Source organism: Macrotis lagotis, chromosome 6 (assembly GCF_037893015.1).
Source record: "Macrotis lagotis isolate mMagLag1 chromosome 6, bilby.v1.9.chrom.fasta, whole genome shotgun sequence".
NCBI classification, from domain to species: Eukaryota; Metazoa; Chordata; class Mammalia; order Peramelemorphia; family Peramelidae; genus Macrotis; species Macrotis lagotis.
The window spans coordinates 2935519-3038603 of NC_133663.1; the positions used below are offsets into that span (position 1 = coordinate 2935519).

General features: G+C 45.8%; 1 protein-coding gene across 5 annotated transcripts; it reads left to right on the forward strand.

The window, feature by feature from the left end:
• The first annotated feature begins 9441 nt into the window (after positions 1-9441).
• On the forward strand, positions 9442-83161 carry ATP13A3 (ATPase 13A3). Of its 5 annotated transcripts, XM_074190599.1 has the most exons (34): positions 9525-9543; positions 11137-11223; positions 34906-35006; positions 36948-37121; positions 38711-38878; positions 39050-39120; positions 39751-39831; positions 45804-45873; positions 49516-49650; positions 50359-50431; positions 51760-51891; positions 52912-53091; positions 53714-53871; positions 54212-54400; positions 55899-55960; positions 56423-56573; positions 59721-59837; positions 62871-62888; positions 62977-63130; positions 63200-63320; positions 67815-67939; positions 68650-68828; positions 69055-69177; positions 69265-69344; positions 69963-70005; positions 70091-70200; positions 70430-70526; positions 71245-71317; positions 71930-72107; positions 73313-73500; positions 75428-75516; positions 76597-76677; positions 78293-78382; positions 82915-83161. In XM_074190599.1, the coding sequence occupies exons 3-34, from the start codon at positions 34956-34958 to the stop codon at positions 83110-83112; spliced, it is 3759 nt and encodes a 1252-aa protein (XP_074046700.1). In that variant the 5' UTR covers positions 9525-9543; positions 11137-11223; positions 34906-34955; the 3' UTR covers positions 83113-83161. The 5 variants fall into 5 exon arrangements, with proteins under 5 accessions (XP_074046702.1, XP_074046700.1, XP_074046704.1 ...); XM_074190601.1 differs by lacking the exon at positions 11137-11223 and having other exon boundaries at positions 9442-9543; XM_074190598.1 differs by lacking the exon at positions 9525-9543 and having other exon boundaries at positions 9956-11223.
• Positions 83162-103085: the final 19924 nt, after the last annotated feature.

Genomic DNA, 103085 nt, shown 5'->3' on the forward strand with positions numbered 1-103085 from the left:
TTGTATAACATGGGGGCGATGATCAACCTTGATGGACTTGCTCATTCCATCAGTGCAACAACCAGGGACAATTTGGGGCTGTCTGCAATGGAGAATACTATCTGCATCCAGAGAAACAATTGTGGAGTTTGAACAAAGACCAAGGACTATTACCTTCAGTTTAGGAAAAAAATCTGCTATCTTATTGTCTGATCTTGCTCTCTTAGACTTTTTGTCTCTTCCTTTAGGATCTGATTTCTGTTTCATCCCATTCAATTTGGATCAATGTACAACATGGAAACAATGTAAAGACTGGCAAATTGCTTTCTGTGGGGGGTGGAGGAGGCAAGTGAGATTGGGGGGAAAATTGTAAAACTCAAAATAAATAAAATCTTTAATAAAAAAAGAAATATTTTGTTGTAAGAGAAGCCAATTTGCTCTACTAAATCCACTTTTTAAATAATCAATAAATAATGTGGGGTTCTGTATTCCCTTTTCTTTCTTTTAAATATATGATTATAAAGATGTGGAAAAAGAAACATCCTATGGTGGAGACAAAATGCAAATAACTTTGTAGGCAAGATAGAGACAATGCAAATGGACAGTGATCTCAGGAGGGAAGTGGGGGGGGGGCACAAGAAAGCCCCCTGAGGAGATAGAACTTTGAACTGAGTTCTGAAAGGAGCCAGGAGGCTTTGGTCCCCACCATGGTAGACAGCCAATGTGACAAGCAAGGTTTGGGAATGGGAATTGCATACAAGGGACAGAAAGTGACCGGTTGGGGGCTGACAGGGGTGAGAAGCCTGGAAAAAGAGGAATGGGCAGGTGAGGAAGAATGAAGCCCAAGCTGAGTAGCTTGTCTTTGCTCCTGAAGGAGCCAAGAGGGTTTAGTGAGTAGAGGAGGAACATGATCAGAGCTGGACTTCATGTGTCTTCATAGAGGATGGGGTGGAGTGGGGAGAGACTTGAACCAGGCAGCTCCTGCCCCCAACAGCTAGTGCAGTACATGTGTGAGGTGAGGAAGGCCTGGGGGTGGGGGAAGGGTCCGAAGAGAGGCGGGGGCATATTCAAAAGCTGTTGTAAATTAATTGGATGAATTCAGATGAGAAGTCAAGGACATTGCCTCTAATTAGGACATCAGTGGAGCAGATGGGAGGTCTAGATGTTGGGGAAACACACATCAGCTTCATCGTGGCCATCCTCCCCATCAAGTTTTTAGGAGATAAACTCATCATAGATAGACTCAATCCCAGGAAAGTCAGTAGCTGGAGATGCTGTCATTTTCCCCTTCTTCCCTCACCCACTTTTCCCCATTTCTCCTCTTACCCCCCCATCCCACCTTCTTTTCCTCTGCCCTTTCCCATAGCCTGGCCTTATAGAAGGCCCAAACCTTAGCCATCTCTCCATTTCCCACCAGTGGTTCTGTTTGGTCTTGATTTCTCCATCACCATCATCATCATCATCATCATACCCTCAAATGGGAAACCTTCCCCTCCTCCCACCTTATAGCTTCCTCTTCTGGACTGTCTTCCCCCAATAGATTGGAAACACCTTGTGGGCAAGAACTCTTTCTTGTTCGACTTTGTATTCCCAGCACTTAGGATAGTATTTGGCTCACAGAAGGTGCCTAATTTTTAAAAATTTAATTAATTTATTATATCATAATAAAATAGTTCCTGCCCTCAAAGACAACAAATTATATATAGGTATATGCAAAGTATATGTATTTAAAAACTTGAGCTATTTTTTTTTAATTTTTTGAGGAGGGGAAGTTGTCCTAGCAGCTGAAGAAGGGAGATCAAGACAGGCTTCAGGTGGAAGATGATGGAAACAAACAGTTCTAAGAGGTGAAGAAGGAGCCGCTCATTGAATCTTTCTCTCCTGATAAATTGTACCACAGTGGAGAGAGCACTGGGCCTGGAGGCAGGAGTGCCTGAGTTCAGATATGACCTCAGACACTTCCCAGCTGAGTGACCCCTGGGCAAGTCACTTCCCCCGTTTGCCTCAGTTTTTTCATCTGTAAAATGGGGATAACAGCAGTCATCTCTCAGAATTGTTGTAAGGAGCATGTGAGTTTTTTTTAGGTTTTTGCAAGGCAATGGGGTTAAGTGGCTTGCCCGAGGTCACACAGCTAGGTCATTATTAAGTGTCTGAAAGCATATTTGAACTCAGGTCCTTCTGACTTCAGGGCTAGAACCTGGCATAGAATGGGCTATTTACTTAGTTTCCTCCCTTTCCCTTTTTCCCCAAGTCTAACACAATTTTGACAACAAAGTAGGTACTAACTGCATAGAGGCAAGCTGTGTGGCCCTGGAGAAGTTTCCTCATCCATCAAATGAGCTGGAGAAGGACATGGCAAACTCCTCCAGTATCTCTGCCGAGAAGACCCTAATTGAGATCAGAGAGTCAGATATGATTGTGCTGGGCATGGTTCTAGGACTTATTAAAATGTTACCTCATTGAGTCCTCACATGAGGCATTATCCCCACTTTACTGATGAAGAAACTAGGCTGGCAGCAAGGGAGTGACATACCCAGCACCACCCAACCATTAAGTGTCTGGGGTTGGATTTGAACTCAGATCTTCCTGAACCTAGGTCTCTCTGCCTTTCCACTGCTCCAACAGCGGCCAAGCAGAACAAGGCTAATCTCTCTTTCCTGAGGCAGCCCTCACACCTGACAATGGAGGTCAGGTCTTCCCTTCTCTCCTTATTTTTAGAATGTCGCTGCAATCTCAGGCATGGACCCAAGGCTGCCTTGATTCAATGTTCTTCTAAGAAGTAGATCCTCTTTCTGGGGCTGGGGCCTGGCTCCTCTGGGCAGCGTAGGGCCATGTCAGACCTCTCATTCCTCCCTTGGGAGGGGGGCATTCTCCAGATCTTCCTTCATACTGTTTGAGCTAAAGAGGAAGTCCCAGGGTTTGCCAAATTACAAATAGCTTTTTAGTCACCCAAGGGCAATTGATGTCCTGCCTGCCTGCCTGGGTGTGCCCCTAGTTAGTGATGAGATGCCAACTGAGCACATGGGGCCAATGCCCCAGAGAATAACTTTTCCTATTGTTGGATAATGTCAAACATTATCATTGTATCCCAGGACCAAGCCACATCAGGAGGACCTTAGAGAAAGTGAACCAGGCTCCCTTGCTATCTCTGCCCCATTCCCATCATCTCTATGGAAGAAGTGGGGGAGTGGAGAAGTTCTAGAAAGCCTCACAAGAGCTAACTGTGAGTGCTGACTCTGCCTCTCTTTGTGGCTTGGTGCAAGTCTCTCAGTCTCTTGGAGGCTGATGGAGGTTTCTCCCATCAGCTGGGTTGCTACCCCCTCCTCACCATGGATGACTTAGCCAATGAGTCAGGGCAGGCATCTGAGGCCCAGGGGCAGACAGGGCTTGGGCCATATTTGAAGCCTCCTGACTTGGAGGCTCATTCTCTATTGACCTGGCCCCATAGTGCCTCAGAGGGAGTATATGATACCATCAAAATTGGTGGGGTACTAGGGCCTCAGAAGGGAAGCCCCTCTCTGTTGGCCATCCCCAGGCCTGCATGGGGGGCCCAGGACTCCCCAGAAAGTTCTGGCCAGCAGAAGAGACAGGGGGCTCAGGCAAAGTGAAGCTCCAAAGTGGACACCTCGTCATTGAGCTTGTGATCCCTGAGAAGTGATGGTCCCAAGGAAGGAGTCCTACTCACACAGGGAGGGCTCCTAGCCCAAGACTCTGAAGTTTTCTTTCATTCTCTGTTGACAAATGTAGGCCTAAACTCAATCTTTGGGATTGGGGCAGTCTCTGGGTGGGTGTGGCAAAATTTGGCCCAGTTGGACTCTGAAGAAAGGTTTTAGAGGAGAAGGAATTAAGTATTGATTAGATGCTGCCTCACTCAAAAAAAAGGGTGGGTGGAGGAGGAGATTTAAAGGGGCAGACCCAGAAGAAAGAGGTGCTCAGGAGTCTTGTGAATTTGGAGCTACCTGCCTCTTTCCACTGATGAACTGGTTCTCTTTGAGGCTCCCAAGTGGCAGACCACGGTAAGAGTGAGTTCCCTCTTTCTTCTGGGTTCTAGTCTTGGCCTGCTGGGGAGACAAGCCCTTGTAGCTGAGAGACTTTGGAGAAAGAAGGCTGGGCTTTGAATCTCAGCCACTGCTTCATGTATCCCCCAGGCATGTGGACCCCAAGATCTTGTTCAAGTCAGTAAAGGAAAAGGTCCCTTCCACCAAAAGGGTCAATCTCCTGGGAATAAAGCTGCTTCTGCTGGCCCCTGAGGTCACCACTTCTCAGGGGCTGGGCTCCCCTACTGGAGGGTAGCTCTTCCCTTCTCACTTTCTTCTCCCTCTCCCCCACCAGCCTGCTGCCCCAGGGAAGCCTGGTGCAGGGAGCAAAGACAACCTAGTAATAGGGTTGGTTTTACTGTTGAAGCTGAAGTAGTTTGACAAGATTTCCCTTTTTTGACTCTGATTTCTGTGCCTTATTTGGTTCTCCTGTTTTTAATTTAAAAATTGACATTTTATTGATACCTTTTTTTACATCACATTTATTTTGGGGTCTATTCCACTCTTTCTCACTTCCCAGTGAGCCAGTCTTAGGGAAAAGAAAGCATGCAGTAAAATCTTCCACACCTGTCAGTAAAGGCAGGGAGAGGAGGTGTGGGACTGGTCCATCCTCCTAGGAGAGGCCCCACCTCCCTGCCACTTTGGACTTCTCTACTCTAGGGTCCAGGAGGTTATTCTCTTCACCATTGCTTTCCTAATTCTGCCGACAACGTTGCATCAGTTCATATAAATCTTTCCACACTTCTGTAAAGTCATCTACATAATTTTTTTTTTTTACTGGAAAGCAGATTTCTATTATGTGATTTGTTTAACTGCTGTTTCAGTCACCATGAATATCCTGGTGTGTGTGTGTGGAACTATTCAGACAACATGGTGGCTGAGGTTGTAAGGGATTTTGTCATACATTGACTTTAAGCCATAGATGAAAGAAATCATCCAAGGTGGTCTTTGATTTCTCTGATTTATATCCCAGCAAAACTAACTCAGAAGGATCATTTTAGTCACTTAAAAAAAGAAAACCAAATAACACATTTCCATGATGATAGGAGCAGCTCTTCCCTGCCTCAGTGGACTATCCTTTGCCTCTTTTCACAATTCCATCTAGATTTTACCATTTCTATTTTTTATCTTATTTTTTCTTTTCTTTTTCTATTTTGCTAAGCAATAGGGTGATTTTCCCAGGGTCACAAAGCTAGGAAGTATCAAGTGTCTGAGGCTAAAGTGAACTCAGGTCTTCCGGACTTCAGGGTCAGTACTCTATCCACTGACCCATCCAGCTGTCCCTGTTTTTTGTTATCTTTTCCAGTTTTCTAGGAGAATATTCACCTTTTCAAGAAAAAAAGCAATTAAGTGATTAGCCCAGGCAGAGTTAGTTGGAGTTAGTATTTCAGGCCTTCTTGGCCCAACCTCTCCTCCACATCCAATTAACTTGCCTCCATGTCTAAAAGAAAGGCAGTAGCTCCATATTTCAGTAAAACAAACTCTTGTGGAACCCTGGACTGGGCTCTCAGAGAGCCCCAGGATGAAAGAGAAAATCAACACTGGCCTAAAAATATTCCAATATATTTGTAATTGGGGGGGGGGGAGAAATCTATTCAATAACTTACTTAATCTCTTTCTGTCTCTCTCACATACACACCTACACATATCTCTCAATCAACCAATAAACATTTGTGGAGCCCCAGCTATGTGCTGGTGCCCTCAAGGAGTTTATCTATCATCTCTCAATCAATCAATCAATCTATGATATACCCGTACATCTGTATCATCTATCAGCTATCTCCCACAGCAGCCAGGGCTATCTCTAGTAGTCCTGATCTATATCTGGCCACTGGATCCAGAAGGTGAGGCTGGTAACTTTGCACTGCTCCCCCCTCTCCCCCACTTCAATCCAATCACTTGCAAGTCATGGCATCGTTTCCCTTGATGTCATGATTTTCTTCCAGATCAAAAGACAATCAAATTTCCTGTGCCAATGCAGGTGTCCTGTACCTTTTGTACAACTGATCACATTAGAGAATTGCCCAGGGCCCTGAGACTATCTCCAAGATAGGGAAAAAATTTAGGAACCTTTCCCTGGAAGATGGAGGCTTAGTGATTATGAGACCTGGGCTCTCTTTTGACTCAAGAACTTATTTCTATTGAGTCTAGAGGTAAATCATACTTGATGACTCAACCAAGACCCTATCACACAATTGTTTGATGACTTTTGTTGGGGTAGTTGTCCCCATCCAAGGACAGCCCTTTGTGTCCTTTGGTTCCAGAGAGATAAAGATGGTGTACGGGCAACTCCAAACACTGCACTAAAAAAAGTAGCACTAAGATGTCCTTAAATGAGCAATTTGCTAAAGTGTGGATGTGCAAACAGCTGGTGCCAGGGAAGATTTGCATTACAATTCAGCAGCAGCTGCAAGGCAGTGTCTACTTTTGACAAACCATCATGAAGAAGGGGCCCAGGGGGAAGAGCAATGAACAAGAAGGAACCAGTAGAAGTGCTGCAGACGTGGCAGGTTGAGGATAGGAGGTTTAGTGGCAGAAGAAGAGCTTCTGCCTGCCCTGCCCAAGAGCAGCTTGGCACCTAATGAAGTGCATACAGAGCAAAACCAGAGGTTGTGGTTGTTGCTTCATTCTCCAAGACGACCCTAGCACATGAGCTGGATTTGAGTGAAGGGGAGGCTATGCTAAGTTACCAACTGGCCATCTGGATCCAGAGACAGAGAGGAAGCAGGACAACTGGGGGATGCAAGGAGAGATCTTGGCTTCAAAGTGAGGTCTTTCCCAGGTCACAAGCCAAAAGGACTCCTGGATATGCATGAGCATGTTGGATGCGTACATGGCTCAGACATGGAGCCCCAGGAATGAAGCCAGTTCTCCCATTGGAGATAGTTTGGGAATTCATGACATCTGGGCAGGAAAGACCTGTTGCCGTAAATGATGGGTTCAGTGTCCTCCTTTTCCCTTTTGATTTTCAGTTGTATGAAAAATGACTGCTGTTTCTTCTTTTTCCACACCTGGTTTTGAACTTGACTGTGACTGCCTGGTGCCAGGAATCCACTCCTCCCTTATCTGGCCCACACATGGACTCCCAAGCTAATCTCTTCTCCATGGAGCCTCCCAGCCCCACACTGCTTCTGGAGACAACTGTGTCACAGACTTTAAATTCTATGGTCCTACCTCATTCTGAGGTTTTGAAGAGGGGTTTGAAAAGAACTTTTAGAGATGTAATCTAAGCTTCATCACCAGTCTTGTAAAAAGATGTTAGAAAACATGGGCTGAGGTATCTGGTTCCAGCACAGACTCAATGCAGGCTGCTGAGGAAGTCCAAGGAAAGACCTCCATATACAAGTGAGCAGTGGTCTCAGAGCTGGGATTGGTGAAGTTCACACTCATAAGGGTCAATCCATAGTGTTGAATCACGTTCATTTTTGGAAGTACAGGCTTTTTTTTGGACTTTGTTATCATGTACAAAATGGGTAATGTTGAGCAGGTACTGCAGCAAAGGAGAGGAGCCCTCTGGTTTAGTGGATTCTGTAGAGAAGAATGAGAGGATTGGGACAGACTAACTGCTAGATGAGTTCTGAAGGGCTTAAAAGTGAGATTCACATGCCCAGGACCTTTTTGAATGTCTTTGATGTCTTAGGGGTCAGATCCTTTCAGCATAATCTTGCATTTCTAGTTCATTGTAACAGAGGACACTATTCTCAAATCTCCCTCCAAAAAGACTGAGACCAATAAACCTGAACTTGCTTTGGGTTCTGAGGCACTTAAATTCTCTTCATTTTTTTTTATACTTTTATACTTCATTCAACCTCTCCTAGATTCTCTACCCAGGCCATCACTATCAAGTTGTGTTTTATATGAAGGGAAAGATAAAATGATGTCAATGGATAGTGAGAAATGAAGGGTGGGGGGTGGGCAGAGAGGGACAGGAAGAAGCTGTCATACCCCCATTCACTGAGTTTCTTTTCCAGAGTTAGTCCCTTCTGGAAGGGAGGAGAAATCATCTCCCAGCTTCAAGATCCTGGAGGTCCAGGTCAGTGCCATTGTCTCACCCCTCAGGCAACTGGGGTCCAAGAAATTCAATGACTTGTTCAAGATTCCTCACAGTGTCAGGGTTAGAATTTTAACTCGGGTCTTCTGTGTTGAGGCACGAATCTGAACTGATTTCTCATAGGCAAGTGAGGCTGGGCTCACCTGCTGCCTGAGGGTTGGCATCACTTCCTCGGGTGCTAGCTTGGGGGAGCTCATGGGGCTGTGGGGGTAGGAGAAGCAAGTAGGAGCATGAGGATGTCCTTGAACCCTGTGCCCTTCCCCTACATGGGCAAGGAGAAGGATGCTCTGCAGTTTGACCTTCTGGTCTTCTGCTCTCAAAGCCCCCGAAGTCCATCGCCGCAGGGCCGGCCCGAGGAGCCCGAGGAGCCCGAGGAGCCCGAGGAGCCCGAGGAGCCCGAGGAGCCCGAGGAGCCCGAGGAGCCCGAGGAGCCGGCATCACCGATGGCCACAGCAGCGGGAGGAGGGGGGGCTCCGAGCGAAGCTTCCAGTGCCTTGGGGCTCCCTGGCCTCGGGCTACTGCAGCAGACCTGGGGGGCCTCCCGCTCCCTTCTCCTTTGTCAGGTCTGGGTGCAGGTGCCCCTCTCCACTTCTCCGGGGTCTCAGTCGACTGCAGCCTGGGCCGGTTGGGGTCTCGTCTTCTGCCCCCTCCCATGGCTCCAGCGGGCCCGCTGGCCGGGGTCCAGGGGGGCCCTGTGCCCTGGAAACAGGCGGCCAGCTCCCGGGGCAGACGAAGGGCGCGGCGCGCTGGGCACGCCGCGAGGGAGCGGGTGCAGACGCGGGTGGGCGCGGAGGCTGGATCCGGCCCGGGAGCCCGCGGGGGCGCCGCCCTGGCACGGGCCCGCACCCCCGGCCCCGCGGGCCGCCCCGCGCCTCCTCCCCGGCGGCCACACGTGCGGCGGCGCCCCGCTTCGAGCGGCTCTTCCGGGGCGGCGCAGGGCGCATGCTCGCCCCGCCCGGCCCGCCGGGCCCCGCCCCCGCGGCGCGCGCCCTCGCCCCTCCGCCCCTCTCCGCGCGCGCCCCCGGGCCCGAGGGGCGTGGCCGAGCCCCGGCCCCGCCCCCGCGGCGCCCGCCGCTTCCGCTCCCGCCCCCGCGCTCCGGCCCCGGGGCCCGGGACGAGTCAATCACGTGAGCTCACATCCGGCGCGGGAGGCCCGAGCTCGCGCTCGCGCCCTCGTTCCCGCCGCCGCCGCCCGCGCCGCTCCGGGCCCGCCGCCCCTCCCCCGCCGCCGCCCCGGGCCCAGGCCCCGCCGGACGCCCGAGGCCCCGAGGGACGGAGCGCGCGCCCCCGCGGCCCCCGCGCGGCCCCGGGAGCCCCCGGCCCAGCCCGCCCGCCCAGGGCCCCGGGGGCGGCGGGGCGGCGGGCCCGGGCCATGGCGCTGAGCTGAGCGCGGCGGCGGGAGACGAGGAGGGGGAGGAGGACGAGGACGACGAGGGGACGCGGAGGAGGAGGAGGAGGAGGAGGAGGCGGCGGCCGGTGAGTGGCGGCCGGAGGGGGCGCCCCGGGGCGGGCCGGGTCCCCCCGCTCCTGTCCGGGCCGGGCCCCCCAGCACCCGCCCGGGCCCCCCAGCACCCGCCCGGGCCGGGCCCCCCAGCACCCTCCTCCTGCCGGCCCGGGGCCCCGCGGGGGGCTGCTGCCGGAGAGCCTGCGGCGGGGGGGCAGGGTGAGGGCCCGCAGGGGCGCCGACTCGAGGGAGACCTTTCCCCGTGAACTTGACTGTCCCCAGGCCCCGAGCCGCGGGGGGTGGGCAGGGCTCTGGGCCTGCGGCTTGCGGCTTGGGGTGCCCGCGTGGCTGTGCCCGCAGTGGCAGCCTCGGGCCCCACCAGCACCCGCGCTGCAGGAGGGCCGGGGGCCCGGGGCCCGGGGCCTTGTCTTCCTTCCTCTCCCCCGGCCATGCCCCGGCCCAGTCAGAAGGGAGGGTTTACGGGGATGCCGCTTCCCCGCTTCCCTTCTGTCAGTCTGTCCACACTGGAAGCTTCCCGTCTGTCCCTGGGGGGCAGGTTGGCCATTCCTCAGTCGCCGGGCATCGCTTCGGTGCCCAGGACTCGCTGCCCGAGCGCCGCTGCCAGTGCGTGGCCGTGGGACCTGTCTCTGACCGGGTCAAAGCCCCTGGCCATTTGAGGCTCCGCTCAGTTTCCATTTCTCCTCTTGGTGATGTGGAACCTTTCAGATGATTGTAAAACCTTTCTTCCGTAGTGGAGAGAGGATTTGTGGGACTAAAAACTCTGCTGATTCCCTCAGGTCCTGGACCCTCCTCATCTATGGGTCTTTATCTGGTGAACTCCTTGAGGTCTCAGCCCGGGCTGCCCTCACCTCTCCGTCTGGGAGCCCTTTTCTCAGTTCTCGTAGCTTTGGATATGGAGGCCCTTTGCCCTTGGACGGGAAGTACTGCTTTTTTGGGGTTCATCTCAAATGCTGCTTTCTGTCAGAGGCCTGGGTCTTTTCCGCCCTCTTTGCTCCCCTTTCCCTGTTCCTTTTGTGTCTGGCTGCCTCTGCGCTGATAGAATGGAGGCACTTGGAGGGTAGAGGCCGTTCAGTTTTAGCTTGGCACTCTCAGAACTAAGGCCCACAGGCCTCCCATCTCCCCCAGTCCATCTTACTTTTCTCTTCTGGATCCTCATTTTCCTCCAGACAGTGAAAAGGGAACGTCTCCAAGGTTTGCAGGACCTTCTCCGTTAGTACCTGCCGGTTGAAGATGTTCCTTTATTCTTTGATCTCTTCAGACCCGCTTCTGGAGGGAGAGGCAAACAGTTGTACAGTCTCTCAAGGAACCTACAGCCTTGGAAACCTGTAGTTTCTTAGTCCAGAACCTTATTTTTCATGTTCAGTTCACATTTAAATCTTCTGATATTAGGGAGATGCTGACTTGATTTGAAGACATTCTTAGTAGAAGATTCTTGGTAGAATTCCTTCTCTCGGTAAATGAGCATACTTAACTTTATGATATTTTATGTATACTGATCTTACCAAATAATCACAAACCGCCAGTTGAAGGGAAGAGAGATATTTTCTCTCCTTGAGAAGTAGTGATCTCATTTAACTGAAACTTCTTATTTTTTTCATTTATAGCAATGTCACCATTGATGTCAGTCACCAAACAAGCATTAATGACTTCTCTCTGTCAGGATCCGAGTACAAAAGGGAGATGAATGAAAAGTAAGTGCTGGCGGCCCAGACAAAGGCAGCCCCGGCTTCGAGCTCTGTCTGTGCGCTCATGTGCTTCAGTTACTTTGAAGCGGGTCACCTTGTTGATCGTTGGAAGCCAACTCTCCCATTTACCAGCCATTAAATATTTATAGACTGTCTAAAACTCGTTTGATTCTGTTACTTTAGCTCTTGTCACTTTGGAAGGGGAAGGAGAGTTGCACAAGATGTCTATGACCATCACAAAACAGCCCTGCTCACCAGGCTGGGGATGAGTCCTCTGTAGGTCAGCAAGGTTGGTCCAAGACTGTGCTCAAACCCATCTCCATCCATATGAAGGTGCTTATGCTCTATGGGCCAGAGAGAAGGCTGGGGTCTAGCTTGGGAGTTGGGGGAGAGTGAGCCAGCTGTTTATTTAGTTTTGAATGGTTGGTCTTGTGCTGCATTTTTCTGCTGAGCTGCCTTGTCAGATTGTAGTCCATGATAAAAGGAGCAGTGTTCCTTTCCAGAGGGCTCAGCTCATGTGTGGCTTCCTTCCTTTTTACCCCCAGCCATTCTACCCAGCAGTAGCCCATCACCTGAGCCCCCTCCTCCTGGACACAGATGTGCAGCCTCTGCTCATCCCTTCTGGAGGGGGAGGGGGATGTGGGATGCAGGGGCTTCAACACTTCCAAAAGCCTTCCCTTTTGAGCAGAGTCGGCACTTTGCAGCTAGTGTCGTTTTCCCTCAGCCCTTCCCCTCTGCCCCCTTTCTGTTTTCCTTTTTTGTGTTGTTGTTACTCATTCAACTAGAAGCTCTTTGAGGCTACTTGTATTTCTGCACAATGGTTCTGGATGGGACGAATTGGTCTCAATTTCTTACCGAGAACCATCCATGTAATGTGGAATAGGAGAAGAAATGCCAGCCTCCTTCTGGAGCGTTTCTCATCCTCTGTTCCCAGAACCTAAGAATAGATTGGGGATGGGGAGGAGGCTCTCATTTAAAATTCTCTTCCTATTTTTGCCTTATTTTATGTTGATGATTGTTTTTTTGCCAAAAAGAATGGAGGTGATCTGGTGGGTCATTCAGTCCAAAGGTTCTTTAGTCAGCTGATCAACATTGAGCAGCTCCTGTCTGCCAGGCTCTGGCCTAAGCCGAGGGATCACAAAGAGAGGCACAAGACAGTGCCTGCTTCCACCCAAGCTTGTAGATGAATGGGAGAGATAGGATGCTCAGACCCATGGACAAACTATACACAGGATAAATTGGAAATCTTTGGTAGAGGGATTCACTGTGGGAAAGGACTGGGAAAAGTTTCTTGAAGATATTTTCAGTTGAGACTTGAAGGAAGCCAAGCCAGGAGGGAGAGCTCTCCTCCCGAGGATTCCAGGCAGAAGGGACTAAATCAGGAGATGGAGTATCTTGTCCCAGAACAGCCAGGCAGTCAGTGTCAGTGGATCAGAGTATGTGGAGGAGAATTAGGAATAAAGATGAGAAATATGGGGGGTAGTGCAGGTTAGATTGGGCTTTTAAAAACCAGAGTATTTTATATTTGATCCTGGAGGTGATAGGGACTCCTGGGGAGGGTTTTATGAAGAACCTGTTCAGACCTGTGTTTAAGTGGGAACATTTGACAGCTGAGTGAAGGAAGGTCTGTCTGGAGAGGGCAGAGACTTGGGGCAGGGAGACGAAATAGCAGACTTTTGCCACAGTCCAGACTTTAGATGATGCTGAGGACCTGCCACCAGTGTACTAGGGGAGAAAGGGAAGCCTAACCAAGAGGCTTTATAAAGCTAAAATCTATAGTAATAGGGATGGTGGTAGGAGGAGGGCAGAGTATTTTTTGGGAAGATGTTTGTTTTTGTTATTGAAGTTTAAGCTATGAAACATCCACTTAGAAATAGATGGTTAGAAAGAGTTTGGGACTGGAGAAGAACATTTGATAATCATCAGTATGTTGATAATCTAATCCTTGGGACTCAAAATATTATAGAGAGGGAAGAGGACCGAAGAAAGAGTCCTTGAGGAACAGCTGTGGTTAGCCAGGGTATGAGTTTGATGAAGTTGTAGCAAAGAAAGTTGAGAAGTAGTGGTCAGATGGGGAGGAGGAGCCCCAGGAGAAAGGGGTATCTAGACTCCCTGAGAGAAGAGTATGGAGGAGAGAGTGATCAATAGTATCAAAGGCTGTAGAGAAGTCAAGAAAGAAGAGGTCTGAAAAGGCCATTAGACCAGTTTTGTTTGAATGATAAGATTGGAAGAGAGACTCTAGCTAGAAAGTTAAGAGAATGGCAGGAAGGTTCTCAAGGAGTTTAGCTGAGAAAGATCAAGTGAGGACCTACTTTTCCTTCTTTGCTTCCTTCCTTCCTCCCTCCCTCCCTGTCTCCCTCTCTTCCTCCTTTTCCTTTCCTCTGTCCTTCCTTCCTTTGTTTGTAGGCAGAAGAGAAGCAGCCAGCAACCTGGGAGAGAGGAAGGAGGAGTGAGATGAGATAGTAGGGATGCTAGAGATGCTGGAATGGCATCCGTTGTACAGGTAGAGAGCTTGGATTTGTTGAGGGAAGGAAGCACCTTGGAAGATCTCTGGTGGAGGGTTGATAAGAGAAGCATAAAAGAATTGCCTTGCAGCTGCAGAGGCCCAGTTTTGTTTATTCAGCAGCTGTGAGCCAAGGCTTGACAGGTCCAGATCATCGATATGATAAAGAAACAAGGGCCTGAAGAAAAGACACTTAAGAGGACTGTAATTCACCAAGGGATCATAGTAGGGAAAGGAAGAGGGACTGGCCAGTGTGGAGAGACTTGAAGGATGGCAGGTCATCCTGTGGACATCGGACAGGTTTGGGCTTGCCGGGTAGAGGGTGATTTTTGATCAGGAGAAATTTTAAAGTTCATGTCCTTGAGAATGGTGCACTTTTGGACAATGGCAAAATCAATGAATGTTGTGTGGCTGAAGTGGGTTGGAGGAAGTCATGGGGAAATGGTAAGTTGAGGAATTCTGGCTTTGGGGTATTTGTGGCCATGTCAGTTTGTCTTCTTGAGTCCCCTGTTATGAGGACAGGAGCTGGGGAGGAGAGGAGCTGGACCCTGAACTCTTTTTGGAAAGGAGGAAGTCAACAGCTACCAGCATTTGGATGGGATGGCAGATATGGACTGAGGGAATCTTGGAAGACCTTGGAGTCCTTTGTCATTCTGGTGAAGCCCCTGGGTGCCTCAGAATAATAGTTGTAGATGCATAAAATAGGAAGGATTGCAAAGGAAGCCAATTATATTGACATACAAGTTTTTTGCACTGGCCTTGGAGTCAGGAGGACCCGAGCTCAAATCCAGCCTCAGACACAATAATTACTTAGCTTTGTGACCTTGGGCAAGTCACCTAATCCCAATTGTCTTGCAAAAATAAAACAACAAAAGAAATAAAAGTTTTTTAAATGGACCCTAAATTGAGTAACATAGTCCAGCTCCTTTATTTTTCTGTTTATAGAGGTGGCTGTTGGGACCCAAAAGCTGATAAGTTTGCTGAGATTTTATCCAATCCATTTTTGGAAAGTCTGAAACTTTATTTCAACTCAGCAGTGTTTCAACTCAGATCAATCCAATGAGAATGTAGATTCATGGAAGGCCCCAACTGAGAATCTTGTTCTCACTTTTTCCATCTCTCCCCAAACTTGTGGACCACTGGCTAATCCTATTCCATGTTTGACTTCCTAGTGAGCTAGCCCTCTGGGTTCCATTTTCTTTTCTTTATCTTTTTTTATTTATTTTTTTTCTGGGTTCTGTTTTAAAAGTTAGACCCATGGCCCTTTACTGAGTTCACCATTTGATCATCCTGGAAAATTTTGCATATCTTCTTTTCCTTTGCTTGCTGGGTGACAGATTTCTGCTGTTAATGATAGGTGACCAGCTGTCCTTTGGGTAAGGTATTGCCTGCAGCATGGGAGATGTGAGTATTTTCCACTGATCTTTGTGGATAACCCCCAGGGTTAGTCACCTTTGGGCAGATGCAGCTGACATCTCTCTAGGCTATTTTGGGATTATCCTGTTGAAGTTGGTAAACCGGTTGCAGCTGTGGCAACTTTTCTTTGAACTTGAGAGAGTATTTGCAAACGTGACAGTGATAGCAAACAAGCCCCTGGAGGGCTTCCATAACAAACTGGATTTTGGGGTGTGCTTGTGGATTGTGTTGGGGGATCTGGCTATCTAGTGAATTGACTGTTGAATGACTGAAGGGGAGGTAGACTAAGACCATCACATATGATTGAATGTTCTGCCTGGGTGTCTGCCTTGTGACTGGGAAAGGAGAGGAAACTTTCTCCTCTTTCCTGTTCTCCAAACCCAGTTCTTTAAGATACTTCTAGTTCAGCAGCATTATGGGTAAAATAAACTTTGGTGAGAAGTTTTGGAACCCACTCAACTCTTTTCTAAAACACTATTTCTCAGGCAAAAAGTTTCTAATTCTGAATGAGCAGTGTGTAGACATAAGTGTTCAGCTCATTGGGAAATTGGGGATTTCTGAATTTGGAAAATGATTTCACCTCCACACTGAGAGTAGTTTCCTTGAGGGCAGGGGTTGCTTGGTTTGTATTTTTGTCCCCAGCATCTGATCTCTTTGGTACCTGGCCTAGAGCGGGCCTTGGATCCGGTAAGTCAGAGCCATTCTTTGTAGTCATTCCCCTACCATTTGTGAAACATGAATGCTGAGTGAGCGCGGTTCTGGGCTGAGGTCTCTAGACCCAGGCCCCCTGAGCTTCAGACTCCTGTGTTCATGCTTCTTAGCTATCTGAGAGTTCCAGAATAGAAGAGCTGATGGAGACACCAGGCCTGATGTGACTAGTCACCATCCTGGGAGGGAGAGGCACCATCACTGGCACTGCTGAGCTGTGGTCATTGGCAGGAAAATTTTCCTTGTTTGACTAGTGAATCTTCCCACCCAGGACCTGGCAGAATGAGGCTCACCTGGCTCTGCCTTTGGGCAACCTTCTTAGTGCTCACTGCTGATTCTGCCCAGTCTCATTGATGGGCTTTTGGTCCTTCCTGAGCTTTTCCATGACATTTGCCTGCTCTGCTGGGCCCTGACCGGGCCCGATGGCCTCCATCTGGCCAGGCCTTTCAGAGGTGGCTGGTGGGCAGAGCTCTGGAGTCAGGAGGACTCGACCAGAGACTACTCCCCAGAGACCTTAGCTTGTCGTTGGGATCCTCCTGTTCTTTCTCCTTTCCCCTCTTGGGGGGGGGGGGCTCATTTCTAACTGGGTGCTTAGTCTCTTCTTACATCTAAGAAAGGAGCAACCTTTTATCAAATACCTACTGTGTGCAAGCACTGTTTCAAGTACCAGAAGTAAGGTGGTTTATGGTCCCCATTTTACAGTTGAGGAAACTGAGGACTTGGTCAAGGAGCTCTTAGGTGCCTGAGACCTTCTTGCCTCTGGGTCCAGGACTCTGCCCATCAAGGATTTCCCTGGTTAGTCCAGGTCGTCTCCTTGCTTCTTTCCTGGTTTGTCTTTTTTACCTGGAAATGGTCAGTAGCATCTCCCATTTTGATGATGCTGTTTGACATTAATTTTTGGCTTGTCTTTTCCTATTTCAGTGATGACCAGAGCCAGGTTCAGAGAAGCAGCCAGGAGGGCAGCTCTGCATGAGTCCCCTCCTTAATTCTCTTGCCTGTGGCCTCTCTTCATCTTTTCCCATTGAGTCTATTTAGAGCTCTTATCTCCCTCTCGAGCACTGACCTTTGTGTTCCTGGCACTTTGGTGTCTGTCACACAGTAGGTCCTTAATAAATGCATATTGACTGATGGACATCAAGCATCAAGTGAACTGGGGAGTTCAGAGACAGAGACGCCCACAGATGAGTTGCTGAGTGAAGAATGAATGCTCCCCCCCCAGTGAAGATGAGATCACTAACCCCTTGAGAGATTTTAAGGATTCCCTGCTGTCCAGGCATCTTTGGTCTGTAGCTTTTAGGAGAGCTGCTTGTGTAGCCACATCTACATTTCTTTAGACAACTTCCTTTTTTTCTTATGTGAATCTTTGAGCTTTCAGAATTTAATTTAAAAAATTGTATTCATTGATGCCTTTGGGTTTTTTAAAAAAAATCCCAGTCATTTCTTGCCATGCCTCTTCCAACTCCCTCTCCCTTCTAACAAAGGAAAATAGTTAGGCACAATCAACTGTCAAAGTGGCCCTAGCATTCCATGGCCTCTGGGGAAAGGAGGGGGGTGCATGGCTCCCTATTTTCTCCAAGGCCCAGTTTGGTAAGATTTGTAAAGTGCTTGCTCCAGGTTCTGGCCTATAGTAGGTGCTCTGTAACGGGGAGCTCTTAGTGAGCAGTGCAGGTGGATGTGATTATGAAACAGCCGCTTGGAAATGTCCAAAAGACAGTTGGTGATATGGAACTGGAGCTCAGGAGAGAAACTGGGAGTGCTGGGAGGCATCTGAAAAGGCTGCTGACTAGGCCTATCAGGCTAGGGTAACGCGCCTTCCCTTAAGGCAGCATGGCTTTTGGACGAGAGAGAAAACTGTTGGCTGGCTTGGTAGCATAGGTAAGTGGGCCCACTGCTGAGTGGAAAAACTAGGCTTTGAGAACTTTGATTAGTAAGTACACTGATGGCAATGTGAAGGGGGAGCGTGCATGAGCGGACTGGCTGCCCCTTCTCTGTCCATTGGAATTGGTAGACAGCAACCAAGGCATGGTGGCATAGACCTTTAATGCCAACACCTGGAGAATGAGGCTGATGGACCATGGGAGCTTGGAATTGCCAAGTTTGACCCTCTTCTCTAAGTCTGGCACCACTAGAACGAGCTGGGCAGGACAGGGAAGCCTACCCTCCAGAAGAATAGGAGGCAGCAGAGAGGTAGGAGAGGTTTTTGAGCAGGATAGTCATGGAAACAGCTCAGCCTTTGGCTTCCTAAAACAAAGGCCTGACCTTGGGCATCAGGCTGGTGGGGAGCTGCAGAGCCCTGATGGGAGGCTGTCAAATATTTTCCAAATGAGTAAGTTAGGAGAGTTTCTGTTTTTTTTTTTTTTTGGTAGTCTCCTAAATAGAGCCTGAGGCGCTAGGTGGATGTTGGCTTGCAGAACAGCTGAGCCAGCTCACCAGCCTCCTCATCTTTTGCTTAGGAGCTGCTTGCTCCAGGACTTTGGGCTCAATGCCTTTAGTTTGGTCATATTTTAGCCCTTGTACTTGAGTCCCCTGCGTGCTGTGGTGGAAGAAGGCTATCGGCTTGGAGACAGTGAGATCTGTGTGTTTTAGGAAGGAGCTAGATGGCAGGGCAGATCGAGTGGGTTGGGTCCTCCGTCTTGTACAGGACAGCTGCTAGGTTAGCAGATGGGGCTCCTTGTGGGAGAGGTGGAGAGATGTGAGATAATGGGGGTGTTCAGGTGGGTTCTGAGCTGCCTAAAGGACCAGAGCTAGAGGGAGCCACAAAGGTCCTTGCTGCCATAGGAGGAGTATCTGAAGAAATGGGGAATGTTTGACTAGACTAAAAGAATAGTCAGGGAACCTGCTAGATGTTACTCAGGATTTAAAGGGTTGGCTAGGGGAGGAGAGATTGAATTCATTTTGTTTGGCCCTGTGAGGCAGAACTGGAACCAGTGGGTGGGTGCTGCAGCAGAGATCGCTGGGGCCTGCGACTCAGGAGAGACAGAGCTGTCCTGAGAGGAGCGGCTGCGGCTGCCTGGGGACGGGCCAGAGGCCAGAGGTCCTAAAGCAAAGATTTTTTTCACATCTTGGTTGGACTAGAGCAATGTCCTCTGTGGGAGTCTTGAGATTTTCTGATCTTAGCCCGGTAAGTGAGCTAGCCAGAATCACCCAGTTTGTCAGGAGATGGATTGTCTGCCCAAGTGCCCCTTCAGCCCCGGAGCTCCAGGAGCAGGCCTGTATCCTAGTGCCAAACTAGGACATGGGAGGCAGTGGGCACTGCCTAGATACTTATGCACCCCTGGCTTCTGGCCCTCTCCAAATACACAAGGGCCAGATGTCAGTGGAGAGATCCAAGAGAACCTTAGGGAATCAAGGCCCATGGTCAGTGAGGGGTAACTGGCCACAGCTCCTGTGCTCCCCTAGGAAAAGTCACATCCAGAGGGGCCTGCTCCCTCTCTGTGGTGTGAGTGTTCCAAACAACTTGAAAAAATATCTAAGGGCCATTTAATTGAGTTCAAATGTCAAAATTGGAATCATAGGATTTAAAGTTCATTAGAATTTTAGAGATTGTGTGAAATACCTTCATTTTGCAGGAAAAGACATTGATTCCTTGAGAAGTTACCAGTCTTGTTCAAGGTTCTTGAGGTGGTGAGTATCAGAGGGGAGATGGGAGCCCCATTCTCTGCCACCACAGCCAGTGAATGCCCTCTTGTCGGCCAGGCTGGTACATCTGTGGGGTGCCTTGGGACCTGACCCAGACTCCTCAGCTCTGAAGTGGGCACATATGCTTAGTTATGAGCTGTAAATATTTCTTTGTTGTCCCTTAGCTTCTACTGGGTCAGTTCCCCACACTCCCCCAACAAGGACACAGTGACTTGGCTCCCCATAACAGTAAGGCAACTCCTCCTTCTCTGGCTGCACCCCCTCCATGATGGGAACCTCCTCCTGATCACTCCCTCTAACCATGGGTGTCCTTCAGGTTTTGTCCTAGGTCTTCCTCTCATCTCTTCAGCTTCCATGGATTTAAGTGACCTTCTCTACACTGATGATTCTCAGATCTCCCCACCCTTCCCTAAATGCTCTGCTGATCCTCATCTGCCAGCTCCAGCTGCCTGTCAGACATCTTGAACTGGGTGTCTGATGTAGATCTTAAAACTTGGGAGTCTAAAAGAGGACTCTGTAATTTCCCCCATCCTTCCTCTCTCTCTTCCTAGTGTCTCAGTTTCCCAGCCTAGGAGTCATCCTGGATTCCTTACTGTGTTTCACTGCATATATTTAATTTGGAGCTGAGGCCTATTGATTTCACTTTTCCATTGCCTTTTGAATATGCCCCCTTCTCATCTGACACTGCCCCAGCCCTGGTGCAGACCTTCCTGGCCTCACCTCTGGACTGTTACTAGAGCTGCTGGCTAGAGTGGGGCCCTGGGGAGTGGCCGTCCTCATCTGACTGCTGACCTGGCTTCCTTCATGGCCCACTCTAATCCCTCTTTAATCTTGTGCCTTTCCTGGTCCTCGTTTCTTTGTATAGACTTGGTTCCCAGGACAGTGACCGTCTTTTACCCCTTTGAGCTCAGACCTGGCATCTGTCTAAATACATCAAGGAAATATTGATGAGATGATGGAAGTTGTATCATCGTCATCGTCCTCCTCATCATTTTCCCTAACCCTAACCCTCATCATCTTCATCCTCCTCCCAGTCCTAGGACACCCAGGTGTAGTCGGGCCTTCCCAGGGTGAATCTCCTTGAGGGAACTGGCCCTGGGAGACATGCTTGTTGATGGCACTCTGTCCGGGTGCTCCCTCTGGTGGAGGAAGAGGAGACAGCGTCAGTGACTGGATTGCTGCTCTTCTTGGGGGTGAATGAAGCCTCTCCTCAGCAGGGCCGATTGGGCCTTTGTCTCTGTGCCTTAGCACCTGGCAGCCCAGATGCCCTCGGGTTGGGTCAGACGCTTGGACACAATTGAATCAGATGCTGTGTGTGAGCCCCGGGAATGTTGGGAGACTGTGTATGGGCCCTCGAGAAGGCCTCCTGGCCACGAAGTGCCCATATGGATTGGCAGCCTTCTCTTCTTGGTGGTGACTGTCTTACAGAGTATAAAATCTTGGCATAATAGTCAAATTGTGTGTGTGATTAAATTCATCAGCAAGGATGCCTGAAAAATCTGGCTGATGGAAAGCTGGCATCTTAACTCTTAGAATAATTGCTTATCACTTTGAGAGGATCTTTAATTAAGTTTTCTTTCCTAATTATAGCTTATTTTATTAGCGCCATCACATTGTTTGGGTGCATACAAAAAGTATGCTTCTACAAAGAATGCCTGTTCCAAATGTAAATACAATGTTAGTTTGGGGTCTGCTGGCTACAATGGTCTTCCTCAAGCCTAAACACAGAAACAAAAGCTTGTACTTTGAGATGGGAAGTGATAAACTGGGCATTGACTAAGGCTTTGTGGAGACTTTGCTGGTAGACTTGTCAAATTTCCATGTATTCATGAAATTAGATTATGTCATTCTCATTGTTAGGGTCTGGACTCAACCTGGTAACTGTTGTTTTATCGATTTAAAAACTGTCAGTTCAGTTCAGGAAACATTTTCCAAGTGCCTCCTGTGTGAGATACCAGGAATCAGAGGTGAGGTGAGACAGGTACATGGGGATCAAGGCTCCTGTGAGGCTTGAGGCTGTCAGCCCTGAGTGACGAGACCATTTCAGAGAGGAACTAATTTGCCTTTACTTCCCATTGTATCTCTTTCTGATAGAATGCTAGCTCCTGTTTTATCTTGGGGCTCGATTTGAGACCTTGATTCTTAAAATAATGCCTATGAGTAAATGAATGAATACAAGATGGAGTATGATGAGTGCAAAGGAATCTAGACAAGATGATTTAAGAGGGAGAAGTCCCTTTCCTTTGAGGGATCCAGGAAATTCCAGAGACTGAACATTAGCGTAAATAGTGCCTGCTTTGTAGGACCTTTGTATGCTTTGAAATAGAAGAAAATTAGTCAGTGAACACTTGGAGTGTGAAGGATTGTGCTGAACTCTGGGGACACAAATATGAAAAAGAAAGATGTTCCCTGCCCTCCAGGAGCTTGGGGAAAACAAAGCACAAAAAGAAGCTTGAAGGGTGGGGAGGGAAGCTTTCATGGTAACTTGGATATGATGGAGAGGACTCGGCAACTAGATGAGAAATGAAGAATGGCCATCCTTTTTAAATAGATATTGAGAAGGACCTTCATTCTCTTCTATAGTAGAGGTCCCGAGTGGGGGAGAGAGGACTGATGATGGGGGAGTACCAAAGCTCATGTGATGTTGCAAGATGCTGAAGTTTGGGGCAGAAGCTGAAGGAGTGCAGCTGGGTGGAAAATGAAGGCCCCTGCAATTTTGAATTGCAGGAAGGACTCTGACTGACATTGGCCTTCTCCTCATCTGCCCAAATGACACCTGCTTGGACTTCAGGCTAGAGGCTTTATTTAGTTATTTGCCATTATTATTTTAAGATGGAGGTACACAGCCTGTCCTGGGGTCCCCTTTCTCACTTTGAAGCAACAGACAAGAAAGGGAAGAGACGCTTCTCTGTCTTCATTTGCTAAGTCTCTTGGATATTCATTTTCCAGTCCTTGTAAGGCCAGCTGGGTGACTTCCTGCCAGAGTCAGACTGTGTCCTCCTTTAGTCCTGTTTTTGTGTTGTCCCCCCAAAGGCAGTGGAAGCTGACTGGTGTCTGATAGCAGCCAGTCCTCATTGATCAGTGAAGTATCTGCTGAGCCTCTGCTTCAAGACCTTTTCTGAGTTTCTTTCCCGTCCAAACTGCATCCGTACCCTTAGAGAAGAGGAGAGTAAACATTGTCTCATTTTCCTTTTCTTCTCCTGGGTACATTTTGTTTTGAGGCAGCATTTTGTTCAGCTTTCACAATACTCCACTTGAGGCCATGATGTTGTGGTGAGAGGCTGCCTCTGGGCTGGTCTGGTGCCCGGGCTCGACCCATCATGGGGGGCTCTCGCTCCTCTCTGAGAGAGGAGGGCTTCAGCAGCATTGTGCCTGTAGAGTATAATGGGCCTTGTATAGAGTTGCTGCTTCTAAGTGTGTAGCCTTAGTTATTTTACTGTTGTCCCCTCAGTGAGGATGGGAGCCCTGCCCGACAGGGCCTGGCTTTGCCCTTCTTTCTGTTGCCAGTGCGTACCCTCAAGTGAACAAATGCTTGTTGACCAGGCCACGGCTTAAGATTTACAAGTCTGGACTGGGTCCAGGCTTCTAGATGCTCCTTAGCTGGTGACTTGGGGCTTGACTACTCACTTTTGTTTCTAATTGAAATTTTATTTTATTTTCCCCATTACATGCTCTACAATTTGTCCGCATTGATCCATTTGTACTTTTCTGAGTTGCACATTTTCTACCCTGCTCCCTTTCCTGACCAATCTGGTGAAAGTTGTATGTGTACATTTGTGTTTAACCCCTTTACATAAGTCATTTTATGTATGAGGAGTTGGAACTAAAGGGAAAGACAGACAATCAGGACATGGGAAGAAAAAACATCAGAGAAATGGTATTTTTTGTAAGGCAAATGGGGTTAAGTGGCTTGCCCAAGGCCACACAGCTAGGTGATTATTAAGTGTCTGAGACCGGATTTGAACCCAGGTACTCCTGACTCCAGGGCCAGTGCTTTATCCACTACGCCACCTAGCTGCCCAAAGTGTTTTTTTTTTTAATACAAATGTTTTATTTTCCAATGACATACAAAAGTAGTTTCTACCAATCATTTTTCTGCAAGGTTTTGAATTTTACAAATCCCCCCTTCCCTCCCCCTCCCTCCAACAGGTGGCAATCTGATAAAGTCTTTACATTTTTTCCATGATATGCATAAATCAAAATTGTGTTGAGAGAAAAAACATATCCTTAAGGAAGAAAGAAAACAGCAAAATTATGTAAAATTATGTAATACATAAGATGAGTTTTTAAAAAATTTGGTCTTGAGTTTAAAATCCAAGGTTCCTTCTCTGGATACAGATGGAATTCTCTATCATGGATCCCCTAAAATTATTCCTGATTATTGCACTGATGAGGTGAACATGTCCATTAAGATCGATCATCAACCCTATGTTGTTGGTGTACAGTGTTTTTCTGGTTCTGCTCATCTCACTCAGAGAAGGTTTTTTTTTTTTTGGTTAGTTTTTAGTTTTTGCAAGGCAGTGGGGTTAAGTGGCTTGCCCAAGGCTCCACAGCTAGGTAATTATGAAGTGTCTGAGGCCGGATTTGAACTCAGGTTCTCCCGACTCCAGGGCCGGTGCTCTATCCACTGCGCCACCTAGCCGCTCTCAGAGAAGTTTTTAAAAGTGAACATAGTATGCCTTCAGAATCCATTGTTTTGTGGTTGGCATCATCCATGGCAGGTCTCTTGGGTTGTCCTTGATCTCTGAACTGCTGAGAGGAGCAGTGTCCATCAGAGTTGGTCGTTTCACAATATTGTTGTTAATGTGTACACTGTTCTGTTGGTTCTGCTTCTTTCCTTCAGTTTCACTTCATGTAATTTTTCCTATGCTTCTCTAGAGTCTCATGGTTTCTTATAGAACAGTAGTGCTCCATAACATTCATATACCATCAGTTGTCCAGCTGTTCCCTAGTTGATGTGGCTGCTCACTTCTAATGGGCCACAGTTTCCCAAAATGTAAAATACATTTGTGACATAGTTCAGTCAGTTACTTCCTCAGTTTGCCTCAATTTTCTCATCTGACAATGAGTTGGAGAAGAAGATGGCAAACCATGCCAGTGGCTTTGCCAAGCAAAGGCCAAATAGCATCATGAAGAGGGGAACCTGACTCCATGCCACCACCCACCACAAAGCCTTGACATTTCCCTTGAGTTTGCAAAGAGTAACGAAAATAGTTTAGCTGGGCTGGAGACTTGTCTGTTTTAGGGGATCAGGAGTGCAGACTGTTGATGGCGAGCTCTCTGGGGGCTTCAGAGAGACTTTTAAAAGAATCTGTACTTGCAGTATCAGTGCCCCTAAGCTCGGAATGCACAGCCTTAGGGAGTGGCTTTCCCTGACTGGAACCACCACCTTCCACTGGGCAGCCAGTCCTCCTTGATGTCTTAGCCTGGAGTTGGCTATGAATGGGCCTTGAGTTCTCGGATGCTCCCAGAGCAGAACAAGGTTCACCTTAGTGAACTTGAAAGGTGAAAACAATTTTTTTAAGAATTTCATTTTATTGATGCTCTTTGTTACCTTTATAGCATGGCTGTTCACACACCTCTTTCCCTTGAACCTCTTTGTAGTAGAAGAAACAGTTTAAATGATGACAACAACAAAAAAAATTAGTTGTAGGGATTGTCCTAGACCTTTCTGGAATGAGGAGTTTTCATTCTCTCTCCTCTAGGTCCTTCATTGGTTTTTAGTTACTCGAAAATTCCTTGCTTTTTCCTTTACATTTTCTTGTCACTGTTGCATTAGCTCATACCAGTTTTTCTCAGTTTCCCTGAAATGCTTTATTGTTCTTGAACAATAGTCTTCATTCAGAGATAAATATGAAGTAAGTAGTTTGGGGGAAAGGGAAACTAACAGCTAGGGATCAGGAAAGAAGAGTCTTGAAGGGAAGCTGGGCATTCCAAGAGAGGCAGAGGTCAGTGAGGAGAGAGCATCTTTCAGGCATGAGGACAACCTGTACAAACACATGGAAGTGGGATCTGGAATGTTTTCTTTGAGGAACAGCTAATAGTTTGATTGATCAGAGTGCTCTCTGTGAGGTAGAGTAATATTTAGCAACTTGGGGAGGTGGCTTTAAAGCCAGATGATGAAGAGAGATGAATGTCCTGTGGGTTGACCAGGATGGACTAGAACACAGGGAGAGAGTTAAGGACTGGAGATAGCGTTGTGAGGGTCATCTGCATATGAGAACGTGAAGGGGTAGTTTGGAAAGGAAGAGAACATGTTCCTAGTGAGAATGGAATGATTGGTGATCCTGCACAGGAGAGTCCTGAGGAGTGGTGAGGTAGGTAGGGAGAGAGAACTTGGGTTAGTGCATGGTGGAAACACCTAAAGCAGGACAGAGTTTGTCCAAGGAGCAGTCACAGAGAAAAGGCCATTGGATTTAGCCATAGAGAGAGCCTTGATAACCTTGGAGAGAGATGTCTCAAGTGCAAGATGTTGAGAAATGAGGGGTGCAAGGAAACCCACAGGTGTCAATAGCCTTTTCTATGAGTTTGGCTATGATAGGAGGACAGTCCAGTTAAGGTTCCTGAAGGTGGAGAAAGAAGACAATGGATAGATTAGCAGAACCTGAAAATTAGGGGAAAAGGAGATTCTGGGAGGGAAGCAGAAGGTCAGGTTTGCCTTTGGTAAAAGAGAAGGATTTCCTCCTTGCAGATTAATCTAGAAGTGGAGAGAAAGGGGGTGGTGTTGATGCTGAGAATAGACCTTTTTGTGAAGTATGGCAATAATTTTTTTCTCCCAGGAACTGATGAAATAGTGCCTCTACTAAGTTTAGATACAGCAGCCCTCACCCTAACAAATGGGAAGTCACAGATCCTTGAAGGAATCACAAGTGATGCCAATTAACTATTTCGAAAACCTAGTGACTCAAATTTGGGGAAGAGAAACTTTAAAATATTGAGACTATTTTTTCCTTCATCTGTATTCTGAACTTAAATACCAAATAAAACAGACATTCCCTTATACATCATAGAATTGTGGAATAGAAAACCAAATTTTACATGGAAATAAATCTCCAGTCTTGGGAGCTTACTTTCCTTTTCCTTTTTGATTTTTGATTTTTCTTTTTTTCTTTTTTTTTAGGATTTTTTGCAAGGCAAATGGGGTTAAGTGGCTTGCCCAAGGCCACACAGCTAGGTAATTATTAAGTGTCTGACACCGGATTTGAACCCAGGTACTCCTGACTCCAGGGCCGGTGCTTTATCCACTACGCCACATAGCCGCCCCTATTTTCATTTTTCTTACTAGGGATTGGGAGCATTCTTTGCTAGGATGGTCAGTGGCTTTGTGCTTCTTTTAACAATTATTTGTTCATATCCTTTGACTTCCTTTCAATTGGGTAATTATATGTGCCTTTTGATTACTACCTATCTTGGATCCCAAATTCTTACTGGAGAAATTTGATAACAAGATTTTTTCACATTTGACCTCTTCCTTTATCCTCAATGCGTTAATACTGTCTATACAAAAAATTTTCAGTTATGGGTAACCAAAGTTACCTATTTTATCTTTTGTAATTGTCTCTGCGTCATGTTTGTTTACAGTCCATCTGCTTCCATATCTGTGAGAAGTGCGATTATCTGTTTCTCTTATTTTTTTTTTAATAGTTTGATCTTTAATAGTAAGGACACATATCCATATAGATTGTATTGTGGAGTGTGGTAAGGTGTTCTAAGTGAATTTCTGCCAGATCACTTTTTTGTTTTTTCAACAGTTTTAATTAAATAGAAAGCTTACTTTGCATTATTATTAACCTTCAAAACTGCCCCATGCTTTTATGATTCCTTTTGGCATTTCGGTGTGTCTATGTTTATGAGTGAGTGTGTGTGTGTGTGTGTGTGTGTGTGTGTGTGTGTGTGTAGGTGTGAAAGCCCATGCTTGCCAGTGGGTGCCCATCCTTTGACTCTGGCTGGTTGGTGAAGTGAAGAGAGCTGGGCATGGAGTCGAGAAGACCTGAGTTCAAATCCTGACACAGACACTTCCTAATTGTAAAGCTTTTTGCACATTGCTGTTGGTTTGCCTCTCTTTCCTCAACTGTAAAGTGAGGATAATAATAACCCTTCTCTCCCAGGTCTGTGGTGAGGAACAAATGAGAATGTTTTTGTGAAAATAGCTAAGTAGGGCCTGTAAATATTTTTCTCTCTTCCCTTTACTTCTTCACTGTCCCTTTCTCATCTCTTCAGTTGAAGGTAAAGAAGACTATTTCCCCTGGATCACGTTCAACCCTGTGTCCCAGCTCTTGGCCTTCCCTTTAGAGGGGGACTCTAGAGTTAATCTTGGGATTGTGGACTGCTGAGGGCTTTATCAGGGGTTACCCCGATAATGAATTGAGTTGGGTGCTCTAAGGGTCTTGTCACTGACTTCCAATCCTGGGTCTGCTCCTGGTCCTGTGGGACTTGGTGCAAATAATGGAATCTCTCCAGGTTTTGGTTCATTTAGCTACAAAGTGGGCATTGGAGGGAACTGATGACCCTAAAGATCTCTTCCCCACCAAAAACCATCATCTGGTGATGTGGAGGAGGAGGCCATGGGGGTTATGTTCCCCTCCTCCCTATTTATAATACAAGATGTATGTGTCTGTATATGTGCACACATGTGGACAGAAGACTATCTGTCCACAAACCCTTCATTTCTTTGTAACTCATTGTTTTCCTTGGATAGGTTTCATAGACTTGTTCCTAGTTTTCTTACCAATGAAAATCCTTCTTTTCTGTCTTAGAATACTATTTCCCAGGAGCCCTAGGAGAAAGGCCAGGTGAGCCTGGCAGTATGGGTGGGGTCTGGAAGTTCTTTCTGGCAAAAAAATGTGATTGTCTGGGCTCTGACCCAGGCTGGAGCCTATGTCACCATTGATTTAGTATTTTGCTTATTAAGGGAGAAACACTTTAAATGAACTTGATGGAGCTGTCTTTGGTAAAATTCAGGGACCTTTCCATTTGGGATGAACATTCTTGTATTGTTTTTCTTGGTGCTATAGAATCACGGACGGTTTTTCACTGTAAATACTAGGAAGGGTTTGGTCAGAAGCATAATATCCTATAAGCTTCTTGCTGTGGAGATAACATCCCGGGTCAAGCCTGCTGGGGCACATTGGGACCCTAGTGAGCTGAGAGACTCTGCCCTGGACAGCTGGCAGGGGCTTCAGGCACAGTTCAGAGAATCCAGTGAACATTTTCAATTGTTCACAAAGAAAGAAATGCCAGATTTCTTTGATAAATTTTAATCTTTTGATAAGCAGTTTTGGGAAAGCCCTTGGAGACTTTTTGTTGTTGTTGAAGATTTTGTACCAAAAACGGTTCAGGCAGTAGCAGCAGCAGCAGCAGCAGCAGCAGCAGCAGCAGCAGCAGCAGCAGCAGCAGCGGCAGCAGCAGCAGCAGCAGCGGCAGCAACACTAGCATTAGTCTCCTCATCCTTATTTTCAGCTGCCCTTTGAAAACGTAGGGTTGAGGAGGACTAACAAGTGGCTTCTAGTGGTAAGAACATTGCTTTATTCTCTAGTTTGTGATTTGTAAATTGAATTAAAAAAAATCAAAGTCACTTTTGGAAAAAGGAACCACTTAGGTTGTACCTGTAGGTTAATGCATTTTAAAGTTAGAATGCTGATTCTTAAAGGAAGTTTGTCCTGATGAATTAATGTTGTAAGGATTTGTTAGTATTTAGGATTTGTGTAATTGGAATATTTTAGTATGTTTAACTATGTGATCTTCCTTAATTTACATGAATGATGGCACCCCAAATTAAATAACTGTGGACATCTGAATCCTTTCTGTTTTGGATCTTTTAGAACTTTCTTTTTTTAAACATTTTTTTTCTATTCATTCTTACTTTTATTTATTCACTCACCCCATTTATTTATCTATTTATTTGCTTATTTATTTATTCTTTCCTTTCAATAGCTAATTCCCCTTGTTCTTTGGCAGCTGATTTTCTTGACTAGATTTCATCATATTTTACTCTGGAAGGTGAATTTTATCTGACATTTCTCTTAATGTCAGAGTATTTAAATTTAAATTCATGATTTAAATAAAGCATTTTTAATTTAATTGAGATGAATTTCTATTTCATTTGGACTTTACCTTTTAATAATTTTTCTTATAAAACAAAGACAGATACAGCCCCAGGAGAAGTAATATTGACTTTGAGGTACTATACTGTAGGACTTAATTGAAGCTTCCTGAGACTTTTGTTTTGTCTAGAATTTTAACAGATTAGCCTAACTTTTGGACATCATTCCTTATTCCTACAACTAAGAAGGAAACCTCACCAATGGATAGAATTACTGAGATTTAAATTTTTTTAAAAAATTTTATTTATTTAAGGCAATATGGTCAAGTGAGTTGCCCAAGGTCACACTGCAGGTAGGCAATTATTAAGTCTGAGGCCACATTATTAATAACGAAGGCCCTATCCACTGTGTCACCTTGCTGCCCCCTGTGGGTTGAATAGTAATGCAGCTTTTTAAGGATAGCAATCTTTTCTGCATGGGAGAAACAATGTTTTAATTTGGACAAATTAATTCCAAATGAAAAATGTAGTAAGCTCCAGCCATTTCTTCATATTGAAAAGGAAGACAAAAATGAAGATTGAACTAGTTTCATAATCTGATCCTTAGCCAGTTGATGTTATTGAAAAACAGGTTATTAAGTGGCTTGCTAAATCGTGGAAGAAATCACTTGTGAGGATAGAAGGATACAGAGAGACTGCCTCTGGTCATGTGGGATTTATAATCAGCATCCTCTGGTTAATTTTTGGTCCAGTATATTCACAGATGCTTATGAAAACTGAGCTCAAATCAAGTGGTTACCAGTAAGCTTCAGAAAGGCTACAAAAGGAGGTTGTATAGGGTTTGGGGTAAGAAATTGGTGGGTTGTTTGCCTCAAAGCAAGAAATGCGAGGTTGCATTCACTCTCTCCCATTAAATCCATTCCCTTACCTGCAAATGCATTAGTAAATGTTTGGTTTATGACACAGAAATTGTTAAGAATGAGTTTGGACTCTGAAAGCCTCAGCATCTATTTATTTTGGGGGTGACCTTCATTTCATGGTTGCATGGCCAAGTAATTATCACAGTAACCAGCCTATGGATCATGGACCTTGTTGTGTCAGTGACTCCTCAGAATATTTTTTTAATGAGTAAAAGCCATAAGATTACCAAGGAAAGCAATTACATCGAAAATGATTAATATATTTACAAAGTTCAGATCAGATGTCCCAGATCTAGGAGGAATTTCCCTCCTCCCCACCTTACTCCCCAGTCATATCAGGCAGGTATAAAGCTACTAGAGCTGACTTTTTGTTTTAAAAAGGAAATAATCCCTCTCAATTGCCAAGAATATTAAAGTATTAACTTGCAGAAACATTTTTTTCTTGATTTGATTGACATTAAAAATTAATTCCTTTGAGTGCCTCCCCTTAGAGGCTCCTTTGTGCTGCTGGCATCCTTGTCCTATATCTCCTCTTGTGGTTCCTAGGGTTTCCAGTGCTCCCTTCAGTCTCCTTCCCTCAAGCCCATCTCCCTTCTCTGCAACCTTCCTACAGCCCAGCTGGCCCCACCAAGGGCTCTCCTATTGCTCGTTGGCCTCATGGGCTAGGCTCATCTCTTCTATTTTTACAGTTCATCTCATCCTATCAGCATCAGTATCTTCTCAACAAAAATGTGATCTTGCCTTCTTTGGAGGCCCCCAGTACTATATATCCCAAGTGTGGTAGTGCTGAGAGGCAGGAAGACCAGAATTCAAATTCCACCTCCCACTTAGTAGATCTGTGACCCTGAGCCTCAGTTTCTTACACGGTAAAGTAGGGATAATAACCACACTGCCTCGCAGGGCTGTTGTGAACCTCAAAGGAGGTAGTACAGGGTGCATTGCAAACCCTAAGGCTCTTGATGGATGGTTATGTGACTGTTACTATCTTGTTTTAGAGCAGAACTAGATTCTTTCCTTGCAGGCCTTCAGTTTTATTGAATGAATGAGGTAAAGGAGCTTATTCTGTATTGCACACCCAGCAATTGTCTTCTATTACAGTGAGCTTCCACAAGTCTCACCTGACTCCTGTCTTAAGTGACCCCAAACTCCCTGTCACTTGCAGGATTAAATAGAGAATCTTCTGCTTGGCCTTCCAAGCCCCTCCTAATCTTTCTATCTTCTTCCTATGCTCAACTAAAAATCACTTAGCTTTGGCAGGGAAGACCTAATTCAATGATGTTTGTCTTTCATTTAAAAAAATTATTTAAGGCAATGGAGTTAAGTGACTTCCCCAAGGTCACATAGCTAGGTAGTTATTAAGTGTCTGAGGCCAGATTTGAACTTAGGTCCTCCTGATTCCAGGGTCAGTGCTCTATCCCCTGCAACACCTGGCTGCCCCTGTCTGTCATTCTTAAAGAAGACAACGTGATGCCATGGACAAGCACATAAATTGAATTTGAGTGAGGAGGGGCTGTGCTAAGTACCAGCCTCATTTTCTCAGGAGCCATCTGGGTCCAGGGGCCAGGTATGGGTTAGGATGACTGGAGATGGCCCTGATGTGAGGCAATTAGGGTTAAGTGACTTGTCCAAGGTCACACTGCTGGTAGTGTCAAGTGTCTGAGGCTAAATTCGAACTCCTGTCCTCCTGACTTCAAGGCCAGTGCTCTATCTGCTGCATACTTTGACACATCCTCCGGTGGGTGGTTGGTGGTAGGGACTGCAAGCAGTTGGTGCCTCTATCACTGCAGCCTCATGTTGCCACCTGGCCAGGCACGGCAGATTTGGGACATCATATTGTTGTTAATGAGTATCCTCAACTGATTGAATTTGATGTCAGGGCTTTGGAGCCCCAAGGAGATTAAGGGAGGGTCTTGAAAATGAGAGATGAGGGGGACTGGGAACCTGCTTTAAAAAAAAAAGGAACCAAAAAGAACTCCTTGAATTTGCTATTATTTCCTGGCCAAATTCCCAAATGTGGCTCATTTGTGATCCCTGGAAACCATCCTGCGTCGACCCAGAAGAGAGATGTCCTGCCAGCCCCCCTGACTAATCACTGCAGAGGATGGTGGACTAGTCATGGTGGTCATGCACATTAGCAGCTGACCCAACCCTGTTTGCAGAGTTTTGATGAATGACTGAGGTCGATGTGGCAGGCCTTTGGCCCTAATCCTCTTCCCTGTTATCAGTGCTTAGGCCTGGTTTGTGGCATTGAATGCAAAAGTTGGGTTTTTGAAGACCCCACCCTGTCAGACTGGAACAATGGGTTTCATCTAACTACGGGAAAATTGGCCCAGGGTCCATGTAAAGTTTGTGCTCTTGATTTTTTTTTTTTTTTGTCTCATTTCTTGTTTTGTTGCTTTCATTTCCGATTAGCTCCCTCTTTCCTTTGAGCCAAAAAAAACCCTCATCCCTTGGGATGAGGAATTAAAAAAAGAAGGAAAAGAAACTTTCAATCCAAGTAACCCAGTGCAAGACTTCTGTAGCTCTTAGATGAGAAAAGAAATCTTGTTCTGATGGCAGTTCTAGGGGAAAAGAAATGAATGTTAGATTGGAAATATTAATGATACTAGTAATTGATTGTGACTGTGTATCAGCTCATAGTTTGGCAAGTATTTCTGCATCTGTTTTCTTCTATACTCAGTCCTGGAGCTTGTGTTAATGCCCTTTTATAAAGGAGGAAATGGAGGCTTTGATGTGCCCATGGTCTCATAACTACTGAGTGCTGGTGAGACAAGATTTGAACCCAAGTTCTTCTACTTGGTTTGAGAGAAAAAAAAACATTAACCGCCCCCAAACCCCAAAGCAGAGTCAATGATTGCCCCTGAGAGCTCTGATCTATGCAGCAGAGGACTCCCTTTGGTCTGAAAGGGACAGGGAGCAAGGACCCAGGAGTAGGGCAGAGCCCTGGGAGGCCCGAGAGATGGCTGACTATGGATGGGGCGCAGTCCCTTGATACTTCTGCAAATTCATTACTTGTTAAGGGTGTAGTGTCTTGTCAAAGATGGGAAGGCAGCCCTTTTGGGCAGCTCAGCTTTGTTCTCCAGCCCAGAAATCCTCTGCTCTGGGCTTGGGGTCCCATTCCCAGCTCCTCTGGTCAGATGCCAAATGGTGCCATTTCTACACTAACAACATCCTGTCACTTTTTTTTTTTGCTCCATTTCCATAACTGCTCTGTTAGTTTGTGCCCTTATCATTTCTCACCTGGATTATTGAAACAGCCTTCTGATTCCTCATCCTGCCGCGGTCTCCCCATTGTAGGCCTCCTCACTCATCATTGTCGCACCTTCCATGTCAATCTGACCAAATGGTATCCCTCTTCCCCCACCCACTCTAGGATCAAATAGAAGCTCGTCTAGTCATGACTGACCTCCGTTGCTTCCCTTGCCACGATCGGTGTTCCAGCCAGATTGAGGTTGGCACTCTTCTTCAGACAAGACTGTCCATGCCCTGCCTCTCTGTCAAGATGAGGCCTTCTTCCCCAACCGCTGCTGGTGGAGTCCCTTTGTAGATGGTATTTAAGGTGTCGGAGCCATACACCCAGATTAGAACATAAACTATCTTGAGCGATAGGATTTCTTTCATTCTTTGCATTTATGTTGCCAGTCCCTAGTATGGTTCTTGGAACATAGGTGCTTAATAAACAGGGTAGTGGAGAATTCCGATTGGTCCCAGCTCCACTTTGACCTTCCTCTTCTCTCTTCCGCTAGATGAATTAGAAGTTCCTTGAGAGCAGCTCAGTGTCATATGTGCATGTGGAATGTACTGATTTGTATACACATGCTGTGTCCCTTGATAGAAGGATAGCAGGCCAAGTTCTGGCTCCTCTATAGAATGAAGGGACCACAGACATGACCGACTGACCCCATGTCAAGGCTGATGTAATGTGAAATTCTCCTAAAGAGATGGGCCTGCCTCAGTTGGAAGCCTTAGTTGGGGAGAAGCTGTCAATGCCTTTGTGAAAAAGCATTCATGGCAAAGCATGGTAGGAGAGAAATAGCAATTCCCTGCTCTGAGAATAGTAGAACAGGACCCCGGCAGAGTGGGGAGGAGGCATCTCTCTGATTGAAGCTGACTCGGCGGCCCGAGATTACAGGAGAGAGAAGTGGGGGAGTCTTGACTCCTGGTTGGAAGGTTTACTTTATTCTTTACGATATGGTGAAATGACATAGAGGCAGGGGATTCCCCTGTCCTAAAGAATCACCAGAGCCCATTCCTAAGTCCTGGGCAGAGTGGGCAGAGACAGACCAGGTCGGGGGCCTCATGAGTGACAGGGCTGGTATTTGGGTCTAAATTCTTGTACCTCCAAGCCCAGGAAGTAGCTGAATGAACCCTTGACTTCTGAGGGCCGAAGGGAACGAATGGCTCTCTCATGGCTCATTGTGGCAGAAGATTACTTCATTCCTTGTTCTTTTTCTCATTAGTTATCTTCAAGTATTCTGAAGCTGAGAAATAATTTTGTAACACAGTAAAAATGGACAAAGAAGAAAAGAAGACCATTAATCAAGGCCAAGAGGATGAAATGGTGAGCCCATCTGTGGCTTGGTTTGTGTAGGGAAGGGGTTGGTGGCTCAGCCATCATTAGGCTGACAATGTCTTGGACAGGGTCATAGCCCTTTGCCACTCTATGCTTCCTGCCTCCTAATTTTCATTGAAATTGAGTGTCTTTGGACACCAATCCTTGGGGTATGGACAGGTGCAGGGGCTGTAAGGGATGTGTTCAGGGGAGGGAAAGGGAGCCAGTGAGGATGGATTTGAACTCAGGTCCTCCTGGCTCCAAGGCCAGTGCTCTATCCACTGTGCCACCTAGCTGCCCCAGGCCTTTTATTTTAAACTTAATTGTTGTTATTCAGTCATTTTTCAGTTGTGTCTGACTCTTTGTGACCCTCTTTGGGGTTTTCTTGGCAAAAACATTGGAAGCTTGGCCATGTCCTTCTGTACCTCATTTATAGATGAGGAAACTGAGGCAGACAGGGTCACATTGGAAAGAGTCTTCTTGACTCCAGACCTGTTGCTCTATTTCCTGCAGTGCCCTGATGACCAAGAAGTTTGTACAGGGTCACGGAGCTAGTAGGTGTCTGGCCACCAGGCCTAGCTCCTCTCTGTCCACTGAGGCTCTCGCTAGTTTTAATAGGAGCGAGCATAGAAAATTAATAAAATGCTTTACCAAGATTATCTCCTTTCTGTCTTCACCACACCCCTGGGAGGAAGGTGCTATTATCTTTTCCCTCATTTTCCAGATGAGGAAACTGAGGCTGACAGATGAAGTGACCAGGTCACAGAGCTGTTATCAGGTGTCCCCTCCTGATCCCTACCTCTTTGGTCTCCTCAGTCACCTTTTCTGTGCTGGGGCCAGGGGAGCCCTTGCATGCAGTTTGCCATAGCAGAATGGAAAAAGAAGATGGGTCAACTGTCTTTTCTGCTAACAAATGTAGCACATCACTTTCTTATTTGTGATTCTGGCCTCCCTTCCCTTCTCTTTTGGGCATTTAAAAAAGCTTTCATGTCCCTTTTGGGGGGCAGCCTTCTCTCTCCTTTCCTGTTCCTTCTACTCCCCCTTCATTTTTCTAGATGGGTAGTTGATTTTGGAAAAAAATACCTTTGAGTTTGAAGCCTCCAGCCACACTACTCCAAACCATCCAAGCCTGAGTCCTCTCCCAACAAATCCTCACCTTTGGATCCCCAAGTCTGCCAGAGTGGGCTGAGGGATTTACGCAGTTCAGGGGAGCTGGATGGACACAACAAAAGGAGCTGTTGATAGCATCCATCATCCATGTTGGGGGATGCAGGGACCACTGTTTGTGTAATACTTCAAGGCTGGCCTCGAGACCCCAGTCAGGGCTCCCTCTTCCAAAATAAATGGTTCTCTGCTTCCTGGGCTATCTGGCCTTTGGGGGAGCTGGGAGCCCCTACCTGGAGGGTCCTTCCTTGAGGCCTTTGCTGCTTGCTTCCTTCAGGGTGCAGATTGGGAGCCTTTAGGGGGTCTAGATTTGTATACATGCTGTGTCCCTCCCCAATAGTAAGTAAGTAGGCATTGGTCACTACTTTATATGTAGTAGTGTGGCCTTGCTGTTAAGCCTGCCTCCAGCTCACTTTGTCAGGGCCAGGAACAAGAAAGACAACTTGATAGGGCATGAGCTGATCCCCTTCAGGTTCCATGCCTGTCGTGGAAATGGGGGCCAGCTCCTTTTATTAATACTTTATAGTGCTCTTTGTTCACACTGCTTCCTGATACCTTGTTATTTTTGGTGGGTAGAGAAATAGCCAGCAAGTCTGGCTGATGGAATGCCTGCTCTGCCTTTCCAGGGGATGCAGTATATGTGGGTGTGTGCTTGTGAAAGTGAGAACAAGAATGGTTTGGAGTTGGGCAGGTAGACTGGGCAGATAGCAAATGGGAGAAAATGACCTTTGCTTCAAGTGCTACAAAGTGTGGTTATTCACAGTTTGTTTTCCGGTTTGCACATAGGAGATTTATGGTTACAATCTGAGTCGTTGGAAGCTGCTTGTCCTAGCATTTGGAGTGATCTGTACTGGTGGCTTCCTCCTCCTCCTCCTCTACTGGATGCCCGAGTGGCGAGTGAAGGCCACCTGCTTCCGAGCGGCTCTCAAAGACTGTGAGGTGGTGCTGCTGAGGACGACGGTGAGTGTGACCGGGGCCTGCTGTGGAGGCCTGCAGGGTGCCATCTCCCAAACAGGGTTCCTGCCATCCTTCTCTGTGTTTGCCCCTCATCCAGGCCTCCCCCGCTGGAATCTTGACTGGTTGTTCTATTTGCCTCCAGTGGGTCTGGAGCTGGGAAGATGCTGTGTGGGGGATCGCTCTGATTGAGTATCTCTGTTTGTTTCTGTGGCAGTCTGGACGGAGCGTGGAAGCTCCACCCACACCTTCCATGCTGGCCCACAGCAGGTTCACTTCTCCAGGCCCAGAGTCTTAGAATCTTTTCATTCTCTGTTTCCAGAATCTTTTCGTCCATCAGGGACCAGGCCTGGTGTGACAGAATTTCCCTCTTTTTAGCTTGCCTGGGTACCTTGGTTCTCTCCCAGGTGAGATAGGGTAGGGGTTGACTCTGAGCTCAGGCCTTCATACAGAGCAATCCCTTGTGAAGTGTTTCTTGAATTGAATTTTCTTATCTGGATTTTACATTTGTGTTTTCACTGATTGAGGGTTACACATGCAAAAGTCATCTTCTTTAGCTCCCCTCATTGGCAGACAACCCAGAGGCCCAGAGAGAGTGTGGTTGGCCTTAATGTGGTTTGGCCATGACCCTCTTCACTGGTGTTTATTTTCTAATTGAAAATGAGAGTGTATTCAGCACATTCAATTTTGATCAACAATGGAAAGACTATCAGACTGCCTTCTTTGGGGGGGGGTGGGGGGAGGGAAGTGAAGTTGGGAGAAAAATTGTAAAATTCAAAAAAAGTCACATAGAACTAGAGAAAAAGTTAAAATAAAAAGAAAATGAGAGTGTCCTTTGGTTTGGTAAGGAGTCATTTTACAAATTGCACAATTAAGAATTTGTTTTTATCAACATGACATTTGATTCATGAAGATGCCATCTAAGTAAGAATAGGCTATCTTGTGGAGAAGCTTTGATACAGTATGGTGGGCTGGGTTCTGTGGCAGTGGATAAATCACTGGCCCTTAGAGTGTCAGGCTACCATGCTCAGCCTTACTCTTGAGTTTTCGGTCTGGTGAGGAGAGGACCTTTTCATCCCAGTGAATATCACAGGGCCTTGACCCTCCTGCCACCTCTACCTCTGCACCTCCTTGGTTTCTACAACTGTAAAACAGGGAGTAAGCGGGCCTGCTTCCCAAAGATGGTGGGAGAACTAAAGGAAGTCACAGAAAAAGTGCCCTAGAGGAAACACTGTCTGGGATGATCTGGGGAGTGATGAGGTTTGAACTAAGTCTTGAATGTTCTAAGGACTTTGTCAGAGTGAAGGAGGGGGGGAAATGGCTAAGTTGGGGCAAAACTCCCAGTCAGAACATCACATTTTCTCTATTGGCAATTAGGCTGCTGGAGAGCCAGAGCTGCCAGCAGGTCCTCCTGGGCCCCACCTTCGTTGTGTCTTGGCAGGCCGCCTCCACAGGGGCCCCAAGCAGAGAGCAGGGCATGCCCACCACCAGGCACTAGTCACAGAGTAGTCACTTCCCAGAGGCCTTCATTGATTGTCATATGAATTTGCAAATGAGAATGTCAGAGTGAAAAACTTTTTCTCTTTTTTTCCAAGGATGAATTCAGGATATGGTTTTGTGCAAAGGTTCGCTTTCTTTCTCTAGAAAACCACTCCTTTTCAAGCCCTAAAACAGTAACTCCCAAAGTGTCCAATGGCCACGCTGCTCATCTCCATTTCCCAGAGGGCCAAGAGGACCGGCCGGACCTCGCCCAGCCCTGTCAGGTACCTGCACTTCTCCTCAGAGCTGCTCTCAGGCCAAGGGGGATGGGGAGGACTGGGGGACATGACCCTGAGCCCCATTTCTTGTTTTTTTTAAGTGACTGGTCACTAAGTAGTTGGAAAAAACCAGGATCATTTCACTGCCCAATCTGTCTGATGCTTTATGTTTTGCAGATTCCTTACTTCACACACCACAGCGTGAGATACTTCTGGAATGACTCCCTCCAGAATTTTGATGTGTTGAAGTAAGTGGGGCTTTTTCCCCTCTGGCTTTAGATCAGATCACATCCTCTATTATGGCCTAAAGTAGAGGAGACCCTTGCTGCCTTCTCCTCCCTTCATGTCTGTGACCTATAAAAAGACCTTTTGGGGATTCGTGTTTGAGGCCTGTGGGAGTGAGTAGTGGCCAGTTGAGGAGGGAACAGGTGGGCTGGTGCCCTTTTTCTCTTAGAGACCCCTGATCATGACCTTCTGTTAAAATGGGACCTAGGGAGAAAGGTAGGGGTGTGTGTGTGTGTGTGTGTGTGTGTGTGTGTGTGTGTAAAATCATTCACAGATAGTAATTAAGATATTTATGCTAATGATTAAAATGAACTAAGAGCTTAAAGATACTTTAGTAGAAATGGAAACAATGATAAATCATCCTCGATACTGAACTATGATGCAGTGGCATCTAGAAAACAACTTAAAAATCACCCCCTCTGAGAAGGATTTCTCCTATATATCCTTGTGAATGTATTTTTACAGTTCTCTTTTTATCCTGGGACTCCAGCTAAAGATTCCTATTTAGAATAGAATTCTTGAACTCTAGCAAAGCATTAAAGGATTTGAATATTATCAGTGTGGATTAAAGTAAGAATTTCCAATTTCTTCAGGGGTCTGGATGAAGGTGTTTCTTGCACTTCAATTTATGAACAGCACAGCTCAGGGCTGGCGAAGGAGACACATGCTTACAGGTACCATTGAATGCTCTTGCCCATTCGTGATTGTTCTCCCCCTCAGACTTTGTCATATTCATTGCCTTCTTCGTCTTTCTGCAGAGCCTCTTCTGCCAGCCTTCCCTTCTTCTCTGTTTGCTAGCCTCTCTCCCAAGCCCTTACTTGATTGAACTAAAAGGTTCCTCTTCAGCACACCCTGTGGAAGACTTGCATTTTTCATATTCAATCTGCTATTGAAAATACAAGTTTCGCCTTTTGGAGAGATGCCTCTGTCTTACACTGAATCAATTTGTTGGTTTGAATTGCTAGCTTGAATTAATTTTTTTTTAGACTGTATTTATTTAAGGCACTGGGGTTAAAAGTGACTTGCCCAAGGTCACACAGCTAGGCAATTATGAAGTGTCTGAGACCAGATTTGATCTCAGGTCCTCCTGATTACAGGACCAGTGCTCTATCCACTGTGCCCCCTAGCTGCCTCCTCTCAATGTCATTATCAAAAGCATTTAAAAGTAAAGCCCCAGATGGCATAAACTCCTGGAGTCCAATAATGCTTTGAGTTATCTCTGCCGTATTTGCAGTGTTTCTCCCGCCTTCCAATTCCAGATTTTTTTTCTCAACCCATGTAACTATATCCTTGGTATGTTTTAATCACATTTTATTTATTTGTTTTTTATTTAAGGCAGTGGGGTTAAGTGGCTTGCCCAAGGCCACACAGCTAGGCAATTGTTAAGTGTCTGAGGCCGGATTTGAACTCAGGTACTCCTGACTCCAGGGCTGCTGCTCTATTCACTAGCTGCCCCTTAATCACATTTTAGCATGTGACAAAAGCAGTTCAGCTCCATCATCATTTCTCAGAAGCATGCATTGTCTTGTTCATGCAGGAGTTCCCTTGATTCTACAGAAATATTTTCCAAAGACTCATTTTTCAGAGACACAGGGTGTTCCAAAGACAGATCGCTGCCTTTATCTCTCATAAGGAAGTCTAAAACGCTTTCACTTTCACACTGTTTCTGCAACACTAAGAAAAATATCAGCTGAGTTGAAGATTTTGTGTTTATTATGGCCTGAAGGGTTAGCAGCAGCTTTCCATGTGTCATGGACACATGCAGACAAGCTTGACTTTTAGTGGAGCAGCTGATACTCAGGGCAAACATTGAGGTCTTCAGGGTGGTGGATATGTCCTGCAGCCACTGCCCATGGACAAAAGTTGCCCTTTCTGAGCTGACTCAAGCAGAGCTGCTGCCCTTTCTCTACAGCCCATTGAAGAGGCTTCCCCAGCTCTCTGCCTCCTGTCCCCCAAAGAGACGCCCAAATGGGGTGTAGGGTGTGTTCAAGGAAGACTAGTACTTCTGGTTTGTGGACTACTGGATCCTTTTCAGGGCTTCTTTCCATCTTTGATGTCCACTAGAGCCACCTAACTCTCACCTATGGCTCCAAGAAGACATTAGCTTGCACAGTGGCCTTACTCTGGTAAACCATTTTAGCAGATGGGCTAAACCAGGTAGAGGGTAACTGAGGGGGCTTCAGACCTATTGGTGAATAAGAGAAGTGTCTCCCACAAGCATGTGAAGTCTTCCCCGGTAGAATGACAGATGAGAGTAACTCATTCCACCAGCCATGAAGGTAGCTAAAGCAACACTGTGGAATGCTTAGAGCTTGGTTAGACTTAGAAGTCAAGGTCATCCACTGCATCTCATGCTATTGAGTTGTCTTGACTCTGTCTTGCCACTGAACTCCGGTGACTTTGGAAGAGAGAGGGAGGCCAAAGATTTTTTTTTTTTTGAGGCCAAAGATTTTTTGCAACTATGCCTCACTTAAGATCTCACCCAAACCTTTTACCATTCCTATCTCAAAGTCCTGTGGCTACAGGTAAGTGGAGAAGCATCAGGTGCAGATCCACAGGCCATAGGATTGTCTCTTCACTGGAAGCAGCAGTGGATTTGGTAGCTTTTAAGGATTGAACCACTCACCTGATGAAAGGAAGGGGCTAGATAGAAAAGGTGCCCTAAAAATTGTCTACTTGCCAACCCTGACCTGATTCCACAGAAAATATACAAAAATTTCTTCAAAAAAGATTCCACTCACCATCCGTACATGGAATGTGCACACACTTAAGAACAACATGAGTTAATTGACATTGACCTGCAGGATGAACAGCTCTTGTTGTGAGAGAACTCAGCAGTATCCACGTAGCAATCCTGAATGGAACAAGGCTGGCAAACGAAGGGCAGCTCACTGAAGTCAGACTTGGATACAAAAACTGATCCAGTCAACAAGCTTTAATGCCTACCAAGAGGAGGGAATGACAGACTCATGTCAATGAGATTGCCTCTTTGAGAAAACCACCATGCCAGCGTCATCAATGCCTAGGCTCCCACCATGAGGAACCTTGATGAAGTCAAGAAAAATGTTAGGAAAATCTGGACACCCTCACTATCAATATACCAAAAGAGGACAAGCTCATAATTCTGGGTGGCTTTAATGCTAGAATAGGCTCAGATAACCAGACATGGCAGGTAGTCCTTGGGAGGAATGGAGTTGGAAACAGCAATAGCAGTGGTCACCTACTGCTGAATACTTGTGCTTCTCATGACCTTCTCATCACAAACACAGTCTTCCGTTAACCTAAATGTAATCAAACTTCCTGGATGCAGCCTTGTAACAAACATGGGCATCTAATAAGACTGATTTTATTTTATTTTGTTTTTGTTTTTGTTTTTAGGTTTTTGCAAGGCAAATGGGGTTAAGTGGCTTGCCCAAGGCCACACAGCTAGGTAATTAAGTGTCTGAGACCAGATTTGAACCCAGGTCCTCCTGACTCCAAGGCCAGTGCTTTATCCACTACGCCACCTAGCCGCCCCAAGACTGTGATTTTAAAGAAAAGAGATGTCAGGAACTGAGAGTGACAGAAGCAGTGTGTGGTGCAGAGTACTGGACTGATCACAGACTTATCTTCTCCACCAAAGGTCAACTACTGCACTGATGGCTCCAAGGAAAATTGAATAGTAGAGAAGATTTAATGTCAAGAGATTAGAGTCCTCCGAGCAGGAACAGTTTGTTGTGAACTTGGAGGGAAAACTGAGACAGCATTCAGTTGGCAGCAGTGAAGCAGAAAAGAGTGGGCATCTTTCAGAGAGCTGGTGTACAATTTGCTCATCTGCATCAGAACTCACAAACACCAAGGGGTTTAATGGAAACGATGGGAAATACAGAAGCTGCTAAAAAAACGAGAACTCCACAGGGTTTGTCAGCAAGATAGTTCATCCACTTCTAAGAAGGCAGCATTGAATTACATCGGAAGTAAAGTACAAGCAAACCTTAGAGAGATGCAGGACTCTTGGCTCAGTAAGAAGGCAGAAGAAATTCAGTTTTATGTAGAGAGTAATAAACTAAAATGCCCTGTAGGGGCCCTGAAGCCTATTGATGGGCCAATGACTTATGATGCGTCTCAACTACTCAATGCTAGTGGAGCCACATTGATTAGCAATAGGGACATGATCCCAGAGAGATGAACTGAGCACTTCCATCATCAAGCAATGCTGAAGCCACTGACCAGTTACCTTAAGTTGAAGTTGGTCATTTCCTAGCTGAAGTTCCAACTGATGAAGAGGTTTTGAATGCCATTTATTGGCAAATGAATTTCATGTGGCAATGAATTTCATCTGGTGTTGATTGTATTCCATTTGAGATCTACGTGGTGGTGGTGGAAGAGGAGATGTGTCGCTCATCCAAAAACTGAACTTTTCCAGGCTATATGGCATGAAGATGTTATCCCCCAAGAATTCGAGGATGCCTCCATAGTCCATCTCTATAAAGGTAAAGGCAATAGATCATCCTGTGACAATCACAGGATGATTTCTCTTTTAGTCATTGCTGGTAAGATTCTTGCCATAGTCCTCAGTAGGTTGATTCTTCACCTGGAAGATGGTCCACCTCCCTGGGAGCTGGTGTGGCTTCAGAAAGGGTTGAGGAACAGTTGATATGGTGTTTGCTGCTCTACAACTCCATGAGAAATACCAGGTATAGAACAGAGGTTTGTTTACAACTTTTGTAGATCTCACCAAGGCCTTTGATCTCATCAGTCATGAGGGTTCATGGAAAATTATGTTCAAACTTGGTTGCCCAGAGAAGTTCATAAGTTCCATGACAGCATGCTTGCCTGGGTTCTGGATAGTGGATGCTGCTTTCATGATTGCCCAGTCACCAAGTGGAGTAAGATAAGGATGTGTCCTTGCTCCCATACTTTCTAACATGATGTTTTCAGCCATGTTATTAAATGCCTTCACTGGGATTGAACATGACCTCAAGGTCAACTACTGCACTGATGGCAAATTCTTCAACTTGAAAAAGCTACAAGCCAAAGAGGAGGGAGTGTTGGTGCATGATCTTCCTTTTGCAGATGCAACAGAGTGTGGATCAGTTCTCTGTTACTTGTGCTCATTTTGGTCTAACAATAAACATCAAGAAAACCCAGGCACTCCATCCTCCAGCACCACACCATCCCTATGTGGAACCATGGATTACAACAAATGGAGAAGTTTTGAGTACTGTGGACAAGTCACTTCCCTTGGCAGTGTCCTTTCCAAGGAGGTAAATATTGACAATGAGGTGGACACTCACATTGCCAGATCTAGCTCAGTATTTGGGAGGCTCTGAAAGGAAGTATGGGAGAAAAGAGTGACCACCAAACTGAAGGTCTAGAGAGCCATTGTGGTGACCTCATTGCTCTGTGCCTGTGAAACCTGGACAGTCTACCAGCACCATGTCAGGAAAGTGAATCTGCTGCTCAGTAGTCAGTCTTTTCTCAAGGTCCCTTCTCAAGCTGCCAAGCATTCAAACATTACTACAGAGAGCGCAACTGTAATAGACTGGATACATTGTTAGAATGCCAGATGTAGGGTTGCCAAAAATGACTGTTTAGTGGAGAATTCACACAGGGCAGGCGTTAGCAAGGGGGTCAGAAAAAATGGTACTGAGACACCCTTGAAGGTCTTTTAAGAATTTGGAATTGATTGTGTGGCATGAGAGACTGGCACAGGGCTGCCCAGCATGGCATGCCCTCCTCAGAGAGGGGGTTGGGTTCTATGAGCAAGGCACAATGGAAGCAACTCAAAGGAAAAGTGAGATAATGTATGTTTAGAGTAACCACCCTAGGTTACTCTAGTGTTCACCTGGGCTCTTTGTGCCCAGCCTGTGGTAGAGCATTTTGAGCTGTATCAGAATGTTCCGCCACAGCCAGACACTGTAACTTGTCTCTTAGTGATGTTATTTTGGTCTTCTTCAATAACAAAGGACAAGAACCAACCAACTCTCTCAAACTGTGTGATTTTGTCTTTAAATAGAAGTTAAACTATTAAATAGCTATAATCTTAATTAGTAAATTGACTTTGGTTTTGATAATGACCTTGAAAGAATCATTTTTCATTAAATACACTAAATTCATGGAACCTCTATGTGAATATGGTTCTTTAAGACAGTATTTTAAAGTGAAATAGAAATGTTTTCAAACAAAACCCCCTCAAGTTACATCATTTTCTACAAGAAATAAAGTTTAGTCTTTTACTTACTTGAACCTCTAATTTGCTAAGAGGGAAAGCTTTTATTTTGTTTTCTTTGCATACTGGGGCAAGGACATGAAGCACATATTCAACTAAATGGTCTGCGTGTCTCCATTCTTTGAGTACAGGTCTCTGCTAATACTTGATTTTACAAACATATTTGTTTCATCTTTTGCCAAAAGTAGTCTTCTTTGACTTTAGATTAGCAGCAGAGTTTTCAGGAGAGTTTATCTGTTATGTTTCGTCAAGGAATGACAGGTAACATCCTGGTCCTGGGGGTCCTGATCTCATTGCAGCGATTGATGCTTGTACACAGCTCTCCATGTCCTCTGTATCACAAAGGCATGTTTTAAGTTCTGACCATTGAGACTTAGGGAGGTGGGAAGGCCAGAGTTTGCACTAACACTGTGGCTTTTCTCCTCTGACATACAGAAAACTAATGTACGGAATGAATGAGATCGCTGTCAAAGTGCCTTCTGTCCTTAAACTTCTGGTTAAAGAGGTAAGGCTGTCTGCTGCTTAGTCTGGCCCAGACTTAGAAAGGCTGCCTCCTCTCTCCGACATCCAGTTTGCTTCTTCTGGGCTTGTTATTTTCCATTCTGATCTCCTAAGTGACTTTCTGGTTCCTTGATGGCCCCTCCCTGCTGGTGTTCTCCACAGCTTCCATCTCTGAGCTTTGGGTTTTGCAATATTTCCTAGGCTTAAGAAGTCTGCTGACGAGGCCAGTCATCTTCTTGCCACTGCTGATCTTTCCTCTTTAGATCAACTGTCCATTCACATGTGGCTCTTTTTTTTTTTAATTTCTTGCCCAAGGTCACAGAGCTAGGTAATTATTAAGTGTCTGAGGTTGGATTTGAACTCAGGTTCCCCTGACTTCAGGGCATTGCTCTATTCACCTGGCTGCCCCTACTGCTATCTTTTTGATGGACTGTTTTTTTATACACTGGGAATGTTCTTGTTTTCCCCTTCTACTAGATTTGAAAATCCAGAATGGTTAGGAACAAGTTTATTTCTCTTAACTTCCTGTTTACTTCATTGCCTAACATTGACCTCTACTGACATTTCTTGAACTAAATTGGGGTGATTTAGACTTAAATCAAACATCCTTTAAATTATTGGTCCCCTTAAAGAGCCAGAGATTTTCCAGGAGGTTGTATTTGATAATCTAAATACGGTTCTCTCTGAGTTTGCTGGAAAATAATTGATTTGGTTTTCAGAAGTAATGATTTTGATAATCACATTAGAAAGCTGGAAGATGACTTGATTAATTGATTAATTTGTTAGTTTTTGCAAGGGTTAAGTGATTTGCCCAAGGCCACACAGCTAAGCAATTACTAAGTGTCTGAGGCCAAATTTGAACTTAGGTCCTCCTGACTCCAGGACCAGTGCTCTATCCACTACACCACCTAGCTGCCCCCTTGATTGATTTATTTATCTTAGTTAATTAAAATAGATCATTGTAAAATCCTCTATTTTATGACAATGCATACTATTTAAAATTTGAAAATATTTTGGGAGGAAGGTCAGTAAATGTGTTGTTATCCCTCATAGATTCAGCATTTTGATGAGAATGAGAACCATAAAACTTGATGGATTTTTTTTTTCCCTAATGGAGTTCAGAAATCAATCAGATTCTTATCTAGCAGAATTTTCAGCTTTGTGGGATGTTGTATGAATTCGTTTCTAGAAATTCAAAGTTATACAAATTATTCTAAAAGAAAAGAGTTAAAGGATATTAGGTTTAAACTGTCTTTTAGTGATTGGGACTTTTTAAGTGTTTCATGCAAAAAAAATGGGCATGATAAAAGACAATGGTAGAGATTTAACAGATGTGGAAGACATTAAAAAAGAGCTGTGAAGAATATACAGAAGCTCTGTACCAGAAGGATCTGTAAATCCATGATAAGCAAAGTGGTGAGGTTACTGATCTAAAACCACACATCCTGGAGAAGAGGTTAAGTGGGCCTTGGGAAGCATGGCTAACTGCAACTCAACAGTGGTCACTGGATTGGAGAGATAGAAGGGCCGGTTATGCTAGGGTCACAAAAAGTTGGACAAGATGACCAACACCCACAAAGCGTATCAGAAACATCCTCATTAGACAGCAGAGGGAGATGAACTCAAGTTTTATTTTCCCTATAGATTGAGAACTTTTACTCATCTTTACCAGCTTTGATGAAGGGGGATGAAGATGATTCTTTTCTTTCCTTTTTCTCTTTTTTTTAGAGATACTTCTATAGGAATTTTAGTTTTTGTATTTGGGGCTTTTTAGTCTTCTTCACCTTGTTCAATAACAGGAAAAAGATTTTCTGCTTCTAAAATATATATTTTGTCAAGTTTTGGATGATTAGTTATAAGAAGTTCTGTTGTCCCAACCCCAGTGATCATTTCAGTAATAAATGAAGAAATGTCAGACACAGAAGTAGCATAGGAATCTCCTTGATGGTTGTAGCAACCTTCTGGTAGCTAGTGAAGATATCACCACCACCATCTTACTGGAGAAGGATTAAGCTTAGAAAGGTGTGTCCCTGGCCCATGATCACACAGCTAAGAAACACTGAATAATTTTGGAACTGATGTCACTGATATTTTTTAGCTCCATACTGCTCCCCAGTGGTAGTTGACTATAGCACAGTTCAGCCTGTTCGGAAATATCAGAAATCAGTAATGTTGGACTATAATTAAATACTAGATATAGTTTTTTAAATAATAGCACTTACTTTCATTAGTGCATTATGATGAAAAATTCAAAACTGAACGATACGATTTCTGTGTTCCCCTTCTGGTTGTAGATTTATATAACTCTTTTGAGAAATAGAGTATGGAGTTTAAAAAAATTATGTAGATGAAGAAAACCTGATTAAAAGATTGTTCATCTGTCCTGTTTGGGAAGAGATCTGAAACTTCTTAGCATCAACCAAATTAAGGTTTGGTGGGGGGGTTTGTTATTGGTGTTTGTTTTTGAATCTGGTTTTATTTATCAAAAATTTACTCTAATTAGCCCTGCTCTAGTTGCAGCCTAATACTCCTCAATGCTGCTGGTCTGATTCCCCTTGAAACATCATTCCCCCCCTAGACATCACAGGGAGCAGGTCCAAATCTCAACATTGTCTGATAGTGACTCTATGATGTTTTGTATCTTTGCTCTCTTATTTCCTGATTGCTTATTGAGAAGTAGTGAATACCATAAATGGTTTGTACAAGGCATTAAGTGACTCGCCCAAGGTCTAGGTAATTATTAAGTGTCAAATGAGTTCAGATTTGAACTCAGGTCCTCCTGACTCCAGGGCCAGTGCTTTATCCACTGTACCACCTAGCTGTCCTGACCATAAAGAATTTTGTTGAGAAATTCAAGATAGAGATGATAGGTTAAATGAATTCTTTGGATGAGTGTCTTTTCCAATAGGAAAGTGCAGCACAGCTTTTATTCTTTTTTTTTTTTTAGTTTTTTTTTTTTTTTGCAAGGCAGATGGGATTAAGTAGCTTGCCCAAGGCCACACAGCTAGGTAATTATTAAGTGTCTGAGACCGGATTTGAACCCAGGTACTCCTGACTCCCAAGGTCGGTGCTTTATCCACTGCGCCACCTAGCTGCCCTGCACAGCTTTTATTCTTAATGCTGTCTAGAAGTAACTTGTGAGACTCAGGTCTGGTCATTTCCTTTTGGGGTCTGTTTCTTCATCTATAAGAATGGGCTAATATTAATGTTCTTCTTCCCTTGTCAAATAACAATCTTCCAGTAGCACAAAAGTACTAAGTCCAGTGGAAGTGGAAAGTCAGTGAGAATCTGCTTATAAATATCACTTTGAAGTTGATGAAAGTATTTTGCTGCCTGCATTTTCCCTTGTTTCAGCTGTTCTGAGCTATTATTTTTTATTTCCCCCCAAAAGCTACTGATCAAGGTGGGACATTCTCTGTTCACCCAGTCTCTCTTGGTCACAAGCCTTTACATATATCAGCTGAAGGCTTGTAAGCAGCATTTGAAATGTCCCTGGAAGAGAGGGCACTGCTCTCTGGTAAATATGTTGGCATTCTTCTGGCTGAGGGTCCCGTGATACCTGGCCCAGGTGGGTGCCCATGTGCATAGAGCAGAGGCCAGTGGCCTAGCTTCAGAGCCTGGCTTAACAAATAGTCTTGTTTTTCAGGTTCTCAATCCCTTCTACGTGTTCCAGCTGTTCAGTGTGATCCTGTGGAGCACAGATGAATACTACTACTATGCTCTGGCCATCGTGATCATGTCTGTGATCTCCATCGTGAGCTCTTTATATACCATTAGGAAGGTGAGCATGTGTCCTGGCTGGGGCAGAGGCTGCCCAAGCTTTCTACTGCTTCTTCACTGCTTTTTGGCCCGTTGCTGATTTTGTCTTTCCCCAGCTGAGATTAGAAGCTTCTGTGGTGACTTTGTAGATTGAGACCAGGGTCATTGAGGCAGGGTGTTGGTTCAGGTCTTGCTGATTCCAGGCCAACTGTTATAATTACTGGTTGTTGAGTTTCTCTCAGCAATATCCAGTGAGCCAATCAAGTTTTTGGCATCTCTATTCAATTTAAGGAAACCTGGGAATCTATGATTATCTGGTTTATAAATAACTTTGTTCAAAAGCAGGCCTTGGATTCTGGATGAACTTGTCTAGTCTGGGGCTCTTTGTGATGGGGAGTGGGGTAGGAGGGAGATGAACACAGATGAACACAGCCTTTCTCCCCTATCCCCCCCCCCACCCCCAGAGAAGCTTGCCCTAGTCCTCTTGGGAGGACTCTTACCTGTGTACTGCTGAGGGGAGGGTGAGCATAGTCTCCCAGAGGAGGATTGTCTCTAGATGCCGTGCCCTGCCCTTTATCTTCCACCATTGGTCATTGGGCTCTTGGAGTGTGTATGTGAGGGAGGTGGGTTCCCTGGCCCTTAGGGTTCAATAAGGTGTGTCAGTATCATTTGCACCATTCAAGCTGAGCCCCTCTTTGAGCTTTGACAGTGTTTCTGTGCTTCTTTCCAGCAATACATCATGTTGCATGATATGGTGGCTGCTCACAGCACCGTGAGAGTTTCTGTCTGCAGAGTCGGTGGAGGTAGGAAATCCAGGAGCAGTCTGAACAAGTCAGAAAGCAAGCCCCCAGGGGCCTATCCCCAGAGCCCACAGGGACATACTTGTCTTTTGGGTTCATTGCCTTACTGGTAGGTGATGGACAGAGAGCCAAAGAGAGGGCCTTCTTTAAGGGAATCTTGGTGCTTTCAATACTCCCTGAAGGTAACAGCATTCTCTCTACCTGGGGCAGACCTGGGCTTTCACTTTGGTTTCATGTGTCCTGAAACCAAAGGCTAAATTTCCATTAGAGGTTAGTGAAAATGAAGAAGCCAGTTTTTACTGTCAGGTTGATGAAATAGCTGAACTATGTCTTCATGGATCCCTTGGCGGGGGCTGAGAGGGGTCATAGATCCAAGGTGACAAACTCCTGGATTATGTATGGAAAGCTAATATTCTCATGTGATTGAGTTCTTATGTGTGTGTGTGTGTGTGTGTGTGTCTGTCTCATAAACTTATGGCTGAAAAGGTCCAAGAAGCCTTTAAAGATTCAGTGACCTGAGAGAAAATATTTGCAATTGTGGAAACTGCTCAGTTCTGCCCATATTAAGCTCCTACTGTGTACTATGGTAGGCCCTGGGAATAGAGACAACAAAGGAAACTTTCTTTGACTTTTCTCAGGACTTGGTTTTTATAATTGGGGAATCATTCCTCTAAGTCATCTGCATCCTATTGAAGAAGGACAGTGAATCATGTAGATTTTTATTTTCTATTGACTTGATTTCCTTGTAGGGTAGATGTTGCGTCCTCGCCTGCCTGTAATCCAGTATCACTCCTTCCTTAGACTCACCTTCCCTTTGAGGGTTTGTTGGCCTCTATGTGCCACCCCCCGGTCAGCCTCTCCTTGGCTGCCCATCCCCCTTCACAGCCATTCATACACAGTTGAATTATGCCTCCTGGTAGTCTCTGTGCCCTCGCTCATTGGGAATGCCACTGATCTCACCCTCTTACATCTGTCCAGCATCATACAAAGGCCTTCTCCAATGACATCTCTTTCATAGTATTGGTTTTGATCCTCTGACCTAACAGAATTTGATGGTTCCTCTTTTTGTCACACAATCTTGTATTAAATCCCACTAATTTTGAGCACCATGAGGACCAGGGCAATGTGTGGTGAACTCCCCACCCTCTTCAGTGCCTTTTTAAATAGAGCATTTAAAAACATGTTTAAATAGACCTTCTCTCCCTCCCCTTGGAGCCTTGACATCTGTCTACTAGACTAATTGGGCAAGATCCTCTTGGAGATAAGGCTATTGACTGCTATATCATTGTTACTCTCTATAAAATAACATTAAAAAAACTCTGATCTCTCAGAAACAGAAGAGATTTTTTCTACGGACCTTGTGCCTGGAGACATCATGGTCATCCCCATGAATGGAACAGTCATGCCTTGTGATGCAGTCCTTATTAATGGTACCTGCATTGTCAATGAAAGCATGCTTACAGGTAAACAAGATGGGAGATGCTCTTGATGCTGGGTCTTAGAGCAGGCCAAGAAGTCTTCATGAGATTTGTTAGAATGCTTTTTTTCTTTTCTTTTTTCTTGTTTAGGTTTTTACAAGGCAAATGGGGTTAAGTGGCTTGCCCAAGGCCACACAGCTAGGCAATTATTAAGTGTCTGAGACTGTATTTGAACTCAGGTCCTCCTGACTCCAGGGCCAGTGCTCTATCCACTATACCACTTAGCCACCCCTAGAATGCTTTTCTAGTAAATCCATTTAATATTTTAAGTTTTATACCATGACTTCAAAGAATTAAAATTATTTAAGAGTTAGAATTATAAAAGTAATTTGCTCTAATAATTCAATACATCTTGAATATGAATTATGAAAATGAGAAGAATAATTTTTTTAGCCTGATATGTTGAAAAGAGAGACTTGGCTTTTTTCATTCACTGTGTGATTGTGGGCCAGACATTTGAAATTTCCCTGAGGCTCCATTTCCTCTTTTCTAAAGTGGCAGACCACTGCCTATCAGGCAGGGACCAAGAATAAGTGCTCCCTTGGTGCTGTTGGTGGCAGTTCTTCCATGGGCACTCCATTTGAAGAAAGAAGCAAGGAGGACATTTGGTCTTCCCCATCAGTTACTCTTCTTTTTGCCTTTCTACTTTGATGGAAGTACCTGGACCTTGGTCCTGATCTGGGCCAGCCTAGGCTCCCAGGGACAGCTTTTCATTAGCTGGAATCACTTGGGGGAGGCTGTCCAGCTGCTTCCCATGATAGCTAGAGGGTGGGAAGACATATGTTTAGTATTATGACAGAACAACGATGAAACTACCTTGTTGGTCTTTTTGGTGGACAAAAGCCAATGCTTGGAGATAGAAATGTGGCTCTCTGGAGGTGGTTCTAGAATCGCCAGACTTGGTCCAACTAACTTAAAATCAATCTGAAATACTCTGAAGATTATTAAGGATTATTTTAAAAAGTGAAAACTTTCTGTGCTGAAGATTTAAACTTTTGGTTTAAGGTGAAAGTGTTCCTGTAACAAAGACTAACTTGCCAAACCCTTCAGTGGATGTGAAAGGCATGGCAGATGAAATGTACAGCCCAGAGCTCCATAAGCGGCATACTTTGTTTTGTGGGACCACTGTCATCCAGACTCGTTTCTACACCGGGGAACTTGTGAAGGCTGTTGTTGTTCGGACAGGTAGATGGCCTTTCATTTCACCACTCTGCAACTCATTAAACATTTTCAAATGACTATATTTGAGGAGCTAGGAAGGTCTTCTGGATAGCCTGATGAGATTATCCCTTTTTTTAAAAAAAGATTATTTGTTTGGATGGTTTGTTTTTCCTCATTCCTTTTCTCCCTTTAGCTTACTTTCTGGTCTTTGTTTGGAGTTAAGACTGTCCTGGAGGGACTTCGTTCTTGGCTATTTTGCTGTTCTTGCTGCTTACAAGTAATAAATGGAAAAACCTTTGGCCTTATGATTTAGTCCTTCAAGCATCATTGCCATTTGAGTTAGGAGATGTTATGAATAAGTGGAAGAAAACTTCAGGATTATGGGGAGAAGATAATTGAAATGATGCTATGTTTGCTAATTTAGAAATGTTAACGTGTTGCTATTTCAAATAGATGAGGGATGTATTTGATTTTCTATGTATGTATGTATCTAGGCAGTTAATACCTATCTCTGTAGCCTTTGGGTATGTCAAAGATTTCTAGCCAGCATTTGGCCTCCAGTCTAAACGAGGCAGAGAGTTTCTGCTCCTGCTCCTTTGCCCCTCCAATTCTAGTGTTCTCACTTGTTAATCACTCTTGTTTCCAGGGTTTAGTACTTCCAAAGGCCAGCTTGTCCGTTCCATACTGTATCCCAAGCCGACAGATTTTAAGCTCTACCGAGACGCCTACATGTTTCTGCTCTGTCTTGTAGTGGTGGCTGGCATTGGATTTATTTACACCATTGTCAATAGCATACTGAATAAGGTATGGAAGGGTTGGGTTGGGGCCTTGTTCATACGTCGGGGGGTGGGAGGAGGCAGGAAGCCAGAACTATGCTCTGGGGTAATTAGGGGAAATTTGTTTGATTCCTTCCTGACTTTTCTCAAGAAACTCCTGACTGACTAGAGTATTCATTGGCATATTGTGGAAATTGAGTCAAGAATGAGGAATGGATGTAGCCCTGTACAAGCAGCATTTTGTACAGTTTATTGATTCTCTGTCCCCCAGACCCTCCACCCCCTTCCAATTCTTCTCTGCTAAAAAAGAGGCATCTTTGCAGCAGTCACAGTGGATGTTACATGTATTTTCCCTGGGCAAACTCTAGGTATCAGCTGGCGTTATAGTCATTGAATCTCTGGATATCATCACAATCACTGTGCCTCCTGCACTTCCTGCTGCAATGACTGCTGGGATTGTGTATGCACAAAGGAGACTGAAAAAAATTGGGATCTTTTGCATTAGTCCTCAGCGCATCAATATCTGTGGACAGCTAAATCTTGTTTGTTTTGACAAGGTAAAGAAGTGCTTAGTTCTTTGCTTTTTTGTATCCCAGCTTCAAGTTTGACAGTGAAAATGGTTTTAAATTCCTTTAATGAATTTCTTCTCCCCCACCTACTCCCTTAATTAATGGTTTTTTTCTTCTTTTATTTTTTTAACCAGTCTTTCCAATTTGAAAATGTTGTTGATGTTTTTGGCTTAATTCTTTAAGAAACTTGAAAAGATAGTTTGCTTGAGTAGCCTTTCTGAAGTCCTTCCTTAGTGTCTAGATATACCCTCTTGGTCTTATGGTTGACCCTCCTGTTGCTGCTGACTGACTCCAGGCAGGGAAGCCACTTTTCTTAGCTTCCCTTTCTTTCCTCATGGGAAGGAGTTGCCTCTTTACAGGGTGCTTGTGAGACTTGGCAAAACCCTTGGCAGAACCAGTGATTATTAATGATTTTTACTTATTTGTGAAGAATATCATTATTGAGGAGGAGAATCAGGGTTTCAGAACCCCAGGATTGCCTCCCCATTAATTTTCCTTGTCCTCAGTGTCATAAACATTGGCGCTTATTCTCATTCAGAGAGAATCAGTTGAAACTTTTCTTTCTAGGTCTCTTTTTTTTTTCTTTCGCTTTTTGCGAGGCGATGGGGTTAAATGACTTGCCCAAGGTCACACAGCTAGGTAATGATTGGGTGTCTGAGGGTCCTCAAGAGGACTTGGGTCCTCTTGACTCCAGGGCCGGCGCTCTATCCACTGTGCCACCTAGCCACTCTGGAACTTACCTTTCTAAGACTTGATTGGCATTGACTTATGTGCTCTGGGGAAGCATAGGAGCTGAGGGTTTGCTGCTGCCAGGTAATTCTGATCAGAATTTAATGAGATTCAGAGAGATACACACACATGCATACACTCAGGTATAGTTGTGTGTGCGTACACACATACACAGACCCACTCACACCTACCCATCCAAGGGCCTGAGCATTATTAAAGCACTTGCTGTGTGTGTGCTGGTGATACAGGACAAACAGAATCCCTGCCCTCAAGGAACTTAGATTCTAATGGAGAAGTTCACATTCAAAAAGAGAACTATAAAGTGGGTGGGGAAGAGTCCAGGAGGCTGGGGGAAAGTTTAAAAAGAGATGTTCAATCCAACCCTCCTGAAAGAAGCTTCTTGCAGGGCAGATTGCTCTTCACTTCAGTCTCAGGCACTTAAAGACTTTCTCTGAGCAAGGGAGCTCCCACACAGGGAAGCCCCTGCTCTAGGTCCAGTCCTTGCCTGGAGCTGTGAGCCATCTCTCTGAACTTGTCTACCTGATGTGAAACTGGTCTTTTTCAAAAAGGTTTTCACATGAACAAGCCAAGTCCATCAATCCCCAAGAAATAATTCTCAGATGATGGGAAATGATGACCTTGTTCTGTCATTACACAAACTATTTTTGTAGGGAAAATAACCCCCCAGGCCATTCTCTTGACCTTGTGCTCCCAGGCCTTGTTAGATGACTCCCCATGACTGGATTTTGTTTTTCAGACTGGAACACTCACTGAGGATGGCTTAGACCTATGGGGCATACAAAGAGTGGAAAACGCACAGTAAGAGCTTGTTAGATTTTGTCTTTTGACTTTCTGATAAGTTTTCTAGGTCTTGTCTGATTCTTCAGCTTGTTGTAAAATAAAAGGCAATTTTAGGTTTTTCATGTTGCCTTTTAAGAATTTTGAGGCAGAAGGCAGTCAAGTTTTCATGGGGATAAAAGATTATATGGAACAAGCACATTTGTTAGATACTTAAAGATGGATGGGCTTTCCTTGACAGCCTGGCCAACCTCTCTGATGGATGCCTCTCTGAGGAACCTGTCCTAGCTTTGGTTCCGTGGAGAACCCGAGGCAACATTCCCCCTTTGATGTCCAAGGGTGTGACAAGGGGGACGTGCAGAGAGATTCCCCAGAGCTTACTGCTTTCCAAACCTAAAGGAGGCTTAGAGCAGCTTTTGTGACTTATTGTTGGGATGGTTTGGGGTGCCAAGCCTCGCTCAGGGCTGAGCCTTTTCTCTTCAGTTTCCAGATGCCAGAGGAGAAAGCATGCAGTGAGAACCTGGTGAAGTCTCATTTTGTTGCGTGCATGGCCACCTGCCATTCCCTGACAAAAATCGAAGGGCTGCTTTCTGGTGACCCACTCGATTTAAAGATGTTTGAAGCTATTGGATGGGTAAGTGCCGCATTTCCTCAGTGGAGGGAGTGGGTCCAATGTAGTTGTTCCTGGTTGGGGGAGAATCAAGCACAGAATAAAATTTCCCCTTTTGAGTCTCTTGGCCTTGCAAAAGACGAAATTATTAAAGCCAGTCACATGCTCATTATGTGTCTGCTCCCTCAATGGCTGAGCTCCCCATCACTGCCAAATTCCACCTTCTTGCCATATAGGGGTCACGTTTCCCAAGCTGCTCTAGTTTTCTTCTTTTCTAGGTCATGGTTTCTTAACCTGGGATGGGCTGGGGCTCTGGGAGATAGTGTGGTCAAAAAGGGGGCATCTTTGTGGTTTTTTTTTTTTTTGGACTTTTTGTACTTTTTTGTATTTTATGCATTTACAACCGTGATTCAGAGAGAGGTTCCTTAGGGTCCCCAGCCAAAGCCCAGGGGAAGCAGCCCTGATTTTGCTGGTCTCTTGCTTCACTTCCTGTTTGTCTACCATCTTTCCTTGGTGCTCTGCCTTGTGTTCTGGTGGAGCTCCTGTTTGCCCTCCTTTCACAGCTCCAGGCTAAGTTCTTAATTGTGAATTTGGATCTGCAAGGTCCGCTCGCTTTGGACCCCTGGTCTGGGCTTATTCTGTGCTGCCAGCTGAAGGGGGGGGTGGATGGGGGGGTTTAATACCAGGCTTCCAGGGCCTCCTCCGGGTATTCTCCGACATCCTGGTGCTCTCTGCAGTCTGTAGTTTGGGGACTGGCACTTTGATCTCCTCTGTTCTCTAAGTTCAGATTTGTAAAAATTTCTGGCAAATAGCCCAACTGATCCGGACTGACAAGAGGCTGTTTCCTCCCAAGCTTCTTTCACTCCTGTTGGAAGGTGTGCAGAAAATCAGGTCAAGCTCTCAAAACCCTACCTGTCTTAACTTATCTTTATGGTGAACTTCAAACCAAAAGAGCATTTTATTACACAGAGAACAGAAGAGAGAATCTTTTGAGTGTTTGGAAGCATATCTTGGGTGTTTTCTATTTCTTAATTTAAGCATCATCTTTTCAGCTGTCAACTTGTCACTTCCTCTAGTTCTACAGATTTATATTCATGTCAGACAAACCTTGTGGTTTTGTTTTTTTTTTTTAAAGTTTTTGCAGTTCAGTGGGGTTAAGTGGCTTGCCTGAGACCACACAGCTGGGTCATTATTAAGTGTCTGAGACCGGATTTGAACTCAGGTACTCCTGACTCCAGGGCTGGTGCTCTATCCACTGCACCACCTAGCTGCCCCTTAAGATATTTTTTTTAAGAAAATTTTATTTATTTTGAGTATGATTTTCCCCGAATTCTTCCTTCTCTCCTCCCACCCCTCACCCACAGGGCAGTCTCTTAGTCTTGACATTGTTTCCATGGTATACATTGATCTCAGTTGAATGTGATGAGAGAGAAATCAGATCATTAAGGAAGAAAAATAAAATATGACATAAGATAATGGAATAGTCTTTGCTCTTTTTTCAAACTCCACAATTCTTTATCTGGATACAGATGGTATTCTCCATCACAGACAGTCCCAAAGTGTCCCTGATTGTTGCACTGATGGAATGAGCGAGTCCATCAAGGTAGATCATCACCCCCATGTTGCTGTTAGGGTGGACAGTGCTTTACTGTTTCTGCTCATTTCACTCAGCATCAGTTCATGCCGAACCCTCCAGACTTCCCTGAATTCCCACCCCTCCTGGTTTCTTTTTTTTCCTTTTTTTAAATTTTTTTTTTCCTCCTGGTTTCTAATAGAACAATAGTGTTCATCACATACATAGACCACAGTTTGCTAAGCCATTCCCCAATTGAAGGATATTCACTTAATTTTCAATTCTTTGCCACCACAAACAGGGCTGCTATGAATATTTTTGTACAAGTGATGTTTTTATCCCTTTTCATCTCTTCAGGGTATAGTCCCAGTAGTGGTATTGCTGGATCAAAGGGGATGCACATTTTTGTTGCCTTTTGGCCATAATTCCAAATTGCTCTCCAGAAAGGTTGGATGAGTTCACAGCTCCACCAACAATGTATTAGTGTCCCAGAGTTCCCACATCCCTTCCAACAGTGATCATTGCCCTTTCTGGTCATATTGGCCAGTCTGAGAGGTGTGAGGTGATATCTTAGAGTTGCTTTAATTCGCATTTCTCTAATAGGTAATGATTTGGAGCGATTTTTCATATGACTGTGGATTGCTTTGATTTCCTCAGCTGTAAATTGCCTTTGCTTATCCTTTGACCATTTGTCAACGGGGGAACAGCTGATTTTTTTTTTTTTTTGAAAATTTGACTCAGTTCTCTGTATATTTTAGAAATGGGGCCTTTGTCAGAAATACTAGTTGTAAAAATTGCTTACTAATTTACAACATTTCTTTTGGTCTTGGTTACAGTGATTTTGTGTGTGCAAAAGCTTTTTAATTTAATGTAATCAAAATTATCTAATTTGTTTTTAATGATGTTCTCCATCTCTTCCTTGGTCAAACTGCTTCCCTTTCCATAGATCTGACAGGTAAACTACTCCTTGATCTTCTAGTTTGCTTATAATAAATTTTTTTTTATGTCTAAATCCTGTATCCATTTGGATCTTATCTTGGTATAGGGTGTGAGGTGTTGGTCTAATCGAAGTTTCCTCACATGTTAACTTCCAATTTTCCCAATGGTTTTTATTCCAATAGCTGGGCTCTTTGCATCCTTGGTTTCTCTTAAGGAGTACCTAGGATTTTGTTGTGTCTTGGTTTTTAGGCTTCTCCTTCAACCCCGGCAGGCTTTTTGGTCTGCCATTGCTCTTCGGATGACTCTTTCTGAGGGGTTTCACAACACCAAAGGGGCCTCTTCCTCTGCTGATACAGATTTTAGGAAATCTGATTCACTTAAGTCAAGATGCAGTTTGGGAAAGTGATAAGCTTTTAAACGTCCCTATTCTTATATTCAAAAAGAATTTGTTCAACTGAATCTTGGAAGGATAAAGAAGGTAATGTAAGAGATCATAGGCAGTTATTTGGAATGTGACTGATCCTCCAATGGCTTGCTGACCTTCCTCCTCCCCTCCCCTAGGCCGCAGAGTGTGTGTCAAACCTGATGGGTTCTCCCTCCACCCCCCCAAGAGATGCCATGACTGGATTGGTTTTATTCTCTCTTCTCCTTCTCCTTAGATTCTAGAAGAAGCAACAGAAGAAGAGACAGCACTTCACAATCGAATCATGCCCACTGTTGTTCGTCCTCCGAAACAACTTCTCCCTGAACCCAATCCTGCTGCAAACCAGTCAATGGTAGGATGATGTTGCTTTTTAGGCCACCACAAGCTGCTGTTGTTTGTGTATGTGCAGTTGGAAAGTCTTCCTCTTGTACTCAAATTCTCCCCTAGCTATCTCTTCTTCAGATGAGGAGTTCTTCCACTGGAGGCTGATGGTCCATACTTGGGTTTTGGGAGCCTCGTCTGTTTGGGTGTCTGCCTCCCTGAATTTCCAGCCTTTGTGTAGTGGAATATGGTGCATTTTATTGTGATTATCTGCTCTCAGAAGGGAGGGCTCAGAAATGACTGTACAGCAGCTTTCTGATAGTGAAGGGAGGAACCCATGTAGAGTCCAAACCAGGGGTGGGTTTTCTGTGAATGCTGAGGCTGTCCACAGGCATGGATGTGCCATTTACTTCAGGTCCTAGAGCCCTGCTGAATCTTCTGGAAGAGGAGTGTAATTGTGGCCCCCATCCATCCATCCATCTGGTCCTGGTCGGACCTGAGGGGAAAGGAGAGACAGACTGTTCCACTGTGCTTCTCTCACCAGTCACCTGGCAGGGCCTTCTGCAGGGGCACCTCCCCTCCCCTCTCTTCTTTTCTCCTTTTCCAGCAAAACACTGCTGCTAAATGAATTCTCCAAGAGGTCTCTGGCCACCCCCTTCCACCTCCATTCTCTGTTCCCTGCTGCCCACTCCCTTTTTCCATCTCTCTTTTAGACATCTCACTCTAGAATTGGACTGTCTGACCCAGAGCTAACAGTTTCACTTACATTTTAAACCTTTTTCTTTCTGGTTTTTTTTTTTTTTTTTTGAAATCTGATTCCTTCCTGATGATGCAAAGAGGCTCATGCTGTCTATGTTCACCAACCAATCACAATCCAGTCTGCTGACCTCCAGGCTCACGGTCTTCCTCTTGTCCTTCTCTCGTCCTCCTCCTTGGGAACTTGAGCAGACCCAGCCTTCCCCCCACCTCCCCCATGACCATGATCCTCCCCACAGTCTCCAGGCCTTCTACTCCTTGGGCATTTCTGAAAGCAGCACTGCTCCACTGATGCCACTCTTGTTGCCCCAGCTCTGATTTCCCCCATCCTCCCCGGTCCTGCTCTTCCCAGGCCCACTCCCCCTTTCCCTGATGCTGGGCCATTCTCAGCTGATCATTGTTGCTGTTACTGAGTAGCACACTCTCCTGGTTCTTCTCCCTTTGCTCTACATCAGTTCAGGCGAATCTTTCCAAGTTTTTGTGAAGTCCACCTGCTCAGGATTTCTTACAGTACATAATATTCCATCACAACTTGTTCGGCCATTTCCCAACTGATGGGCATCCCCTCAGTGTTCATTTCTTTGCCACCACACAAAGAGCTGCTAGCAATATTTTTGTACATGGGGGTTTTTATGATCTCCTTGGGATACAGATCTAGCAGTGGTATTACTGGATCAAAAGGGGTGTAGTTCCAAATTACTCTCCAGAATGGTTGGATCAGTTTACAACTCCACCAACAGTGCACTCATGTCTCAGTTTTCTCATATCCCCTCCAACATTGATCATTTTCCTTTTTTGTTATGACCTGATAGGTGTGAGGTGGTATCTCAAGAGTTCTTTTGATTTGCATTTCTGTATTTCATAGTGACTTCCAGAGCATTTTTTCATATGACCAGAGATAGCTTTAATTTCTTCCTTGTCAGAGTGATCTTACTAAAGCACAGGCCCAATTTTCTCCCTCATCTCCATCCCAATTTAGTCAGCTCCTAAGGCTCTTCTCTGGGATGGTCGAAGCTTTCCTCTTATACCTTCTTCCTTTGCAACCTTCTGATGCCTGCTCTCCCAGTGATCCCAGGGATTCTCCTGGACCTGGAGTGCTCTGCCTCCCTTCCTTCTGCATTTGATTTCTTTCAACTCCTGACTCACTTCTCCCTTCCCCATGTAAACCTTGCTTATTCCCCTTGATACTGCTGTCTTCCCTCTGAGTGTGCTCTGATTAATCCTCGATGGCTCTTGTAGGTTTGTTGCCAAGGTATCTCCTCTTCTTGAGGGCAGGGGCTGGGTTTTTGCCTTGCTCTGGCACATATTAGGTGCTGAATAAATGTTTGTTGGCTGATAGACCATGTAAAGGAAGAATGGTTATTGCTCAAATTCCAGTGTGTAGCAGAAGCTGAATAGCCACTCTAGCGAATAGGGGAGGGGTTCTACCCTTTGAGCTCTTATGGGCTGCAAAAACTTGGGAGGGCCAACTATAGAATTAATATTTATGTGGGGCTTGTCTATGACTTTGTATGTATAGAACTCAGTACCTAGACAGGCCATGAAACAAGACCCAGACTTTTATGAGAGAGCAGAAGGCTGCCTTATCTTCAGGAAATGGGAGGGCTCCTTGGCTGACCTCACTGGAAGCAGAGACTCCTCTTTTAGATAGGAGCAGTGTATAAGCAATGTGCCACGACATGGAATGCCTTGCTTCTGTAGAAGGTAGATGAGCTGTGCTCCTCCAGAAGGCAGGGCAGGGATCAAGGGTAAAGGAAGAGGACAGTCCGCACTCCAGAGGCAGACTCCTATTACCCTGACCCTGTTGTGAGGACGGCCTTTAGCACTTTGGGAGGTTGAGCAAGAGTAGGTGTGGCTTGCAGTTAGCCCCACAAGAGTGTTCCTGGATGCTTGGCTACATTGCAGGGACAGGAGTGAAAGAAAATTCATTGAATTGGAAGTCTTAGGGGTCTGACTCTTCCTCAACCACCAAGAAAGGGTGGACCTGAGTGAGGTTGAGCCTGGGTCGACCTGGCTTTGCTTTCTCTTTTTATTGAGAACAGTTTTTTAGAATTTTAAGGCAGTGGAGTTACATGACTTGCCCAAGGTCACACAGGCAATTATTACGTGTCTGAGGTTAGAATTGAACTCAGGTCCTCCTGACTCCAAGGCTGGTGCTCTATCCACTGCGCCACCTAGCTGTCTGATTTTCTCTTCTTATTTACAACCTCTCCTGACACTTCTCACTTGAGGACATTTTAAAAACCTTTGTGGTGATACTTGTAGCTCCAAGTAATCTCTGATTTTTTTTCTTTTCTTTTTTTTTCAGGAGCTTTTCGAGCTTTCGGTAAGTGTTGTCTCTGTTCTTACTTTCTTCTTGAGTTATTTGTTTGGGTGGTGATTGCAGGGTGATGCCCACTGTGTATCTCTCACAGGCCAACTATGAGATAGGAATTGTTCGGCAGTTCCCATTTTCTTCTGCCTTACAACGAATGAGCGTGGTGGCTCGAATTCTGGGAGACAAAAAGATGGATGCATACATGAAAGGGGCCCCTGAGGTCATTGCCAGTCTTTGTAAACCAGAGACAGGTAAGAGATGAGTGCAGTGGGCTTTGGGACAGGCTGTGGGACAGACTCAGACTGTGATTTTCTTTTCAGTTCCCAGTGATTTTGAAAAAGTGTTAGAAGAATACACTAAGCAGGGCTTCCGGGTGATTGCCCTGGCACACAGGAAGCTGGAGTCCAAGCTGACATGGCACAAGATACAGAACATTAATAGGTGAGATGGCAGTGATAAGGTGTTTTTTTTTTTTAAATGCTGGGATTAAGATTTAAGGGCCCGTCTCTGCCTCCGGATTTCTTGGGGGCCCCTTGCTTTTTTGTGCTGTCAGGCACCTATGTGAGCCTCCTCTTCCTAACTTGGAGTCCACTTGAGGCCTTTGTCCTACAGGTGCCCCCATGTCTACAAGGGTTCTCCTCTTCACGCTCTTGGAAATTCCCATCATCCCTCCTTATTTCCAGCTGTAGCTCACTCCTAAAGGCAGCTCTTGGGTTTTCTACCCAACTACCTTCTGTTCATTTTGTATGTGACCTCTCCCAATCCCCATTAGAGTGGCTATTCTTGAAGGCAAAGGCCATTTCATATGTTGTTGTAGTTCCAACATTTCTTATGGTGCCCAACCCTAAGTCAATGCTGTTGGATTAAGTGATGCCTGATGGGCACGAGAGAAACGGATTGTCTTCATTTGTTGGATTGGAACGCTTTCCACCTTCTCTGCCTTCAATGAGGTCTCAACCTCAGGTTGGGAGGAGGCGGTTGTACACCTAAAATACAGCAAAACAAAAGGACTCTGCAGTGTGTGTGTGTGTCTGTGCATCTGCGTACCTGTGTGTCTGTGTCTGTCTTTCCACTTTATTCTTTGTCAACACTCCAGCAGGCTCCCTTCTTTTCTCTGCTCAGATGTCTAGGTTTTCTTGAGTTCATCAATCACCTTCATCACAGTCTGACTATTGGACCTGTGGAAAGGGCAGGTTCAAATGAAGTCAGCAGAGAGACTGGTTTAGGGACAGGTCCCCTGGGAGAAAGGGAAGGATTGAGATGAGAGTTCAGGTAGAAGCACCAAGGCAAAGAGACACTTCGGTGGGAAAGGAGGGAGGGAGGCTCACGGCCGAGGGTCGTGTCAACCTGGTGCCCTGGCCCAGCCTCACTCTTGCTAAGGGCTGCCTGCTTGCCATTTGCCTCCATCCCTTCCTTCAGCTTCCCCTCTCTCCTCCATCGCCTGCAGGATGGATTCCAACTCTGCTAAGAGACGCTCTCCAAGAAGTGAGTTGTACATGTTCAGTTCTCATACCGTTTGGTCTCTTGGCAACCATCCTTCTATTTCTTCTGAACTTTTCTTTCCTGGACTTAGGAGAGGAGAATCTTTTCTCTCGCTTCTTCTCTGTTTTCAGTCTCCTTTGTGAGATCAGCCTAAGGTTTTCTCTGTCCTAACAAATGTGGGTGGTTCCCCAAACACCAGGTCTTTTTAGTTTTTGTCCCTATTTCTCTCCCATAAATTCTGTTATCTTTTAACTAACATCTCCCAACTCCCAATCTCTATTTCGTGACCCATATGACCAGCTGCCTGCTTGGGTAGCTCTTACTTATATGTCCTGAAGGCATCTCCAGTTTAAACATTCCAAACCCTTCACCCCTCCAGGTTTTCAGATCTTACTTGACACTTTGCTTTGTCTACTACTATCACTTGCCCAGTCTTAGTAATTCTGATTGGATGGCATCTCTCCCACTCCTCTTTATTAGTAAACATTTATGAAGTGACTGCTCTCCAAAGGTCAAGAAAAGCTATTTAGAAACAAAAATGTCAGTATGGATACATGGCAGATCAAAAACCTTCACTGTTCAATGAGGGAGAATAGCAAGTCAGCAAATAATTACAAAGCAAGCTTGATACCAGAGAAATAGGAAATCATTTTAATTAGAATGAAAAGGCATTAGGAAAGACTTCCTTTTTATAAGTGGGATTTTTAACTGGAACTTGAAGGAAGACTGGAGGTAGAGGTGGACCTGAGGAGGGAGAGTATTCTAGTCTGAAGGAGGAATGACCAGTGGTGGGAGATGGGAGTTCTTTTTTGGTTGATCACCAGGAGGCCAGGTCAAAGAGTATGGAAGAATGGGGAGGGAATAAGGGGTAAGGAGACTAGAAGGGGTGGGGTAGGCTATGAAGGGTTGTGAAAACCAAATAGAGGATTTTGTATTTGATCTTGTAAGTAATAAGTAGGTAATAAGACCCCCAATGACTGTTGCCATAAACCAGGTATGAGTTGAGATAGACCTTTACCAGAGTGGGGACGGGGTCAGAAGAGAAAAGGGACCCTATTGGAGAGATGTCAACAGAGATGAAAATGGCCAAAGATGTTAACAGGTGCAGTGGACCTGAGATGTTACAGAGTTAGAAGGACAAGTCTTGGTTTTACAGCTCAGATATAGAGGTAAGAGCATGAGGGGTCCAGGATGATATCCTAGATTGTGAACTTGGGGGTCTAGAAGGAGGGCATTGCCAATCTTCCATACAAATAGGGAAGGTAGGAGTGGGTAAGAGAGAATGAATTTTGTTTTGGACACATTGAGACTTTAAGATGTCTATTGGGCATCTAGTTCAAGATATCAAAAAGCTGTTGGAAATTGAGGATGGAGGATAGTAGAAAGATTAAAGGGAAGATGGGTAAAATTTGAGAATCATCAGTGAAGTATAATATGGGGGGAGAAGAGAAGAGGACCCAGGACAGAACCTGCGGGACATCTAGGGTTAGGTAATTTGGAGGAGGAATCCAGGAAAGGAAACTGAGAAGGAAAAGCTAGAGAGATAGGAGGAACTAGAAGAGAGAGAGGGGACAGGCGTCAAGAAGAATGATCTACCATTTCAGAGACTGAGTAGAGGTTAAAGAGAATTAGAATTGGGGAAAAAAAACCATTCTCCAAGGCCAGTACTCTATCCACTGTGCCAAGGGTAGATAGACAAGATATAAGATGACAATTAGGGTTGGAAAGATCCAAGAGAGGGTTTTATTAGGTTGGGAGAGTCAGGCATGTTTGTAGGGAAGGAACCAAGAGAGGAAGAGGGGCAGAAGGCATATGAGTGATGGGATAGGGATGAGGGGGGAAGGGGGAGCTCATGGTGAATTAGAGGGATGAGAGCTTTTTAAGAGTCTCTCTGAAGCATGAGATGGTGAACTAATTAGGGAGGGGTAAAAGGATTGGCTCCTGGCAATGAGGGCCCATTGCCATCACGTAACATAAATGTGTAGTGAACTCAGAACATCAGAGTGGGTAGGGAGAGAGAGGGCTGTGAGTGTGTGTGCATGTGCGCACAGAGGAAATGAACTGAAACAGAATTGAGGGGTCAGCAGTATGAAGGTCATCCTGGTGATGACAAAAAAGCAAGGAAGGACTGAGAAGAGGTGGACAGTTGATGATGGTTGATAAGGAGGCACCAGTCTTCAGTTCCTCATTGTCTCCTTTCTAAACCTGTAAGATAAAAACACAAACTTGTCCTTGGTGTGTCAAACCTTCCCAGTCTTCCTCCCTGCCTCTTGTGCCCCATACTGTAGTCCACTTAGTGACTCTTGGCATTGCCCTGCATTCCCAACCATCCTTATTATCTCTGTATAAGCAGTTAATAACAGGATCTCTTTGATCCTCACAACCACTCTGGGAGGCGGCTGCCATGGGTATCCCTATTTGATGCTAAGAAAACTGAGACACTGTGCCTGTGGTCATTCAGCAAGCAAGAACTTAGATGAATGGCATTCCAAGTGGGCTCTCTCTGTTGGCCCTCCTGCCTTTCCCCAGACTGTCCTCCTGCCTCCGCCTGTCTCTTGGGTTTCCTTCCTGGAAGGCTCAGCTTAGTGCCCTGTACCCTAGTTGCTGACCACCCTTTGTGTGCCCCATCCCCCAGACTTCCAGACCCAGCCTGGGCCTGTGTATCTGTCTCTTCCCATTTGGTGTGTTGTGTGGTCCTCCACTAGAGCAGAAGCCTTTCCTTTCTGTCCCTGCTCCCACCAATGCTGAGGATGGCTGATCCAGTGGGGGCAGAGCTCCAGAGGAGGGAGCCAGTTGCAACCCAAGTGTCTTGACAGTCCCTTGGCACTTAGTTTAGAACCAAAGAGAAGAACAAGACGTTAAATTCATCTTTATTATGAACATAACAATCATCAGCGTTTCATAATAGGGAGCAAAGAAGCGGCTTCACAGGAAGCTCAGCTGGGATGTGGCCTCAGAACTGAAGGATTTTATCGCTCGCTCGCGCTCTCTCTCCCCTCCTTTCCCTCACTTCCCCCCCCTTGTTCCTGCCGCTCTTGCCCCTGACCGGGCGGACAGTGTCTGTCTCAGCAGACTTGTCTCTGGGTGACCGAATGCTTTCATTGATCTCATCCTTTGGACTGGTCTAAGTTGCTTCACTTTCTGTGCCTGTTCCCTCCCCTGAACTTGACAACGGCTGTCACTGTGCATTGGTGCCCTTCCCCATCCCCCATCTCCTCATTGGTTTGCATTGCCTCCTTCTCAAAAGGGTGCCTCCGATTTTTTAAAAAAAAGTTTTGTATTTCCTCACTTCACATTGATAGAATGAAGACTTTTGGAGGGCCCAGGCCGGGTCCTTTTTGTCTGTCTCCATTCTGGTGCCTGGAGCGGAATAGAAGCTTAATCATGCGTGTTGCTTTCATGACTCATTAGAGAGGAAACAAGTAAAAATAATGAACAACTTCCATTTTGCAGAGATGCCATTGAATGCAACATGAATTTTATGGGATTAATTATAATGCAGAACAAATTAAAACAAGAAACCCCTGCTGTACTTGAAGATTTGCGTAAAGCCAACATTCGTACGGTCATGGTCACAGGTGAGCTGACAGGCCAGAAGCGGAGCTGCAGCTTTGGCACAAGGCCACGTCCCATGCTTGCTTTCCAAGGAGTGTTTCACTTCAGTTGATCAGTAGCTTCCTCGAAAAAAGGGCTGCTTTATTACTGTGAGGACAGGAAGTCCTGCCCCGGCCCTCACAAGTTGGCAGGTCATGTTGTATGGGCCTGGTGGTGGCCCTTTAGATGTCTGGGGCTGTTGGTAGGCATCCATGGGGTGTTTCCTAATGAATAATCAATAATCAATGTAAATCACCCTAGAGATTCAGGAGGAAAGTAGCACGTCTCAGATTTCCTTGATCTTCCCCACACTGTGAGTGGTCCTCAGAGGAGGAGGAGGAGGAGGAGGAGGATGATCTGTGCATTATGCTCCAGTCTCCTTATTTCAGTCTAAACATCACATGTCCCAGGAAAAATAGAAGGAAAGGCTGAGAATAATGGGAATTAGAGGAAGACAGAGCAAAACTTAAGAATGTGGGCTAAAGCCTTTTGAGATGGAAAAGAGAAGTTTTCCACCTTAATGCTGGGTAGCTTTTTTTTTTATGGAGTGGGGTGGTCATTCTTGACATGGAGGGGTGAGTTAAAGCTTCTGGAGGCCAGGGGCTGCCTTGTTCATGCAATCCGTGTATTATTTAGTTGTTAGAAGTAGGTCAGCCTTTCTGTTTCACTTTGACTCGTGTGTTTTGGAAACCAGGTGACAACATGCTAACTGCTATCTCTGTGGCCAGAGACTGTGGAATGATTCTACCTCAGGATAAAGTGATTATTGCAGATGGACTACCTCCCAAGGATGGACAAGTGGCCAAAATCAATTGGCATTATGCAGACACCCTGACAAGCAAATGCACTAGCTCTCCAGAGATCGACTCTGAGGTGATTGGGTGGAGGAATGCCTGGCCTGCTCTGGCCCTGAACAGCTTTGTAGAGGGGAAACCTCCAGCCCTGGTTAATTGTCAGTGGATCGGGTAGCCTGGGGCACTGATTCTCCTTCAAAGCCTAGTTCTTTTTTGTCCCAGAGTCCTTTTAGAGATCCCCTTCGATCCAGAACTTTAAGGCTGTGTTCTTTCTGTTGGTGATTGGGGGTTGTTTGAATGTGCAGGATATCCCGATTAAGTTGGCCCACGATAGCCTAGAGGATCTCCAGGTGGCTCCCTATCACTTCGCAATGAATGGAAAGTCGTTTTCAGTGATCCTGGAGCATTTTCAGGATCTGGTGCCCAAGGTGAGTGACCTGGGTTGAGGGTGAGACGGGTTTTGGCACACGCTTGTGGAGACAGAGCCAAAGACTTAAGCAATGTGTTTGTTGCAGTTGGTGTTGCATGGCACTGTCTTCGCTCGCATGGCCCCTGATCAGAAGACACAGCTGGTGGAAGCCTTGCAGAATGTGGAGTGAGTAACCCTTCCCCTGCCCAACCCACCCAGGGGCAGTGCCCTTACAGGAATCTCTGGAAAGTAGCATTGGTTTTATTCAGTTGCTCTTATTTAACTAAAAAAAACTTGTTCCTTTTTGTTTTAAGTTTGTGAGAAAATATCTTTATTCTTCTACAAAGGTTTTGGGGGGAAAACCCACTTTATTTGTCTCACCAGAGTTTGGCTGCTTTGTTTGTAACATGTCCAGACTGACTTTTTGTTCAACTCTGCAGTGCTTATTAGGGAGGGCCCGATGAGGAGGAGGTCCTTCAGAAGTGTTGGGGTGGTCCTTGTCCTGTTAGCCTTCCTTGATAGCTCCAACAGGAGCATCTTGCCCCTTGTCAAGGCCCCTCAAAAGAAGCATTGGAGCGAGGCATTGGCCTGGAGCTCAGCTAGCTCCTCAGCCTGCTCTCCATGGCACCAGTTGGGACTCTTTCAATGTGGCAGAGATTCTGGATGACCATTGGGCCCTGGAGGGAAGGGGCTCCCCCAGGATCTGGCCCATTCCTCCCACAGCCCATGACTTCAGAGGGTTTTGTGGAAGGGAGTGCCTTGTCAGTCAGGCTGTGAGCTCAAAATTCTGTGTTTTTGTTGTAGTTACTACGTGGGGATGTGCGGTGACGGTGCCAATGATTGTGGGGTAAGTGTCTAGAGTGTGTGGAGTTGCTTAACTTAGACTTCTGTTTCCTACCAAACCAACTGACCAGTCTTCTCGTGGTGGGCAGGCCTTGAAGAGGGCCCATGGAGGCATCTCCTTGTCTGAGCTTGAGGCTTCAGTGGCGTCTCCCTTCACCTCCAGGACCCCCAGTATTGCTTGTGTGCCAAACCTCATCAGGTAAGCATGGGTCTGCCCCCTCATCCTTCTCTCCCCCTGGCACTGCCCCAAAGCCCTGCAAGAGTCATTGCCTAGGGAAGCCTGGTGTGAGACCAGGCCCATCTGGTCCCTAGTTCTTAAAGGGGAGGGTTCCTGGTTTAGCTGGACCCTAGAATGGTGTCTGGAGCAGGGGAGTGGGGAGCCCTTGAGGAACTCCTTTCCCATGCAGGTCTTGCTTTCTCTTCTGCAGGGAAGGCCGGGCAGCTCTGATAACTTCCTTCTGTGTATTTAAATTCATGGCTTTGTATAGCATCATCCAGTATTGTAGCGTCACTTTGCTGTACTCGGTGAGTGACTGGCCTGGGGCAGGACTATTTGTCCAAATGTTGGTGCTAGTGGGTGAGCATGGGCTTGATGGGGGGAAGCAGGCTTGGAGCACCTACATTTTGGGGATCCTCTTTTTCTTCTTGGTGGTGCTTCTCCAATTAAGGTTTAAAGAGCACATTATGCCCCCCTCAACCCTCTTATCCCTGTCTTTACTAAAACCGAGGCTTATTAAAGAGGGGACTAGTGGGAAATAGGTTTTGTGCTCTGCCTCCTGATCTGCCCACTGCCCCTTCCATCCCCACCCCCCAATCTGGCTAGCACCAGTGTCACTCTCAACAGATGGTCAGTATGTGGTACACTGAGGGAAATGGCTGCATGGGCAAGGCCATGTTGTATAGGAGCTGTGGCATCTGAAAATGGTGCTTCTTTCTTAGTAGAGACCATTATCATTAGTGACAAATGTATAGGGTACAAAAGTTTTCATTTGCAAATCCTCTGTAACAGAAGACACTTCAGTCAGGTCACTAGGGTGATTGTATTTGTAGTGCGTCTGGATGTTTCCAGTTTATACAGTTAAAAATAGGGTCGTGCTTTTTTAGTTCATTTGATTTTGATGTTCAAAACGAAGATTTGTTTAACTTTGTGGGTAAATGTTTACAAATAAGTGGGCCTGCATTGGCTTTACTGGGTACATGGCAATGGTGATGATTACAAATAAACTGCAAATGATTTCCTTAGATCCTGAGTAATTTAGGAGATTTCCAGTTCCTTTTTATTGATCTGGCCGTCATCTTGGTAGTGGTGTTTACAAGTAAGTACTTGTTCTCCGTTTTCCAGACCTCGAATAGCATGCTTTAGGAAAATCATTCTGTAACTAAAACTACTACTAAGTTTAAAATGAGAGTCAGACTTGGTTGTTTGCCCCAGCCTGATGCTGCTGCCAAGAAGGTCCTGTGGGCTTTTGGTTGCTTTCAAGCAACCTAAGAATTCACAGGCCATTTCTCTTGATAGAGAATAAGTTTCTTGAGGGTGAGGGCTGGTCTGTCTGTCTTTCTGTCCCTTCATGTATAACCCGTGTCTGGCATTAGTAAGGACTGGAGAAGTGGGAAAACTGAAAACTTTTTTCAAAAATTCTTCTGAATTCACACATTGATTCTGTGGATCATAGGCCTTAGTGCTTGGGGGGAGCTGAGACCCTGGGTCTGTGTATACCTACACGCAGCCAGAGAGGGCCTACTTCTCTTCATGTGTTCTGCCTTTATTTCCCAATGTGTGTGGGGGGGGGGGGGTAGGGGAGTGGGAAGGATACCCCACCAAAACCTTGGGAGCTCCTTGTGGGCATCTCGAGCAAAAATAATGTTCTAGTCTGTCGGAAAGAGCTGTCAGATCTAGGCATCTTAATGTTTTCCATTTCTTCCCACAGTGAGTTTAAATCCTGCCTGGAAGGAACTTGTCGCCCAAAGACCACCCTCAGGCCTCATTTCTGGGGCTCTGCTCTTCTCTGTTCTGTCTCAGATCATCATTTCCATTGGCTTCCAATGTTTTGGCTTTTTTTGGGTTAGACAGCAGCCTTGGTATGAACTTTGGACTCCACAATCAGAGTAAGCCGATCATGATTTTTGTTTTTGTTTTTGTTTTTGTTTTTGTTTTTTGCAAGGCAATGGGGTTAAGTGTTGACCCATGATTTTAAAATGTACCTTCAAGATGGTAATTGGATAGAAATGGTCAAAAATTTGCTATTTCCTTTCTTTGCTTCTCTCTTTCTCTTCTCTAATATTCTGCCCCCTCCCCAGAAAAAAAGAAAACAAGAAAATTCCCCTACAGAAAGAAAAAGCTTTCCATGTAATACAGGTTTTTGCCTTTGACTGGTGTCTTCCTCTTGCAATGGAATGTTCAGCCTGACAATTTTAATAGCCACACCTCTCCCCCCCATTGAGAGTATTCTCTGTATTTGCTTTAATGGCATTACCCAGATTAGGCTGAAGAGGACTGGCATAAGGCTTTTGTTAACAGTGGAACAATGGAGAAAGAAAGGAATCAGTGTGGGTAGTTCTTGGTTGACAAGTTAGTTTTCCACCGTTAGCTGGAATGGCTGAATAAAATGGTCTTGTGTGTAATCTGTGTCTGTAAATGGGTGAGGGGTGATGCCGGAACCTCTCAGAAAGACTTCTGAGGGGGGTACAGCAAGGGCCCTTGGTGGGTTCCTTCTTCATGGTCCCTTGGCTCTGGTCTCTGTTTGCCCCATGCTGAGCAGCCTTGTGGCAAGTCCAGTTTCATCCCCTGTGCTCATTGCCCTCCCTGGGGACACCAAGCTTTGAAGTTGGTTTTTAGACTTGCATTTGGGAGATTCTGTAGGTCTGCGCAGCCCCCCCCCCCCCCCCCCCCCCCCCCCCCAAAGGACCAGTATTCTCCTGGATGGTTCCTGCAGAGTCTTTGGTTCCTTATGTAGTGATGGTAGTGCTGTTGGCCCTGGTGGTGGACACATTCCTGGAGCTGCCCCAAGGCCTGCATCCAGATGTCTTAGCCCCACCATTCCATTGGCCAGGGCCGAAGCTATGGCATGGTCTTTCCAGAAAAAGCAATTGCCCTATTTTTTTTTTTTTTTTTGCCCTATTTTATCCTATGGTGTGTGTCATTGGGACTTGAAGAAGCTTGTCTTAGGACTTCTGGGCCTCCATTGGGAAGGAGGAGGTACAGGATAGGGCAGATGGTTAGGGCACCCATTTACCTGCCCCAGGGAGAGAGAGAGAGGAGAGAGAGGGCAGAGGGTGCTTTAAAAATGATGGCATCTTGTTTTCTATTTCAGTGCCTGTAACCTGTCCAGGAGCTTCTCTTCCAACTCCTCACACTTTGACAATGAGACTGAACACGATGCACACAATATAAAGAATTATGAAAATACCACCGTATTTTTTATCTCCAGCTTCCAGTACCTCATTGTGGCAATTGCTTTTTCTAAAGGAAAACCATTTAGGCAGCCCTGCTACAAGAATGGTGAGTGTGCTGGCAAGGCCAGACTGTTCCCTGGTCTTCTCAGACAGATCAGTTCTGAGTTTGGTGTGGGAGCACAGAGACACAGACACAGACACGCACCCCCCACACACTCCAGGTACTAGATGAAGCACGATATCTCAGTCCCTCAGAGGAGGAGTAGCTGCCTTAGAAGCCTCAGATCCAGGCCTGGCCCCCTCCCTCCCTCCCTTTGACTCGGCTTCTTTTTTCTTGGCTTGGATTTTCTCTTTCCCACTTAGCTTAGTAGCACAGATCTAGAAGTACAGAGACATGGTCTGGGCCACTAATTATTGAGTTGAATGACTTTAGGAAGTGCAGTCCTTGTTTCTGGTCTTCTGTTTTCCCCTTGGTGAAACAGGGAAGGTGGACTAGATAGGTATTGAAGGTAACTTAAATTGGGGGAGCTCTTTCTGCCCTTTGACTCTGCTGCTTGGCCTCTTCCTTTAGTTGGCAGGAAGCAGTAGCCCAGTTTTCTTGTTAGAGTTGTAGAAAATTGAATGCTTTTTTAAAAGTTCCACGACAAGTAGGGCCTCTTTGAGAAGCCACAGATGATGAAATTGTGAACTATCACTGTTCCTTCTTGGAAGCATGCTGAGCATCACTCTTGTGTATGGCACTCACACCTTCTAGGGGATTGAGGAGTCTTGGACAACTTTGGGAGTGCTAGGGGGTGCCAGAGTATGCAGGGTACTGGGCCTAGAATCAGGAGAGCCAGGTTCAAATCTGGTCTTAGATATTTCCTGGCTTTATGACCCTAAGTGAGTTCCTTCACCTCTGTTATCCTCCGTTTCCTTATCTGTAGAGATAATTATAATGCCCACCTTTCAGGGTTGTGAAGATCAACTGAAATAGTTTCTGTTAAGGCTCCTAGAATGGTGCCCGGCTCACAGTGCCTTATAAATGCTTATTCCCTCTTCCCCTACCACTTCCCAACTTCCCCCTGCCTCAAGTTTGAAGGAAACTAGTGATTCTGAGAGGTAAGGAGGAAGAAAATTGAGGTTTGGAGTATGACCAGTGCTCCTCAGATGTGAAATATAGTAGTAGGTAGGGCAGTTTGGCCCAGTGCTTGTGAATGGGAGGGTGGGGGGCTATCTAACCAGCCTGAGAAGGGAATCTGGAACCAGGACTGGAAGGACTTCACATCGTGGGTCCAAAAAGCATTGGGGAACCTCAGTGATGTCAGTCATTCTTTGGTGTGGTGGGTGATGGCAGCCATGTCTTCTCTCCCTTCCCCTCTTCCTATATTCTTCACTGTGCCAAATTACTCTCTGACTATCATAAGAGAGTTGGGTTAGCATAGGCCTGACCTAGCAGGAACTACATGTCCTGAGATTGGGCCGTCACCTTGAATCTTGTCATGAAAAACTTTCAATTAAGTTTGCACGCTAACCAACTTTTCTTATCAACAAATCCTTAGAGATTTTATGACTCAAGTAAATCGGGCAAAGGAGGTTTATTTGTGCTATTTGGTGAGAGTGGCTGTTGTTTCTAAAGTATGTGGTTTGATCTAATGTTGGCTGTTTTTGTCATTGGGGAAATTATCAGTATCAGAAGAACTCAAATCTGACTTAAGTCTGTTCTGTCAATAAGCTGTTTTGTTCTTTGGGGCTGTTTATGTTGGGGAAATGCCAGTAACTTTATTACAAATTGCAAACGTTCTGGGCCTGTCTTGGTTTGTGAAAACTCACAAAATCTATGCTTGCTGTCCTGAATGAGGTCTTTGCTTTAGCTGCCTGCAGTGCCTGGCCTCTCCCCTCGATAAAACTGCTCATTTTGAGGAGCAGAGGAAATGCTGTGTGTGATTTCACCAGCATTTGGGCAGGTTTGAGGAGTGAAAATGGAAGATACTGAATGTTTGGGACCCTAGCAGAACCAAATTGTTAATCTCAAGATTGTTTTCTTTTTTCAGGTTTTTTTGTTGTTTCTGTGATTGTTTTGTATATCTTCATCTTTTTCATCATGTTGCATCCTGTTGCCTATATTGACCAGGTTCTTGAGGTAAGAATTCAAGTCTCTGTCTCAGAACCCTTTCCTGAATGTTCCTTATTTTGCTCCTGGGTTAGGACAGTCAGCACATGCCAGTAAGTAGGCAGGAGGACCCTGACTGCATGGCAGACCATCTTCCTTGGGACTCAAGCAGCCTTAAAAACCCTGCCCTTAGGTATAGCTAGGTGCCCCAGTGAATAGAGCACCAGCCAAATCTGGCCTCACACACATACTTCATCCTTTTTGGGTGACTTTGGGCAAGTCACTTAACCCTACAGCCTTGCAAAAATTAAAACCAAACCCCAAACCCTGCCCTTCCTCTGTGTCTTAGCAGTCAAAGTATCTTACCCCCTTTTATCCACTGACATATTAGCTGGTGCCCAGCCCAGTGAGGAATTCTGAGCATTCATACACATGGTGAAAAGGGGAATTCTTTATCTTTTAAATTAATATTCTCCTTTCTACTGGACCATTATAGTATAAAAGGAATCGACCAGGACCATTCAGAAAACTCTGAAGGGGAGGGTCTTTAAAAACCTGTCCTGTTTCAGCTTGCCCAGGTGCAGCCTGGACTTGTTTTGAGTAATTTCCCTTTTCATTTGGGCCACAAGTCCTATTCCTGGCTCCTGGGTCAGTCTTGGGGGAGGAGCTAAGTGATGCAGGTGCTCCTGGGTGACCTGGCTCGTGCATTGCTTGGTAGCAGTGGGTTACCTGTGACTCCCTGAAACCAACTTAGGGTCCTGGTGATAACCAAGCCTGGGCAGCAGAAAGCAGGGACTTTTCCCTGTCTCATCCCTTCCTTGACAGTTTTTGAGTTGCTCCTCTTGTGCCTGTGGCCTCAGGGAGGTGCTGCTGGGTGATATGTTGGGGAGGGAAAGGGGCCTCAGGCCAGCTATCTGTCTGCTCCACTAGAGGAAGGGGTTTTACCTCCTAACCTGATGTTTTAATTCATTTAGAAACCCAGTGTGTCTGTTGTAGCTCATGGGCTGTGGCTAGTGATATGCATTTTTGATAGACTGGAGCATGTAGGTAGAGTCACCCACTCCCACAACAGGAACTGTAATGTGAACTCCCTGGAATTGTGTCTTCTAGATTGTTTGTGTTCCGTATCAGTGGCGTATAACAATGCTCATCATCATTCTCATCAATACGCTTGTCTCGATCCTGGCAGAGGTAAGTCCCCCAGGTGCTTTGGGTTTTGGTGCGGATCGATTAACCAGGTCTGTAGAGGAGGGGATGGGAGATAACTAGACAAAGCTCAAAAAAAAAGACCATTTGGCTTTCTTTATCTATTAGTTTTAAATGATCTTTTCATGGGAGTTTTTAAAAGATTTGTGTTGGCTGAGTGGCCATCCTCAGCTCCTCCAGTCCCCCACTCTCCCATAATTCTTAATAAGCAATGAGATGCCCCCAAGGATGGAGCCACGGGGAATGCCAAAGATACGGGCAGTTTCAACACTCTGGATTTTTCTGGAAATCGGTAGTAATACTTTTCTAAAGATGAGGAGAAAATGTTGCCAGTAGCAAGAAAATGGAAATGAGGCTGGTGGTTTTTTGGAAACCTTTTTATTTCGTAAACACAAGGATGTTACAAAGTGACCTTTGGCCACTTTCTCCAGAACCCAATACGGGATCCGTCTCCCTCCCTCCTCTTCCTCATGATTTTGAGGTGCAGACATTAAGTCTCTTTGGGGGAGGGGTTGCCTGAACAAGCCTGCACCAGGTGGCTGCTCCATCCCCACTGAGTTTTGCACCAGATCGTGCGGCTCTGGTTAGCTCTACATTAGCAACGAGAGTGGGATGTCGCAGGGAATGGATTTCACAGTTTTTTATTGAACTACTTTCAGAACTGTGGAGCAGAGGGTCCTGTCCTCCTAGGCTTTGAAAGGAGGGCTGGGGAGAGTTGGCCCTTCTGAGCACTCGGCTGGGATGGGGCAATGTGGCTGGGCTGGTGGCATTCTGCCTCTTCCCTCACTAACTGCTACGAGTGAAGATTTCTCTGCCCTTCTCAGGGTTTCTGGAGGAAGCAAAAGCAGAAACAGATACTAAACCGACTCAGGGGTGTTGGACACCAATAGAAATGGGGGCCACACACTGACTCAGTTTTGAAATGTCCCATTAACTGTGTTTTATTGTATTATTATTTCCCAGCTTTGTTGTAATCTGGCTGCAGCCACATGCTAGAGGTGGGAGCTGCATCTTCACACCCTGTTTGAAATCATGTTTTTTCCTTTCCACCTAGATTCTGTTTATTCCCTTGTGAAACTTAACAAATGTTCAAGGAGAGCATTCTGGTTGCCTTTCTCTTATTTTTTAAAATTTCAGAGTAAAAAAGATATTTATGGTGAGCTATAGTGGGAAGAATACTGGCTGAACTTGGAATCAGGAAAGGCCTGGATCTGCATCCCACCTCAGATACTTAATCTCTGTGACCCTGGCTAATGACTTCCCTTCTCAGCCTCCATGTTCCCATCTATAAAATGGACAGGATCACGCCCCTGTCACCCGACTCCCAGGTGGTTGTGATTATCCTGTACAGCCCATGGTTGTGTGTCGAACCCTTCCTAGTGATCCCTGAGCATGAATGTTCTGCTTGTGCCTTCCCTCGACCTACTCTGCAGGGTCTCCCGGAAAGGACCAGAGACCCTGAGAGGGCAGTTAGGCGCCTTATCCTTATTCTTGTTTTATCATGTTCTGCTGCCTTGTTTGAGATTTGTGTCATGTGCACCTGACTCAAGAATGATCGCTAGCCCTTTCTCATTCTTCCACCCACTGCAATGTGTCTCAGAGCTTCCTCCTGGACACGGTCCTTTGGAAGGTTGTGTTCAATCGAGATAAACAAGGAGAATATCGCCTCACCACCACACAGCCGCCACAGGTTGGAAATCAACAGTTACTCTCAATTCTTCACGTCTCTCCAGGCTCTTGTGTGTCCTGTGCATTCTGGGAGGGTTGGGGATGGGGGTGGGGACAGGCCCGGGGGGCTCGGGGCGGGCTCGCCTTCCTTCCCTCCTCATCTCCCATCTTTCTCTCCATTGTGATTCTCCAGACATCGATATGTGTTAGCATCCATGAGTCTCTTCTCCTTTCCAACCTTAACTGTTTGTGTCAAGTTCTTAGTTCAATTTTGAGATTTGAACATTTTCAGTTTTGTTTTTTTAGTGTTTGTTTTTTGATTTTGTTTTTTTTTTTTTCTTGAGAAATTGAAATTTGTTCTTAGAGTCCTTGATTTTTCTGAGGCCTGGCTTCCTCAGGTTTGTTTTCCATGTGGCTTAGCATCTTCTGTATCCAGTACTCAGTAAACAAAACCGTTCCCTTGGGGAAGGCCAAGAATTCTCATTGTTATTTATCCTAGAACACTCGAGACCCCCATTAAATGTCCCTGTTCCTGGTGTTTGCTGCCTCCTCCTGGGACGCCCTCATTTTCCACATGGCAGTCCAACAAGGGAGCCTGCACTGATCTGCCCATAGGGGGACTTGAGGAGCCCTGCCAGTGTCCCCTTGGGCCGACTGCAGAGCCACTCCTCTCAACCTTCCAGCTCCCCTGATCTTGACCTTTGGGATGGCTTGGGCACTCTTCACAGGTTTCAGGCTGCTGAGCAGGGGGGCTCAGCTGGTTTCACTCTCGGCCCTCCCCCCACTCCCTTCTGAAGTGAACTTTGAACCCCATCCCCCTTTGCTGCAATGATCTGTAAAGAATTCTTAGAGGCCTGTACCTAGATACAGACTGGGTGGGGGCCCCTCTCTGATGTTCTGGCTTGTCTACCATGGAACTTTGTCAGCAAAAGAGTATATTGGTCCAGTCCTTGGCTGAAACTGTGACACACAGCACATGTGCAAACACAGACACACAGACACACACACACACACACACACACGTCCAGGATCAGTATTTGGACCAATAAGACACACTTAGTGATCTTTATTGGTTGTCTTTATTGGTAAAAACCTGTAGCTGTGGCTTTTTTCCCCTTAGAAAGGAGCATCTGAATATCTCATCAGATCGAAAGACCAACCCCCCCCCATCCTGTCTCTCCCCCTCCCCCAATTAGACCTTTTGGACTAATTACTTAGATAACAAAAACACAGAAACAATATGTTTCCTGTTTCCCCTGGTTTTATTGCTGGCTAGAATAACTTGATTTTTAAAATGGTTCTTTAAGAGTTTATTACTAATTATTACTAATAATCTTACATGACTTCTCGAATGTGAGTTAACCTAGCTGTTAATAATTGTAATTATTAATAGCATCATATTTCCTTCCTGAATAAGTAACAGAACCTGTCAGGGCCAGGCCTACCAGAGTCCCAGGGCAGGCATCATTCATGTCATCTATCTGTTTAGGCAGCAAAGTGATTCTGAAGAGTCACAGGAGAGCAGCCTTTACACCATTTAAGCCCTTCTGAATTGAAGCCCAGACTCGGACACTAAATAAACATCAAGTCTATGGATGATGTGAAAACTGAGTGTTAAAGTTTAAATGCATCTTCATCCTAGAACAGCACTTGGACTTTGATTATCCTTCTCCTGTCACTCTGTAAGGCACTAGTCTCTCCAGAGGGAACTGGGCCCCCCTTTGGCAGCTCCGGGACCCTTGCCCGGGTGGACTTTTCTTCTCGAGTCTGCTGCCTTGATTCCAGGAAGTCTGGCTGGATCTTCTGGCATGGCATAGTGAGATCAGCCTAGAGGGAGGACCCCCCCCCCCCATCATTTCTATTTCCCCTAGAATAGTCTAGAGCAGGGCTTCCCTGGCACCACACTCAACTGCCTGCCTTGACTCTAATTGTTTTTTTTTTAATAGAAAGAAAAATCTAACCTAATACAGGATTACCAAGGGGAGGCCAGTTAATGCTTTTTAGCAGCTTGCCATTTAAGGAACCTCAGCTTTCACATAGTTTTCATTTAAATGATAGAAAATGAGATTTTTGCTTAGCCACATCATAGATCATTTCAGGTGGTGCCACTGTATTCTTTATCATGCTTTGTTCCTGTGGATAGTTGAGGGATGTTTGGCAAGTTATTTGACCTCTTGGCCCTTAGTTTCCTCATTTGCTAAATAAGCTTGCCCTTTGGGGGGGAATCTGATGACAAACTGGATACAGCAGAACATTTGCTAACTCCATGAAGGTTTTATGTCTCACTTATTCTGTCTCCTCACCTTGATGTCCTTGGGAGGAGCCAGAACTGTCATGGATTTGTACTTGGCTTGTGTTTGTGAGCAAATTGAATTTGAGTCTTTATGCTAATCAGAGTATGAATTATCCACATTTATGGAGATGGCTGTTATTGAATAAAGACTGGTCCTATTCCCTAACTACAGATGTTAATTTGGGGGGAGGATCCGCTTTAAAATCTACTTTGTATTGACAGAGGCCTTGAAAAAAAGCACAATGCCATTGAAATCCATTCCTCATGTGTGACCCTGGCCCGTAATCTCTGATGCAGCTCATGGGCCTGTTTCTCAAATAATCATGGTGGAAGGTGGGGCAGAGGAGGCTGGTTGGGGCTCCTCCACCTTCCCCTGGGGCCCCCAGCCCCACTTGAGGCAGCCTCGGCCTCCTCCCGATTCCCATGCTCTGCTCTCTTCCCTTGCCATTGTCGCTGCCCGCTCCTTCTCCTGCTCCTTTTCTGAGTCTCTGTGGAGTGCCACTTTTTGGCCATGTATTTGTTTGCTTTGATGTTGTTGGCACACATTTTCTTTATAATATAAGCCTTTTTTATTATTATCATCATCATTTGTTTGGTCCATTCTTTGTGCATGTGGTTTTTTGGGAAGGTGAAGAGACGTATCAAATGATAAATGGTTTACCTTGGCTCTTAATCTTTTTCTAATCAATCATTTTAAAATTGTGCTCGAAAATCAAGGCATGAGCATTGTTATCAATTACAATTGTTTGAGCTCCTTTTGAAGAAGCCATCCCATTTCCAGTGGCTTTCTAGGTCTGGACACACTGGTAAAACTTCTGGGAGGCCCTTCTGTTTAGAGAAGGGGTGCTGGCCACTCTATCAGAAAGCCGTCCTCAACTTGTTCATCTTGGTCCTCTGGTTTCATAGGAATTTAGCAGTTCTTTGCAATGATTTCTCAGCTCTTGTGTAATGAAAAGAGTGGATGGAGAGGATTTCTTTTGTTTTTGGAATGAATTATTTTTTTTCTTGGTGACAAGCTATACTTCTTAATTCTAAGTCATATTGTAAAACCTACTCGCATAATCCCTTCCCCTTGTGATTCCATCTTCCATCCCTCTCCCCAGTGAAAATTTCATGTAGACTCTAGAGGTAGGAAAGCCCCCCCCCCCCCCCCCCCAATTAGGCCTAATATAAAACTTGACAGCGTGGGGTTGGTGTTATTGAAAGTGTGAATTCCCAAATCAAGAACAACCCACCAAAATAAAAGCAAGCTGTCCAGACCCCAACCTGGGTCCTTTCTCATTCCCAGTGTCACCCCTCTGTATCATTCCTGACATCTTCCCCAGAATCAGTAGATTTCAGAAATAAGTTCATTTGTTTCCTCACTTTCTTTCTCACTCTATGCCTTTTCTAGGCTGATAGATGTTGTAATGTTACCACCTGGTCAAACTGTGCCTGTGACTTTGACCATCAGCCACAAAGTTCTCGCCATCTTGGGGAAGAGCCTCCCTCACGTTTGCTGGCCACCTCTCCTGGTGCTTTTTGGGCCTCCTCCAAAAGAAAGGCCTTGTTCTTTTGGGGCCAATTGCTTGAAGTTTCACGTTGATTATTTAGCACCTGCTGTGGGCTAAGCACTGAGGATACAAGGACAAAGAAGAGTCCCTTCTGTCCAGGAGTTCAGTCACAGGAGGGAGGAGTCATTGTGGGGAAGAATGTCCAGTCTGTTCAGAGGGTGTAGATGGGAGCCGTTGAGGAGGAATGAGTCAGAGAAATGGCACCACGAGCCTCCCCAACACTGAGGCAGAGCTCCTCAGGCCTTTGAGGAAGGCCCTGGTCCTGTATCTCCTCTGCCCTTGACTTCATTTCATGGAGTTGTCCAGAAGCTCCAGCCCACAAGGCCTTCTTAATTGAGGGAAGGAGCCTCTTGAGATAGATAGGAGTCATTTATGCCTCTCACATAGAAAGGCCAGAAATGCCCCAAGAGGTCTTGATAAGGAGTCCATTAACTCATGAGTTCCCCCTAACCATCCATTGCTAGCTTCACTGCCTTTTGGGGAAGGGGGCTGAGAGTGGGGACAGGATGTCATCCTCTCTCCCTAAGGAGTTGAGAGGAGGCTCATTTTTCTGAAATGAGTTTTGGTTTGGGGGACATTTCCCCTCTATCTCTTGGAGTCCTTCTCAGAACTTGAATGTGGCTCAGAGGGAACGTTTTAGCTTCTCAGCTTTTCAAAGCCGAAGTTTGAACATTGTTCTTGTGTTTTATTTTTCCTTTCATTTCTTAGGAGTCAGTGGACCGTTGGGGAAAGTGCTGTATCTTGTCGGTGCTTGGCTGTAGAAAGCAGCTTCCCAAGGCCAAGTACATGCATCTGGCCCAGGAGTTGCTGGTTGACCCTGAGTGGCCCCCGAAGCCCAGCACAACCACAGAAGCAAAAACCTTAGCGAAGGAGAATGGCCCCTGTCAAGTCATCACCATCACGTAGCTGTGGCCCTTGGTGGCTCGCCTCGAGCAGTGTTGGGAGGAGTGGGGTGGGGGGGGGGCTTCGGTCAAAGTCGGGGTGGGGGCATTGGCCTGATGATTTGGCCTCTTCATGCTTCTGTTCCATCCTGGATGATGAAGTGAGGAGGGATTGCTGCTGGGGGTCGGGGGGGGGGTCGGTGAAGGCTCCTCAGATCTCTTACTTAATCTGGCCTGTAGCAGCATCCACCAGAGTAGCTGCGTCCGGGCTATGCTTCCCTTGCTTCCCTGACCGCTTGGAGCAAGCGTTTTGTGTCCAGGAGACCTTCGTTCTGCATCTTCCCTTTTTAGGTCCTAATTGTTTTTTTTTTTTTCTATCATAACTTAGCCTTGCAAGGTTTTCCCCCAGTTGGCTGCGCAGCTTCAAGGTCAACTGATCTGACAGTTCTGGTAGCCACACCCTCGGCAGCTGGTGCATCGTGACCATTTGGGGGCAGTGGTGGGCAGGATGAGATGAGAGGGAGGGTGACACCTCCCTACCCACCCCTCGTCCTGGGGAACCCAGGCCTTTAGAGGCACCATGGGAGTCTGGAGGCAGCAGAGCCCAATGGTCTTTCCAACCTCTCCTCAGGGTGTAAAGACCTGAAGGACATGGACACCCAAGAGGGGATGGCCGAGCCGCTGGCGTGGCCCCTGACGAGGCCCCCGTCTCCTTCCTCCTTCGGGAGGCTTTCTGTAGCAAAGAGATGATGGACTAGGAATTCACTTTTAATTGCTTTTTTTAAAAAAAGATTTGTTGTTATGGAATGATTCTTCGAAGCTATCTATGCATCTTAGACCTTTTGGGCTGTGATTTAGCACTGTTTGTTTTCATTTCACATTTGTTTATCCTTCTTGCTTGTTCGAGGGAACCCAGGAGGCACAAGCATTACCTAAAGAGCAGGTCCTGATGGATTTTCCAGATCATTACTTTTCTTTTGTGTGGTTCCCATGCTAAAGTATTGGATTCAATGAGAGTGACTAAGAAGCAGCTTAAAAATTCTAATCGTCTAATCAATCACATTGAACATCTTCACACATGAAAGCGAGAGTAGAGCAGCTATTTTTGAAGCTCCCTTTTTTAATATGCTGGGGCTTAGAAGGTTTTCTATTGTATCTGTCCATATTGTTTTCACAGGAAGACATAGTTTTTAGCTTTGTGGAAGAAGCGTTGAGGAAGTTAGCTTTGACCATAGGATGAGTGGTGGTTTGTAGATTGTAACTGATGGTTTCCAGAATGTGGAAGAATGTTTTTTGTAAATTCAGGTGAGCAGCTTTAGTGGGCCCTCCTAATGCCCTAGATTGAGGATGTCCTTTCTACTGTGTGGGTCGCCATTACATAGACATTTTGATTCTGAATTTCATATTAAATTATTTGAGTGTATACATACTTAAAATTTAAAATCTGTACATGTCTTATTTTGATGTAATAAGATTTTATAAATATTGTGGATTTAAATTTTATTTATGCACATACTTATGGGACTGGTATGTCCAAGAAAGTAATTGTTAAATAATGATATGTAACTTTTTTACTTTTTTAATAAATAACCAGATTTTTAAAGTGTTTCCCTCAGGGTTGTTGAAAGGTCCCTTATCCCCTCTTCCCCTTTGGCACCTCCCTCCCAAATAGGATTAATGATAACTGTTTGTTTTCTATTCTCTAGTACTGTCTGCTGCAAAAACAATGCTGCAAATAATGTTGGGATCACATTGGCCAAGCCATGTACAAAGGAAATGATTCTTCATGATCCCTTGTAAATTCTTTGATTAGAACAATTTTTTGCAAAACATTTTGATTTAGAAAAAATTGTTCCCATTTTCATTCTTTTTAGTTTTGTTTTACCTTATTTATAGGAAGCTCTGAATAGTTAAAGGCATGAAAAATAAGAATTTAATAAGTTTATACACTGTTTCTCAAATTGTTATTAGATGCAGTGTCCAGACAGGATTAGAATTCAAACTTTGGAAAACATTCTAGGATTTTGTGCATGCACTGTTGACATTGTAACCTAGATTTTGTATATTTTGGGGGGAGGGAGGGTGGTTTTGAACACTTTTTAAAATTCTGGATGTTAATTTTGTACAGTTTATGGGCATTTACAAATATTTTTAATGTACTAGAATTTGATAATTATGTGCACATGAAATTAATAGAAATAAAGTTATTTCCTGTTAGATTACAGAATTCCCTGAAAACTTGGCTTAAACAAGAAAGTTAGTTTATATCAGAGAAATGATACTGCATCTTTATATTTTAAAATACGTATTGCTGCTCGAGAATGGTACCCTGTTGTCAAAAAGGCATACATACATACATACATACATACATACATAATTGTAAATTCAAAATTGTAAATAGCCTGATGAGATCTTTGGATTAAAGCTATTCCAAATTAAAAAAAAAACAGCTCAAGTGAATAAAATATATTTTCTTTTTTTTCTGTGATTGTGATTTTTGTTTGTGGTTTGTTTGAATACAGATTTTTAGTGATACTTAACATTTCTATAAATTTCTGGACAGCTGAGCATATTACATTATTTTATTGAAATTTTTAATTAACAGAAATCCCATTTTTTTTCCCCACCTACTTCCACTCCTGATGAGAGGAAGGAAAAAAGTAAAATCTTTGCAAGAAGCATTTGGTTAAGCAAAATCATTCTGTGTGAACTGTGGTCTAAAAGTATTTAGCACCCTAGGCCTTGAACTGTTTGCCTATTTTGTTGCCTTTCAGAATTGTTTGTCTTTACAATATTGTCGATCATGTATAAATTGTTTTTCTGGCTCTGCTCACTTGACTGCATCAGTTCGTTTAAATCTTCCCAGGTTTCTCTGAAACAATTTTCCTTCATCATTTCTTGGAGCACAATAGTATTCCATGATGTTCATATACTATATGTTCAATCATTTCCCAATCGAGACCTCGATTTCTTCAAATTTTTGCCACCAAAAAAAAAAGCTGTTAGGGAGATTTTTGTACATAAGGGTCCTTTTCCCTTTCCTTAATGTCTTTGGGTTCAAGCATAGCTCCTGCTCTCCAAGACAGTGGGACCATTTCCCAGCTCTCTCAACAGTGGGTTGATGGACTCTTTCCCCAGAGGATTTAGGATTTTCCCTTTTTTGGTTAACTGCTACTTTGGTGTTTAACAACTTACTGATAACCATTTTTGAAAGAATTAATTCCTGACCCATAAGGTACTTTAGTTATTAAGTATCTTTCTAGTTTAGGATTGTTAGGACTTGAGGCCACAGAAGTGACATGTGACCAACTTTGCAGGTGATGCAATTGAGAGGTCCAGCTAATGGTGGATTGCAGAGTAGAATCAGAAAAGGCTATGAATCTAAAAAGATAAAATAGAACCTATTTTAAAATGTGGCAACACAACCCTGCCTATCCCCAGTTTCTGCTGAGTTTCATTTCCTGTGGCAAGTCAGCTTTTTGGGATATTTTTCTTTTCCTTGACATAACCGTATACACCATGTTCTTCTGTTTATGACATATAAACCTTCCTGTGCTTTTTAGATTCTTTAAATTTGTCCTCTTTAGGGGTGGCTAGGTGGTACAGTAGACAGTGCACTGGCCCTGGTGTCAGGAGTACCTGAGTTCAAATTCGGCCTCAAACACTTAATAATGGCCTAGCTGTGTGGCCTTGGGCAAGCCACTTAACCCCATTGCCTTGCAAAAAAACCTTAAAAAAAATGTTTCCATAGAGTACCACACACATTCTATAGAGTATCCACACACCAATTCACTCATTCTGTTTTAAGTACATAAGAGATTTTAATTTTAATTAATTTTAATTTTAACCCTAGTTCAGGTGTGATAGCTCCCCTGTCCTTGATTTAAAAAACAGATAAAATAGTTCTCTAAAAATTGTTTTCCTTCTGTTGTCCTTTCATGTTCATCCTTGAATGTCTTTGGATTGACTTGATTTAGTTGATCTTTTACCTAGCACTTCTCTGCTTAGTGACTCAATACTACTTTCTTTTCTTTTTTCTTTTTCTTTTGGGAAGGCAGTGAGGTTAAGTGACTTGCCCAAGGTCACAGCTAAGTATGGATTAAGTGTCTGAGGCCAGATTTGGATTCTGGTCCTCTGACCCCAGAGTTGGTGCTCTATCCACTGCACCATACTCTGGTTTTGGCAGTTGTCTCCATTTGGTTCTTAAGTTAGATGATTGCTTGCTACATGACCTTCTAAGCTCTCTAGTATCAACTGTGAAAATTACATGAGAAATTCCCTGATGACACTGTTGATATTTCTGTCGTCCATTCTCGTTTCTGACTTTCCGGTACTTAATTCAGGACTGCTGCTTCACCTTTGCACTAGCTCATTTTCTTGTATTTCTGACTTTTCCTCCAGTGAGCTGATATGATTATACAGAAGAGAAATGACTCAGGGCTAATTCCTGAAAAACTAGGAAGTTTTCCCTGACTTACAAAGTACTCCCCCCACCCTTTATATTATTTTACTAGTTTTCTCACAGAAAGTTCATGAACTAGAAACATGGGGTTTCTGTCTAATCTCTCATTCCTTGTCAGGGAACCTTGCTTTTGCCTCTTTTTCCCTTGTTTGTTATTCTTCTATTTAAGCCATTCCCACCCTCAGGAGATGATGTGGGAATATTTGAAAGCTGTGGAAAGGAACCCGTCGGTAAGGAGAAACAGAATATTCCAGAAGGGGAGGGGATAGCTCAAGATGCAAACTACTGCAAAAGTTGGGAGGGAATGAAGTAAAAGACCCAGTGGGGTTTGCTTTGACAAGAAGGGAGCCCAAAGAAGGAAGGGGGGAGATGATGTCAAGAGGATTGAGATGAAAAAAAAATGGGAGGAAAAGCTTGTTCTACAGAATGATTTCAATTTGTTAGGTTGTGATTTGAGAGAAGTAAAAGGGTTTAGAATAACTCCTATGGGGACTGAGATGGGGGATCATCAGGGAGGACCCAGTTCAGGTTGTTTGACATGGATTGTAATGAGTGAACCCAATTGACTGGGAAACTTATTCTGGTTTTCTTCAGTGGTTGTGAGTGGGAGCAGAGGAGGCAGATGATGGAAATGCAAGACTGAGGTTTTGTGAAGAAGGGTAACAATTGGCCTGTCCCTGAGCTGATGGGGAGTGGTGTTGGGTTCCTTCCCCCAGAAGTATCCCCTTTCCTTCTGTTAGTCCCTCTCCCCTTCCTCCATATGCAATTTTAATTTCTGCCCATTTATGAAACTTAACTGAGTTAAAAAGAAGAAAAGGGAAATGAGAGGACAAGAGGGCAAATGGCAAAGAATGAGGTTGAGGTTGAGGTTGCAATCAGGACAGGAATGATCTGCGAAAGGCTGAGTGGAGGTACAGATCATTGAGGCTGGGAGAGGGGCCTTGGTGAGGGATTGCTAAGTAGGTAATGGTGAGATCTCGGGTATGCTGGGGGGGCATCTGAGAGTGTCTGGATACTAAGTTCCCTGGCATTCCAGGAAATTGGAGAGTGATTTGGGGGTGGGCACCCAAGGCTCCCACAATTCCCACTGGGTGGAAAGTTCAATCATGGACTTCAGAGGCGGAAAAGTTACTGAGTGGGGTCACCAAGAGGCGCATTGGGACGTGTAGTGGGGAGCCAAGAGTATTTTGCGTCTCCCTAGGATCACTCTTGGAGAGGGCACAGTTGGGCCACCTCTTCTACCACATCTTGGGAGGGGCCTCCAAGGCCCTCTCCTAGGCTTCTCTCTTTTGGTGGGGGGCTAGGGCTTGGGAGGGCTTAGGAAGAGGGTAAGACCATTGGGGAGATGGGGAAAGGCAAAAGAAAGTCTGCTTTCAAGGAGCTCGGTCTTAAGTGGCTAGACACCCTAAAATGTGATGACCCGAAAAGCTGAGCCGATCTCCAAGCACAAGCAAGACTCGAGGGGCTGGGGAGAGGGCAATGAGGGAGCTGGGAGCCCAGGGCTGAGGAGGTAGGCATCCTCGGTAGGGGGCACAGCCAGGGGAAATGCCTGGAAGGGGGAGATGGGGTATTGTGATAGAACAGCCAGGAGGATCCAGTGTGGCTGCCTGGAAGACTTCGAGGGGACGGTGTAAGCAGAAGAGAGGGAAGGACAAGGTCAGGGTCCTGGGGGTGGGTGGGGAAGGGGGCCAGAGGCCTGTATGCAATGGCTGCGAGAGAAATTCTGTGAGCCTTCTGGCCAGAGGAAGGTTCACCTCCAGTCAGCAGGGGCAGGATAGGATCCGCAGCTTTTCAGGGGTTTGGGGCCAGGCTGAGTCTGGGCAGGACTGATGCTGCCTGTGTTGGGTGGGGGTGTTTGTGCAGAAGAGGGGGTGCGTGGGGGTGTGCGTGTGGCACCGAGGAGGGGCCCTTGGGTCCTCCTGGGCCGGCAGCGCTAACACGGGCACAGAGCTAGCCAGGAGCCTTGGCGGCAGTCTTGCGCTTGATCGGCTCAGCTTTTCTGGGAGGATTGGATTGGCAGTGACCTACCCTCTCAGCCTATAAATTAAATTACAGTATGTGGGTGAGTCAGGGAACATAGGCTACTTTTTTTTTTCAAAATTTTTTTTTTAATATTTAAGGCAAAGGGGTTAAGTGACTCGCCCCAGGCCACACAGCTAGGCAATTATTAAGTGTCTGAGGCTGAATTTGAACTCGGGTCCTCCTGACTCCAGGGCCGATGCTCTATCCACTGTGCCACTAACCTCCCCCACAGTCTACTTTTAAATTAAATCAAAAGGTAAACACCACTCTCAAAAATTTACCTTCTCTAACCTTTTTTTCCCTTTCTCTTTTCCTTCTCCCCCATCTCTCCTTTCTAATTCTCCCATCTCCCTCCTCCCTCCCTTGCTTCCCTCTTCCTGCCCCCTTTGCTCCCTCTTCCCTTCCCTCCTCCCTCCCTCCTGTTAATGTTATGATTCTCACAACAATAATCCTGGTTTCTTTAGAGAGTGCTCAGTCTTCACCTAGCGGGCCCCTTGGTGACTTAGTAAGAAGTCAAGACTCCTGGGTCTCTCCCCTGCCTTAGTCACAAACTTAGGAGGCCAGTGATCAGGATGCTGGGAGCTGGTCCTGCCAGGAAGAGACCACAAGAGATGATAGTTTGCGCAAGCGTGAGAGTCTTTGCGGGGTCGTTTTGGGCAGAGATATTGTGCAGCTTCTTTGCGAGGCCATACAAATAAAGGTTAATAATTTCCCCTATTCTGTTTTTGCATCAAAGATTAAATCTTCTCCAGTTGAAGTGTGGTCATTTTCTGAAATAGGTTACAGGGAAAATTTTACAATAAAAAACTTGAAAATGTCAAACCTATATTTTCTGTTATTTTATTTTAACCCTCTATTTTAAAGGTTTTTATAGTTTTACTAACTCCCTTCTTTCCCAAAGCCCTTGACCTACCTAAGTATGGACAGAATTGTCTCTCCTAACTGGGAGCTTGTGATGGTAAGGGGAGGGTCTCTATTCTGAATTATCCCTAACAATCAATCTGCAAGTCCTTGGGAGGACCCAGCCTGCCAGGCAATGCTGAGTATAGGTAGAGGGAGTGAGCCCAGAGGGAGATGAAAGACAAAATGATGAATGGCATCTATCCTCCTATACCCAATGGGTGGGGAATCAGTATGAACTGGAAAACTGCTCCACCATGAAAGAACAAAAACAACTTACTTTCGTATTAAACCTCTTAAGGAAGTTGGGTGGCCAGTGAGTAGGAGCATTGGACTTGCTGTTGGAGGACCTGCATTCAGATCCTGCCTCAGACATAGCTGCTTGCTGGATCAGCCAGGGTGCATCACTTAATATTTGTTGGTCTCAGGTTTCCTCAACTCAATTTCTTACAGCCCTTGGCCCAGCGCCCAGGACCTAGTAGCTGTCAATTCATTGAGTGTCCCCCCTCCTTCCTGATAGCACTGCTCCCACTTTTTCTCACTCCCCTCTTCCCCTTCAGTGTTTGTGATCTGGGAGTCAGAGTATTCCTTGCTCCCTAATGCCCCTTACTCTTGGTGGTCTCTTCCTGTTGATCTCCGGCACACTAGTTCCTTTCTCCAAGAGTTCAACACTGGATTCTCAGCCTTGCTCCCCCAACTCCTGCCCTCGTACAAAGGTGCATCAACAAATACACTGATTCTCCCTCAAACAGCCGGAATCTCCTAGTTCCTCGTGCTACTCCATGCCCAGGACCTGCTCCTCCATTTCTGGATGTCACACCTCTGATCTCGCCATCACCCCCATCCGTTCTGCTTCTGTATTCAAGGACAATAGCATTTCTTCTTTTGAGGGAGCGAGGATTAACCCCCAGGAGTGACAACAAAAGGATCTTGTAGGAGGAGAGCCTTGTGGGAAGCTCAGGAGCCACAGTGGTAGGGAGGAGGGAAGGTGCTTATGGCATGAAATTCCAGGGACAGATGGTCACAGAGGCAGGAGATGGAAAACAAAGTTGGGGAACAACCAGTTTGGCTGGACTGTAGAACACCCGAGGGACAGAAATGTTTGGTCTAGAGAGACAGACCAAGTTGAGAAGTAGCCTCTGACAAGCCATAATGTCATCAAATTGATGTACCAAAATATGTGGTCATCTCTTGTTGGACAGTCCCTCAGACACTTGCTCAGTCTATTTTACACTGTAAAGAGCATATCTGTGGGTAGGCTCTTGAGTCTTAGGACTCTTAATTACTGTATTGACAGTGACACTCTTCCCTCTGGATTGTGGCTTCTAACAAGCTTGGTCTTTGGGATTTTGGTTCATAGCAGATTTGAAACAACAAATTGGAAGGGGCAGAGGGCAGGCATTGAGGTAGGGAAGTATGCTAGAGGCAGGCATGAGGACAGCAGCCTATTGGGGTGCTATGTCAATCAACAGGCTTTTACTAAATATCAGCCAACAGCAAATGAAGACCCAGAGTTCCCCATGGCACCACAACCTGAGGGCAGAGTGCAGAGGCAGGCTGACCACTCAGCTCCATTTTCCTGGAAGACACCCTTACAATATAGCAGGACCAAGGACTATGTCCTCATTTGTAAAATGAATGAGCCCCGAGCTCCCTTCTATCAGTCTGCCCCTTCTTTTCTCACTTTGTTATCTATTTGCAGTCTGTCCAAGATATGTTCACATCCAATACCTATGCATGTATATATATGTAAATGTAGAATTACATATATGCATACATGGGGGAAACGTCTATAGAATGCTCATGAAGGTTATGCCATTGTTAGCCTTCATCCACTTTATTTTTCTTGTGTGGATTGGCATGTATGATAGTGTGATTATGGATCTCAGGAATCCCTGCTGTGTTTTGTGGGTGTGGTGTAAACAGTGCCCTGTCATCAACAAATAACATCTGGAGGACTTCACTATCCTTAGGGAATCCCCTTTTTGCTTGCACTTTGCTCTGAAGAGTATGACTGTGGCAAATATATCTGAGGAGCAAAAGTCTCCTTGATACCTCACTTAATATTTATGATCAGAAGGAACGATTTTAACCTATGCTTAGGAGACATCCTGTCAGAGAAGAGATTCTGAGTAGTCTTATTTCACCAAATCTAATGCTGTTTCATAGTCAACAGGCACAAAGTTCAGGAGAGCTTGTCCCCTTTCCATCTTTCAGTCAATTATATGGTTGCTGTATTACCTGAAGGAAAAACCCACTCCATCATCATCAGTGTCTGAGCTCCCATCATAGTGAAGTCATAGAAAAATGTTATGAAGACCTGGAGACCCTCTCCATCAACATTATGAAAGTGGACAATCTTGTAATTCTGAGTGATTAAGTACCAAAGACTCAGACATGGCAGGGAGGAATGGAGTTGGAAACAGCAACTCATGAAGACTTGCGTCTCTCATGACCTCATCAGCTAAATGCAATAAAACTTTCAAGATGCACCCCTACAGCAAACCTTGACATCTAATAGAGTAGGTCATTGTAAGGAGAAGAGATGGGATGGAAGAGTGACAAAGGCAATATGTGTGGTGCAGAGCGCTGGACTGATCACAGATTCATCCTCTCTAAGCTAAATACTCATATTCAACAGAAGTAGCAGCCCCAGGACAAAGTGACTTAATATCAATGTTCTCCAAGCAGGAACAGTTTGCTGCTAACTTGGAGCCAAAGCTGAGCTGACACTCAGTTGGCAACAGTGGAGCAGAAAAAGAGTGGGCAGCTTTCAGAGATCTGGTGTGCAGCGCTGCATTTGCTCATCTGGGCCAGAACACTTGCAAACACCAAGACTGGTTTGATGAAAATAATGAGAGAATTCAGAAGCTATGAAATGAAATAAGAGCTCTAATTCCATCAAAAAAAAAAAAGCATAAGCAAAGCTTAGAGGGATGCAGGACTCTTGCTTGGCTCAATAAGAAGGCAGATGAAATTCAATTTTATGGAGACCATAACAAACCAAAAATACTTTTGTGATGCCTTGAAGGCCATCTATGAGTCAAAGACATATGGTGCATCTCAACTGCGCAGTGCTGATGGAGCCCCATTGATTAATGATAAGGACATGATCCTGGAGAGGGCCAAATACTTCCATAGTGTTCTCAACAGACCATCATCAATCAGTGCAGAAGCCACTGACCATTTACTTCATGTTGAAGTCAATTGGTCCCTAGCTGAAGTTGCAACTGAAGAAGAGATTTTGAGTTAGGCTCTTCTCCTTTGACAAAGCACCTGGTGCTGATTCTATTCCAGCAGAGATTAATAAAGTGGTAGTGGTGGTGATGGGGTCCATTGCTCATACAAGAACTGATTGAAATTTTCCAGGTTTTATGGCATGGAAAGGTTATTCCCTAGGAATTCAAGGATCCCTCCATTGTCCATTTCTATAAAGGAAAAGGAAATAGGTTGTTCTGTGACAATCTTGAGGACTGGGGGTGGGGAGGTCTCTCTCTTAGGCATTGTTGACAAGATTCTTGTCAAAGTCCTCCTCAATTGGCTTATCTTTCACCTGGAAGATGATCACCTCCCTGAGAGCCAGTGTGGCTTCAGAAAGGGTTGAGGAACAGCTAATATATACTGTTTGCTACTCAACACCTCCAAGAGACATGCCGGGAGCAGAACAGAAGTCTGTAGACAACATTTGTAAATCTGACCAAGGCCTTTGATATTGTTGATTGCAAGGGCCTGAGGAATCAGTATTGCATGTCAGTTTAATGATGGCATGTTTGCACAGTTTCTGGATAGTGTACAATTCTCTCAAAATTTCCCAGTCATCAATGGAGTAAAAAAAAAGGCTGTGTCCTTGCTCCCAGGCTTTTTAGCATGATGTTTTCAGCCATGTTAATGAGTGCCTTCACTGAAGATGAATAAAGCATCAAGATCAGCTGTACACTGATAGTAAATTCTTCAACTTGAAGAGGCTACAAGCCAAGACTAAAGTGGAGGGTGTATTGGTGCATGATTTTCTATTTTTATATGATTGCGCTCCCATGGCAATCTCTGAAACTGAGATGTAACAAAGTATGAATTCTTTGCTGCTTGTGTTAATTTTGTTCTAACAATTGGCACCAAGAAAACCCAGGCGCTCCATCAACTAGCACCATACCATCCATATATGGACCCATTAGTCACAGCAAATGGAGAAGTTTTGAATACTTTGGACAAGTTCACTTACCTTGGCAGTGTCCTTTCCAGGGAGGTACACGTTGACAATGAGCACCCACATTGCCAGAGCCAGTTCAGTGTTTAGGAGGCTCCAAAGGAAAGTGGGAGAGAAGAGGTAGTGACTGACTACCAAACTGAAGGTCTACAGAGCTATTGTGCTGACCTCATTGCTATATGCCTGGGAAACATGGACAATCTACCATTGCCATGCCAGGAAATGGAATGCCTTCCATTTAAATTGTCTTAGGAAGATTCTGAAGCTCACCCGGCAGGAGAAGATCCCAGACCCTGAGGTCCTCTCTCAAGCTAAACTGCCCAGCCTTCTAACATTACTAAAGAGAGTACCACTATGATGGGCTGAACATGTTGTTAGAATGCCAGATGTATGCTTGCCAAAGAGACTATTTTATGGAGAATTCACACAGGGCAAGAGTGCATAAGGGGAGGGGGCGGTCAGAGGAAGTGATACTGGGGTACCCTGAAGGTCTCTCTGAATTGATTGTATAGCATGGAAGACACAGGCACAGACTACCCAGCTTCACAGGAAAAACAGAATTTAAGTAGCTCAAAAGAAACTCAAGATCCAAAAATTTGGAGAATTCACCCCAAATATTCACAAACTATTGGTGCCCGACCTGAGATAGAGCATTCCAAGCTCTATTGGTCTGATCCAGCCAGTCAGACACAGTGCAATTTGACCCAGGTATAGTGATGGCATTTTGGTCTTCTTTGAGAATGAAGGACAGCAATAATTGTATGGTATATTGTTGTGAGTTGCAGAAAAATCTGGAAATATCTACCTATAATCTCTTTGTGCTTTTATTTCCAAATGACATTGACACATGTATAAATCATTTCTATAAAAATTTTGCATCGATGAAGTAATGGACATACGACTGGTAATTATTGTGTTGTGTCCTATAGAAACCCAAAACACAAGCTGCAAACACAGCACTCTGTGTAAGTGCATGGTCTGAAAAGTTACTTTTTTCATCTTTGTTTTCTCCAGAGAGATCTTTACTTCCTCATGCAGAGCTTCTGGGGCTGAGATGTTAAGATGTCTCAAACTCTGTTGTTATTGAGGGAATCATTACAAATCTTTTCCATTCTAGTGTCATCATTTAATACTCTTGGTATGATGTGGCTTAATTGGATTGCTTGTCACATTTCCCTCCACTTCATCTCAATTTTTAAGAGATGATTCTGCTCAGAACCATCTACTTCATTAGATTTTACTAATGCACTTGGATTCTAAACCAGTGTTGTGCTTGGCACCCTTGTTTTTCCACTTGGGAAACAAATCAAGGGATTGGTGTAAGATATAGCTTCTTGACTCTTGGTCTCCTCATAGGGATAATTCAATTACTTCAGTTAAACTTCCTTAGCAAATGATAATGGTATTTAAAAATGTCTATTTTTTACCCATTTCCCATTTTGGACTTTAATAGTTATTTAAATAGATAAGTTTGAAGTTGTTTTAACTGATCAGTATATCTTTTCATATTTCTTTATTTCTTTAAGTTTTTGCAGGGCAATGGGGTTAAGTGGCTTGTCCAAGGCCACACAGCTAGGTAATGATTAAGTGTCTGAGGCTGGATTTGAACTCAGGGACTCCTGACTCTAGGGCCAGTGCTCTATCCACTGTGCCACCTAGCCGCCCCAATATTCTTTCTACTAATTTAGTATTTATTTTGATTTTTGCTCTCACAACAAGATTGTTTGTGTGCAGACAGCTGAAGAGAAGTCAAGAAGGCAAGTCAATAAGGCAGTGTATTAAGTGTGAAGAGATTAAATTTAGGAAACAATGCCCTTACTCCCCAAGACCTTGCATTTAATGGGGGATGACAGTACATTCTACAAAGTGGGCTATGGAAAAGGTTCCATGGGGGGGGACACGGTGGTGTAGGCTGGAGAATCAAGGGAGTCAAGGGAGGAATGAGAGGTTGGCTTGAGCTTTCCTCAAAATGGAAGCTCCAGATGGAACATCCAATGGTAGATAAGGACTTCAGAGGCTGAGGGAACTTCTAGGGTGAGAAGGCAATTGAGGCAGCATGTTCAAGTCTAGAGTGGCAGAGCAGAACTTGGAGAAGAGATTTAGAAATGACTTCCACAAGATTAACTTGGAGTTTTCTATCTTTTAAGATACCATCAATCTTATTTTTTTAAAAGTTTTTTCAGGGCTCACTATGATCAGTGCCTTCACTCTTTGTTTGTTTTTGTAAGGCAATGAAGAGGCTTGCCCAAGGCCACACAGCTATGTAATTATTAAGAACTTAGGTTCTCCTGACTCCTCTCTTCTTAAAGAAAATACTAATGATTTCTAGGTGTCACTTTTGTATAGTAAGCAGTTGCTTGGATTTTGTTGTTTCTTATCCCTGAGTCATATTTTCTCCTTCATTTTTCCCATTTCCCCTTTGTATTGAAGTCTTAGACTTCATATTGATTTAAACTGAGAATCTGATTGCATTCTTCCTAGAATTTCTTCACCTTGTCTTCCTCTGCAGAAGATGTTGGTGCTTCTGTTGTATGGAGAAGCCTGGTTGGAGGGGGTGTCTTTTAAGAGAACTTAGCAACTTCCTTAAGCTAATCACTCCTACTCCTTCTATGTGACTCTGGGCTCACCTCAATGTCTCTTTCCAAGTTTATCCGAGATCTCTTTAAATAGTGATGGTTTCCTAGCCCATTGAATCGGATAGCATGGTCTGAACAGTTGGCATTCTTCATCCATTGGGTCTTACTGAATCAGTGTAGAATATGATCAAAGACATGTTTTCAGGTAGGTGAGTTCTAAGGTGAAGGGAGAGAGTGTTGTCCTGGGGTGGGAGAACCCTTTGATTTCATTCATAGTGAGCGTATCAAGATTTGTACTAAGTAGTTCCTCAAGAGGGTGTCCAGACACTTGTCACCGGACAAAGACCCTGACTCTAGCCTGGAGTACAGACGGAGTAGTTCAAGTTTAGAGAGGTCCCTCTTTCACTCTCCTTGCAGAAGGGGAAGGCCACCTCCATAGAGACTCATTTGGTGGGTGTTCTTGTTTCATGGTGGCCATGGACCAAGAACTTCTTATAAAATGGCCTCTGCCTCTGGACCACGCACCGTCCCATCCTCGATGAGGCAGGTCTTGGGAGAGCAAACGAGCTGTTTCTTTTTGTCCCTTGTGAAGTAAGAGTGTGATGAAAATAAAGGATGAGCAGAAGTGGGGGCTCAGCATTGACTATGGCTTTAGAATTTTCATGTTGGGAGGAAGGGTCTCTGTAGTTTCTCATGAGACCAGTAAGGAAAACGGGGACTCTGAGCAGCAGCCTTCTTGGAGCTGCCCAGGAAAAGGGGGCTGAAACCTGGGCCTCCTGCTTGGAGATGTTTCACAGCATCTACAGGAAATGCCCGGGGTGGACTTGGGCTGAACCATCACTGCATCCACTGAGCGTGGGCCTTAGTGCAACAGACTCAAGGGAGGGGCAAGAGCCGCATGCTTGGGAGGAGGCAAGGAAGCACGGGATGAACCAGTCCATGGGTCAGTCATTGTCCTCACAGGCAAACCAGGCTAAAACCAGCGGCTTTGCCAATAGCCCGAGGTTCAGAGAGGGTTGTGCCAAGCAGGTGCTGCTTCCTTCTGGGCTGGTCAAAGGGTCACTGTGTTTGAGAGGAGGAGCCGGCTTTGGGTCAGCTTGGCGATCCCTCTGATGACCCACCATAAAAGCCATCAGAATCTGTTCTTAGTGCCATCCTCTTCCCCTCTTTTCTGAGCCCTTCTGGTCATGCTGCCACTCCTCAGGGTGGGCTCTCTCCAGGCAGCCTTCCTTTCTATAGAACTCCCTGCCCCCTTCCTCCTCAGAAGTCAGAGAGACCTGGTCAGGTCCCAGCTGTGCCCCTCCCCACCCAACCTCTCCATGTGTAAAAGGAGGGAACCCCGAGTCCCAGGATTCTGTCTGTTGGAGAGAAATTTCATGGACTCATAAAATGTTAAAACAAACATCGTAGAGAGGGAAGTCCATTTTTTTTTTTAGGTTTTTGCAAGGCAAATGGGGTTAAGTGGCTTGCCCAAGGCCACACAGCTAGGTAATTATTAAGTGTCTGAGGCCGGATTTGAACCCAGGTACTCCTGACTCCAGGGCTGGTGCTTTATCCACTGCACCACCTAGCCACCCCTAGGGAAGTCCATTTTTAAAAAAAAATATTTTAATGAGCAAAAATCTATCTTCTTTCCCCACCACTTGATCCTCTCCTTTTCCTCTTTTCGTAAACAAACAAACAAACAAAAAGCAAAGAAAACCCTTGCAGCAGCTAGGCCATGACTTCTGAACAGATGCTTCTCTGGGGGTGGGCAGTAGCTTGCCCGCTTTCCCGGCAGGCCCAAGGTTTCCCACCTGGTCTATTAGTCTTGTTATTGTGGAAATTGCTTGGCTCACTTGATCCCCAGGAGCCTCTTTAGGAGAAGTTGGGGGGCAGGGAGGGAGATGGTTCCCAGATAGTTGGATCCTTCAGAGAAAGTAAGCACCTTGAGGTCAGGCTTGTACCCTACCAACTAGTCTGATGCAGGCATAGGAGTCTAATAAATGTGTTGGTAGGTGGAAGAAGGACGGTCCCTGGTAACCTCGTCAGGACGTTCTCACTCAAGTCCATCTTCCCCCTAGCCTGGGCTCCATTGGAACCAGATGTTCAGACGTGAACTAAGGACACAAGGCTCTCTGACTGCCCGTGGGCCTAGCCCAGTTGGTGCCCGCTCACCCAGAAGGACTTGTGCCCAGTCCTGGTGGGGGCACAGTGCCCAGCGAGCTCCCACAATAGGCAGAGTCCTGCCCCTAACCTGTCTGTGGTGAGATGAGGTCGTTGTGGTTCAGTGCCCAGCCCTGACCCTCTCCTGGGGGAGGGTGGGGATGGGTTGGCCCAACTGGTGAGTTAGCCCCTGAATGTCTAACGTCTAGAGTAAGCCCCTCCCGGCATAGAGGAGCAGCCTGGTGAAGCCCAGAGATGGCAAGGGACTAGCCCACAGATATAGAATTTGAACTCAAGCCTTCTGTCTCTAAGTCCAGGGCTCTCCCACAGCACCTTGCTCTCTTATTACTTGCAGCTTTGAATATCCCACTAACAGGTACTGAGCCCCCTGTCCTGGAGGTATTCAAGTCCAGACTGATGATCACTCAGCTGGGGTGCTTGGGGGTGTGGAGCAGATTGGTGACTCTGGGGTCACTCTAGCTTCCTCAAGTTTTCCTCCAGTTCTGGAACTGACCCTTGACTGTCCCTCTGATCTGATGGCACCCCAAAGCCTCCACTGAAGGGGGTGCTGGCCCAGGCTCTCATCTTCTCAGGCTGCACTCAGGACTCCTCCCTCAGCTTCCGTAGAGTGGAAGCTACCTGAGGGCAGGGGCTGCCTCCTTTCCTGCTTCTATTTCATTCTCAGCATAGAGCCAGCCTGGGGCGGCCTGGGGGCTGGCCCCGACTGGGGCAGCCCTCCTCATCCCCGCCGAAGCTCTCCTGGGCTCACTTCTCTTGCCCCAGAACACTTTATTTACCCAGCTGTCCCGTCCCAAGAAATCCCCTCCCCCTCTCCCCATGGTGCCTCCCTCCCCCCAAGAGCCCCGCCCAAGACATATGGTTAAATCTAATAATCAGTCCCCACATCATCTCATTTCCAAACCTGGAGCCCACCGCCTTCTAGGCCCTGTGTTTCACCCTTGGTCCTCTTGAGTCTCAGAGGAAGGAGTAGACCTTCAAAAGAAGCCCCAGATACGCTGCTCAGTGCCCCTCACCCCTGATACCCCAGTCAAGGGCACCCCACCCTTGATATATTTGCTCACTGTCCCCCACCGTAGTATACCTGCCAAGTGTCCCCCACCCCAGACTTCTCTTTTTCTAATCTCGACTAGTTTAATGCTCCTGAGAGTGGCTCCTGCTGGTGGTCTGCTCTGGGGGGCCCCTGCTGGTGGTCTGCTCTGGGGGGGCCCTGCTGGTGGTCTGCTCTGGGGGTCCCTGCTGGTGGTCTGCTCTGGGGGGGCCCTGCTGGTGGTCTGCTCCTGGGGGGCCCTGCTGGTGGTCTGCTCTGGGGGTCCCTGCTGGTGGTCTGCTCCTGGGGGGGCCCTGCTGGTGGTCTGCTCCTGGGGGGCCCTGCTGGTCTGTTCCTGGGGGGCCCTGCTGGTGGTCTGCTCTGGGGGGGCCCTGCTGGTTGTCTGTTCCTGGGGGGGCCCTGCTGGTGGTCTGCTCTGGGGGTCCCTGCTGGTGGTCTGCTCTGGGGGGGCCCTGCTGGTGGTCTGCTCCTGGGGGGCCCTGCTGGTGGTCTGCTCCTGGGGGGCCCTGCTGGTGGTCTGCTCTGGGGGTCCCTGCTGGTGGTCTGCTGGGGGGCCCTGCTGGTGGTCTGCTCCTGGGGGGCCCTGCTGGTGGTCTGCTCCTGGGGGGGCCCTGCTGGTGGTCTGCTCCTGGGGGGCCCTGCTGGTGGTCTGCTCTGGGGGTCCCTGCTGGTGGTCTGCTCCTGGGGGGGCCCTGCTGGTGGTCTGCTCCTGGGGGGCCCTGCTGGTCTGTTCCTGGGGGGCCCTGCTGGTGGTCTGCTCTGGGGGGGCCCTGCTGGTGGTCTGTTCCTGGGGGGGCCCTGCTGGTGGTCTGCTCCTGGGGGAGCCCTGCTGGTGGTCTGCTCTGGGGGGGCCCTGCTGGTGGTCTGCTCTGGGGGGCCCTGCTGGTGGTCTGCTCCTGGGGGGGCCCTGCTGGTGGTCTGCTCTGGGGGTCCCTGCTGGCAGTCTGCTCCTGGGGGGCCCTGCTGGTGGTCTGCTCCTGGGGGGCCCTGCTGGTTGTCTGTTCCTGGGGGGCCCTGCTGGTGGTCTGCTCTGGGGGGGCCCTGCTGGTTGTCTGTTTCTGGGGGGCCCTGCTGGTGGTCTGCTCCTGGGGGGCCCTGCTGGTGGTCTGCTCTGGGGGGGCCCTGCTGGTGGTCTGCTCTGGGGGCCCTGCTGGTGGTCTGCTCCTGGGGGGCCCTGCTTGTGGTCTGCTCCTGGGGGGCCCTGCTGGTGGTCTGCTCCTGGGGGCCCTGCTTGTGGTCTGCTCCTGGAGGGCCCCTGCTGGTGGTTGGCTCTGGGGGGCCCTGCTGGTGGTCTGCTCCTGGGGGGCCCTGCTGGTGGTCTGCTCCTGGGGGGGCCCTGCTGGTGGTCTGCTCCTGGGGGGCCCTGCTGGTGGTCTGCTCCTGGGGGGGCCCTGCTGGTGGTCTGCTCTGGGGGGGCCCTGCTGGTTGTCTGTTTCTGGGGGGCCCTGCTGGTGGTCTGCTCCTGGGGGGCCCTGCTGGTGGTCTGCTCTGGGGGGGCCCTGCTGGTGGTCTGCTCTGGGGGCCCTGCTGGTGGTCTGCTCCTGGGGGGCCCTGCTGGTGGTCTGCTCCTGGAGGGCCCCTGCTGGTGGTTGGCTCTGGGGGGCCCTGCTGGTGGTCTGCTCTGGGGGGGCCCTACTGGTGGTCCACTCCTGGGGGGGCCCTGTGTTCAGGATGAACTTAGTGTGGAGTTACAAGTAGTTCAGCCAATTGGAACTCAAAACTTCTGAGCCCACAGGGAGCTGCCAGTCTCACCTCCTGTTGGCAAGGATAATGGTGGCCCTGGGGGTGAACTCTTCCTTTCCATCTCTTCCTCTTCCCTCTCCTTCTCTTTCCCTCTCTTCCTCCCCCCTTTCTTCCTTCCCTTTCTCTCTTGTTTTTCACCCCCTCCCTCCCCCATACATATGTAATATGTATGGGCATAGGTAGGCATGTATGCATTTCCTGGGATTGTGTAAATAACCAGTAAAATTGGTTTTGTTGTCATGTGGCCCCACTGTCTGAAGGGAGGTGAAGCTGCCACCTCCCAGACTTCTCCAGGGCTTTGGGGGAGTCTCCTGTCTGTTATTCATGACAGTCTCCAAAAATTGTGTTCCCCCAATTGGGGTGGTCCACGGACTGGCAATTCACTTTTTTTTTTTTTTTTTTTTTTTTTAGATTTTGCAAGGCAATGGGGTTAAGTGGCTTGCCCAAGGCCACACAGCTAGGTAATTATTAAGTGTCTGAGACCAGATTTGAACCCAGGTCCTCCTGACTCCAAGGCCGGTGCTTTGTCCACTGTGCCACCTAGCCGCCCGGCAATTCACTTTCATAGAAGACTGTTCACTTCAAAGCTAATACAAGAACAAACCCAGACATTTTGCTTGGTATCTCCATCTCCCGTCATACTGGTTCCTATCTGGCCACTGACCCCAGAAGACCCTGGAGGAGAAAGTGAGGCCGGGGAAGTAGCCCAGCAACACCTCCCCCCCCATCCAATTCACATGTTTATCATGGTGTCACCTCCCTAATGTCGTGGTCTTCTTCAAAAACGAAGGACAAACATTAACCACCTTAGTCTCTGGAGGTAGAGGGGCTTAGGTTCAGGGGTCACGTGGAGCCTCACCTCTCAGTGAATGGCTTC

What these genes read in the sequence shown, in the direction of transcription:
- ATP13A3 (XM_074190601.1), top strand. Translation starts at nt 34,956, where the DNA reads ATGGACAAAGAAGAAAAGAAGACCATTAATCAAGGCCAAGAGGATGAA. An exon ending in AAGGCCAAGAGGATGAAATG is followed by an intron (nt 35,007 to 36,947) that starts GTGAGCCCATCT and finishes GTTTGCACATAG; the next exon opens with GAGATTTATGGTTACAATCT. An exon ending in GCAGCCCTGCTACAAGAATG is followed by an intron (nt 73,501 to 75,427) that starts GTGAGTGTGCTG and finishes TTCTTTTTTCAG; the next exon opens with GTTTTTTTGTTGTTTCTGTG.